The 144,179-nt window shown below is 34.1% G+C and overlaps 2 protein-coding genes and 1 long non-coding RNA gene across 5 annotated transcripts; 2 read left to right on the forward strand and 1 right to left on the reverse strand.

Moving 5' to 3' along the window:
* The first annotated feature begins 7,019 nt into the window (after positions 1-7,019).
* Positions 7,020-38,302, forward strand: LOC143230931 (uncharacterized). The gene is made up of 4 exons (XM_076465258.1): positions 7,020-8,003; positions 18,980-19,068; positions 33,953-34,145; positions 36,969-38,302. The coding sequence occupies exons 1-4, from the start codon at positions 7,223-7,225 to the stop codon at positions 37,250-37,252; spliced, it is 1,347 nt and encodes a 448-aa protein (XP_076321373.1). The 5' UTR covers positions 7,020-7,222; the 3' UTR covers positions 37,253-38,302.
* A 1,933-nt stretch (positions 38,303-40,235) lies between these two features.
* On the forward strand, positions 40,236-54,123 carry LOC143228262 (uncharacterized). The gene is made up of 2 exons (XR_013015293.1): positions 40,236-40,436; positions 53,802-54,123. It is a non-coding gene; the product is annotated as an uncharacterized LOC143228262 (long non-coding RNA).
* Positions 54,124-58,930: 4,807 nt separating this feature from the next.
* Positions 58,931-113,676, reverse strand: LOC143230932 (uncharacterized). Of its 3 annotated transcripts, XR_013016697.1 has the most exons (5): positions 112,262-113,675; positions 66,544-66,635; positions 61,881-62,073; positions 59,437-60,718; positions 58,931-59,403 (listed from the first exon to the last, which is right to left on the reverse strand). XR_013016697.1 is itself a non-coding variant. In XM_076465260.1 (4 exons), the coding sequence occupies exons 1-4, from the start codon at positions 113,085-113,087 to the stop codon at positions 59,047-59,049; spliced, it is 1,164 nt and encodes a 387-aa protein (XP_076321375.1). In that variant the 5' UTR covers positions 113,088-113,676; the 3' UTR covers positions 58,931-59,046. The 3 variants fall into 3 exon arrangements, 2 of the variants coding, with proteins under 2 accessions (XP_076321375.1, XP_076321374.1); XM_076465260.1 differs by lacking the exon at positions 59,437-60,718 and having other exon boundaries at positions 58,931-59,099; positions 112,262-113,676; XM_076465259.1 differs by having other exon boundaries at positions 58,931-60,718.
* Positions 113,677-144,179: the final 30,503 nt, after the last annotated feature.

A 144,179-nucleotide genomic window follows, 5' to 3' on the forward strand; every position in this document is an offset into this window, starting at 1 on the left:
CAAGCCTAAGATCACCTTGCGCAATCCAAGCATCAGCTGGATTGGTGTAAAGCATACCTCCACTGGACTCTGGAGCAGTGAAAACGCGTTCTCTGAAGTGATGAATCACTATCTTGAAGTCTGACGGATGAATCTGGGTTTGGAGGATGCCAGAAGAATGCTACTTGCCTGAATGCATAGTACCAGCTGTAAAGTTGTGTAGAGGAGGAATAATGGTCCGGGGCTGTTTTTCATGGTTTGGGCTAGGCTCTTTAGCTTCAGTGAAAGGAAACCTTCATGCTCAGCATACAATAGCATTCTAGAGTATTGTGTGCTTCCAACTTTGTGGCAACAGTTTGGGAAAGCCTTATTTTGTTTCAGCATGACAATGTCCCTGTGCACAAAGCGAGGTCCATAAAGACATGGTTTGCCGAGGTAGGTGGGGAACTTGACTGGCCTGCACAGAGCCTCACCTCAACCCCATCGAATACCTTTGGGATAAATTGAAACACCGTCTGCGAGCCAGGTTTCCTCGCCCGACATCAGTGCCCGACTTAACTAATGCTCTTGTGGCTGAATTGGAGAGAATCCCCTCAGCCATGTTCCAAAATCTAGTGAAGAGCCTTCTAAAAAGAGTGGAGGCTGTTATAACAGCAAAGGGGGACCAACTCCATATTAATGCACATGGTTTTCGAATGAGATGTTGAACAAGCACATATGGGTGTGATGGTCGGGTGTCCACATACTTTTGGCCATTTAATGTGTATAACATCGTGCATAACTCTCTCTGGTTTAAAAGAAATATAAAATATTTGGCAGATATTCTTTAAATGTCTAATTAATTGGACACTAACTTAGATTTTAAAAAACAGAACATAAATATGTTTTAAAGTTAGATTTTACAATATTCACCTACATATAAGGCAGTTGTTAACGCCATATTTTGTTTCTTAAATACCCTCACCTCCTCACTACAAATGGAAAAAGTTTACATTTTGGCAAGTGTCGTCATCTGGTGAAGATCTGCGATAATAGAATATTATATGAAATTTATTACTTTCTTTGTTCGACAAGGACAAGATTTCAATAAACTGTGATATAAGTTTCATATTGTACCTTTGTTTCAAGTCTATTGTAACTTTTACTGCAAAGTTTCATAGATTAACATACAAAAACTTTACTTTGTGTACAGAAAAAAGAAGTATACACCAATTATTAAGTCAACTTCAGTATTTCATCTTAAGACTGTTTTCAATACCACCTTCTATATTTGTTTGACCCAGCAAGGCTAGGTGGGTTAAGGCGTTCGACTCCCCGTCGCACCAAACATGCTCGCCCTTTCAGCCATGGGACGTTATAATGTGCGGTCAATCCCACTATTCGTTGGTAAAATAGAAGTTTAAGAGTTGGCGGTGGGTGGTGATGGCTAGCTGCCTTTCCTCTAGTCTTACGCTGCTAAATTAGAGACGGCTAGCGAAGATAGCCCTTGTGTAGCTTTGCGCGAAATTCAAAAACAAACAATCAAACTATTTCTGTTTAATTGTACAATTTCAATTTTGAAATCTCGAGACCATGAAATCAAAGGAAAATATCTAATATTTTAGAATAAAATTAAAATGCTTCCTGGATAAAAGGTTATTTTTTACTAAGCTCTTCTAAATTTATATGTTCAATAAGAACAAATGCCAAATTCCCTATCAGTTAAACGATAATTACAGTAAAGCTAAACGCTTCCGTCCCTCACTAGGAGGCTTGAGGGATTATAACGCTAAAATTCAAGGCTTGATTCCTATAGTAGACACAGTACAGTTAGCCTATTATTCAACCTTTTTTTCTCACCAATAAAACAAACAGAGAAACAAAATCAAAATAAATAGTCTAACGAAAGTATTTATTTATGTTGTAAAAATATGAAATTTCGTTACTAGATATTAACATGGTATTCAAATAGTTTAAAAATTATTTATATTGTATTTTCAGTCCAGTTTTCGAACTTTAACGACACGAAATTAACTTCAAATATTACTGACCTCTGCGATTATCTTCAGAATCGTATTTCCAAAACATTACTACAGCAGCGCCCTCTACAGTTGTCTATATGCAACAAGTAAAACAAGATCATTATATTATCTACCATAATTGAATGCAAACACATCACTTTTGTGTTTTGATCGTATAGAAAATTGTTTGCTTTTAAACCTTTTTCTCAAAATTAATCTGATAACACTAAGTTTAAAAGTTCGGTTGGTTCTAAATTAGCATATATAATGAATGTTTTTATTCATTTTCAATATCGGAAGGATTGTACTGTCGCATATCTTGTTTTGAATATTATATTATTTCGAACTTTCAGGATTATTTTATCCTTTCGCTATGTCTACTCTTAAACGTATCTTCATTACTGTGTCATGTAAAAGCTGAACACAGTTAAACTAAATATTTGCGTTTTCGCAAGTCATAAATTTCTGCTGCCATGGCATGGCCTGGTGATTAATGCGTGTTGGAGGCTCGAACTGCATCACCGAATATGCTCGCCCTTTCAGACGTAAGGACGTTATAAAGTTACAGTCGATCCCACTATTCGTTGATAAAAGAATACTCCAGGAGTTGGCGGTTGGTGGTATTGACTAGCTGCATTATCTCTTGCCTATCGCTGCTAAGTTAAGAATTGTTATACCTCGAGTAGCCTTAGGTGAAGTTAAATGAACAAAACAATTTTAATTAAGACAGAGACTGACACTTTGAAAAATTACCGTAAAACCTCAAGTCAATAATCACTTAGAAATTATTTCTAACACACATATAGATACTCATTTAGGTCGGCTGTGGCCTAATTGTTAGCGTTTCTGGCTATAGCTCGAAGGATCCGACGTTCGAGACGTTATGCCTCTGAACGTGTCCTGGTCGCGTTAGTGACAGTAAATGCTGTTATTCAGTTTAAAGGGTTTGGAAAACCTCTTGTGGCTACGGATGCTGTGGAGTGAATTATTTGCCTATGGCAAGAAATTTAAAATTAGTAGCAGCTATAATAAATCCTAGTGGGTGTTTGTTCTAGTTATATACACAACTAATGTTTCTGAAGCTTTCATCATACTTCTGTTTTCTTAGTCGCAAGGAAAGTTGTCGGTAAAAATTCTAATATAATTACATTGTGTTCAATCTATGTGAAAATAAGACATTTTGTTTTCAAGAAAAAACTGTGCTTCAGCTGACTTTAAAACATCGAAAGTAAATTATTTCAAAAAATAAAAGAATTACCAGTAGCACAATGGCATGCCAGTGGACATATACTGCTAGAAACCGGGTTTCGATACTCGTGATGAGCAGAGCACAGATAACCTTTTGTCTAACTTTGTGCTTAATAAAACACAAACAAACAAACGGGAAATAAAAGGTTACAAATTTTTAAAGAGTTAATACAATTTACATTTTAAGCTCATTAAAATATTTCTTCATGATTCTGGACAGTAAGAAAAAGTGTTACTGAAGAAAAATAAAGTGATTCAGAGTAATGTTATGGTGCTGATTTCAAAATATAGTCAAAATGTGTCCACGTAAAAGAGGCCGAGTTAGACGTTTTCTGTTGCCTCTCACTCACACAGTTGGTCACTTCGCCTCGCTCCCTGGATAGTAAAAACCAAGCCGAATCTTCTTCCACTCATCCTGTGCATGATATAATCAGATTCTGCAAAAGTCGTATTTTTCAGAATATTTTAAAGTCAAGTTCTGTAAACATAAATTATTTTGTATTTCTATAAAATAATTTGAAATGCTAGTTGCCTCCAGTTCAAGTAAAGCCTGATAGTACAAAACTCATGCAAATATTTTCTGTTACATTTGTAAAAAATATATTATAGTTTCACAAAGAAAAATCACATCACGCACAGGGTAAAGGTAGCTAGCTACCGCTATTTTGTGTGTAAACTTGGTGACAAAGTAAAAACTGGGCTTCCTACGTGAGTGTTGCACAGCTTGCACGTCTGGCTTGGCACAGTTAATGAATAACAAAAAAGAGCAAGTATGCTACTTGCAGTTCCCATAATATGGCGTAAGCCTAAATATAATCTAATTGACTGTTGTTTTTGCATAACTATTGTTTTTGGATATTCAAACCAAAACTAAACAATACGTCAAATATCCAGGTATTGCTTCTGCAATGGAACAAGTACCTCATGGAAATGGTCCTTGAATGCCACATCCACCAGCAGATTGAGAAACAGACGAGCTACCCTGCAAAGAAGACAATGAATCATCTTTATGTTTTAGTTTCCAATTTTGCACAAAGCTACACAGGGGCTATCTGCGCTAGCTATCCCTAATTTAGCAGTGTAAGACCAGAGGGAGGGCAGCTAGTTATCACTACCCACTGCCAAATCTTGGGCTACTTTTTAAAAATGAATAGTGGGATTGACCGTAACATTATAACGTCCTATGGCTGAAAGGAAGTATATTTGGTATGACGGGTATTTGAACCCTCGACCCACAGATTACGAGTCGAGCTCTCTAACCACCTGGCCATGCCAGGTCCTATCTGTGTTCTGCCAACTACGGGTATCGAAACCCGGTTTCTAGCGTTGAAGTCCGCAGACGACTCATCTTTACCTTCTTCATCTAGTAATTCTATTCTTGCGACACCTTAACATAAATTACCCCATTTTATCACAGAAGAAGAGCTAAATGGACTGTCACTGTCAAAGCAGCATGGAGAACTTCTTGGTTCTCATTTACAACATTGGAATTTATTAGCTTTAGAAACAAGAGTTTCTGTTTACCAATGTCTCCATCAAAGTCTTGCAACTCATTATAGCATATAAGATACTTCGTGTTTTTGTACAAATGTTAATGCACTAATGGAAGAATTGGGTACTGAACATCATCCTCATGAACTTATTGATGCATCTAAAATTAGTCTTCAAAGCTGTTTCTAATTTCTAATTCGTCGAGTCTGCTGTAATGTTTGTCTAAGAATATATATAAGTTATTATAATTGTTTCATTGTTGCTCAACATATTATATATATATAAAAATAAAGAGAACTACAACAGTAGCAGAGAACAAAATTTAGTTGTTGTGCAGTGTAATATATCTTCTGGTTTTGGTTTCTCATGGCCAGGTGGTTAAAGTGCTCGACTCGCAATCTGAGAGTCTCGGGTTCGAATTTCCGTCAAATCAAACATGATCGTTCTTTTAGCCGTAAGGGCGTTATAATGTAAGGATCAGTCCCACTATTCCTTGGTAAAAGAGTAGCTCAAGAGTTTGCGGTAGGTAGTGATGACTAGCTGTCTTCCCTCTAGTCTTGTATTAATACACTGCTAACTTAGAGACGACTAACACAGATAGCCCTCGTGTATTTCTGGACGAAATTTAGAAACAAACTTCTGGTTTTAGGAGTTTTAACCAGTAACTAACTGGCTGATCGTGAATTACAAAGAATATGGAACAGTTTGGCAATGTGCCAATATTAGTTCTTCTTTCACTATAATAAGAAATGTTTCATAAATTTCGCACAAAGTTGTACATTATCTACTCAAAACCATTTTAATTTCTAACTACTAGAATACAAGTAACAAGGAAATCAACTTGTCAAAAGCGTCCACCACCAGCTCTTTCAATACCCTTATTTGGTCGAAGAATAGGTTTTTGACAGTTACTCTTGTTGCGCTTTCTTACAGATATGAATCATGAATGGTACTCTAAACCACTAGAACAAGTACGGTCCCTCCATAGTTTGAAACAATATAGTTTTAAGTATATTACCTAGTTTCATTTCGAGAACGTTGTTGTATTATACTTCGCTCTTTAAAATTAGAAAGCGTTTTCCGTACTAGACTACGTTCTGTTTAATGACATCCTTGCTAAGCTTAATTAACAGAACAACGTGAACAGTTAAAATTAATGTATAATTTGCAACTCAGTTCTATTTCTTACATCTTTCAGTAATTCTGAGCTCAAAGCTTAAAGGCATTACTTAGTATAAGTGTCCCAGTAGCTCAGCGATAAGTCTGATGTGTGCGTAACATTTATAACTGGGTTTCAACAGCCGTGGTAAGCACAACACAGATAGCGTACAGTTTTGTGTCTTTTCACTTAACAACAAACACAACGCTTGTTTCAAGTCCTCGTATCACAATTTTCGGTCTGTTCTGTAGTTAATGACAGGTGTAGTTCTTTACACAAGTTACCGTGTTTCTCCGAAAATAAGACAGGGCTTATATTAATTTTCACTCCAAAATATGACACTAGGGCTTATTTTCGGGGGATGTCTTATTTTGATATATTAAAAAAATGAAGTTACAAAGTAAAACTATTAAACTAACCATTTAAAATAAACTATTATTAAACTATTAAACTAACTGATTAATACTTAAACAAACTAATTAACTAACTATTAAACTAATTAATAAATTATTATTTTTTATTTCTTTCCTCTTCCTGCCACTCTTAACTAGGGCTTATTTTAAGGGTAGGGCTTATATTTAAACTATCCCCAAAAATCACACTAGGTCTTATTTTATGGGTAGGTCTTATTATCGGAGAAACACGATAGTATTAACTAAGTTCAACAATATGCAATACCTTGTTTAAGACGTTAGGATAAGAACCCGTTCACTTATTCTACAATTTAAACTTATTTGATTAATTTAAAACTAATTTTATCCGTTACTTTCACAATTCTGCAAGGTTCAGCTACAAAGCGAGATGTTTTTAAAACGCTACGTTACTCGTGCTTAATTAAAGTCTTATAACTAGTTATCTGTAGTTTGTAATCGACATCATTGTGAATGTTTTCTTTTATTTTTAGAAATAATTCTAATTAGCTAAGCAAGTAAAAGCTCACTGAATTATGTTAATCACATAAAATGTTCCAAATATTTACGATGTTATTACATTATTCTTTCGATTTCACTGTCAGTTTACTTAAATACCACCAGAGGGAATCGTCCGTTAGTCCTAAAAAATATTTGGCAACTAAAAAGTTGGCAAGATCTCTACATGTAGTTTGTTAGATCGACATTTTTTAAAGCAGGACTTGTGTCACGTGGTGGGCAGTCGGCCAATTATAGTTTTAGAAGACAGATATCCTGGTGACTCTTACCTCTCAAGCTTATAAGCAGAAGATCTAACAGAGAAACACATTACTTACGTGAAGGCTGAAGGAAGGTAAAGCGTAATTATTTAGCTGTGTGAATTTTTAAGAAGAAAGACAAGGAAGTTATTGTGCCTGGATCAAAGAGAAGAAACCATGGCAACAGGTGGAAACGAATCTGGTCCTACACTTTATGCTTCCTTCCCAAAAAGTGCCCCTGACCTTTTGCGTATGACACAAATGGAAGGGATGTGCCGAAATGGTCGCACCGGTTCGTTATGCTTAGGTCCAGGAATCACACTTACCGTGGAGGACTCGGAAGAAGATTCTGAGAACGATGCTGGATCCCAACCGTGTAGCCCTAATCTCGACTTGGAGCGGCGACAACCAAGCAGTTCTATAGGTAGATCCCAATCTATGCGAACTGTCCGTCGACCACAGCCTTATGATCCCACTGACCCCGGTAGTCGCTTTAGGCAGAGAATTTCGAGCATCCCGACAGAAAAAGCTGTTGCACCACAAAGTTCATCTGTCGCCCGAACGTCCTCAAACTATTCCCTACCTCTTCCAGGAGAGGAAGTACATTACCAACGTCTTCGAAATTTCTCCGTAACTGATAAGGGAGTCATAAATAGAGGTGACTCTTTCAGATCGAAATCTCGCAGCGCTTTAAACATTGCTTCTAATAAACGCAACTCAGAGAAAGTGGCAAAACCAGATGAGGAAACGACAAGGAACTCCAGCCAGATTTTTGTAACATCAACTTTGACCATTACCCCTGGCCCAGCATGTGATAGAAAAATTGTGCCACCTGTGATTGTGACGGAGACGATGAAACACAGGGTCCTAATAATAGGAAGTCCAGACGTTGGAAAATCATGCCTCACAACACAGTTTACTACGTCTGAATACATCAATGCTTACGATACGTCTCTGGGTGAGTTACTAAATAACTAATAAATAAAGATTACGTTGCATCAATGGGTATGTAACAGCGCATGAAAATATGTTATGTTAATATAACTGCTTCTTCTTAAAAGACGACGCCCCCTTCCGCTACAATAAAATTAACTGGATATTCTTATTTTTAGTACTTAGCCGAACTCCTCCAGTTACATCTAACCCAGGAGGACTTCGAATAAGTTATTCGTATATAAGACGACTGTCAATATAAGTGTTCCCGTTTTTTGCCATCCAAAAAGATTATACTTTCTTCTTACGTTCTTTTTCCTCTGGTTTATATATATATACCCAGTCATGTGAAAAAATTAGGACACCCTATGAAATCCTGTGTATTTGTGTAACATTTTTGGATATATAGATATTTAATCTCAATTTCAACAATACTGAGAGATTATAGAAATATAACTAAACAATTAAAACTGAAGAAAGACTTTTCAAGATCTTCTGTAAATGTAATTCTACAAAAATGTATATTATAACTGAGGAAAAAGTTAGGACACCCTACCCCCTAATAGCTAGTGTTACCCCATTTGGCTGAAATAACTGCAGTGAGACGTTTTTGTAGCCATCTACCAGTCTCTGACATCGGTCTGAAGAAAGTTTGCCCACCCCTCAATGCAGAATTCTGTCAGCTGTGAGATGTTTGAGGGGTTTCTTGCATGTACAGCCCGTTTCAAGTCACCCCACAGCATCTCAATGAGATTAAGATCTGGGCTTTGACTCGGCCATTCCAGGACTCTCCATTTCTTAGTTTTCAGCTAGTACTTGGTGGATTTACTGCTATGTTTTAGGTCATTGTCGTGTTACATGGCCCAGTTCCGCTTTAGCTTTAATTTTCTTACAGATGGTCTAACATGATTCTCAAGCACCCTCTGATACACAGTAAAATTCATGGTGGATTCTATGATTGTAAGCTGTCCAGGTCCTGCTGCAGTAAAGCAGCCCCAAACCATGACACTTTCACCTCCATGCTTCATAGTTGGTATGAGGTTCTTTTCCTGGAATGCTGTATTTGGTTTACGCCAAACATGTCCTCTGTTTTGGTGTCCAAATAATTCAATTTTGGACTCATCTGTACAAAGAACATTATTCCAGAAGTCCTGGTCTTTGTCTACATTCTCTCTGGCAAACTTCAGTCTAACCTTGATGTTTCTCTTAGAAAGCAAAGGTTTCCTCCTTGCACACCTCCCATGCAAGTTAAACTTGTGCAGTCTCTTTCTGATTGTAGAGGCATGCACTTTCACATCAACAGTAGCCAGAGCCTGCTGTAGGTCCCGTCATGACATGTTAGAGTGTTTGGAGACCTCTTTTAGCATCTTGCGGTCTGCTCTCCGGGTGAACTTGCTTGTACGACCAGACCTGGGCATGTTGGCAGTTGTTTTGAAAGCCCTCCACTTGTTGACTATTTTCCGGACAGTGGAATGGCTGACTTTAAAATCTTTTGGGATCTTTTTAAATCTCTTACCAGACTCATAAGCTGCTACAATTTTCTTTCTGAAGGCCTCAAACAGCTCTTTTGCTCTTACCATGGTGCTCACTCTCACTTCAACAGTCAGGAGCACACAAAACTAAATGTCTGAGGTTTAAATAGAGCAAGCCTCATTCAAAATGCTGAGTAACGATCTTCTAATCATGTGCACACTTGTATGTGATACACCTGTATGTGAGTTGAGCCAATTTAAGTGGGAATAAATGTGGGGGTGTTCTAACTTTTCCTCAGTTAGAATATGCATTTTTGTAGAATTACATTTACAGAAGATCTTGAAAAGTCTTTTCTTCAGTTTTAATTGTTTAGTTATATTCCTATAATCTCTCAGTATTGTTAAAATTGAGATTAAATATCTATATATCCAAAAATGTTACAAAAATACACAGGCTTTTATAGGGTGTCCTAACTTTTACACATGACTGTATATACATATACATCTGCACTTACGTTCTTTGAATATTGCTTTACATATTTTTACAAGCATATCTACTCTTACGTTTGTAGAGTATGTCTTTGCTACTTTTTCATAGATTAAGAAACAACGGTGAAACAGATTCAATACTTGCCAGATAAGCTCTAGTCCCATGATGGCCTAAGATACACAGTTGAGCTTTAACCTCATGATAATCTACCACTTTTATTAAATTCCTATTGCATTATTCAAACAACTTTTCCATGAGGAAGGAGGAAAGTGTGAAGTATTTCTCGAATCTTAATCAAGTAATTTCCGTGTATAATCAAAGGAAACCAGAAGTTTCCTTTATTCTTCACACACAGAGAAGTGTTCTTTATTTTGTATTTGTATTAGTGTGTTTTTATTGGAAGACATGGCTTAAAAGAAGTTGTGTTCATAGTCATTATACTTTTACTGTTTGATCGTCTTTATTACAGTTTTTTTCACAGCAAAAATAATACACTTAAAAATTTAGATTAGTTGTTTTTCCCCCGCCAGGAGGATATTCTTTCAGGATATTTTTTAAAAAGTTAATAACAGCCCCATACTTTTTGCCTCTCAGTTATACAACGGTATACCTACGGACTTATACCTCTAGAAAGCGAGTTTTGATACCCATGGTGAGCAGACCACAGATAGCCCTTTATGGAGCTTTGTGCTTAATAGCAAACAAAAAACAATATTTTTAGAGTTTATGAACTTCGTTTGTTACTGTTACTCAGTTTAGCACGGTACATCTGTCTTGTAGCCTGCCTTGGTATTATGATGTCAATTTGAAGCTCACTACACAGAGTTTGAGCCTCACAGAAAATGTTGTTAAATTCATTCACAGTATTATTTCTGAGTGAACGGATTAAATCTTCCACTATTTCTGTGTGATACATCGCAGCATCTAAATCAATGTTCTGTTGCTGCAGTAAGTTGCACAGAGGAAACTAAAGGAAAACAATTTAGCAATGGTAAGTAGAGTGATGATGAATTCTGGCTGTGTTATAGAACACAACAATTGTTTGGCCTGCGTGGCAGAATCTCTGCCTTACCAACCTGATATGGTCTCAAGGGCATCTGCAACAACATGGATTAATCCTAGAAAGACAATGACTGAGTCATGCCTCTCAACCCACCGGGTGGGACAGAGACCTTTCAAACGTTTTTTTTTTCGATTCAGGTGCTTTATTCTCCACCGAAAAAGCCAAAACGTGTTTTCGTTTGGGTGTATTGAGAAAGGTTTCAATGTTATAAATTACTCCCATGCAATTTGCACAGAAACGTCTTTACACGCATCAGAAATTGCCAAGTTTAGGGAACGAGCACTGCAGTGTACATACGGTGCAAGTGGGAATTTATCAGTTATGTGTCTCTGGACACCATTGAATTTTCCACTCATAGAGGTAGCACTGTCGTACCCTTGTCCTCGTAGGTAAGCCATGTCAATACCATATTTTGTCAGATTGGTTGTGATAACATCAGTTAAGTTTCTGCCTGTCACATCATAAACAGGTATAATTTTCAAAAAATATTCTCTCATTGCAACAGAGTTGTCATTGGCATGCAAATATCTAACACAGCGAAAACTGTTCAATGCCTGAAATATCTGTTGTTTCATCAGCTAATATTGAGAAACACTTTGCAGCATTAACCCGTTTGACCAAAGCATCAAGAACATGAGTATTACAGGCATTGATGATTTCATTTTGAATTTGAGGACTCAGATACGTAGCATTTCTCTTTGTACTCTTAAGGCTTGCTGAAAGCTTGACATCACCCTTCGCCCTGTAGCGCAAAATTGCCCGAAAATTCCCATCATTATTGATTGGTTTCTCATCAGTTTCACAACAAACATTGGACTAGAATCATATTTTTCCCTCAAAGCTAAATCCTGTCTCCCACACAGCAATGCAGTATCAATAATAGACATTAAATATTGTCGGTTCTGTTAAATTTATTGCTTATAAGTTGCATCAAGCTGCAAGTGCACAGATTAACTTGTGTTTATGACCTGTAGAAAATTGTTAGCTTTTTCTTTGCTGTCTTGGTGGTACTGTTTCAATTCATGTGCCTTAAAGTCTTCAACAGCCTTCTTCCAGTTTATGTATGGAAATTTCACTAGTTGTCCTAATTTCTGGCTTCCAACACCAGCACCATCAGGAGCAAAAAACACAGTAGTACTTGCAGAAGGCACTTTTGCATGTTGACTGTAGAGTTGCCATCTCCACTGTGAAAGCCACCAACGATGCTAAAAACGCAGCTTTCTTGGACCACACTGGGGGAAAACATAATCACTCCCTGGCTTCCAGGCATTCTCAAGGAGGCATTTTTTTATTTCAGCGTTTATCTAAAAGAGACAGAAAGACATAGTTCTAATTGAGTTATTTTTTCACATAGGGAAGTTTGTTATGAGAGTACAATAACCTCGAAGAGAAAGGCTTAGAGCTGTACTTCACAGTGCAGGCCTAACATCCTGTGGCTGTAGGCCTACAATCACTAGCAGCAATGAATATTCAATCTAAAACTCATCAAAGTGTTTGCATGATTTTTAATACAAAATTAATATAATGAGGAGTCAACTTACCTGTTTACCAATGCTGATATCATCAGAAATGTAATTTCAAATGTCCCAGACTGGACCTGAGGTGGTAGTGGCAGCACTGGTAGAAGGTCACGGTGATGACTCTGACAATTCAGTTGATAATTCTGATTCAACCTGATTGGCTGCAGCAGATTGATCAGGTTGAGCCTCATGAATGGGTTTAAAGAACCCATGCAGTGCCTTTTGCTTTTTCAGGCTTGACATAGTGAATGATTGTTTATCGCAACTTCTGTTTGTTAACGTCACATTCTTTTTGTCAACGTCACATTCACAGTACCATGGTGCTGCCAGCCTGCCACGGTGCCACCCACTGTTTATTTGTGAAGTTAATTCTTGAAATCCAGGGAATCTGAACATACACTGTCCATGGTATTTGAATACAGATTATAGACAATATACATATATTTTGCACTATCCTGAGTTTTATATGTTGATGGCAGGACTGTAGGCTTACTTTGCTGGGCCTGATAACTTTAAGTTATATATTATATATTTCGGCCTTTATATTTGTTTATGATTTAAAAAATAAGACAAAAAACTCAGTGTGCCATTCTGAAATTTGCCAAAAAGGTGGTCTCAGAATGCATAATTCAGGCTTTTCTTTTATGTTTTTATTAAAACATTTCCCCTGGGGCATTTCCCCTACATCCCCTAGCATGGCTTCGCGCCTGCGGCGCTTGCATCAAGCACTCAAACTAACCCCCCATGGTCATTTCTGGCTACGCCCCTGCAACTACATATACATATATAATTTGTAAGTTCATGATTTCTACAACAATTTTACAAGCAGCCATGTTCCTTGTTCCCTCATGCACAAGATGGAAATACGTTGATGGCCAACATCAATAAAACTACTTCTCTAAACAGTTTAACTCCATCCATCCACTGCAATATAAACTTCACAACTGAAAATAAAAAAACAACTAACAAAACAATAATAACATCTTAAATTTCAACATCACACGACAATAAATTAAACATAAAAACACATACGAATAACATATGAAATGGAACAAACACTGATCAACAATGAGTACACGACACGAATCAAAATATAGGTATATTGAATGGCTTTCACTGATCTACATGCATATATTGGTAAAACCAGCAGAAACATAAACACAAGATTTAAGGAGTATTTAGAAAGACTATCATACATGAATAAGCATACACAGAAAAAGTAAGTCATAAGTTACAAAAACATAAATATATTGAGTAAAGAACAAGACTTACACAAAAGGAAAACTAAGGAAGCATTAACAACACGAATTCGTAAACCCAACATAAGTTTTCACTTTTATTGAACAGCCTCTGTCGCAAAACATCCGGTTTTCTTACAATCTAAAATCGTTCGTAGAAATGTCTTATTTCTGAATTTAAAGATATTTCAAAACTATTTTTTACTTATTTTTCTGAATATTTGTAGTTCATCATGTCTTTAATTGTCAAAGTATTGACCCGATTCGATTGCGTCCGGAATAAAGCAGTATTACACGTGAATAAACACATATTTTGTTACTTAAGTTAACAACGAAGTTTTTCTTGTACTAGTATTACACACTTTGCTAATGATCAACGAAATCTCCTTATGAACTTTTGCAATTTGCGTACATCCCAGACCCGTCAAAACATCCTGTTTCTTAAATACATATACTTAAATGTGAATTTATATTCAGTTCTGTGCCATCTTTCTTCCTGTTTCTTAGGTTCTGAAGAACCAGAAGCATATTTTCAAATTTATTATTTTAAAGTACGATCCTTTGAAAATAGTTTTTTTCTTTTATTCAATATCGCAATTACTTTATAATTTCAGAGTTCTCAATTTTGTAATTTAAGACCTACTTTATGATCTTGTTGTTTCCAAAATTCATCACCTCCTACATTGTAAATAATCAGTATCCTAGTTCTAGAACTATTAATATGGTTTATACATTTTTTTAATATCAATCAGTTATTAAATTCATTTAAAATGCCTGAATTTTTCTGGTGGAAACAAAGTGTTAGATTTGAAACATATTACGTCTGTTACTGATAGCCATAAAATCATAGATATTTCATGAACGTTCGTTAAAAATACAATAAAAAGGTTGCACTTTGATTAAAAGAAAGGGTTGAATATGTTGAGGACAAAAAGAGTTCATCGTTTACTATGATGGGGAGAGGTCGCAGTTTACTGTCTTACAAAAACATAAAACGTTTTGATGATGTAATTATAGAATATCACATAGTTTTAAAAAAATTGGCTTTTTTCCTATTTGTCAGCGATTGCATTTGGAGTTATATATATGCCACGTTAGTCGTTTATTCACCTCAGCTGGTAATACGTTTAAAAGAGCTTGCCAATCAGAGAACATGCAGCACTGAATACGTCAGTTGGCAATGGTCATACCTTGCAACATGACGTTACGTATGCGTGCAATTTAATTGTTTCTTTCAGTGATGAAATATTTAACTGCCTTTCCTTTTATCAAGTGGCCTGATCAGTGCCTTACATATAGCTGACATGTGTGTTAATATCCAACCAAGAAATCAGTAAAAAATAGTGTATCCAAAAATAGTTTGTTGAAATATTTTAACCGTATGTGTGTTCGTTGACAGCTTGTTGGGCGGTCAGCTGTCACACATAGTTTTGGCATAGAAGTAAAATGGAATAAAATCGTGTCTTTTTTATCATTTGACCTGGTGCAGTGTATCTAAACTCAGTTATTTAAAAGAATCGATTTGGTTAAGCCCTGAAATGTTTGTTGTATTCATGACATTAGAAAAATCTCAGGTGCAAAAGAAATCTGGTTGTTTTGGAATTTCGCGCAAAGTTACACGTGAGCTATCTGCTCTCGCCATGCCTAATTTAGCAGTGTAAGACTAGAGGGAAGGCAACTAGTCATCACCACCCACCACCAACTCTGAGAGCACATTTCTAACCAGCGAATAATGGGATTGACCATCACATTATAGCGCCCACACGGGTGAGAGAGCAAGAATGTTTGGTGCGACGGGGATTCGACCCCGCGACCTTCACATTATTGCACACCCTAACCCACTTGGCCATGCGGGACCGTTCAAGAAATCTTGCTAGAGATGAATAAAAACCATATAACCCGAGAGTTTTTTTTTTTTTCATGGATCTACCTTTCTTTCTCGGGGTCAAATTGGGAATCATGCTTATTATGTTTTACATTGATATTTATCTCTTATGAACTAAAAACAGGATATTAATTTTAAGGTAAGCGTTCGTTTCAATTGTCGTGTTTCGCAGACGTTGCATGAGTAAGAACGCTTGAAGAAATTATAAATAATCTAAGCGAATATTTGGCTTAGTAATGAATGTATATATCTAACTTTATTCATGGTTTTAATTTCAGTTCAGATCAAATTTACCTTAATTTTCTTATAATTTTAATCATACAATATTAATAACAAGTAAAACATATCAAATCGATTTTTATTATTCAGTGATTTTAAACATGTTGTTAGATACTGATAAATCGTTAATCGTTGAGTAGTGGAACTTTAAACAAAGAGAGAAATTTTGCCAATGAGTAAAAAAACTCAATAAATGTACAAGAAAATATTAATTACGTAAATCAAACTTTGACTGATGTTTTAAATATTCTTACGTATTTATTTATTACTTTCTGAAATGTTTTCCCCTCCTACTTTTTTGACTGCCTAGTTTGTTTTCGTACCAAATACACGCGCACTCTCTCCTTATGCGCCGTGCTGTTTTCACTGACCTCATAACAACTATTCCAGTATCTAAAACGAGGCAGGTGACGCTTCACTTTATTTTAAGAACTTGAGCAACTTACCCACTGGGTTGGTTACTCATTATTCAGATCGAACGAGAACAAGCAAAAATGTACAAGTGGAGCATGATAGAATCATCTAACAAGTTATACTTTCATGATGTAGAATTTCATTAATGTTAAAACGGGTGATGTTTATAATTATTTGCAACATATACAACTGAATTAAAATGTAAGATATTATATCTAAGGATCAGTGCCAACAAGGAACAAACTTTAGAATTATCTAGATATACTGTTACAGTTGTAAAATGTTTCAAATAAATATTAATAAAGAAAAACGATTCTGGATTATGTACATGTAAGTATTATGATTCTGGATTATGTACATGTAAGTATTATGATTCTGGATTATGTACATGTAAGTATTATTGAAATAAAGCGCAAGATGTTAAATGATTAACCACACATGTTTCTCGTCTCCTTTACCTCATTTTTAGCCGCGGCATAGTGGCTCATAAAATGGCGCCGATTTTGGTTTTTTGCAAGTACAAAATTTAGCTTATATCCCCATCTCTTGACCGATTTTAGAACAAATTATAGCCACAGTTATTGAGGATTTTCTCTTGTTTATTTCACGTTTAGAATATTTCATATTTTGCACCATTCTGTAAATATTTTGTTTTACTAAATAGGGTAGGTTTTTTAGTTATTTTTCTTGTTAGGGCTATACTTCAGCAAAATTAAAACAGTAACTTTTATATCTCGAAAAAGATATTTAAAAAATTCGTACTTCTTTATATTTGAAATTGAAAAGAAAATCTACTTCCGCACTGTAAACCCTACACCTTTTTAGCAGGTCTTTTATTATATATGGCCCGTTATGACCAGATGGTAAGTGCGCTCGACTTGCAATTCGCGGGTTCGAATTCCCATCGTATCAAACATGCTCGCCCTCTCAGCCGTGAGAGCGTTATAATGTAACGGTCAATCCCACTATTCGTTGGTAAAAGAGTAGCCCAGAAGTTGGCGGTAGGTGCTGATGACTAGCTGCCTTCCTTCTAGTTTTACACTGTTAAATTAAGGACGGCTAGAGTAGATAGCCCTCGTGTAATTTTGCGCAAAATTCATAAAACAAACTTATTATATAAAATTAAAATCACAGGCAATCTACGTAGCTGCTCAAATCAGAATTTGTATTTATAACCACATCTTTTCAAATGGTTATAGTACCATACTACCAAATTATTTAACACCACAGTACGTTGTTTGTAAGATAAACTGTGTACTATGGTATTAAATAATCTGGTAAAACTAAACAATGATTATAAATCACTAACGTGTTCAGAGTTTTACTTGAAGTACAGCTAAAGAGGTAACCTTCATGTAAAGGTTTTAAAGTCATGAAAGTTTATAAGCCAAAAGTTCACATGAAGGCCAAGTTTTTTTTAACCCTTCCTACTTCGATTTGTTCAGTTTAGGAACAAGTTCATATAAAGGTCAGGTTTGTGGCATCTGTGTTAATGTTTGTTCAGTTTAGAAATAACTTCATATGAAGGTCAGGTTTGTTGCATCCGTGTTAAATTTTATTCAGTTTAGAAACAAGTTTAGGTGAAGGTCAGGTTAGTGGCATCTTTCCTCGATTTATTCAGCTTAAAAAAACAGAAATTCGTGAAAAACGGTAAAGCCCCTACGGACAAACGTTTTTCCAATATTACCTTCCATGAAAATGAAAAGAAATTTGTAGCATATATATATGTGTGTAAGAAAACAATCACGTTGTTGTTCATTCTCAAAACTGTCTGTCTGCTCCATCCCATACAAGCATTTTTAGAGATTTGATGTCGTTACTGGCAGCTAAAATATTAAAGAAAATTTCTGTAATTTTGGTTTTATAATACATAGTTTAACAAAAAACAACAAAATAAAACCAAAAAGAACAAAACATATTTGATTGCTTGTTTGGCAGTTATGAGAAAAAAATAATGTGTTTTAAAGCAACTAGCCCAACATGGCTTTACTATGTTACAAATAAACAAACAAATAGTTTTTTATTAATATTAAAGAGATATTGTTTTGTAGCTAAGCGTAAAGATACGCGAAGGGCCATCTGCCTTCTGTCCTCCACTGGTATCGAAACCCGGTTTCTAGCAGTATAAGTCTGCAGACATACCACTGGGGAGCAAATATTAGAGAGAGTAATTATAATTAGAGTTGTTTGTTTGTTTTGGAATTTCGCACAAAGTTACTCGATGGCTATCTGTGCTAGCCGTCCCTAATTTAGCAGTGTAAGACTAGAGGGAAGGCAGCTAGTCATCATCACCCACCGCCAACTCTTGGGCTACTCTTTTACCAACGAATAGCGGGATTGGCCGTCACATTATACACCCCCACGGCTGAGAGGGGAGCATATTTAGCGCGACGCGGGCATGAACCCGCGAATTACGAGTCGCACGCCTTACGCGCTTGGCCATGCCAGGACTACTATAATTAGAGAGAGTAATTGTACATTTCAAGGAATCAAATAGAGTACAAAATAGTGTATGTTGATTAGATTAAATGTTGTTCAGATACACTTATCTCATCATAAAATAAAAATTGTTAAAAGAAAAACATTAAATTTTATATAATTTGATGAAATTTAACTCATATTCGATTCTTTTTATTATAGCGGAAGACAACGAAAAATCAGTAACAATCGTATTAAATGAGCAAGAGGCAGAACTGGTGTTTATTGAACATTCATTCATTGAAAACACGGTAAGTTAACACTTATATGATAAACACAAGTCTAACATGTCGGAATTCTAATAGTAAGTGTTGATGCAATTGTCCAAGATCCTTAGAAAACCTAATATATTTAGAATAGCCCATAGTATTAAATTTGTACATTCATCTCAGTTCTAGTCGTTATAGGCAAAATACGGTGACTGGCTTGCTAAAACTCTTATCAAAACACTACTTTAGATCAATGTAATTGACGGATTTTTCGAATTTGAAATGAGCATTTTGTCACAGGTAGTAGATACATGATATATTAAACAGTGGAATTCTGAGTTTTAAGGTTAAAGTTAATAGTAGGTTTTACAAAAGTGAAGTTGAATTTCGAAAACTTTTTACGCTGTCTTAATATTTAGCCTAAAGCTTAATATTGAGCAAAAATTATAATGAAAACCCAATATTCATTCATACGAAACTAGTTGTTTTAATATCTTTTGTGTATAGATTTAACTTATGTTTTGAACGAATGTTTTAAAATAAAAGTAGATGGTCAATGTAAATTAGCCATTTGACAGTTCGAACAAGTGCTTCATCGACTTGGTAGACATCTTAATTTTTGGTTGTGTATGACATAACCAAACTTAAATTTATTTTGGGTATAAACTGATTTGTTATTGTACAGGTAGGCTATACGATGGATCGAATAAAGCTGGATCTGATCGTGTAATATTTAGAACTTTTTAACTGTTAATATAAATACGGTCATACTTTTGATGTTCACGTGACAAATCCCTGTGATATGTGCTGTTTTGAAACGAAGCACCTTCAAATATATCAAGCTACTTAATTATTATCAAATCAAAGTTTAATATAATTGATAAGTACATTATGAGTTGAAAACAATTATGAGTTTATAAATGCATAGGTGTAGTAGGCAAAATAAAAGGAAAGCAAGGTTTATTTGACCGAGTGAAGTGAGGGAACGTGTGCAATAGGCGCACCCATTAAAGCCAGGGTCCAAGGCTCGCCTTAAGGCCCTGGAAGCTCTTTGGATTTTAATTACATTTCATGCATTTTCTTGTTTTCCCCGAAAACAGCTTTCCTAGTTCGGATGCATTTTTACTGGAATAGGTTGAAAAGAGGGGGATTTGGCTCCCCGCTTCCTTCGCCACTAAAAAATTTAATTTCTTAACAGGCAAGTCTTGTAGTTAATGCGTACTTGTACTTTTTATTTTATATCGTCAGAGTTACCTGGCGTCGTCAGTACATCGATATTTGTCCCACATGTTAAATATATGGCCCAGTTTGTGTTAAAAGGCTATGCTTAGGCTCTCTTAGCGGTATTTTAAAACCATACTAGCACTTTGGTGTTTATTGAATAATAATAAATATCCCAAAACTGGACATTTGACCTCTTGTTTTGGAGGGGGGAGGGATCGCTTTTCCATCCACCATACATACTACAAGGACCTGTCAATGTTGTAACGTCACCCTACCAACTTTTACACGTGCCTCTTTTAAGAGTATCATTCAAGTTTGACACATGTTCAACAGATTTCTTCTTTAGTTGTGAACTAAAATGTGAACTTTCAATGATGAAGAGAAGAACTATGTTTTCTTAATTTTTCTACGTTTCGCCTCGTAATGTATTACGTATGTAAACAGTTATCGAGATAATTTGTTATTTATTGATATGCTATGACGTGACGTTACTTGTTTGTTTGTTTTGGAATTTCGCACAAAGCTACTCGAGAACTATCTGTGCTAGCCGTCCCTAATTTAGCAGTGTAAGACTAGAGGGAAGGCAGCAAGTCATTACCACCCACCGCCAACTCTTGGGCTACTCTTTTACCAACGAATAGTGGGATTGACCGTCAAATTATACGCCCCCACGGCTGGGAGGGCGAGCATGTTTAGCGCGACGCGGGCGCGAACCCGCGACCCTCGGATTACGAGTCGCACGCCTTACGCGCTTGGCCATGCCAGGCCGGACGTGACGTTACATCATAGGTTAAAGGTTAGCACATTTTATCTGTTAAGTGTTATTGAAGACAACTATGAATAGATTTTATTAAGAATGCGTCATCTGTTGATATGTCTTGATTTTATTACTTAACTAAAATGGCAGTTTTCAATATTCCATGGTATATATCTTGTCAGAATTGGCTCAACAGTTCTTAACATACCTCAAAGTGATCACACAAAGTATTGTTTTTACCGCCTGTTATTCCATTTTCAGAGTAATTCGCTCACTGTTGCACATCCTCAACGACACTGATGAAATACGTGAGGAAAAGTTTTTTATTTTGAATTTCGCGCAAAGCTACACGAGAGCTATCTGCGCTAGCCGTCCCTAATTTAGTAATGTGTAACAGATTTACTGTTGTACATTTATTTTTGTGCCTATGCTTCTTTCTGCATAGTTTTCTTTTTGCTTGTGATGTATATTCATGGTTATGTATTGCGCAGGTCTCGCCTGTTCTTGAAATTCGTAGAACGTTCTTGAAAGTGAAAATCAACAATATTTGTTTACAAAAACGCGCTAGAATATCGAAGCGTCGAGAAAATCGCGTGATACCAATAAAAGGTAGTTAGCCGAGTAACGGAGGAAAATATTGGACAGCTACAGGCAATGCGCTATAGGCTTAGGAAGCTATAATTGTGAATCTATTTATCGGAAAACTACAGAATTTCACCAGGAACGTTATAAATCTCGAACATTAAAAAACTGTCCAATTTCAGTAATTTATTTCGGACGTAACTGTTTCTACAAGGACATTAAATATCTTCTTCGATAAGACGTGAACTTTTAATTGGTGTGAGGCTAGCCAAGAAAGACGTCGTTAGTTTAAGCGGGATGCTCGTTCTGGATCTGTATCTTCGATAAAGTATTCAGTTCTAACCCGTATAAAAGCCTCAGATAGTTTGTAAGTTTGTAAAACAGTTGTAAATAGCGTAAATAGGTCATTGTTTAGTTTTATGGTTCATGGCAATCAGACATTTTGTTATAATATATGTGGAAAAAAATTATTTGGTTGTATTAAAGTAAAGCCACATTGAGCTATCCACTGTGTCCTCCTGGAGGAGTCAAACCCTAGATTTGTGTATTGTAACTTCGTAAACTTACCGTTGTTCTTTATTATGGGACATTTTTTTTTCTTTAAAGATTATGGATGTACTCTTACTACGGACTTACCTATATAAGCAGCATGAATAGGTAATATATCACACTTATTTTATATGAACTCGAACTCTATGGGTCGTCTTGAATTTTTAATTTAATAATGACAAACTTAAGGAATTAAAAAGAAAAACGTCTTTTGATGTTTAATAATAATACTAACATGTGAAACCACTTGGATCATTTAACTTTTAAAGGTAAGAATTATATTTACATTTCACTTCTAACTACACCAATAATACGTTACACCATACCGCTGTTACTTGTGGCAATACTAATATCAATGCCTTAAGATTAGGGTTACCAATTCCTATTTCTCAATTATCAGTACATTAACCATAGATTTAAATAAAGTTTACTTAGAAACTAACTCGTTTGACAAATATTTATTCTTATCTAAATAAGTATAATAAAGTACTTAAATATATTTTTGTTACAATAACCAACGTAACATCTTCAGACAATAAATAAAAAGACCGTAACTGCTTCTTGCTTATCTCTGATGTGCATGTACGAAGATGATGTCACGTTTGATATTGTTTGTAATTATAAGGGCCTGAAAGGTTTTATTCATCTGAAAACACAAACTGTCACAATGCACTATCTGTGGTCTTTCCACTTACTGTTCAGCCACCGGAAGGAAGGGGTTGAATTACGAATTGATAATTTTGTAAAATGTTACATTTTGCATATTTAAAGACGTAAGTGTTTCCTTGTAATATATAGCAACTGATTAGGCCCGGCATGGCTAGGTGGGTAAGGCGTGCGACTCGTAATCTGAGGGTTGCGGGTTCGCATCCTCGTCGCACCAAGCATGCTCGCCCTTTCAGCCGTGGGGGCGTTATAATTTACGGCCAATCCCACTATTCGTTGGTAAAAGAGTAGCCCAAGAGTTGGCGGTGGGTGGTGATGACTAGCTGCTTTCCCTCTAGTCTTACACTGCTAAATTAGGGACGGCTAGCGAATATAGCCCTCGTGTAGTTTTGCACGAAATTAAAAAACAAACAAACAAACAGAAATTGATTTTCGATATCCGCGGTGGGCCAATGTTGTAGCTATGTGCCTCACAACAAACTAATCTACAATATAAATCTCAATTACATGTCAAAAGTTTAGGCAGTAAAGCCATTGTGTTTTCACTGATAATAATATGACCATAGATTATTAAGTCAGAATACTTGGACGTGATGATGATCTAATCGAAAGTATTCTTGTAACGTATATTTGCTTCAGATGGGCTATTTTGACTCATTTAGTCAAAATAATGCAAATTCTGTTGAGTTGACTATAACAAATTGATTTATTTTTTCAGTCGCATCCTATAAATGCCTGCAAGTGAACTTAAATTTTGGCACATATCGAATGCGACTCACGTCTCTTCCTCGTAATTATTTCTTAAATTCTCCTCTTTTTCTTCTTGGTCTTCTTTTAATTTTGTATCTTTCTATTCTTGATCTGTTTTATGCTAATTTTTTTTTTTTTTCTGTTTGCTTTTCCTTCCACCCATTCATCAACTATGGCAAATTTTCGATCTCACTTCGTGTTCACGTTGCCATCTTGAAATTTAGTCAAAGTTCAGTATCATTTCCATAAAACTATCTCACTTTTAACACAAGTGTTGTAACTTTTCCATTGTTGAGTATCCTTTTTTTTATTGTTTCGTTACACTAATGCAAAGTCCAGATAGCTCAATGACAACGAACTAATTTATTTCTTAAATAACGTTTTACACAAGCTACGTTCATGGGTTGGCCTAATTTCACAAAGAACGTTTCAACAGAAAATTTAAAATTAAGGTACATGTGACTTACAATTAAAGCTCGAACCATCTGTCTAGAAAACTAAGTCACTAATCGATTGATAATAAACACGTTCACTGATTAACTGTGTGATAATTTAATAACTATCTCTATAACTGAATCACTCAGTAATAAAATAACGAATCACATAAATTCACATTGCCTGACAGCTATTCTCTAATTGATTCTTAACCGTTTAATTAATTATTAACTAAGACAGTTTGGTGTTGCTCTGGCTCAGTGGTAAGTCTATAGGCTTATATATCTAACAACAGGGTGCCTATACATCTGGTAAGAAACGTAGAGGTATCTCAGGGATAACTCTGTCTGACGTACTTTCATTAGCTCAATGGTAAATCTGTAGGCTTATAACTCTTAATTAACAACCTGATGCATATATTCCTGGTAGGCAAAGCAGAGATATTCCATTTGTAGTTTGGGGGTTAACAACAAATAAATAATCTGGCGTTTTTCTAGTTGCACTCTATTTTGCAAACATCCGAGATTTTATATGGGACTACAATTTTATGAATATTATGCACTTCCGATAATTATTATATCTTGTAGAAAACTCCCTCTAGTGACACATTAAAAAGATAGCATACAGCCGCATGATATAATTTTTAGAAAGGAAACTCACACCGACAAGTTTTATAAATGTACGTTTTAGAAAGTTAGTTTGGGAATGATTGTTACATTTGTTGAGGGTCATTACTTGTGTACAAAACTAACAATTATTTAACTTTTTTGCAAGCTTTTCGTTACTCTATCGTTAGGCCTTTGTTGATTACAGCACAGTAATTAAACGTTTCCAAATTATTAATGAAAAATAGGGATTTTACCCATGTCTTTTACTGTATATTTATTAAGTTAGCCAGTGAGTTATTATTTTAGCAATCAGATACTGTTTAAACTTCAATAGTTTAGGTAACTGTTTTAACGAAAGTTCATTTGAAATTGTATAAACGATTAGTATTATTACTACCAATAAAATAAGCTTAACGTAGGGAATGAAATAATCCAGACTTAGTTGGATTTGTGGTTACTTCGAAATAAATGAATATATTTAATGTTTAATGCAGACAAGAATCAAAATTTCACAATTTTCTGATTTATTATTACATTAATAAGTTATGAATTAGTGCATTAAGTAAAAAGTAATCAAACTCCGAAAGTATTTACTGAAATTGTTTTAGTCCTCTACACTGTTTTGTAAATTTTAAAACCTGAGTTATAAATCGGTAAAACAGTCTAGTTACAGTTTGAAACATAATACTATTAAACTTATCAAATGATTTATAATTAAACTTTTAAAGAACAACTCTACTTGTTCAAAAACTCAATGTTTCGTCAGAAGATTTTGTCAAGTTCCAACCAGACATGAATTTTATCACAATTTAAATGTGTTTAATATTAACAATAAACTATTTATCATAAATAATAATTGTGTAACACGTTTTCCATCGCTGGGCGGGTTCTTTTATATTGTTTATTAAAAATAATATCATGTCCAGTCTGCATAACAATAACAACTTACTGCAGTTTATTTCGTCTTTAACGTTTGATACACGTTATTTTTATTTGCAAGTCTAACTTGACAAACAATATATAAGCACATGTTCTGAGACTAATGGTATGCACAAATAACTTGCTAGCAAATTATCTAGATAATATAAATTGCTTTTTGCTAATTTCTTGATAACAAACCAGCTAAATAGCTCACTATTTATCTTACTAAACGAATCATACAACTGAATAACTCACTAATGGGAACTGGACTGATTCACTCATTGATCAGTGGTTGTATAATTTTAGAACAAAGCTACATTGGGCTATTTACTGTGTCTATTTAGGGGAATCGACTCCCGGATATTAACGTAGTAAGTCGGTAAACTTATCACTGTACCACTGTAAACTTGGGATAATTCAACGATTGACTAACTCATCCATTAATTCTTGTATTATCTTGTACCATTTTTTCTATATACTATAGGAAATTTCTATATTTCAAGGAGGTCTTAACATTCACAAACTTACTATCTATTGCATCATGCACCCTCTGTCAAACAGAAATAAAATTAAAATATTCAAAATATAGCTAATAACTATGCTTATTTCAGGGATTGTGAAATTCCTTGAACACTTTTAATACATAAATAAAGCAGTACATGTAATTGTACATTCATCAAATATTTTTGGAGATTTTTTCCTCCAAGAGTTATGTTTTGTAGATAGGATGATCTCTTGCTCTTTGACGTCACATGCAGTTCTGTTACTGTAGAGTTTCAGGCGATCCCCTTGAAATGATTTTGACAGAAGCCCTGAGCTCGCCATCAGGTAGACTTTTTGCTGGAAAATTCTTCTTTGAAATTACACAACTTGTCATTTCCCACAGATAGTCTTTCAAAGATAATCACAATGGGTGACCTTCTGGATTCTGTAAATAAACTGTTAATTAATTTCAACACAATATATGGTCCATTTCAACACAATATATGGTCCTTCCCAATACACGCTTAACTTTGGAGTTTACTCTTTCTTGTGGCAGTGATTTTATGATGCCACACTACGTCACCTCGAGGGAATCAAGTTTTATGAACGTTAATATCATTACGACTTTTCATTTTATCATTAGATGATTTAAGCATTTCCTGGTAAGGACATGTTTAAAACCCCAAGTGTCTCTGAATATTCTACGTAAGACTCTTCGGGTAATTATCTTGCAGACATGTGTAAAAAAGGTCCATCTGCACATTATGTTGTCTCCCAAATATGAGTGATGATGGTAAGTAAATTGGATGTAGTTTCATATACTGCGGTTTAGTAGATCATAAGTAGCAGTGGAAGATCTTGACCACAATTTTTTATGTTTATCAGCTTAAGTAGCTATTTGATTTTAAAGTGTACAATTGTACATCCTTGTCATTAGGCTGTATGGAACGACTTTTGTTATGGGGAATTTTCTCAACTGTTCTTGATTCTCATTAAAACCTCAAGGTTCTTTTTATTCAACTAACCTATAACCTTCCTTAATCCCTCAAAAGCATTATCAAAGATCTTCCTATGTGCGATTACTATCATCGTAACAGATAAATATTACGTTCCTTAGTAGTTGAAATGTAGCAGATTCGTTATATGGGTTAAATGGCACATAACAAACTGCCGTTATTCATTTTCTGCAGTATAGTTTGTATTCTATTTACTTGCTTTATCGACTTGCACTTGTCAACATTTGCTCTTAAGATATGTTGAAAGCTATTTCGAGCAAGTTAGAGCATCCTTTTTAGCAATGAGAAGGTATATTTTTAAAAAAAAAATTAAACACATCTGATAGTCCACAGTGATTGTTATTGACTCATCCTTTTTCTCAAGTACAATAGATGAACTAGTACTTGGTTCCATTATACTTTGTGGCTTCTATCTCTATCAGCCTGTTTTGCAAGTAAGAGTTGCTAGTTAACTGATGTATTGGGTTTGCATATCCAGGATCAATTTTAAGAGAATTTTTATTTGTTTGGCCTAACTCATGAGGTCCACGAGAAAGGATATCTTGATATTATATGAGCAGGACATATATTATATGGCATAAATCAACTGTAAGACCTCTCCAGATCTATTCAAACAGCTCTTATAAGTGAGGTGGTAAGTCATCCTCATGTGAGGATTTAACATCAGCTTTCTTATTTCTTTAACTGTGAGTCAATTTATCCATAATGGACGATTTATAAGTTAAGAGTTTCGCAGTTTGTATTATAATAACAGAGATAAAGAATAAGAATTTGTATTGTTAATTAAAGAGTGTTTGAAAGTAACTGAACCTGCCTGTGTGGACTTTAACGAAAAGGACAGAATTACTTAAAGCTTTGGATATGATTGTGGCAACCAACTATAGGGGTGATTTTAATGAATTTCGCAAATTGTGTTGTAATATAGAAGAAATAATTCGTCTCGTCAATTGCATTAAAAATAACTGATCTAGTCTTTAGGACCTTTGACAAAAAGTGAATTATTTAAAACTCTAAATTCAGCTGTGATAACATATAGTGTAAATAATTTTTGTGTATACTATACATTTGAATGCTTTTGGATATATTATTTTAAAAGATGAACTGGTGCTGTTTGTTTACTGTCGGAATTTATCGTCAACAAGTCACAGACACCTACTGTAAAGAATCGCGACCCTATAAAAACTTGATATACCATGGCCCAGTCATTAGATGCAAATTTATTCTTAACAGGTTATGGTATGAATATTTAAATTATTGGTAGTACTACGACTGAATTCCTTGTTCTTCCTGGAAGCTCAAATTGTGGTGTAGTAATTTTCATGTAGTGCACAGGGGTTTCCTGATCAGAGACTGTGAAGGTATGTACGACCAGTCTAACTTTGCATCTAAAATTCCATATGTAGTCAATTCTGAAAATGTACTCTTCCTTGATGTCAATTACCCATAAATTATGAGAAGCCTTTTTCACTAATGGTAAATTTTAGCTTTCTTCTTGCTGGAACTTTATGTAAACTTGCTGTTTGCAGTAATCAGTCTTTTTTCATCTTTGTTGGAAATAATTCTCAGATATTTTTACAAAATTGGGTCGAACTACTGCAGAAGTAGAGCCAGCGTTTTTTAGTACACTGTGAGGCTTCCCATCAATAAGCCCCTGGACTGGTTTCTTTATAGAGTGAATTTATCTCATTTGCAGTAGATGAATTATTTTCAGCTAAGTTTGAACTTCTTATTTCACTTGGGACATATGAATTATTTTTATCTAAACTTTACCCCATACGTCCAGCCCTAACACCTAGTTTCAGATATCTGGTTGGTTCTTTGTTGTTCCCTTGTTCTGGTTGGACTCTAAAAACTCATCCTTACGACGTTGTCTCCTTGGTGTATTAATAGATGTTGCTCGCTGACAGTCTTGGTTGTAATGACCATATCTCCCATATTTTATAACAGTTTCATTTTTTGACACTGTTTTGGAAAAAGATTTATTCCATTTTGTCTGTATTTTCAAACAATACATCCTTTTAAGTTACAACTGAACCACTTATTGTCTTCTGGTTTATATCCTCCATTGTGCGTGTCGAGTTTAAAACAGTGATTCGCAACTACTGGTCCATATACTAGTATTGGTCCATATGGAAATTTCCCAGAGTCCACAAAGATGGTTGACAAAATGTGTTTTAAGATATAGTTACTGAACTATGTTGTTTTACAAAGTTACATAAAGTACTCGAAAACATTAATACTGTTTAAAACAGTCTGTCAAAAAGTTGGGACTAAATTTCACTAATCCTATGATAGATAAAAGTTGGGAACTACTGTTATAGATTATTTTTACAAGAAAGGAAAGTTGATATTTAAATACTACTTAACCTGTAGCTTCAAGATAATGTCTTTAATTATTTATATATGATTTTAGTGGATTCAAGTTCCACCGACGACTTGAGAGCTTTCCTTAAAAATATCTTCCTAATTTGCTTCATTCTAGTTCTCTTATGTTCATTTGTTATGGCAGCAATAAATTGTTTATGTGCCAAAATATTCAATATTTCACGTGGAGTATCTAGGTAAGAAAACTGGCTGTATAATATTTTCAAGTTACGTGGAACTTCGTCTAAAGTCTCTTCTTTCTTCTATATCCTGCTCTGGAACTTTGCTTTGGATTCTTACTTGTGGCGTGCCACTTCGATAAGGCAGTTACCAATGCTCGATATTGTTACAACTGTCAGCTGTAACAATATAATAATGGTACTGTACTGTCTAATTAATTAACTCAATAAATATTTCACTGATTGACTAAAAATTTCACTGATAATGGTGTTTTTATTTTAACATTGTGTCTGCAAGTTACACGAAGTTGTTAGGTTTTACAAAGGCCTTAATTCTGATGAATTTATTAGATATTTTATCGTGTCCTATCATTAAAGATATTTTTTTTTAAAATAGGAAGTCAGATTCGTTGTTCACTATTCCACTCATTGATCCAGAAAATTATTTCGACCTGAGCTTAATACGCCTCCCATTTCTATCATAGTTTGTTGGTTTCACAATTGGGAAATGTTCATCAATGAACCAACTAAATATGGAATAGGTGAACCTATTTAGTCAACATCTGTTGTTACTACTGCTATACCATCTGTGATTGCAGGGCATTCCTATTACATATTTAGTAGTAAATGATGTTTTTGATTGGAATTCTTGGATGGATTCAGGAAGTTGTTGAGCTAGCTTGATCTTTACATTAACAAATTATTTTTTCCAAATGTTTCATTCTGTCGTTGATTTCTTTCTGTACTTCTTCAACTTTGTTGTTGTAATACTTCTCTACATCTCACCAATCTTTCTTTAAATAAGATTTGTTTTTAGTCTTCATTTGTCTTTGATATTTCAAGTTTCTTGTGACATTTCTCTTAAATATCTGTCTCTTATCTTTTAATATTCTTTTAATATTTTTATATTTTTCTGGACTCCCTTCTTTTAGTTTTCTATCTCTTTTTATTATTAGTATTGAATTTTGCTATCTATTTCATTGGTCTTTTTTTTTTTTCAATTTCATATCCCACTTTTCTTGTTATTTCGTTTTCTGTTTCTTTCTCTCTCACTTTATATAGTTATGCTTTTGTCCTTGAGAAAATCTCGGTCTTATTCAGTACTTTTGTAGGGATCTTGAAGTTGAAGTATAGTCAAAGTTCTATTTCACCAAATTAATCTCTCTTCTGTTATCAATGTGACGACGTGTCCTGTTACTTGGTTAGTTACTTTAGTCTGTTTGATAAAAATAATGTAAAGTCCGCGTAACGATAACGAGTTATTTTATCACTTTTATAATATTTGCTACAGGCTACTCTTAATTGTAGGCTTAATTATACAGAGTTTTAACAGATATTTACAGACTAACTTACAAAACCTACTTGCTGTTGTTAAATTCCCTCATGCTATCAGTTGTTTACAAACGTGCTAACTCATTGTCCGGCTTCTAACTGGCTTGTAGAGTTAAATAACTCACTATCTGGCATGTACTGTTTCATTAATTGACCCATTAAATATTTCACTGACTGTCTGAAAATTTCACCAATTCTGGGATTTCTATTTCAGCATTATTTCTCCAAGTTACACGAAATTGCTAGGTTTTACGTAGGCTTATCACAGAATGTCTAGATGTTGAATCATTGACGCGCTAGCAAACAAGCATCTAAATTAAAGTATGAAAAACATAGCTTTGAAGGATAATAATACAAGTTTTAAAACTAAGTAGGAATTTATATTTTTGTTCAAATTATGACATAATACATTCTTTATCTTGTGTTCACCGCAAGTATCAAAATGTAATTTTTAACATAATAAGACCTAAACTTTACAGCTGAGCTACCTGGAGGCACAAATCATTGCAGTAATTAGAACATGCTAAAATTTGGTGTAGGCTTTAAAAATTGTTAGTAATTACAAAATGCACAAAAGTGTGTTGTGACCAGAGCAGGCATGAAAGCATGAAAGTAACCGTTATAAGCCCTCAAACTTGCCATTGAGCCACAATGAGAGTTTTTGGGTTTTTTCGCGCAAAGCTATTTGAGGACTATCTGCGCTACCATGAGAGTTTGAATATGACCATGTGGTTAGGGGCTTGACACGTGATCTGTGGTCTCCAATCTCCGTCGCACCAAACACTCGCCCTTGCAGCTGTGGAGGCGTTATAATGTGACGGTCAATCTTGCTATTCGTTAGTAAAAGGTGGTAGGAGGTGATGACTACCTGCCTTTCCTCTAGTCTTATAGTGTTAAATTAGGGACGGATAGCGCACATAGCCTCGTGTAGTTTTGCGCGAAATTCCTGAGAAACAAAAACAAATAAGCCACCATGAAGCCTTGAAAAAAGTGTTTGTGAACGAATTCGTTTAATGGCCCGACATGGCCAGGTGAGTTAAGGCGGTCGACTCGTAATCTGAGGGTCGCAGGTTCGAATCCCCGTCGCACCAAACATTCTCGCTCTTTCAACCGTGGGAGCGTTATAATGTGACGGTCAATCCCACCCTTCGTTGGTAAAAGAGCAGCCCAGAGTTGGCGGTGGGTGGTGATGACTAGCTTCCTTCCCTCTAGTCTTACACTGCTAAATTAGGAACCGCTGGCGAAGATAGCCCTCGAGTAGCTTTGCGCGAAATTCGAAAAACAAACAAACAAACAGAAATCGTTTAACCTTCCATTATGATATGTTTTCTGTTTTGTTAAATAACCAGCCTTACCTGAAAACTAACGTTTTTTATTCGTTTAAATCTATTTATAACACATAATTTTCACCACAAAAATCATACAAGGCAGAAAATGGTAACTTGTGAAAAATGTTAAGTTTTAGGTCATAGAATGTAGTGACGTACGTTAATCTTTCAACTCCACGAGATTTAGGAGACCCATTTAGCGATTCGACTTAGAAATGCTTACAAATAACATTTAGAAAAAAAAAAAACAAGGTCTGTTGCACTCAGTAGTGAAACTTATCAGAGCAACAACACAACAACAACAAAAAACTCGAGCTACGTTTGTAATTCTTCTTAAGATTAAAATCTGTTGTATAAATACAAACAGTTTACCTCTGTTTCTGTATAAATCCATATTGTCTCAGAGGAAAGGGCACTATTGTTATTTAATTTTTCGGGCTGTATTGTTATTCAACAGTTTTAAGGTCAACCGATTTTCAGTATTACGTTTACAAACAACATATAAACATCTGATGCTGTTCCTGGCGAAACCATATTTATAAAATAAATATTTGTGAAGCGTACAATTGTTTTTGTTTTCATCAGTTCTATAATAAAAGCATATATTTCAAACACATGAAATATTATAACTAGATGAATGTAAATGGAACGTAATAGGTTTTATCTAAATAACTGTTTAGCCTAAAGATCATTAGTCATCTGTATTTCTATGTTTCTGCGAAATCTTTATTGCAGTCATATTATGCCACATGTAAATTTACCGAAGTATGTAAAAATGTCTTAGTATATAGAGATTAATAAATGACAAATTTGATCCGAATACCATAAAATCGTATAACATTAGATATATAAGAAGGCTGGGTAAAAACCTACTTTTAATTAAATGTTTTTCTATTAATTTTTAAGTACTTAAACTGAAAGATTTGCTAAGAATAACAAACCTAACAGTGGACTCTTCATTAGAAGTGAATACATATGTACAGTGTGTTCTAACTGAAACGTTAATACGTAACCACCGTGTGTTCTAACTTGAAGGTTAGCTACCCTGTATGTGTGTATGTGTTTTTCTTATAGCAAAACCACATCGGGCTATCTGTTGAGCCCACCGAGGGGAATCGAACTCCTGATATTAGCGTTGTAAATTCGTAGACATACCTCTGTACTAACTGGGGGGTCCCTGTATCTCAGCACTAAATCTGAAGGCTTATAGTAATAAAAATTGGGTTTCAACACACGCTGTGATAGCCTCTTGCGTTTACGTTTAATAACAAACAAAATGTAAGGGTTAATACATACTGAAAGTGTGTTTGATTTTGTTTTATCTTTGAGTTATTATATACATATAGGGTGTTCTAACTTAAGCACTAATACGTACTTTTTGTGATTTCTACCCTGACTGATGATAACTAAAAATATTTTCTTAGTAACTTAAAACTAGTCGAGAGTGTGGATTTTGATTCTCTGAGCGTAATTGCATAAGTTCTAATACTGAAATAAACTGATTCGTGGGTTGGAATCCATTCGATTTCCAATTTTCTCTTTTTTTCAGAAAAAAAATGCAACTTCACTACTCTATGTATCATTTTTAAAGTTAATATATAATGATAAACAACTACTCACTAGAAAAAAAAGTTTTTCATTTTCGATTTTTCTAAAACACGTAGGTTTTGACGTTTATTATAAGTTAAAATATTATTAGTTGGTGAATTATTATTCATTCTGTTCTTCTCAGCCTATAGGTCAGCTATTTACCCCTGATGTGGACGCATGCATTGTGGTGTATTCTGTAACCAATAAGGCGAGTTTCCAGTGTGCAAAAACGTTTCTCGAACAGCTTCGTATGACTGAAAACACTGACAGAAAAGCAATAATAATCGTAGGCAACAAGACGGACTTAGCACGTTTGAGGACTGTGACACCAGAAGGTAGGTTAAGGTGATAAACTATTTTAATAGAAGACTGTTGTAGTAAAACCAAAAGGTGTTTTACACAGAAACATGATATGTTGAATGCAGCCAAAACAGATCCACCCACCACCTCAAATGATCTTCCAAACTGATGATGTCCATAAGATTTATTTAAATGTGATCCCATAATATGTCCGTTGCCCTTCCGTTAAATTTAGAAAACACTGAAACCGGAATTGTGAAGTAGACTGCCCAACAGATATATAACACAAAAATAATTTTACGTATATGGAACAAAATTAGCATTTTTCATCATTTGACTCTCGACCACAATTATACATTACGTAGACATTACGAGAAATTATCATACGAAACTCGTATTGAACATACATTGACTACAAACTGAAACATTAAACTTGCTTCTCTGCACAGAAACCTCACTGTTCAACATTCAAAGAAGTTGTCGTAACGTGAATTAATTAACATTATTTTAACTCTTACCAGCAGCATGTTAATACCTTTCACACTGTTAAAGTACACTACGTGGAGTTATGATAAGGCTTTCGATCTGTGCTTTTTACGATATTTCAATGTCCAACAAGAAAATTGCATATCGGTGTGGGATAACAAAGCACACAATACAAAATGGTTTTACTTGGAACAACATGCGTACATAATGACCGCAGTAAACATCAATATTACCAATAAAATATGAGAGAAACAAGTGCAGAGACTGAGTTATAGTTCTTGTTTTAGTTATTAGGTGTATTTTAAAATATGATTTCCGACCTCCAACTATTTATAAAATCAGCTGTATAACTAAATGTATCATTCCAGCAATATCAGTTGTGAAGCATATTTTATGTCATGATTGCAAAGACATATATGATATATAAAACTAATTGTAAAGACCTATATGATATGTAAAACTAATTGCAAAGATCTGTATGATATATAAAACTAATTGTAAAGACATATATGATATATAAAACTAATTGCAAAGGTCTGTATGATATATAAAACTAATTGCAAAGACCTATATGATATATAAAACTAATTGTACAGACCTATATGATATATAAAACTACTTGTAAATACCTATATGATCTATAAAACTGACTGTAAAGATTTATATGATATATAAAATTAATTGTCAAGATCTATATGATATATAAAACTGATTGTAAAGACCTATATGATTTATAAAACTAATTGTAAAGATCTATACGATATATAAAACTAATTGTATACGTATATCAATGGTCATGTTTTACATTGTCAAGTAAATAATTCATTAGTACAGTGTAGTAAATGTACCACTAATTTGACTTTGTATCATCAAATCTGCAATTTCCTGTGTGCAGAAGTGATTCTCGAACATGACTGAAAAGCAGTAATAATTGTGTTATTATGAATAGTGTAACTGGTACGTACATAAACCATAAAGTACTATTTTCTTATTAAACGCTCAATACATAGCATAATTTCTATTGGGACAACAACATAATTTTCATAACAGATATTACATATTCCGTTGTTTTAATATAATTAACCCAAAGGGCGTAGTTATTGTATTTTAGGTATCTCTATATATATATATGTGTGTGTGTGTATGTGCAAATAAACTATTGTTTTTAATAGAACATATGGTAAAAGCTAAAACACATAGAACACAGTGCAGCTGTTAAATCAGTTATTTGAAATATCTGGTACCGAATGTCCTTCCATTACAGATGTCCATGTATTAACATTCTGCTGTTACCATCATATCTTCTTAACATACTGAACATGTTTAATTAAGGTATAGATTACAATCTTTACCTACAACCCGTTTTTCTTGATAATAAACTCCTGAACAATATTTTTTGTTGTATAAACACAGATTCTAAGCTTAACGACCAGCACATTGCGTTAAGTTATTTTATGCATGTTAAGAAATTAATGTTTCTAGATACATCATCACACACGTGTTTCTATCTGGCAGCATCAATAAAGGTAAAATAATTCCAATGGTGCGTTAACTGTTAACCGTCTCTGAACTTGACAGTTAAGTTGAACTAAACATTAATTGTTTAAAGAAATAAACTAAACTTTCGATTTTTAACTAAATATTCCAATTTCCATGAAATATATACAATATTTCTTATTATTTGAATCTATACAAACTCTAGGGTGTCTTGCTTTTATTATATTTAAAATATTGAACCTCAAGTAATTATTAATAAATACTAGGTAGTTAAAATACAAAAAAATCATAATTTTCCTTTACGAGGAATGATTTTAGCAAAACCTGTTTTTTTGTTTAAAACTTGAGAAATTAAATTTTATTTGGCAAACTTTCACACATTTATAACGTTTAGTTTCCCAGATTCTACACTTAAGTAATATATTTCACAGAGTTTCACACATTAATAACGTTTAATTTCACTGTGTTTCGCAATTCCAAAACTTGTATGTTTCTATTTTTACTTTGCAACTAACGGTTTTAACATCCCGAAATAGAATTCCACGCTGCAGAGGAAAACACATAGTTAACGTAGCAGAAATTCAACCACTAAATGTAGTCTTTTCACATATGTAACAATAAGCTCTATTCGCTATACCGAGAAACAGGGATTCGTAAATACATGTATGAATTACAAAACAGTAAAAACACTAGTTGGCCTGTGAGGAGTGTATTTGACTGATTTGTTTCTTAGTGTTGTACTAAAGCAAGCTTGTATTTTAAGTGCATTATGAAAACTCTTTTATTTTTATTGAAATTATTTTGCACGTTCTTTCCTGCTTAATTACACGTACCGATGATTTATACCTTTTCCCTGTGTTTGATGGTTATTTCAGCCGGCCGAACGTTAGCCAAAACTTTGGATTGCAAATTCATTGAAACATCAGCAGGAATCAACCATCACGTTGACGAATTATTGGTTGGGATCCTTAGCCAGATTAGGCTTAAAAAGCACCAAGAAGAAAGTCTGCAGAAAAAGCGTGAGTCAGTGACACTAGGAAAACTCCGAAATCTGCCGTCAGATGGAACAGGAGGAAGTCGAGCAAAAGATTTTCTAAAACGTATTTTCAAGAAAAACACTTCGAAATCAAAATCGTGTCATAATCTGAATGTTCTCTGAAGTACATATTTTTTTTCTTTTATTTCGTGAAGTCTCTGAATATCGTAAGAGCCTGAAAAAGTTAATACTCGCATTGAATAATTTAAAACAGACTTTTGAAGAACATATGGAAATATTTTATTATAAGAATCCTTTTTTATAAAGGACATTAAAATACAAGGGTGTTAGAAAGGAAAATTTTGCGACGTTTTATTGCACAATATTCATTAAAATTACCATCGTTTGGAATTTACCAGTTTTGTACGGAAAATTACGTTTGTATCAATAAATGTAACCAATGGTTAGTCAGCAGTCTCTATTTACAGATAATAAAGAAATGGAAAGGCTTCTATATGGATTGGCTACAAACATGGCTTCTCGTAATAGTTTGTGGCTCATCTGTACAGAAGTACTACTTGTGCAGTTTGGAAATAGTTGTATTTAATTGCTGTTGTCTTTTTCTGTACATATCCAAATGATTCTTTATTTGCTTTTGTTAATATGATTAGTAATAAAATAACATATGTGTTATCTGTTTAAACTTTGGAACTTACAAAACGAATTATATCTCTGGATCTCTTTCTTGAATTCATCTCAACTAACAAGAAACTAGAAATATAAGTTGTGGATAATGTGGACTTGATCAAAAGCTTTGTTTAAAACCGTCAATGACGTAATAATAAAAGAGTTAAGTATTTATGTAAGATATTAGGATAACTTGTAACAAAAGTTTTTTTTCAAAGGTTTCACCTCAGTTCAAGGTTGAGTTCATTTTTAGGATTGCATTTCAGTTTTACTGTAAGAACTGGTTTTCACGATAAAAATTTTTGCTTATATTACCGTTTATTTGATGCATTTAATTTTTTTTTCTGAAAACTATATTTTTTGAGTAATTAGCTGAGTTAGAGTTTAGAAGGTTCCTACTAGTGAAAAGCTGTAATGGATGTATCTGTGTTCAAGAGTGTTTTGCAAAGGATTTGATATCGTAAATAATAATATAATAACGTTTTTATTAAAACACAGCTTTCTTACTGTACATCATTCAAGAAATAAAATCGTTCACTATAAAAACCAAGTTTCAATTTTTTACTCAAATTTACAAATATATCTGTAGAAATGTAAAACAATATTTTATTCCACGTCCCGAAAGAAACAATTCTGTGGGTGTGTTAATAGGTTAGAGGACAAACTTCACTATTCAGTCAGAAAGGAGTAGTCCAAAATGTGGCGGTGAGTGCTTTACTTCAATGCTTCTCAACTTTTGTTTTTATTCAGGCACATTCCGCATTTTCTTATCTAGATGATAATAATGGGATCAATATCCTATATATTATAGGTGATAATAATGGGATCAATATCCTATATATTATAGGTGATAATAATGGGATCAATATCCTATACATTATAGGTGATAATAATGGGATCAATATCCTATACATTATAGGTGATAATAATGGGATCAATATCCTATACATTATAGGTGATAATAATGGGATCAATATCCTATACATTATAGATGATAATAATGGGATCAATATCCTATACATTATAGATGATAATAATGGGATAAATATCCTATACATTTTAGGTGATAATAATGGGATCAATATCCTTTACATTATAGATGATAATAATGGGATCAATATCGTACACATTATAGATGATAATAATGGGATCAATATCCTATACATTATAGATGATAATAATGGGATAAATATCCTATACATTTTAGGTGATAATAATGGGATCAATATCCTTTACATTATAGATGATAATAATGGGATCAATATCCTATACATTATAGGTGATAATAATGGGATCAATATCCTATACATTATAGGTGATAATAATGGGATCAATATCCTATACATTATAGGTGATAATAATGGGATCAATATCCTATACATTATAGGTGATAATAATGGGATCAATATCCTATACATTATATCGCTGCTTCCTTTTCCTAATTATGCAACCTTTCCATGAACCACTTCAAGAAAACCCTCTGGCCATTAGCGGTCCATGAACCACATACTACGAACAACTGCTATAATCTATCACTTTGAAATTAGCAACAAACACATCTGCAGACTATGTTTTCATGCTCCTTTGTTCTTTTCACGCAGTGATCATGATTTTTTTAATTTTTAATTTTGATCATGGATCTGATTTGAATATTAATAAAATTTCTGATGAGAAATTCCTTTTAATAAAATTTGAAAAGCTTGTCTTTCGCATAATTTTATTTATATTTTTGGCACATCTTTTTCTATGAACTGGCACACTAAAATATTGTACGAAAGTTAACTGAAAGTACTTTTAGTTTTTTATGTATTTGGGATATGTATTTCGTATGTGATATAGAAAGACAAGACTAGCTAGACATATTCAAAAACTGATTCATAATAACAAGGTGAAACGTACGATAAAAATATATTCCATTCACATCTACTTTAAACAACTGTATTTCCGTCTAGTGAAAGAACTATACAGGCATACAAATGTATTTATTAAGAATTTAACTTTTTGCACCTGTTCGCCAATATTTTATGTTTCTATGTCAATTTACTGTAAAATGATATTTTTCATTGTTTCTTGGGTTTTAAAACTTAGGAAATTGACAATTGAAGGTAGAATTTCTTCTGCATGATTCCTACTTCACGAAATAAAGCCAATAATATTTACTCATGCAAAGTTTGATAATTAAGACTTAATGCTTTCACTATAAAAGTCATCTGCTAGTAAAGACCCTAAACTATTTAATGGAGACTGTAATACGATTAGTAAAGACCCTAAACTATCTAATGGAGACTGTAATACGATTTGTTTTGTAAAAGAAACTTTTGCATTAGTTGCAGGCTGTTTCCAACTAACTTTAGTTCCCTTCAAGAATGATTCATTTGGATCTGAATACGCTCATAATGATAAGAAAACGTTTTCTATTTGCTATTCAGTTCATATAATATATATATCCTCGGCTTTTTTACAGATCCAGTCGACCCGATTAGAGATGTAGCAATTAAAACATAATGGGGTAGGTGATGTGCAGGTCCTAGTGATTCTGTTTTCAACACAAACAAGCGGTCGGACATATTATCTCAGTTATTGGTCGAATCAGTAGTGCCCTACTTTCTTCTGGAGTGAGTAAAAGGAACCGACAAAGCGAAGCACTATTTAAGAATATGCAGTAATGCTAACATTCAAGGTAATTAAGGTCAGTCAAAGTTTTCTTAAATTAGAAGCGGTGTAAAAACTAAGAGAAAAGAGAAACAAGAAACTAATGCAATGAGTGAAAAACAAATTACAGTAGATCTTTGAGAGTCGTTATCTCTTAAATTGGCCATTTGTCATAGATTAATCAGGTGAATAACATAGCTAAGTTAATCTATTGCTCTTACTTATGGTGATTAAAACGCATTGGTTCATCAATTTGGTATCATTTATGTTAGCGATATTTTAGGCTGAAATAAGTATTTATGCATGGATGTATCTAATAGGACAGTAAATCATATTCTAAGACTAAAATAACAAAAAAGGTAAGTTTAACTATCTTATACAACAGAAAATTGTGCTTGAGAGAAATTCGAAATTGAAACGTTAAAAAAAACAAATTCCCATTCGTCTACAAAATTGCATCGTGAGTCACGTGCACTGTGGTAATTCGAGAGCCACCCTACTTCTTTCATTAAAAGTTCAAATAAGAATCCAGAAAAGGATCTTAATTCTAAAAGATCAAAAGTCAGGTAAGAGAATGCAGAGAAATATATAACATAAAACATAAATAATAACATATTTGAATCTCTGAGTATTTGTCTGATAAACCCAAATTATTTTGAAAGACAACTTGAATTTCTTATAAATATTTACTTTTGTCCCTTAAAGCTAACAACTTTGTCTCCTCGTAGTTATTGTAAGAGTGGCTGCCAAGTACCACACTTTGATTAAAATAGTGTAAGAGTTGACAGTAGATGATGTTTATTAATTACCTGTCTTCTAGTCTGTCATTTCTAAATTATGGATGGCTGACATAAAGTCCTCGCGTAGCTTTGTGCAAAATTCAATAATAACAGCAACAGCCTTCCCATAATCTATTTCTCTGTTGTTTTGGTAAATAGCTAAATAAAAGTTTGTGACTCTATCTAGATGCATTTTGTGTTGAGTTGACTATGATTAAGAAGTACGTAGGGATAATTCTGATGCTGATATCATAAATTACTATTTCTGGATGAGAGAGGATGCAAATTAAATTTTTTAAAGTTGTTTCTAAATTAAAATCTAGGATAATTCTAAGAACTCGTCAGTGAACTCAAAAGTTGACCTTTTGTGGTGACAGTTGGGAACATTTAATGATTTTTATGACTTGTAAACATTGGGTTTTATTCAGTTGAGGACATGGAACTCACGAAGAACTTCCATCAGACTTGATCATTTACAAGTAAGCTAACTTTAATAAGAATTAAAATAATTTGCAAGAACCATAAACAGTGATGGAAAGATCCACAACCTTAAGCCCCTCCTCATTATTTATAATATTTCATAACATTAACTAAACTAACAAATACAACACACTAGTCAAGCCTAAAGAGATGCATCGCAAACTAGTCTACTACTAAATAATCACAAGTTGGTGGAGATAAAATACTGGTATGGAACCGAATAAAGAAATTAAGTGTAGTTTGCCAAAAATAAATAGCCTTGGGCCACTGCACAGTCGTTTGTTGTTAAACCCAAAGAAACACAAAAGGCTGTTCACGTTTTGTTCATCTCCGATTATTAAAACTTAATATTTAGTGTCATAAGCATTCAGGCTTACCACAAAGCTACTGTTGTCACGAATTATAATTTATCCGGACGAGTCTCCGATTTATTATGTGACGTAAGTTACGTATTAAGAATTCTAATAACCGAAAATTTTAATTTTTAGTTTAGTAGTTAATTAAATGTTGATGAATATTAAATTTATGATATTTGCCAGCAAGATTGATCCTCCACTCAATTTTATATTTATATATATATATACAAACAGCACTACAATTAATAGTAACGGTTGTTACTAATAGGTATTACAAATGAGAGTTTATATATAAGAATTTCACAAATTTACAAACAATACTGTTTTATACCTGGTCTGGAACTGAATTGTTTATCGATGTTCAAAAAGTGAAAATTAATTCTTTGTTGATAAATCTGTAGACTTCTCTTGATGGTTAACTCGCTTAAAACAACCGTAAGTTTTCACTGACGACGATATCTAATGACTTTGTAGAAATACTAACGCCCGAAATTAATTTACTGAAGTTTATAATGTTCAAATATATAAAATACTCCTGATCAAGTTCTGTAGTTTTCCTATTAATAAGCGATTAATCACAATTATAGCTTCTGAAGCTTATAGTATATTGACTGTATGTAGCTAGCTGACAAACAATATATTCTTTTTGTTGACACATTAGTTTATATAGTTTCAGGAGGGATTTTCGAATGCTCAACAATGTTCGAAAAGACACTAGCGTTTTCGTAACACAATATTGTTTGTTCTTACTCACAAGAGTCTTTTACATATTAAAAAAACAAGTAGCACTTGCACAATACACGTCGAACAATGTACACCACATGCATCAAACTGAAACACCAGACATTAAAATAAACGTATAACGCTAAATCCGTTACACTGCAGATGAGAAAGGGTAAGTTTAAAAGTTGAAATTAAGACACTTCTTACGATCAAGTAAACCATTCTATGTGATTTAACTAGCTACAAAATAAATCTCTTAAAAAAACAAAGATGCATTTAAACCTCTGAAACTTAAACCTTTTTAATCCTAATATTCGAGATTATTTTAACTGTACTGACTCAAGAGTAACGTACAATATAGCATGTTCGACTGCAAGTAGAGGGTTCGTGGATCGCGTCCCGTAGCTGCAAAATCACGATCCAAATTTTGGTTTGTTTGGACTGCTATAAGAGTTAGAGTCAAAGTTCACAATTTGGTTAGGTAGTAACAGTCCAATAGTTGGAGGTAAGTGTTGTTAACTAGCTACTATACCTTCTAGTCTACCAGTTCAAAATTGGAAAAAATTAACACGCAGCTTGACAAGAAAATTTTATATATTCTTTCTTCTATATAAAAATACAGTTCTATACTGCTTATATTTATACCAGAAACTTTGAGAAATTGTCATTTTTGTTGTTAGAATGGGCCGCTCCTTATTCCGTATAAAACCAACAGAATGTAACTTTTATTATTATCTACGAAGTAAAATGGTGTAACATATCTATATAACTGTTTGTTTGGCTTTCATTTTTACATTTTCATTTATTTTTATGACACGTCACCACAGATGTGAGTAGTGGTACGACAGGTGATTTGTTTAAGGCCTATTTATTCAGTTCACGGCGAACTTCTGTTGATACCGTTAATGGATATTTTAACCGAAGAAACAGAGAGCATGTGGAGGATTGATCTCACCTTTCTTCGCCAAAGCCTTTTACGAGGAAACTGTTGTGTTGAGCAGAGCGTGATAGATTATGAGTAGGAGAGAGTTAAGGGTTAATTGATTCCGGTTGTAATTATTTACATGGTGGTCGTGATGGGAAGGTCTGACTTTATAAGCTGCGGTGCTGTTTTTCTAGGTGTGATTATTTTCTTAGGTAGAGTTGGTCATCTTCTGTTTTCGTGGTACTTGGTGATATTTGCTCTCAGGGCTGTACATAATAGTACCTTTTGTAGACGATATCCATAGAAACATAGAAAATCGTTCCTATAACTGTGATTAATCCAACGTAGTCTTTCGTATCGCAAAGAATTCCCGTTTTTACTTGTAGCTTGTTGTCATTACTAATTGTGAATAACGTGTTGTGTCTTCCATTAAGAGGCGGTAGTCATGTTATCTTGTCAATAAACTTTGAACATTTTACTTCAGTTCGTTTTGTAAAAAAATGTTGTAATTAATAGTCTAGCTTGTTATTGGTTTTATAGGTCCTAATGACAACTAAGTACATTATTTGGATATTTTAAATCAGAAATGAATATGAGATATACGTAAGGTGTCTTCTCATTTATTCATAAGAGTTTGAGTACATGTATGAAATCATGACCTAATTTCCGTGTATCAAACTATTTAATGACCACTCTTTCGCGAAGAACCATGACTGTCTTTTCTGAACAATGAAAAAGAACTGGTTAATGTATTTAAAAAAATAACAGAAGAAACAACTATACAAGTGAAAAAGGTAAAGAGGAAAAAAATCTTTATTATAACATGTATTGTTAACCTCAGAACTATGTATTTTCGTTTAACAAGAAGGAAGTTTGATGGTAACGTATTGGGCGTGGCTTCAGTATCTGGAATTATCCACAAAGTTTAAGAAACAATTTGAGCCATTTAGAACTAGAGGTAGACTAGAGTTAAGCACTGAATTGGTAGAGTGAATTATTGAAATAGCAAGCTTGATACTCAGTTACTTCAGTGATGTGAATATTGCGTGTGTTTGGACAGAGGCATTAAGATATAAATAGTTTTCCGACCACTGCTGTCTTTGTTGCGTAGCAACCAGCCTGAGTATTGAGTAACGCGCGTCGTCTGTAGTAAATATTATTCAAAACTGTCGTAAGATAAAGCAGAAACCATTTACCGTAGGTTTGTTATTAAGTAACAAGTCGCACAAAGGGCCCTTTGAGCCCTACACAGGTATTGAAATCCGGTTTCTAGCAGTATAAGTCTGCAGATTGTGCCAATTGGGGTGATACAGGTTTGAAATACGTTTGCTCTATTCAGCTTGCTATTAACACTAAAACAAGTGTGGGAGCTATGTACTGGTTAGGTTTAGTCTTTTGTACAAAACTGGCTGTATAGTAGGTTAATAATAAATAAATAGTTTAATAAATAATAAGCGTGCGACTCGTAATTCGAGGGTCGCGGGTTCGCGACCGCATCGCGCCAAACATGCTCGCCCTTTCAGCCGTGGGGGCGTTATAATGTGACGGTCAATCCCACTATTCGTTGGTAAAAGAGTAGCTCAAGAGTTGGCGGTGGGTGGTGATGACTAGCTGCCTTCTCTCTAGTCTTACACTACTAAATTAGGGACGGCTCGGTGCAGCGGGCTAACAACCTGCTCACTTAAAATACCTGTTGAAGAATCCGCAAGCGATTGCGGCCCTATGTTCCTTGATGGAATCTAATGGTGAATGAATGAATGAATTAATAAATAATAATAAATTTCAATATTTCCCCATATCCTTTCTCCTTAATTCCTTAGACGAGGTTTAAGCGTCCAAAAACACAATACAAGAAATCTTTGTATATGTGTGTGTATTTGCAATTAATTACATATAGAGTTAATTCTTATTAAGAATTTTACTTCAAAAATAAAAATAAGTCCTTCGTCCTGTTTTTCTCAACGAGCACAATTACAATACATATAGTGGTTTTTGCTGCATTCACAAACTACACTTTTAGGTGACAAAATCTATTAAAATCAGATATAAACTAAAACTGAGTTTAATTATTAAACATGTCAGATCTAATTACACTATGTAACACAAATTTTGTTCCTTGATACTATGTGCTATTTTTTAATTGCTTATGTTCTAAAAGCACATAAAATGATCATTATTTCCTTCAAGCTTTGCTTTTGTGACATGGATAATGAAATTTAGAAATTAACCTATTTTCTATGTAAAAACGGGCAAATTTGCACATTTTCATTTATATAAGGTCTGAATAAATCAATATATGAATCAAGATTTACATGTATTTATACTAAAGTTATACAGAAATGAACGAAAATGTTTAGAAGTGAGTAGTTTTCGAGATTTGCGACTGTAATGTAAATCGCTTTCACGTATCAGCCCCAAATATAGTCTCTAATCATATTTTCGTTATACGCTCTTTGGAAGCGGCGCTAAATGTCCAGTATATCTTGGTGGAAGTGCTCGCCTTGCTCCTCTGAGTATGCTTCAATGTTTTCCTTGAATTTATCAAGATGAGAGTCAAGGATATGGACTTTCACGGACATCTTGCAGTCCATTTTGCCGTAGTTATTTACCAGATCCTCAACCAGTTCCACATAATTTTTTGATCTTGTGATTGTTCAAGAAGCCCTGAATCACTGCGACAAAGCTGCCTCAAGCTTTTTTCCTTCCTACTTAGCTTCTTGAGGAATTCTGTACACTCCAGGATCTTCTTTATTTGTGGTCCAACGAAGACAACAGCTTTGACCTTTGTCTCAGACAGCTAAGAGAAGAAGTCTCGAAGGTACTTAAAGGCTGCAGACTCCTTATTAAGAGCAGTGACAAATTGTTTCATAAGACCCAATTTTATGTGCAATGGTGGGAACAACACCTTCTAGAGATCCAATAATAGCTTGCACTTGACATTGTGCCTCCCAACAGAAAACTCAGTCTGTTGTGGCCAGTGCTTCCTGTTGTAATGCACTGCAGTGTCCCTGCTGTCCCAAAGTGAAAGATAACAGGGAAACTTGATAAAGCCTTGTTGAAGATCCATCAGGAATGACACCATTTTGAAGTATCAAATAACCTCCCAGCTATGCTCATCATACTTCAAGGCTTTTAGTAAGGTCTTGACGCTGTTGTATTCTTCTTTGAGGTGCACCAAATGAGCCAGAAGAAGAGACGGATACTTATTCCCGTTATGGAGCAGCACAGCTTTGAGGTTTCTGGATGAGCTATCAACCAAGAGGCGCCAGACCGGATACATTGCGGTAGAAGCGGAGCCAATCTTGACGAGTGAAGAAACTTGAAAAATGTCGGTGACGCTTCCTCTGATTTGCGACTTGCACACTTTCATCTAACAAATCCCACTCTTTTAGCCTAGATGTCAAAAGCTCGGCATCCGACTTTGTTAGACCAAGATCTCTGAAATGTTCTGGAAAATGGGTAAATTTGAAAATGTCATTACCCAGGTCACAAAAGCAAAGTTTGAAGAGAAAGATAGGTCTTTTCCATTTACTTTAGGCATAAGCAATTTGGAAATAAAATTTTCTGCCCAGGAACAAGAAAAAGTAAATATTTTGTTACATAATGTTATTAAAATTAAAGTTACATAAGATTTTTAAAATATATTATCATATATATATTTCGCATTTCGTCACATAGATAATACTGTAAGCTTTTTAGCCAGAAATATATATATATATATAAATATGTATATTTATTTAAATATAGGGATACTTATGGATGTTTCCAAAAATATATTAGGGTAAAATGAGAGCGAATGTTTAGTTTTCCATGTTGACTGACACTAATATAATAACGATAGAAGTATTTTGCAATAAAATGTTTCGTAATAATAAACAATATTATTAAAATATATTAGTACATTAATATCATAAGTCCACTTTACCTGATACGACCAGATTAGCTACCATCTGGTTTGTTAATTTTTTTTTTGAAATTTTGTTATGGTGGGGAAAACGTCACTGTTACTAAAATTAGTTCCTGTTAAATCTATAACTGTTATTTATACCAAGTTAAAGTCGACATCGTCATTTTGACATTTCAAGATGACTAGAAAAAATAGTGTTTTAATTTTAGGTTTACTAGTGATACCAATAGTGGAATAATTTAGGAAAGACTGTTCATTATCCTTTACAATTCTATAGATGTAAGAGTTTGCGATTACTTTTATTCCCTCACTGATAAGGGAATAAAGTTACCATAATATTTTAGTACTATAATATTTAAGAACAGTCGGCATAAAAGGTTACAGATTAAAATAGCTTAAGTTGCTTCACCGTCTCATTCCGTTAGAGTTTACAGCAGCAACTTTATATGATAAATCATATACAGGAAATCTGTTTGTGGCAAACTTACTAAGGATATCTCTCACCATTTCCACTTTTGGACTATTGACCACAAGGAAAACTAGCATGCTTAGGATTCACTATCAGTTTTATACCATAACTACGTAATGGGCGAAAATGTTTTATGGTAGTGTACAGCTCGCTAACTCTTAAGTTTTATGACAAGGTCAACGTGCATCATGCGTCTAAAATGAAAAAAGAAAAGAAATAACTATAAAAGGTATCTTATATGACTGAAAACACACACACACATACAGCTTTTCAGTATAATAATATAGTCTGCGTGAACGATATTAGTAACACTTAGATTAGAACAATAAAACTATCACAATAACAGTTTAAACTTCAAATATCAGTGACAAGTGTATACTGCATTAAATAACTTAACGAAAAGGCTTATCAGAAACTGTTAATCAAAGCAAAGCACATTCATAGACGAGCACTAGAAAACTAACCCAGTAATGAAGATAGGTGAATTAATATACTGTCTTTATTTGTAATAATTAGAATTATGGACAACTAACGGGAGGGAGATAAAATAGGCACATGTCATTCCACTTTGGGGTTTCTGTTTTGGCAAGAAAACTTCTCACCTTACTCTTCTCATATATTTTTTTCCTCATTCATGTCCCATACTTTTAAACAAATATAGGCCTTCATTATTATAGTACCTCGATTTGTCACTTGGGTACTCTCAGCTTTGACGACATTTTCGGCCTTAATTCAAATAATATCTCATGAGATTCAGCCATATTAGGAGATTAAGATTGCTCCTAATTTCATATTTTGAGCTAACAATGCAAAATAATTCTTAAAATAACATATATAAAGGATTAAAAGAAATAAAGTAATTGTATCTAAAAAGTTTGTTTGTTTTTGAATTTCGCACAAAGCTACTCGAGGGCTATCTGTGATAGCCGTCCCTAATTTAGCAGTGTAAGACTAGAGGGAAGGCAGCTAGTCATCACCACCCAGCGCCAACTTTTGGGCTACTCTTTTACCAACGAATAGTGGGATTGACCGTCACATTATAACGCCCCCACGGCTGAAAGGGCGAGCATGTTTGGCGCGACCGGGATGCGAACCCGCGACCCTCAGATGTCGCACGCCTTAACACGCTTGGCCATGCCGGGCCGTATCTAAAAAGGAAAAAAAAATGTTCTGTACATATTTAATAGTTTAATTAGTTCCATGAAGAATGTAACTGAATGTAGTGGCGTGGTATGAAAGTATACCATACACTTTCTTTCAAAATTTTCGTTTATATTCAGCATGCATGTTTCATATAGATAGTCAATAAAGGGAGTTATTAAATTCCTTTTGCTTTCGTTACTCACAGAAGTAGATAATTCATTTGGAGTATCACATTCATTGTTTTCATGGGAAAGGAAAGACTGTTACAGTATAGAGTACACTGTGTAGAAAATTACAGCAATCTTTTTAGTGGCAATTCAGTTGATGCTCCAGAGACATCAGATCCTTTGTTGTATAACGAGAATATTTCAGTAACGTGAGTGGCAACTGTGTCCTGAGAAGAATGATATTCTTATGATTTTTATATAATAGTATGCTTTCTTAGTCTATAAAAATATGATTACTACAAAGAAAAATTCACTTGAAGAAAAAACTACTTTTGCCCTTAAACTCTCTGATTGCTGTTTGTAAACACTGGAAACATAGTTTCACTGCAGAATACACTATGTTCAGTTTTTATTTGTCGTGCATTCATTCGAAATTTAGAGAATTCCTATTTTATTGCGTAAAATATTTTCCGGCAAACCTCCAGTTAATCTGCAGCTCCTATCCAATTACTGGTAGGTTAATCTGTGAGCCTAAGAAAACATCATTAGTTCAGCAGCTGCTTTAAGAATACATTCAAATATAACAGAAAGTTCGCTGCATTTTATACCTATACCAAGTAATTACTCTCTCTCAAGCTCCAATATAACTTACTAAGCTATTCATATAGTTTTTAGTACTTTTATAAGATCAGTAAAGCAGATTAGTAATTAAATCTTTATAACTACATACTGCATGAAAACCTCTTTCATTCTTACAGCCCTTTCTCTGATATAACTTTTTTAAGTCAATGATTAGCATTAATTCTCTTCCTCTTATAAAACGTCACCTGATCGGAAGTTTTATTTTGTGGAATTATTCTTTCTATTTATTTGTTTTAATTAATTCAGTGTATGATAATTTACTGACTAGTATTTTCAAGTAACATTACCTTTAAATTTTACTAACTTTTTTCAATACCTTTGGAATCAGTCATAATGCTTGTAATTTTAAACTAAATTTTTATGAATTTTATAACATTTTTCGCTTTGAACTGTACTCCAGCTTTATATATTTCAAATCTGTATTAAAATTTTAAGGACATTTTAGAGAAAAGAATGTGAAAGAACCACGAGATTTTTGTTTTAGAAATATATATATATAGAGCAATCATGAGCTATACGTGATAAGACACTTATATATAAAATATGTACATAATGTATCCTTCAAAGAGCAAATCGGCTACACAGTACATCAGTACTAAACATTTTGTTGAAAATATATAACCATAAGAGTTATTATAATTCAGATAAAATGAGTTCTCATAAACTGCAAGCAATTCAAATATTAGATATACCTAGAAGAATTTAGAATGTTCGTACTTCTTTCTTTTCTTAAAAGCCAAAACACAAAATTAGAAGCATGACCTTGTAGATTCCATCTTTGAACCAGAAAAGACTTACTTGTTAGTTTCAGTATAAACTAATAATTAAGTTTTTAATAAATGTTTGCGATATCATTGTTGACTTCGGTAGAAAATTCTGAAACGAAACAGTATACCTTAGTTCGACATACAAATGATATAAATGCTACATTATTTAGAATTACTGCAACCGCGTATTATACCTACCTGGATTAAAATTGCAGAAGTTAAAACTTAATATAGTAAAAAATAATGTTCGCTCATTTAATGAAAATAATAAACAAACTAAATATTCCAAAAATTGTGTAATTTTGAAGTATACGTTCAAGGGAGGTCCAGTTCAATCTACCCTTTGATCAACGTATTACACTAATTTCGGAAATTCCACTACTCATCAGGTTTGAGATATGGAATATTGGTCACGTTTCAAAAATCAAAATGACAATCATCAGGTGAAAAATATGAAGCAGTGGTAACGTTAAACAGTACAAAATAACAACCGTCAGGGCAGAGATATGAAGGATTCGTTCCCATAAACTAACTCAAAATAAGAACCGTCAGATGAGGGATATGAAAGACTAGTCACTTTGAAACAATTTAAAGTAAGAACCACGAGATGGAAAATATAGAATATCGTACCGTCAAAAGGAAACAAAGTAACAACCATCAGTGAGATATTTGAAAAACTGGTCATATTAAAATAATTACAAATAACAAACATCAGATGAGAAATATCGAATATTGGTCACGTTAAAACAATTCAAAATAACAACAATCAGGTGAGAGATATGAAACATTGTTCATGTTAAAACAATTCAAAATAACAACCATCAAGTGAGAAACATGAAACATTGTTCACATGGAAACAATTCAAAATAACAACCATGAGGCGAAAAATATGAAACATTGATCTCTTTAAAAGAAATCAAAGTAACAACTGTCAAATGAGAGATATGGGCCATCGCCCACATTAAAATAATTCAAAATAGCAACCATCAGGTTGAGTGATATGGAAGATTGGATTGGTTAAAACAACTGAAAATAATAACTATAGTGTGGTTGCGCAATTCTAAAACATAAATGTGGTTATTTATATTAAACTTGTTTATGTGTTATCTCAATAATAAACAAGCTCATTTGAAATTTATTTTATTGTTTATGTGGTTAACCTTTATTTTGCGGAATGTTGTAGCTAGAAGTTTCGTGTTAACACAAGTGATATAAACGTATTTTAGAATAAGAGAAGCGTAAAAGAGAAACTGTTGTCCCACAGCTTCATAACGTTCTTACACTTGCTCAAGACCACAGTTTCGAAAGTTTGTGCCTACAGTGCCATCTCGTTAATCAATAGTCAAATGAAATTCATATATATGTGACAATTCGATAGTTTTCCGAAACTACAACCTTTTGGAAAATTAAAGCTAATTTATAATATTCATGGGGGAAAACACGCACAATATGTCATGGTTACCTGAGTTTTGGTAGCTTTGCACGAAATTCAAAAACAAACAAGCCTCAGTTTTGTTTTCACTGTAGGCATTTAGTGAGATGCCAAAACTGAAAAATCGCATAAAAAGTGTGCATTTCCGAAGAAAAATGTCAAAATGTAGCAAAAAATGTATCATAATATAAAAGTTTAAAATTTGTCTATTTTCTTATAGCAAATCTACGTTGAGTTATCTGCTGTGTTTATTGAGCGGAACCGAACCCTTGACTTCAGCATCGTAAAGTCAATGACTGACCGCTGTTCCAATAAGGTACAAATATTTAAAGAAATACAACACCAAACATCACAAATATAATGCTGTTCAGTTGTTTGTGTTGCTGTTGTTGTGTATTTTACAAATAACAAATGTTTGTTATTATCGGTTGGATTGGGGATGACGAACAAATATTGTTTTGTTTTACCTTGCAATTGATTATTAAAAACGAAAACTTCTAAATTAGTTTAATTATTATTTTGCTCACCAGATGACAGCATTAGACATCTTAACAAGAAAAATCATCACAGAACGTGTCAATATTGAAAAAGAGATAATGTTTATTATCGTTTCTTGTTTGTAAACCAAAGTTTGTGTAGTGAAATCGAAAATGTAAACAATGAACTACTTCACGAACTTCTTAAGGGAGTTTATTTGTTTTTAAATTTCGCGCAAAGCTACACGAGAGCTATCTGCGCTAGCCATCTGTAATTTAGCAGTGTAAGATTAGAGGTAAGGCAGCTAGTCATCACCGTCTACTGCCAACGCTGAGGCTACTCTTTTTACCAACGAATAGTGGGATTGACCGTCACATTATAACGCCCCCACGGCTGAAAGAGCGAGCATGTTTGGTGCGAGGGGGATTCGAATCCGCGACCCTCAGATTACGACTCGAACGCCTTATTAACCCACCTGGCCCTGTCGGGCCCTTCTCTAAGTTCTGATTAATGTTTTCCTACTGTTACATAAATTAGTTCCTAGTTAATATTGAAGTGCAAAGGATCCTCAGTGTAAGATATTCCAAGAGAGAAATAGAAAAATGTCAAGAACACTTTATCAAGATTTACAGAGTTGTTCTTAAAATACCAGAAATAAATTGAAGAATATACAATTTAACATGTTAGGTGTGGGTAGGCAGGTTAATGTGGTTTTTGGTATGTTTAACTTCAAACTGTCAAATGGCTTTGTTTTTTTTATTATTTTTTTTAGCCATGGAGCCTTAGTCCATTGATGCAATAATAAAATAAAAGCACGTGTGTTAAACTGAGAGTGAGCATAAAATTGTAGTTAAAGTTAAACACTACTTGTCATGTATTACCTTTAGAGTTCTGTTTAAACTCACGTTCTTGTACTTAAGGCCTTATTTACAGTCCAGCAAATTGGTGCTTCACCGAAACTCGAACGTGAAAGCATCGATTTCCAGTATTTTATGTTTATCGTGACAGAGATGACTTTTTATGTGATAACAAAGATATCTTCATAAATAAACTTATTTGTGTTCAGACTGTTTTTGCCAACCATGCTGAAACTTTATTTTTATTAATAATATATTAACTCTTACAGGTGTGCAATTTGGCTTCGGTATGAACGCCTCTTCTGAGATGACAAAGCGTAATTAACTATAATTATGCTTCGCAAGCTTAGAAGAAGCATCCACACCATAACAACTGTTGTTGCAAGAAATGGCTTAGAATGATAGTGTTTCGACCACAACTAAGTTTGTTGTATCCTGGCCGGCCTAGTGGACTGTGTATAAAACGAAAGACGTCGTTGATGGAAATAGATATGATGGTCATAATGTGTTTGAAATACATTCATCTTTTTTCCTGAAAAACCCTAAATGGCTGATTATAGAAATAAATGTTAAGAAATTTAATAATCCTGATATTAGTGTCTTATGACAAGTACAGTTAAACAAGTAACACTTAATTGTAGATATCAGGTAAGTTATATCATAGATGGCCCAATGTAAATAGATTAAACTACAATAAATAATACTTCCATATTCGTTACTTGAAAATCGAATTGTAAAATGTATTTATTATTTTTAATTGGAAAATATTTATTTACAGGGGATTAATTAATGTAGAATTTTGTATATCGTTGATTGTATTGTTTGTAATTAAGCATACAGTTACACAATGAGATATCAGTGCTCTACCTACCACGTGTATCGAAACCTGGATGCTAGCGTGTCACCGGAGGCAGTTTTATGTGGGAGAATTCCATTAACATCACCAAGCTTGCATGTACAAAATGTGGAATGTTCATACTTTGTATTCTGACTCTACGTGAGTGTTCGATGGTGTGAACTGAAGAATGAATGAAGAAAAAGAGAGATTTGCAATAAAATAAGCACAAAAATCACTTTATTTTATATATCGGAAGAAGACACAAAATGGGAAAATACATCATGATATTTTAAGTTATTTAATATAACATTAAACTTCTCTTTATCCTTGTAAGTAATATCAATAACAAGTAAAAATAATGAAATTCGCAAACACTGAGAGGAAAGGAGTGCATTCATCGACAACAATGACAGTTACGGCGAACTTGTCAAGCGAAGTGTGTTTCTTAGAAAAAAATTCGTTTTTTAATGTAAACCAAACACAATAATTCTTAATCGAGTTTTCTTATAGCATTTAATTTTAAAGCAACAATGCGAAAAACAGTAACAACTACAGCTACGTTTTCTTTGGATGTTTATCAGCTGCGCACGTTTTAATTACATATAAATACAGGATGCATTCCGTAATAGGTATGATGTTACGTTATAGTAGGAGTAATAACATATGTTATCACATGACTCTTTACCGGCCTTTACAGGTTTCTGTTGAGCGTCATTCTTTGCGAGGACTTCCGCTCGAAACATTAGCTCATCAAGACAATATATTATAAAATATAAATCACTTCATTCTGTTCTTGCTGGAAACCCTTATAAGGACAGTAAATAATAATAAAATAACAGCTATCATTAATATTTTTACGATCTAATATTACAGTTGCTATGTAATAATCATACTACACCAACTCTTATGTTATATATATCATCTTAACGAGAGATATTTTTCCAGGCCTTTTTTACATGTAGTAACATTTTAATAATTCACCTTTAAGTTTTTGTTGTTTTGTTTTCTAATTAAGCTCCTACATTCAAAAAAGCAGTAATGGAATCTCACTATAGAAACCTTATCATTGTAAAGATATGAACCAGTTAGTCCAATAGAAACCTTATCATTATATTGATATGAACCAGTTAGTCCAATAGAAACCTTATCATTATATTGATATGAACCAGTTAGTCCAATAGAAATCTTATCATTATAAAGATATGAACCAGTTAGTCCAATAGAAACCTTATCATTGTAAAGATATGAACCAGTTAGTCCAATAGAAACCTTATCATTGTAAAGATATGAACCAGTTAGTCCAATAGAAACCTTATCATTGTAAAGATATGAACCAGTTAGTCCAAATTTCACATATAAACGTAACTCCTCATTTTTTATAGAAATATTTTATAAAATAGAACATTGGTAATAATATCATCGAAATAACATATCAGTTCTTAGAATGTAATGTCTAATAATGTCATAGTTATGTCATAATAATGCCAAAGATATAGGCTAATTAAACCATGGACATAACCTAGTATTTCTAAGAGTATAGTCTAATAATATCATAGATATAACATAATAATACTACAGTTATGATAAAACAATACCAAAGATATAGCCTAATTGTACCATGGATATAATATAATAATGCAATGAGTATAATTTAATAACACCTAGAATATATTCTCATAGTTCCAGGGATATAACTTAATAATACCACAGAACACCTAAATAATACCATAGATACAACCTAATAATGCCATGGTTATAGCTCAATAATACCACGAATATAAACTAATATTGGTGAAATCGGTAGGACTAATTTGGCCCCTGTCACGATCACTCATGTCAGTAGAATATAAAAAAAGTGAAAGGCTATTTTTAAAATTTTCCTTTATTACGGTCATTGACCACTGATAAAAATATAGATAGATGCTTTTATCGAATCTATGCCAGAGATATGAGAAAGGTATTTGGAAAAATATAGTACAAAATTGTTTTAATTTTCTCATTTTTACGTCAAGTACAAGACTACTCCTATAATTTTATCACAATAATATAGTAAAATATTAGGAGATTTGAAGCTACAAAATGGCGATCTTTATATATTAACATGATATTAGATATTATACGCGAATACAGCATCAATGGAATACTAAACTGATTTCAAAAAAAACTATGGTGAATAAACTATGAAAAACATGTGATAAACTAGAACCATATTTTTGTTTCAACCCAAAGAGACTTCTTAAAATATTCTATTTGTTATAGCAAAGATAAACATAAATACTAGTATTTATAAACTGATTAGATAGCGATAAAAAATCCATTTCAAAATCTCTAAAAGGTGTTAGGCACAAAGAAGCAATAACAGTATAATGTGCGTGTCTATACAGTCGTGTTGGTGAAATAAGGACGAATCAATAAAGATGTACATTATATCACGACTAGTAACAATATAACATACATGTCTGTATAGTCATGCTGGTGAAATAAAGACGACACAATAAAGATGTACATTATATCACGACTAGTAACAATATAACATACATGTCTGTGTAGTCATGCTGGTGAAATGAAGACGACACAATAAAGATGTACATTATATCACGACTAGTAACAATATAACATACATGTCTGTATAGTCATGCTGGTGAAATAAAGACGACACAATAAAGATGTACATTATATCACGACTAGTAACAATATAACATACATGTCTGTATAGTCATGCTGGTGAAATAAAGACGACACAATAAAGATGTACATTATATCACGACTAGTAACAATATAACATACATGCCTGTGTAGTCATGCTGGTGAAATGAAGACGACACAATAAAGATGTACATTATATCACGACTAGTAACAATATAACATACATGTCTGTATAGTCATGCTGGTGAAATAAAGACGACACAATAAAGATGTACATTATATCACGACTATTAACAATATAACATACATGCCTGTGTAGTCATGCTGGTGAAATGAAGACGACACAATAAAGATGTACATTATATCACGACTAGTAACAATATAACATACATGTCTGTGTAGTCATGCTGGTGAAATAAAGATGACACAATAAAGATGTACATTATATCACGACTAGTAACAATATAACATACATGCCTGTGTAGTCATGCTGGTGAAATAAAGATGACACAATAGAGATGTACATTATATCACGACTAGTAACAATATAACATACATGTCTGTATAGTCATGTGGTGAAATAAAGACGACACAATAAAGATGTATATTATATCACAACTAGTAACAATATAACATACATGTCTGTATAGTCATGCTGGTGAAATAAAGACGACACAATAAAGATGTACATTATATCACGACTAGTAACAATATAACATACATGTCTGTATAGTCATGCTGGTGAAATAAAGACGACACAATAGAGATTACATTATATCACGACTAGTAACAATATAGCATACATGTCTGTATAGTCATGCTGGTAAAATGAAGACGACACAATAGAGATGTACATTATATTACGACTAGTAACAATATAACATACATGTCTGTGTAATCGTGCTCGTGAAATAATATCTTGCATTGTGCGCAAGTCGCAAATATATTTGTTTTTTTCTCATTTGTGTCCATAATAAGACATGTCTGAAAGTGAAATAAAACACGTTGCTGTTATAACAAAGTTGAAAATAAATTACACAAAAAATTACCGAATTTCCGGCCAACGTTCGTTTATCAAGATTATTTCAACACAGAGCAAGTTCTAGTTTCTAGCATGTTGTTAGTATTCAAATGGAAATACGCTTTTGGTGGCAGAATTAGTTTACAATTTCAGCAAGTCGGTGTCAGATAAATAAGGAACATAAAGTTTAAATTTACAATATACACTTGAATTGTTGTTTGTTTTGAATTTCGCGCAAAGCTACACCAGGGCTATCTGCCAAGCCGTCCCTAATTTAGAAGTGTAAGACCAGAGAGATAGCAGCTATTCATTACCACTCACCGCCAAGTCTTGGGCTACTCTATTACCAGAGAATACTGGGATTGATCGTAACATTATAACGCCCTCACGACTGAAAGGGCGAACATGTTTGGTGTGACGGAGATTCGAGTCGAGCTTCCTAACCATTTGACCAGATGTAAGTGTTAAAGAAGGAAATGTTAAACATTACACGCCTAATGAAGCACAATTGGTTAAAAGTTTTCTCCATTATATCTCGTTCATTAATCTGTATATGAACTATTCAATGATTCTAAACATATTATATTGGTGTAGTTATTAAAAAATGCCGTCTTTAATAATTATCTAAAGCTGAGATCATTTTAATATTATTTAATTATCCTTCGCTTGTATAATTATGTAAGGAAAAGCACACAAAATTATGTAACACAAATTCTGAATAATCAAATAATTCATTTCCTTCATGCATTTTTGATAAACGATGGGACATTAATAATTCTTTGTTTTAGGTTTTTGTCTTAATTTTTCTCAGATTTAGATGTTTTTAATACTGTATTGAATTCTTAGATTTTTTTATGTAAACAATTTAATATGTGAATAGAACAAGTCTCCCATAAACAACAGCAATTTTAATAACAACAGTCTCGTGTTTACGAGGCACATACAATAATTATTAGTAAGTCGCCCCCCGCTAGTACAGCGGTATGTCTCCGGATTTACAACGCTAAAATCAGGCGTTCGATTCCCCTCGGTGGGCTGAGCAGATAACTCGATGTGGCTTTGCTATAAGAAAAACACAAACACACATTAATAAGTTTGTAAATAATCTTGTTCACAGCAGCTTGGAAGTAGATAACAATTGTCCTTTCAATCAGTGTAAAATTTTTTCTGTAAATCTCATTACAAAGTTTCATTTCAACCCTTAACATACCGTATTATGCTAAATTATGTAGCAAAAACAGTTCACCACGAAAATTTAATTATTAGCAATTTCACCAGATATTTTCACCAATTTTACTAAGTATTTTTATTAACTTTTACCAGGTAATTTTATTACTTTTTACCAGGTAGTTTTATCAATGTTTACCTGGTATCTTTATCACTCTTTACCAGGCTTTACCATTTATATTTTATAAACTTTAACTGGGTATTTTTATCAATGCTTACCAGGTATTTTTTCACTCACAAAACACTATTACGATACAACTGAAATTTCTTTCTTTGTTATACATAAATCAACCGTATATAATCTCACTGCAAAATGTCTTAATCAGGACTCACCGCTCTGTAATTCGACGATTTGAAACAATTCGCAGTGTATTAATTAAGATTTAATATACTAACTCTGCATACACCACAATAGTTACTATCATCCGTAATATTCGCTGTTCGATATGAAAGATTTCACAGAAGAGATAGCATTACGGATTCTATTCTTGTATTAACTAACTTCCTTATATAGGGTCTCGAGACACGAGGAGAATTAGCTCTATAAAAACGTATATATTAACTCATCATTAGCCATAATCTATCTTGTGATAAATGAGTGGTAATAAAGAATGTGACGCATCTCCTGTCAAGTAATATTGGGTAAGACCACAAGACGCCCAGTTGTATACACAATTTGTTCTTCTTGTTTCGAATATATGTTTTACTTATACAGATAAATTTTATGAACAGGAAAGTTATATTGAGAAAGTTTTTTCTATCAAATGTAAATATTATACCTCTATTTCAGAAGCTGTAATTTAACTCGATATTAGTAAATAAAATATTAAAATTGTTTTTCTTTTTCATTATTATTTAGTATGCGTAAATGTAAATATAAGCAAAACATTTATGTTCATATAAATGCTTACAACAGATCAAACACCAAAAAGGCATTTTACATCAACCTTGAAGAACTTAGTCATTTTTCTTAAGTAAGCACATCTATGACTTTGTGACATGTGTGTGTTTAGTAAACAGGAACTCTTAATGAAAGATTAAGTTATTTTTCAAGATACTTTTTTAAACATCAGATAATATTCACGTATGTTATTGTCTAAATGTTAGTCTCGAGAGTTTTAGTTTGTTTTTTTGCTATCAAATCCAACTTTCTGTGTGGAACTTGTTTTATAACACCTGCAAATTATCACAAGATTTTGACTTATAATTTCCTTTTCCAAAAAGTTTATTAAACAAGCCTCTAGCTCGATGTCCACTCGGACAATGTAAATAACCTCTAATTTTATGTTTTCTTGCTCTTGTGGTGGGTGACAAGTGACCCATGTCCGATAACTGCCGAGCTTTCAGTCGAATCTGGCTTACAATTCCCACGAGTAGATCATCGACCTTGTGGTTTATGAGGGCTGATGTTTCACTGTATTTACATTCATACGATATGGCCACAGTTTTACCCTCTGGAAAATCAAACAAAACACGGTTAAAGCAAATATAAGCGTTTCAAATGCAGGTTAGAAAATGGATGATGAACTCTTTCTTATGGATTATGATACATTTTAACTCCTATTCCAAAAGTCCAACGATTCTTTTAAACCAGTCAGTCTTTGTTTTTGGTTGAACTGCACGAATAACTATGTGTGAACTTGCATTAAGACAAAGACAAATACCAAGGTCAGAATCCAAAATAAATTAGAAAGCGATGTTTTTGTTATAGTGGGGCCTTTTGTGTCTCTGTTACTGAAATACATGTGTGTATCCCTGCTCAAATCAAATAGGGAAAGCTTGTACCTTTTAAGACGAGTGAAGAAAGGCACATTTTATTGAGTTCTGAATGAATATGTTTTAACTGCATTTACAACAAGCAGTTCTACTTCGTCTGATCCATTCATTATCTCCATGACAGAAAATGACTGTTACCACCTACTTCCCCTCAAAGCGTCATTTCCACGATAATTCTTAAAAAAAATGTGTAAAAATAAATAAAAATAAAATTCCCAAAGTTTTACAGGTAGTTTGAGCTTAAACTAAAAAAAAATATGGTTATTGAATTATAAATACGAATATGTCAGAACACAGGAAAATATGAAACTAACAAATAAACATTTTAATAATCCTGTGCAAGAGAGTTTAATTATTCAGAATACTTGAATTAGGTTTGTTTCACCGGTTTCAGGCAGAGGTTTTTATTTAGTAATAATATAAACTTTTCTGGAAATATTAACATCAAACAGTTGTTTTGTACAGGGGCGAACAGCCATCAAATAATCAGTTATCCTAAAACAGTGATAAACAAAAATTAACTTATTATAAATATTACAGTAAGTTCAAATAAATCATTAAACAGCTCCATCATTTACTGGTTTAATATTTAGACTTTTATATGTTAATATTTAAACGACTTGTTTTTCAGAATTTCAAGATGAAGAAAGGTTTGAAAGTACCGGAGGATATTTAACATTTACATTTTAGTGTTTTCTAAAAGTTAAGATAATCCTTTACTTATGAATATATTTATAAAATGTGATATGTGTGCTTCTGAAGAAATGAAGTAAAAGTTGTTTAATAATATTATATTTTTGTTGTTGTTTAAACCAATATGGAAGAGGAATTATACCATACCTTCTCTCGTGACATCTCTCGATCTAACCATGTCTGTTTTGTTGCCTACCAGAATTACAGCTTGTGTTGCTGTATAGCCTCGTTCTCGGAGGCAGAAAAGGATGTCAATAGCCTTTTCAAAAGTACTCCTATCGGCTACAGAGTAAACTACTACGTAAGCATCAGCAGAAGAGGCAATTTCATCGTCGGAATCCTATTCGTCAAAATAGACAAAAACTTGATTCAAGATCAGAAAACGTTAATATTTAAATCGATTTACTCTACAATAAAAACTATCAATATACTTATTTAAGTATTAAAAAACAAATGTTAGAAAAATACTTCACAAACTAAAAACAACTATTCGTTGGGAAAAGAGTAGCCCAAGAGTTGGCGGTGGTTGGTGATGACTAGCTGCCTTCCCTCTAGATTTACACTGCAACACTAGGGAAGGCTAGAGCAGATATCCCTCGTGTAGCTTTGCGCGAAATTCAAAAATAAAAAAACAACATTTTTAAGTAGAGTATAACACAAGCGTATCTAATAATACAAGCTCTTAACTTGTGCACCAAGAATACGTATTCCAACAAGTTTCTTATCACATCCATGAGGAGGTAGGAAAAGAATACATAATTACTTCTGACCATTCCAAACCCAAAACTTGAATAACTACCAAGAAACTGACCTTCTTACACCATCTCTTTCCTTAATTTAAAACTGGTGTTTTTTGTTGTTTGTCACTCATAGTTTTAAATCGTATATTTACCAATAATAAAAACTGTTATTTGTCAGTTAAAACAAACAAAATTAATTTTATGCAGAAATATTTTAAACTCGGCTTGTTATGCCATAAAGATTAAAACAACTTAAAGTTTAGAAATTTTTCACACGGTTGTAAGGTTTGCTGTAAAAAGACATTGCAATAAAAGAAACTTCTGTTTTTGCAGTGTGAGTATATATCGTGAAGTTTGCCTCTATTAAATAATTTTACTTAGGAAACAGTACCCCATAATTTATCGACTTTATTTAGGATTGAGAAAAACATTGCTGTATTTTAAATATATTCCAATTTAACTAGGAAAATAGAAATAATTACTTAGTATATTACGTAGCACCATGAATTACTGATTTATAGGACGATATACATTGAACAATCTACTCCATATAATGAAGTTTTTAATTTCATCGAGTGATGAAACACGTACCTGTCGTCAGATGAAGAATAATGAAGTGAATTTTTGTTTGATTTTTGAATTTCGCACAAAGCTACTCGAGGGCTATCTGTGCCAGCCGTCCCTAATTTAGCAGTGTAAGACTAGAGGGAAGGCAGCTAGTCATCAACACCCACCGCCGACTCTTGGGCTACTCTTTTACCAACGAATAGTGGGATTGACCATAACATTATAACGCCCCCTCGGCTAAAAGGGCAAACATGTTTGGCGCGACAGGGATGCGAACCCGCGACCCTCAGATTACGAGTCGCACGCCTTAACCACCTGGCTATGCCTGGCCTGGCGGAAGAGAAAGATAAAAACTGAATAAAAAAAACAAACAAAGTAAATTCACAAGTTTTCTTCAGATGCACGTTTTCAATCAGTTGATGGGTTATTATGTGTTTGTTAAAATATTACGTGGCTTAAGCTTTGTAAGCAAGAGTTATGATCCTGAACGACATTCGTTCTGTCGGGATCTTGTAATCAGTTGCAGTCTGCAAACAAAAAAAAGATTAACTGATCAGCAGTTTCATTTCAAACATGGAACATTTATTGTTGAAGGAAGTTTCGCGCAAAACCCATAAAAGTCAGTGGTCACTTTTAAGTCATCATGTGTTTGATTTTTTTTGTCTTACTTTTTGTGCTCTTGATTGCTCAAAAGTTTCTTATAGATACACCAATGAATAGTTCTAAAGGTCACACAGATAGTACAGGAAATTGTGTGATTTACCAAAATCGCAGATTACAAGCATATTTTTGCATAGGATTAACATTTTAGAGAAAATTATTAAACTGACGCAACACTCATTTGTCTATAATTAATGAGGATTATAAAATAGTATCGTGTGATAGTATCGATACTACGTGTGACATTTCCAGTATCTGATATGTTTCTCACATTATTATTTATAAAATAATTGTTACACACCTAAAACTGATGAGTTTGATGACTGAAATTTAACTGTTACAGTATTACAGCGTGATTTCGTATTTCCATTTCGATCTGTTGTCCTTGACATGTACTCTGTTAAGTGTCAACTAACTTATTCATTACACAATTTAAGTACTAAAAATAATAATTGGGTATCTGCTACACACTCGCTTTTGTGATAGGTTTAACAATAAAAAATAACAATGAAGCAATCACATCCTGTTATGTCAAACAATGATGTCAGACAAATCACTAACAATACATTCACGTGTAACAATCGAACATAAACAACAATCATACTTTCATGTTATACAGTGATACTTTCTCGAACAATAATATCACATGAAAACTATATTATTATATTCACAGATTATAAACTGTGTTACCTAACTCACAAACAATAATATTAAGTTTTGCTATACGACTTTAATTAGGTAGCATGCAGAAATAGTATTTAGCTTAATGTATTTTTAAAACTAAATAATAGGTTGAACAGTCGTCAAGTTTTTAATATTTTAATTTAAAAAAGGATGACGTTCCGAGGTAGAGCCCATCGTCAGACTGTACTGTCTACAGTCCACGTAAGTACTGTAAAAAGAGTTATTCTAACAAATGGCGTATATAGAGGGCGATCCGAGCGTTTCTGTGTTTCTTTTACCCCACACAGTATTATGCGAAATACATGTTCAACTGACAAGGTAGTTAAAGTGTGGTAGACATATTATCAAGTACTCATATTTTCATTTTTAAAAAATCCTACAGACCGAACAAAGAACACTATTTTTAAAATACGAGTCTAATAACTATTACTGTATGAGAGATGTAATCAATGATATGAACATTCTCCAGATTTATCGTACGTTATATGAAATGATAATGTAAAAACGTACACTTACATCTTCCAGTGTACAAAATATTATACTAAGCAAAAGTATTACGTAAACAACAACATTACTTTTAAATACTCCAAGCGTAATGTATGCGTAATGTATTTATGCCAAGGAATAATACAGTTTAAACAGCTACAATACATTCATGCTATCCAGACGCATCACATGCTACTTCAAACATTACTGTTATGTAAACATTAATAATGGTGTACTGTTTGTTAAATAATGACAAACAGTAACACCTTGTTAATAACAACATGTTGACACTCTTTAGGTGTTCTACTTGTAGTATCATGAAAAACAACAAAAATACTTTTGCATTCTGTAAGTGTACTACATGTTATGTCGAACAGTGATTCCAGACGAATATGTTCACAGTCACTAGGTGTACTATATGTTACGTCCAACAATATGTAACACTATAATTTCACATTCACCAGATGTATTATATATGTCATCTAAAGAAGAACAACGAATTCTTTGAGTATATTATAGATATATTTTTGAACCAATGTTGGATGCCTGAATATCAGTGCACTCGAACGAGCATTCCCAGGGCCATAAAGTATTGATTCAACAAGTAGCTATACTTTACACTACACGTCGAATCAATGCGTTACGACCTTGTAGGTGGAGTCGTAACGTACAAACTCAACGCGTTGACGAATTATCCAATCACACTTCTCTTTACACAGTGCATTTGATGATGTAAGAGAAACGTCGCATCCACCATATTTTGTCACAAGTATGAATGTCAGGATAGTACGTTATTTACAAGAGAAACTACACGATACACTCAGGATATCGTTTGTCATCCCTACCCTTGACAGTATTCTCATAATATATTTAGGTAGTAGAATCCCAGCCTGCTCACATTTACACCTATATAATAAAGAATATGTTTACGAGTCCTAGCAAGAACTGAGACAACGTTATTGAGTGTTTCAATAACGTATTGATTCAAGACGTGATGACCTACTTGGCTAACTATCTAAAGTACATAATTTGTTGATCCACGCATTTACAGTGCTGTAACACGTTGATCCGGTGCGTACAGACATCACTTAAAACTATGTTATCATTGGTTCGTTAGGCAACGCCTTGAACAAATATATTATGGTCCCGCTTGGCTTGCACACGTTTGTGTTTGTCGATATTAGTGTCAAGCCATGTTTCTGAAACTCAAATTCGAATTCAAAGAGACTTCAGTATATGACCAAACATATATATTACGTGAATGTATAATATATTATTACTATTACAGGAATAACAATACATTTATTTTGTCTTATTGTACTATATGTTACGTGAAAATATATATATATATCATGTAAGCAACCATATAAAATTCAGTTTCCATTGACGCCTCCTATTGTCTTGTTAAGCGGTATTATTCAAGCAATAACGATAAACTCACCTTTTCTTCTTCGATTACATGTTAGATCAAACAATTATATCAACTAAGGAAACGAACAGAACTAGGACTAAATCACAAGCTTACTTGATTTAAGGTATAATTAACGGTTTTGATTCTAACACTAAAATTATATAAAAACAACAACTACAGAATATGAAGTTCCTACATGTTAACATTGGGAAAGGTAACGTCATAAAAGCTGATAATACGAATATAAGCTGAAAATGGTTACCATTATGTCAGCCTTAATGGGATGATCGATAAATATCAACTCATATTCCTCACTGTCTAACAGTACCGACACGGGTTTCTCCAAGACTTCATCTGTTGGGGAAAAACAATACAAATGTGGAAGTTTTATAAGAAATTGCGTTAGTTTCAGTTTTATTACTTATATAAAAATAAAATACAAAGGTTGGAATATATTTCAAGTTCCAACAGAGATGGTAATCATCAGGAGATATGCTGATGTAGTATCGCTTTTTATGCTTGTTAGAAATTGTTTGTTTGTTTTTAATTTTGCGCAAAGCTACACCAGGGCTATCTGCGCTAGCCGTCCCTAACTTAGCATTGTAAGACTAGAGGGAAGGCGGCTAGTCATCACCACCCACCGCCAACTCTTGGGCTACTCTTTTACCAAAGAATAGTGGGATTAATCGTAATATTATAACGCCCACCACGGCTGAAAGAGTGAGTATGTTTAGTGTGACGAGGATTCGAACCCATGGCCCTCAGATTACGGGTCGAATACCTTAACCACCTGGCCATGCCGGGCCTGGAAGAAATTATTCAACTTAAAAAAAAATTGTGCCTAAAACGTTACAGTGTTAGGCACATTGTTCACAATATTTTTTTAACTTCATATTATTTTATAGTTTTTCTTTTCGTCACATATGCACGAGAGTTTTTTTTAGTTTTTTTATCTCACGATCTATTGATATTGTGTAGTTTATAAAGCATACACATGTTATATGAACAGACAGATAAGTAGATAGACTGATGGTTAAATGGATAAATAAGTACATATATATATGGCTGTAATAAAACATAGACTATCATTACACAGTGCAGTACACACCAGGATATCTTTTATTCTATATAGTTCAGAAAAGACTACACGCAAACTTCCCATCAGCTCCTATCTGATCCGAAGAACTACTTATAAATTGTTATACCCTCTTTACAGTGGTTTGGTTTGAATCACCTAGTGAACAAAGTTTATATAAAAAAATGAAAGATTGATGTGTGTGTGTTTTCTTATAGCAAAACCACATTGGGCTATCTGCTGAGCCCACCGAGAGGAATCGAACCCCTGATTTTAGCGTTGCAAATCCGTAGACTTACCGCTGTACTAGCGGGGGGCAAAAGATTGATACTACATATATTATTCTGATCTAGAAGTTAGCACACAGAATCACATCAACAAACTATAATAGTTTTAAAGCGGTGCCCAAAATTGAAGCGCTTTTCGAATAGTTCACTATTCTTCTTCGTTTCTCCTGAATGAGAACTGTTCAAAAAGCATTAATATTGTGAGAGAAACTGAAGTGAATAGTTAATTCAAACTAAAGTAGTACCAGCTTTTACCAACTTACTTTTATATGTTTATTTCTGTATAGTTTTCTCCGATATTTCAAGAACCTCTTACTTAAATAAGGTTCTTTTTTTTTTACAAGCAACTCCTTTAAAGTAAGGAATCTTGAATTTAGCTTCCGTATAATTATCGTGGACAATATGGTGTTAATCCTTGGCGTGTGTTTAGACCATTATTCAAATAATAGATATTAAACTATAAAAGAATTGTTTTTCGTATTTAAGCGAGACCTTTGATATGGCTCGACATGTTCAGGTGGTTAGAGGACTCAACTCGCAATCTGACTATTGCAGATTCGAATCCCTGTCCTACCAAAGATATTCGCTCTTTCAGCCGTAGGGGTGTTATAATGTAACGGTCAATCCCACTATTCGTTGGTACAAGAGTATCCCAGAAGTAGGCAGTGAGTGGTGATGGCGAGCTTCCTTTCCCCTAGTCTTTCACTGCAAAATTAGATACTGCTAGCGCAAGTGCCCTCTCGTAGCTTTGTGCGAAATTCCATGCCAGGCTTAAAAACGTATGAAACCACAGTACTAAGATGACCATATTCCATTCTTCAGTCAATATTACCTTAGCTTACAAGAGGTAACTAACATCAAGGTAAACGTCAAGAGAACTGAAACAGTATAGGACTGACTTCAAGTCCCCCGCTAGTATAGCGGTAAGTCTATGGATTTAGAACGCTAAAATGAGGGATTCGATTCCCCTCGGTGAACTCAGCAAAGAGCCAATTTGGCTTTGCTATAAGAGAAAAAAAACCACTGAAGAACGCGGTAAATAATATGGCACACGTTTAACGACAATTATAAATAATAAGGTACTCAAGTATTTGGATTATTTAGAATTTCGCACAAAGCTACACGAGTGCTATCTACGCTAGCCGTTCCTAATGTTTTTACAGTGATAGACTAGAGGGAAGGCAGCTAGTCATCACCACCAACTCTTGGGCTAATCTTTTACCAACGAATGAATTGTGGTACTGAAGTAAAGAAAGCTGTAAATAATACAGTACTCAATCAAGTAAAGAAAGCTGTAAATAATACGGTACTCACGTAAAGAAAGCTGTAAATAATACCGTACTCAAGTAAAGAACGCTGTAAATAATACGGTGCTCACGTAAAGAAAGCTGTAAAAATATGGCATTTATTTAAAACAAACTGTAAATAACACGGTACTTACACAAATAAAACTGTAAACAATACAACATTTATTTAAAGTAAACTGTAAGTAACACGGTACTTGCACAAAGAAAACTGTAAACAATACAACATTTATTAAGCATTCTTGATGTAGCTTTAAATTTAACTTTCGTTCCGAGATTCACTACACTTACTGTATTTGATATTATAACTAAAGTTCGACAAACGAAAGTATTCAAGAAAGAATGACGTAAACCAATGATGTCAGGACACTTTCATAGTATTCTCTTTTAAATACGTTTTCTTGCGCCCATCCAGCCACGTATAATATATTTCTGTATATATTGTGTATGTTATTTTCCTGTTTTAATTGTTATTACTATATTACTTAGTAGTAGTAATGTGTATACAATAAAATTTGGAAATTCTTTGTTTTTTTAAATTGGTACTTTCAGAAATAATTTATATACATACTCCTACAGTCATAATTGTGCGCCCTCTACCGATTCTTCACGTCCCTCTTGGGAAAGCATCCCACATTTTGCGCACCGTAGTCTTAAACAACAAAATAATTCGTTTGCATATATATCTTGTTTGTAAACTGGTAGTCTTTCAAAAGGAGAGTTTTTGCGAAAACAGAAATTGTCAGGTTCTTATCGAATTAATATGTAACAACAAAAATGTTGGTAAAATTATACTATTCATACTTTACAATTCTTTTATGTGTGTGTGTGTGTTTCGTATAGCAAAGCCACAAAGGGCTATCTGCTCAGCCCACCAAGGGGAATCAAACCCCTGACAATTCTTTTATTCAAACAAATAAAGGGAAACACTATAATAATCGATTTTCTTCCTCTTGTCAAGTGTTTTCAATAAGCTGTACCTTTCTTGTGTTTAAATCCATTTCTATCTATATTTAGGTTCTAGCTGCAGCTAGAAACCGTCGCTACACCCCTGGGGCTTGAAAAAATATAGTCTTGCTGCGTTGTTTAGATGCCTGGCAGTATTGTCTATGTCAAAACCAACGAGATTCTTTTCAAAACATTATTCTCTTGGAACCTAATCAAACAGAATACAACTTTCTAGAAACATCTTAGGCATGAACTAGACTTTCGGAAAGATTCTATTACCCAGAAGTTTTCACAGAAACTTGTGAATTACTTTTTGTTTAGTTTTCTTTCCGGTATCAGACTGTATTTCTTGGAGCTTAATTTTGATAATATTATAGATAAAAATACTGAAATCGATTTAATTTGGCTTTATGTTTTAAAATCACTACTCTATCCAATCAGCGCAAATTAAAAAATAATAGAAATAATGAATACAGTGTAGGTGTTTTAAAAACGTACAAATAACAACAATAATGTGTTTAAAAGTGTTCTAAGGTTGTACCAGCTGAGTATAAAGAAATTTTCACGCATTAGCGAATCATATTTCATAAGCAGTATGGCATAGGTAGGTGGAATTGCACAGGAGACTTAAATAAATAGTGCGATCAAAATACCTCTTTGTGTAACTTTGTGTACCGCCAGAGGCGCTACATTCTTTTCTTTCCAGTATTTTTCATGAATGTAAATGGGCCTGTAGATTGCAAGTGCAGCTATTTTAATTAACCAACATGAATGCACAGAAATATGAACTAGTGAACTGTTGTTACTACAAAAGTTGCATGTCAAGGCAGCTCACAGGGAATACTATGGACTGCATAACATCCATAGAAAGCTTTATTCCACTGTTGCTGTGAGCAAGTTTATAAAAAGAAATTTATGAAACATTTTGCCCTCATAAAAACAATCAGACCACCGAAACCTACCAAAACTATCGATGCCATCGATCAGCCATGCTAAAGCAGAACGAGTCAATACAAGTGAACATTGCAGAAGTGCACACTATGTTGCGCAGTGTCTGCATTTGCCGATTTAAATTATTCGTAAGAATGCTAAGTCAACTTTGAGAATGTTTCTTTACATAAAACACTGAACGAGATATATTTAACAAAACTTACTAATTTTGTGTTGCTGTTCTTGGCGATACTGCAACGTGATGATTCATGGCTTACCAATACGAAATGCACTGACAAAGCATACTCCACCATATCTAGAAGCAGCAACACGTACATTGTTAAGTAACTGCATTATCTTGTTGAGAATTATTCCACGAGCAACATTTCCTACACACCTCCATGGTACTAATCAGCATGTACCTTTTCTTGCACACCTCCATGATACTAATCAGCATGTACCTTTTCTTGCACACCTCCATGATACTAATCAACATGTGACATTTCCTGCACACCTCCCTGATACTAATCAACATGTAACATTTCCTACACATCTCCATGATACTAATCAACATGTAACATTTCCTACACACCTCCATGATACTAATCAACATGTAACATTTCCTACACACCTCCATGATAGTAATCAACATGTAACATTTCCTACACACCTCCATGATACTAATCCTTATGTAACATTTCTTGCACACCTCCATGATACTAATCGTTATGTAACATTTCTTGCACACCTCCATAATACTAATCAACATGTAACATTTCTTGCACACTACATGATACTAATCATTATGTAACATTTGCTGCGGTGACATACGTTCGTTATTTTACAACCTTAAAATAGCTTTGCTCACATAATATTCTATGTTATCAGACCGTGAGTTTTGAAGAACCACCACCACGTTACCATGCAGTGCACACAACCAACGTGATTTCCATGCTGCAGCAGTGACATATGATAATCTGCATGGTTTTCATGCACCTGTGCATATTAATATCCAGATGCAATCGTCTTGCTTAAGCACTTTTAGGACAGAATTATTTCACATCACCCTATTCAACGGCCACTTTCTTCACTGAACCTAACACAGGTGATTTCTGGTTGGGAAGGGATATGAAGTAACTGATGTACTGTGCGAAGCCGAACATTTATTGAAGAAATGGTCAATATATCAGATGATGTGCATGCTGTTACTGTAGTGTCCTTTGTCTCACAGATGCACTGCTTTCTGAACATCGAGAAGCCCATTTTGAACAGTTGTTGTAATTGATGACAGATCACGTCATGGTGGCGTTCCTGGTGACAATACACGGCACCTGTGACATTTGTATCCTCGTAACACACTAACGCTCCAGTGATACACCTTCCTTTACTTTATTGTAGCATACAATGCACTGCACTGCGTAATGCTCTTTCTAATCACCACGTGACATTTAGTGTAAAAAACTGTTCTAATATCGCACAAAAACCGAATGTAATGTGACTAAAGTTGTTTTAAGGTGTTGCAAACAAGGAATATAATGTAAGTGAAGTCGTCCGAGAGAAGGAGTGAAATAGTCTGTGCACTCGGTCTTTTTCTTGTAATAATGTGTTTTTGGTAGTATTTTGACATTGAAACTAATTTAATAAAGACAATAGTTAAGACCACTTCGACTGCAAAATACTAATTTTCTAAAAATGTTTCATTTGAAAAACTAAAATTCAGTTTAAATTCTGTGAGAACTTTTAACTATGTCTCAGGAACCTACTAATTCTGAAAACCTATTTCAGATAAAAAGATAAATTGTGGTGTTTTATGTACAGGTACTATGTACATAATTTACATTTTGCTTTCACGTGGTGGTGAAGGAGGATATCGCATCGTGTCTCATGCCCTTTATTTTGTTTTGATGTCAGAGGTGATGGAGGATATCACATCGTGTCTCAAGTCCGCTGTTTATTTTCTGTTTTCAATTTTGATTTCACAGAAGTTGATGTAGGGTGTCACATCGAATTGCAAGCCTTTTATCCTGTTATTGATTTCAAGAGATATTACAAAAGATATCTTGGAATTACAGTAAAATATATCTCTTTATTCTAGATGACTACAATTATACCAGAGACATATGTAGAATCATACGTTTATCCTGGAATGTCTAAGGGTATGATACAAGTTGTCTGCAAGCAAACCGTGTCATACTGTATACCGGAATTGCTTTTCTCGCATATTGATAACTTTCTCTTTCATCATTGCGAGGTGAATATTTGAATAAACGCCACGTCATGTGTAATATATTGTAAGGACAAATTACCGTGTCTACAACAGACGGGATTTGCAATAACTTCACTTATGGATAAATTTGATATACTAACTGAAAATGATGAAAAACAATTTAATTTTATAATTTTAAAACATCCTATACCACTTAAGCGTATTCCCTTATAAAGCTTATAAATCTCAAAGTGCATCCTGTAAAATGTTCTTCTCCCAGGAGAAGAAAAGGTTTTAAAGGTAATCGTTTTAAAAACAGGATTTCGTTACAACCAAGCTGTGTCGAACTGGCTTTATTAGATACAAATTGTTATTTTACTTCTTATGCAGAATACCTAAGGAAATGGAAAAGTTACTCTTGTCTGTGGTATCATTCCATTTACAATATTAAACAGCAAGACGATAAAATAAACTTATTGCAAATTCCCCCTGCAATCAAAATACTTATCTGAAGAGTGGGAAGAGAACTAACTAATGGGTGCGTATTTCATAAGTCAGTGATAACTTATTGTTTTCATCAGTTAAATAAACTCCAACAACTGAATATCTATGTCCAAATATCTTGGTTAATTTTGAATTATATGAAGTTTAACATTTGCTTCCATTCATATTTCGTGTTCGTTTGTTTTGAAAATTAGCAGAAAACTACACGGCCCGGCATGGCCAAGCGTGTTATGGCGTGCGACTAGTAATCTGAGGGTCGCGGGTTCGCATCCCTGTCGCGCTAAACATGCTCGCTCTTTCAGCCGTGGGGGCGTTACAATGTTACGGTCAATCCCATTATTCGTTGGTAAAGGAGTAGCCAAAGAGTTGGCGGTGGGTGGTGATGACTAGCTGCCTTCTCTCTAGTCTTACACTGCTAAATTAGGGACAGCTAGCGCAGATAGCTCTCGAGTAGCTTTGTGCGAAGTTCAAAAACAAACAAGAAAACTACACGATGGGCTATATATGCTCTGACCACCACGGTGTGCGATTGGGAGAGATACATCTTTCACGTATGAACAGCTTTACATAATTTGAAAAAAACCACAACATTATAATAGAAGTTTTAGTCTGAATAACATTTTTTTTGGAACATATCCATTAAACCACTGTGTATTAAAACCTGACCCCCAGTAGCACAGCAGTATATCTGCGGACATACAACTCATAGAGGGCATAGCACAGATAGTCCATTGAGTAGCTTTGTGCTTAAGCAAACAAACTATTAGAACCTATGACCTCCTGAATATTCATCATTTTATTTTAAAAAAACTGGGCAAGTTGTAATCACATCTGATTTTTTTACAGGTAAAAGTTAATTTGTTTGCAGAGAAAGTGTGTATTGCCTTCAAGTTACAAAACGTAATTAAATATTTCAGACGTTTCACAATAATTAACATTCTTCAAATTATGTTTTGAGAGCCTACCACTTGTAAAACATTTACTCAGTTGTAATGTTTGTCATACATTACGCTGCCATATGAGATGCTTTTGTAATTTTTTCAATGTTTGTATAAGCTAAAGCATCTATAATATTGACTTCTTAGTATAAGTAACGTATAGACGCTATAGAAAATCTCTAGCCTTGGGGCATGAGACTGAAAAATTAGATTTTTCTTTGAAATGTTCAAGTTGAAAGCAGCGATAAAACTTTATAACTTGAAATCTTTGAATCTCATTAGAGTGAAAAATCTTATAACTCGTCTTTGGTGTCATATTTGCAGAAGCCATTCCTGTACGACATATTTGTTTAGACAACTAATTTGTTTAATTGCTTACCGAAAGCACAGATGGAATAGATGTATTTTATTAATATTATTATTTTATAATTATAGTCTAATTTTAATTTTTTTTATTTTTCCGTGTTATTCTTAAAATGAACGGTTAAATCCACTTAGAAATTAATACTAACTTCCGATGAGAACAAGCATTAGTCAGAGAAAATAGAATCTCCATTGTTGTAAATATAATTGACCTCAGATTTTTAAAGTCTAAAATCTAAAGAGATGATGATCCAACATAAACCAATGTTGTCCTTTTAATGTGTAAACCGAATAATTTAATTTAAAAACAATTATTTGATTGAGATTGAAGTGCTGGTGTTCAAAGGTTGAGGTGTTATAGTATAGCAGCTGATAACAAAGTTCAAGAGTGCGCGTGTCTTAGACTAATTATCGTGCCGTTCGCAGGGTAGTAGGTTCTCACGTGTAATTGTTAAGTGGTTACATTTTTGCAACAAAGAATAATTTACGAAACGCCAACTGAGATATAAAACTCCGTCCCTTTGGAAAACCGCTTATCTGCTTGACAAAAACGACTTCTAAATTAGCACTTACATAGCCTGAAATATCACTTCAATATGGTGTACGGTTCGTATATAGTCTCATAGTCTCATTTTTATTTTGTTTAGTTTTTCCTATTTCGAAAGTAAACGACCCAGTATATCCAGTGTTACCGGCAATTTTAGGGTCGCGGGTTTGAGTCCACGTCACATCAAACATATTCACCCTTTCAGCAGTGGGGGCGTTATAATGTGACGGTCAGTCCCACTATTCGTTGTAAAAGAGTGGCCCAAGAGTTAGCAGTACGGGTGGTGATGACTATCTGCCTACCCTCTAGTCTTGCACTCCTAAATTAGGGACGAGTAACCCAGATAGCCCTCGTGTAGCTTTGCGCGAAATTCACCAAAGTCGAAAATGAGACAACTTTTTTCATTGCATCTTAACATTCTTCTCACAGGAGGTATTACATCATACATCCGTATTGTTAATATACTACATATAGTGCTATAATGTAGCCATCCTTCTGTTTCATGTACTGTTCTTTTTGTTGCCAAGTTATTTTCTGAGTGTCTTTCGTTTTTGTGATTAAATATACTATTTATATTTCGTGTATCATAAACCGTTCTGTATTATACAAATTTTTTATGTTCACGCAGTTTAGTTTTGTTCATATTTTTCAAGCGTAACAGACTGTATTAAAGGGCGAATTTATGATTTATTTCATATTGTTTTGTGTTACACTAAGTTTATTAAAAGTCGGATATTACTTTATACAAAGTAACTGAAATTGAAAGAAATGAAGTATATAGAAATATACAAGTTGGAAAAAGAGGGAAGTTAGTAATGAAGTTAGTGAGTTTGGCAGGTTGGAATAAAACAAGGGTTCAGTGATGTTTCACTAGTTTCATAATCGGTCACTACCGCATAACTTGAATATATGAAACTTCAAATAATTACTTTTAACCTACCCTTTGAAAACAGGTTTTTCAAGATGTAAAAAATACCGCTGAAATAAAGACGACAGATATGAGCTACGTATTGAAATTATTTTTAGTAGGTCACGTCAGTGACCAAATTGTATTATGTGAAATACAGATTATGTAATTCCTACTTTCACTTGAATTTTTTTTTTTGTAGAATGAGTCATCTCAGAGGAAGAATAAAACGTGTTTATTAACATCCACTTCTAGAAACACTCCTCTACTGAAACGTTCTTACATTTGACTATAAATTACCAAGAACATGATTTGCAATCATGTTAAAAATCAGATGTCACTCTACAATAAGGAAAGAGCATAATTATAGCATTCAACTTTTTTTAAAAAATCGTTTTTTATTAAGGAACGAATGTTCGGCAAAATAAATGATTTCTCATATAAGTTCCTGTAATTCATCAGTCCTAAGTTTGTCTCAGAATAAGCCAGAGCTGAGATTTACCGGCCCGGCATGGTCAGGAGGTTAGGACTCTCGAGTTTTAGCCTGAGAGTCGCGGGTTTGAATCCCCGTCCCACCAAACATACTCGCCCTTTGAGCCGTTGAGGTGTTATAAGATAATGGTCAATTCCACTCTTTGTTGGTAAAAGAATAGCCCAAGTGCTAATGGTGATGACTAGCGGCTGTTCCTCTAGTCTTTCTCTGCTAAACTACAAACAGGTAGTGCAGATAGTCCTCATTTAGCTTTACGCGAAATTCATAAGAGAAACAAAATAGGATTTAACAAATATTTTCTCGTGAAGTTTGTTTGTTTGTTTGTAATAAAGCACAAAGCTACATAATAGGATATCTGTGCTCTGCCAATCACGGGTATCGAGACCCGGTTTTTAGTGGTGTGAGTCCGCAGGCATACCACTTTGACACTGAGGGACTTTTCATAAAGTCTTAAACATTTTAATTTCTAAGTTACGTGATTAGTTAAAATTTGTTTGTTTTTTTGTAGTTAAGTACAAAGCTGTTAAATGGAATACATTCACTACGGGTTTCGAAACTCAATTTTAGTGTTATAAATCTTCAGGTTTACCGATGAGCTACTGGGGGAGATTTAATAAAAGGCATTTTTTGTTTGTTTTGTAATGAAGCACAAAGCTACGTAATGGGCTATCTGGATTCTGCCCACCTTAGTCATCGTAACCTGATTTCTAATGATATAGCTCCGGAAACATATTGAGCATCATTAAAAAGGTCTAGAAATACTTTACTAAGATTTGATTTAAATGTGGGTAAGTAATCTAACTTAAACCGTTTAGCTATGTATTGAAATTGCTAATTCAATCATGATTCTAACAAGTACATTTTATCATTCATGGACGCATCGGTGAACACAAGATATAAAGAAGTAGCATTGGGAATAATTGTCCTTGAAAGACCATAAAGTCAACGTCATGTGTGAACTTTGATATTTTAGTGATTCCTTTTTAAGTTTGAGAATAACTATTGAATTCAATGTAGTGAATTCATAAGCAACATCGACATTCAGTGGAAGGTCTTGGAAAATTCGTAAGGATGTTTTGTTTGTGATCATCTCACCGTTCTCTGTTTATTTGATGTTAAGCACAAAACTGCACAATGAGTTATCTGTGCTATGCTCATATAAAGTATCGTAACATAGTTTTTAGAGATATAAGCCCCCAGACGTACCGTTAAGGGACTATCACCTTTAAAAAATGCAATGTTGAGCAGCAATATATAATTATGACTTTCACACCAATCATGATGAAAGATGTATCAACCAATTATAATGCAGTTGAGTTAATACCCTTGCAAAAAACCAAGCACCCATTCTGTTTAAATGTAAGCTATTCCTAAAAAGGATCCCTTTTCCCATTTAACTAACACCATAAGTTCAACCCTCCAACATTCTCGTCCTTTAAAACAACATAATTACTTGTACATTGGTATCGCTATAATAAAAATACGTTTTTTAGTCTTGCAGTCGCCTTGCTTTTCGAGTAAAAATATTTTCACCATTAGAAATAAAATAGTTCATATTTATTCATTCCTCTTCCGAACAAATTTAGTACTTAGCAAAAGATGTTCAACATTTTTTGTAACCTCTGGCCCGGCATGGCCAAGCGCGTTATTGTTTGTTTGTTTGTTTGTTTTGGAATTTCGCACAAAGCTACTCGAGGGCTATCTGTGCTAGCCGTCCCTAATTTAGCAGTGTAAGACTAGAGGGAAGGCAGCTAGTCATCACCACCCACCGCCAACTCTTGGGCTACTCTTTTACCAACGAATAGTGGGATTCACCGCCAGGCCAGGCATTGCCAGGTGGTTAAGGCGTGCGACTCGTAATCTGAGGGTCGCGGGTTCGCATCCCCGTCGCGCCAAACATGCTTGCCCTTTCAGTCGCGGGTTCGCATCCGCGTCGCGCCAAACATGCTCGCCCTCCCAGCCGTGGGGGCGTTATAATGTGACGGTCAATCCCACTATTCGTTGGTAAAAGAGTAGCCCAAGTGTTGGCGGTGGGTGGTGATGACTAGCTGCCTTCCCTCTAGTCTTACACTGCTAAATTAGGGACGGCTAGCACAGATAGCCCTCGAGTAGCTTTGTGCGAAATTCCAAAAAATAAACAAACAAACTGTAACATCTGGTGTCAATTATTGGAACTAAATAAAATTAATTAATGAATTAAGCTAGATTAAATAATACCCATAGTTTCTTGGCCTCCAATGTCTTGTCTATAGGCATACGACGTTAAAAATCGGGTTTCGATAGCTGTGGTGAACAGAAATCATATAGTCCATTGTGTAGTTTTGCATTCAACAATAACAAAACCAAAACCATAATTTTCTTTATGCACTTTTCTTAAAGTCCAGGAGAAATAAGTAAAAAATTACAATATGTAAATCAATACAAAATACATAACTATTCCTAATTCTTATATTATATCGGTTTGGTATGGCCCTGTGAGATCAAATCTTCGTTTCACCAAATATGCTCGTACTTATGAGCGTTTTAATATGACAATCAATCCTGCTATACGTTGAAACATAGTAGCCTAAGCTAATGATTAGTTGCCTTCTTTATAGTCTATCACTGATAAATAAGAGACGATTAGCGCAGTTAAGTCCCGTTTAGTTTTACGTGAAATTCAAATCAGATCAAACTTTATCTTATTTCCTTTGGAAATGGAAAAGTCGCAAGGATTATGGAAATAATTCATATGATATGACTCTTTACATCTTTAATCCATATTTATTCTTCACTTTATTTAATATTTTTCTTCCTCATCTTATTTTACGAAATGAAGTAAAGAAGTTGTGGTTCTGCAATCTCATTCTAAGAATTTTCAAGTGGAAGTAAAAAAAATATGTTATGCGTAAACGGCACGACATCTGCCATATCTACTGCTGACTGAGCCTTATGCTGGATAGTAAAAATCACCAGGGTGAGAGTGATACGACAGACACAGTAGTGATCTATACGCTATTTATATCAACAGTTCGATGAACAACAACTGTTATGGTGTTAACTGGGTTAAATAAGTGCACAAAGTTCTCATGAATCGTATCTTGTTATCTGTATAAAAAATAGCTTGTAAGCCTGAAAAATATATTGCAAAGAAATTATTAACTATTATTTATCAAACAGTTTTACTGTTCGTTTGGAACTTAGTGTTATCTGTGTATAAAATTCGTCGCAAATTAATTTATTAAAATGATTTAGATAAACAATTCTCAAATGAAAAACAAGAACAAATAACTTGCAGAGTTAGCGGTAGTTTTAGATATTCGATTGATCGTTGAATCTGATATTTCTGTGTATAAAGAGAACATCTGTATTTCAAGTTGATACACCTGAACCATATGTCTCTGTGTGGTTTAGGTAAACCCGACTTCATCTCACTCATTGAAACTAAAATTCTTTTCAGCTGGTGACTTTAAACAACATGTGTTGTCTAGCACCTGTGACCTTTTAGAAGATAACCATATCTGAGCATAGCTTATAACTTGTTTTCGTATAAGTTCAGATTGCTATAAATGTCTTTAGACTTATAACCACCATGAATGTAACACGTTTTTATACAATCAATTCAGTTTTTTGGTTTGTTTTACAGGCTTTCTAGTGTCGTAATTAAAGGCCTGGCATAATGTAATGGTTAAGTCACTCTACTCGCGAGGCGCGGGTTCGAATCTTCATCACCAAAATGCTGGCTCTTTCAGCCTGAGGGCATTATAATATGACGGTCAATCTCACTGCTTGTTGGTAAAAGAGAAGCTCAAGATTTGATGGTGGGTGGTAATGACTAGCTGCCTCTAGTCTTACACTGCTAAATTAGGAACAGCTGGCGTAGATAGCCCATTTTAAACGTAATGCACTTCCCTAAAATATATTTCTTCGCTAAGAATTTAGTGAATGTCCTTTCGATAAAAAGCATCAATGCTTTTTAGGTTTCGTAAAGATTGAAATGGTGTTGTCAACTGTAACAAACATAATAAAACAAACATGAATCTTTTTACGTGTTACCATGGCAGAGAAGTTTATAGAATGAAAACTGAGTATATTTCTCTAAGGATCATATCTAAACGATGAATTCAGTTTTATAATGATCATTACAATGTACCTAGTAAATCAACATTAGTGGACGCCACCTGTGTTCATGCTAATTTCAGACAGATGGCTTCCGTATTAGTTATGTCCATACAATACGAATCCTCTAATCAGCACGAAGTTCAAACGAATGTTAAATGCGAACAAACGAACAAAATTATTTCAACCACATTATCAGCTCAAAAGCTACATACAGAATAAATATAACAACAGATTATCCACAAAAAAGAATACTAAATGTAGAAACAAAGGTCAACATGGTAAAGACAACAAAGCGTTTTGTTGAATCTGACAAGAAATTCTGAAGTCTGTGAAATCTTTTAAGTAACATTTAGCAATTTTAACTCAGATAAAATTTGTTACATCCTAGAAATTTGTAGAGTTTTGTAAGACTATGCTGTTTAATATAACTGCAACACGTCTAAGCATTAAATAAAGTGTGTGTGTGTTTATTTACAAGCTTGTCGAGTTAATGTTTACATCTTTGGGACAAATAATAACTAATCTTCTAATACGAACTCTCACTAATTTGATAAAAAAAAAGGAATTTATACAAGATTTGCTAGAGTTAATTGCCAAAATGAAATAGATTAGCAACGGAAACCTAGAGGGTAAGATTATGTGAAAAGTTTAAACTTTAGAAAACACTGAATGTTCCTGATTTAAGATCAAAGTTTCTATTCAACCTCTTGGAAATAACCTATAGGATAGTCTTTGCTAGTTTGTTTGTTTTGAATTTCGCGCAAAGCTACTCAAGGGCTATCTGCGCTAGCCGTCCCTAATTTAGCAGTGTAAGACTAGAGGAAGGCAGCTAGTCATCACCACCCATTGCCAACTTTTCGGCTATTCTTTTACCAAAGGATGGTGGGATTGACCGTCACAATATCACGCTCCCATGGTTGAAAAGGCAAGCATGTTTGGTGCGACGGGGATTCGAACCCACGACCCTCAGATTACGTGTTGAACGCCTTAACCAACCTGACCATGGCGAGCCTAATAGTCTTTGTAGTTTGCTTTTTTTTTTTTTTTAAACAAACTAATCGTAGAGAATCCAAAACTACACAATGCGCTCTTCTCACCACGGGAATCAAAACCCAATTTTAGCATTGTAAGGTTTTACACTTACTAATAACTCACCGTGAGAAAAGAGAAGATCAAATGTTTGAGACTTGTTATTGGGCAATAAAGATCTAAAGATCTATTAAAATAAACATACACAAACATACACACGTATAAATATACATGTTCTAACAAACCATGAGGAGCGTATATTATAACATGTCATTCACAGAACTGTATTTATAAAACAATAAATAATAATTAACAATATTATTTATTCGGTTATTAATTTTAACTCATTATTTATCTAAATTTAATATTATTTTATTTTTATTAAATTTATTATTATTCAGAAAACAATAATGCAAGTTTTTATTTTTTTACACGAAAGAGGTCTAAAACACTTGATCCACCCAGCCTATCAGTTTTGTCACAGAGTTAGGAGCAGTTAATACCAGCGGTATTAATATCTCAGGTAGGTGAATTCATTTTAATCACAGTTATTAGTACGTCTCTTAAATAACAATTATTTATAATCAGTCATAAAAGGAATGGACTTAAATATTTTGTTTCATAGGCCTACCTACGATTTATTTAATTTTCAACAAGACTGAAAGGAACGGTTGCTTATCAGTAATAAGTATGTAAAATTCCAGATATTAGATTCTAGCTAATATACATGTAATGAGCAGGAAGTTCTGTTACATTCTATTATCTCATAATTCTGTGCACAAGAAGCCTATGTAACTCAACTCTCAACGTTCTACAGTGAAACAGTCTTATTTCACATTGAATTAGGCACAAGGGAATGTTCTATCTTTTATGTTCACTGAAGCATGTGATTTGTCTATACATGCACTTGGAAACATCATTAAAGGAAGTGTGTTATGTGGTCATTCGTGGTAATTCAGTTCTTTCGCCACTATTGTTCAAAAACTATAAAACGTTGCCTCAATAAATAATTAAATCGAACAGGTTGTCTGTAGTAATTGTGGAATTAAAGAACAACAAGTATTTTATTTAAATTAATACTAACAGCCTACAGCGAAGTTTAAAATAATATATCATATGCAATTCATAATAGACTTGACAGCTGTCACGAACAGCTTTGTGATTTTATCTTACCGTTACAAAACATTAATCTTAAATGAGATAAATAGTCAATGTGCTGTTATAATACTCCTTAAACATACCAGCTCGCTTGAGCTTCCATTAGATGAAATTCATGGCTTTAGCATATTCTTGGAAGAAAGAAAAGCCGTATCTAAGCCTACATCTGTGGAGTATTTATATTAATACGAGTACTTTCTGAAAAATAGTTTTATTGATACTCATTCTTTAGGGACAGAATAAGTGCAAACACTGTTATAGTGTGATATATTCATAATTACATATATATAACACTAGAGAAAACAAGTTTAAAAGGAAAAATAATATAATCTGTACAACTCTTGGCTTAGGCGTTCATCGCTTAAATACTCATCACTGAAGTGTATCATAAACCTGCTTTCACAGAAACTCATTCACGTTTTGTAAGTTTTAATCCCTCAGTTTTTAAAGAAAACAGTTAAAACTTTGTTATACAAATATTTTAAAATATCAGAAAATCAAAACCTTTGTAAACAGCAGAAAATTAAATAAACACCTTTTACCATTTCGGTTTTTAAACAGCAAATGAAAAAAAAGGTTTCAAAAATGTAATTAATTGTAGGGATGGTTAATATCAATCCTATATTAACTTCCATTTTGAAAATGTTTCTATCCTTGCTTACTTGTTGTTTTTTAATACAGTGTCTCAACAGATATAGGAAGGTTGTATTTATAACCTTGTTCTAAATATAATGAAGTTCCAAATATATTATTTATGTATTATTTATTATTTATGTATTATTTGATGGTAATTCCTATTTCACCCTGTATTTCAGCATTTGAAATGAGCATCAGTTTTCTGTAATAAAGTTAACATCTAGAGGGTAATTGATAATATTGTTTTACGACAATTGTTTTATTTTATTATTAATATTTATAAAAACGGATACACCGTTTGAAATTGGTTTATACCAATTGTTTTAGTTTTCGAGTTATCATGTAATAAAAATGAAGTTAAAGAAAGAACACGAAACACAAACTTTCTGCTTTGATAGTTAAAGGCGTTTCCAAATTTATGAGTCAGTCATTACATAGATATTGTTATAAAAGGAAACACTGTGTATTATTATAACGTTCCGATGATCTGTCGAGGAAATATTTAAAATACCATTTCAATGAACAATCCGAGCCATTCCTATATAAACAGTGCTACTGATAATCCGCACCAATACTGAAAAACCTAACATCACATTTGTTGTTATGTGTTTCTAAAAAAATTCAATACTTACATCTTATGTAAGCACTAATTCATATATGATTAAGAAGGAAAAGTAACAAAATTATAGACTAGTTCTATCCATATATTTAGTTAAAATATCTTTCATAACTCTAAATAAATCTGAAAAGTCCAGGTCATGAAGTGATAAAAGGAATTATAGCTTACATCACAGTACCATTGAAATATATTCATAAATTATTACAAGACGAACTTTGCAACAGATGCTAAAAATATATAATAATACAAAAATAGTCTAAATCTTATTTATAAAAAATAGTATAATATAGATGTGAAAATAAATAATAATTTTAGTGATTAGATATGTTTCTATAATAAACATACAAGACTAATGATCTAAAATTAATTTGTAAAATTACACTTAGCTATGCTAATGCAGAATAATTAAGATTTCAAAATAAATGATTTTCAAACAGCAGAAAATTGATTTTAAAATAAAGTAACTATTAAAATAAGTGAAAAATACGCGTTTTTTTTGTGTTAAAAAGTAGCATAAATGGAAAAGATTTTAAATTGTGTTCCCATAATATTGAAGGTATAAACAATAATAATTATAAATGTTCGTACATTTATAGAGTAAATGTTATAAAATATTTATAAAGTGGAAGGAACATGATGAAGATTTGAAAAAAAAGCATGAAAATATATGTTCATTGAAATTTAGTTACTAAAGCAATTGCTAGGTCTCTAAATATTAAGAATTGTTTACTTTTCATTGATATAGCCAGTAATTCTGAATGAAAACTTCACGAAGAGATGGAGGGAGGGGTGCTTATTGTAGAATAATATTATAAAAACAATGCCACATACTTATAAAAACGAAACAATTTATAAAAGGTATATTTTGAAATACATATTAATATTTACAATATAATTTGGTTGTTTCTTTACAATCAATAACAAAGTTACAGATTAAGCTATACTTACTGGAGGTATCTAAACTTGGTATTGGCGCGATAAACGTTATTACTTATGCATAAAAAATATGTATGTTCAGAGAAAACACTGAGAAAAAATATAAAATTCTATATTTAAAAATAAATTATGCATAAATATGTTTTGTTATTTTAATGTCAAAAAGTTTAACAGTTTACCTATAATAAATACAGTCATTATGGTAAAAATTTGTGTGAGGCAACAAAATTACCATTTTGGTTAATTTAAATTAAATGTGGTTAAATGAAGTACTGAATAAATAATTTGATTAACCTGGATAAACCAGGAGCTCTTGAGTTAATTATAATTTAATTTACGACCGAAAATATCGTTAACAAAAAGAATAGCTAACTAAAAAAATAACGCATTATAATCTTTATATAAAACAATGTAAGAAACATACATTTAATTTGATTTTTAGTTTCTCTTTAAATAGACAGCTGTCCTGTTCGAAAGTTAGTTGTAACTGTACTATTTTACCTTTTTCATATTCATAACTACCTGAACTACACATCCCCTGGACGGACGTTATGTAAATTTATGATTAATATTTGTTTGTCTATATTTTTAATTTCATGCAAAGTCACATGAGGGATATTTGAGCTAGCCGTCCCTAATGTGGCAGTGTAAGGCTAGAGGGATAGCAGCTAGTCATCACCACCCACCGCCAACTCTTGGGTTACTCTTTTACCAACGAATAGTGGGATTGACCGTAACGGTATAACGCCCCCACGGCTGAAAAGGCAAGCATGTTTGGTGTGACGATGATACGAACCCGCGACCCCCAGATTACGAGTCGAGCGCCCTAACTACCTGGCCATGTTAGACGTTACGATTAATGAAATGTTATTTTAGGACATGAAAAGTTGCTTCTCTTATATGGAATCTTAAAACAAACCAAAATAAAATGTATAAAAACTGAAAAAGACAAAATGAAAACATATAAGTTTGCACGTGTCTCCACAGGGATCCAATAAAACTTCACGCCAAATTTGGTGAAGGTTTATAAAGAGGGATGAAGTAGTAACATAAAACACAAAAACGCTAGTAAACTCGAAAATTGCAAAACTGAAAATTGGTGTGCATCTTCCTATAGATGAAACAAACTGTTATGACAAATTTGATTAAGATCCATCTAGAGAAGGCAAAGTAATGGTAAGAAATGCAAAAATGCCAATCAAAACCGCAAAACGCGATATGCGAAACAAAAATTGCTGTATAGTTCCACATGGGCCTAACAAACCTCCATATGAATTTTGGTGAAAGTCCATCCATACCCTGCAAAGTAGTTACATGGAAATACAACAGACAATACTATTATATCTAAATAGATTTAATTTGTATTGAATTGTACTTTATTGTGTTTATTATGTTGTGTCTATAGTAACAAACTGTCTAATTTAAAAGAAGAATGGTTTAAAATAATAAAATAACAAATAATAAAATAAAATAAAAATATAATCTAACAATGTTGTTATAACCTAGCATGATCTGGTTTCTATAGCCCTCGACTCGCAAACTGAGAGTAGCGAAATCTAAATCTGTTTCCGAACATGCTCGCCTTTTCAGTTGTGTGGACGTTATAATGTCAAATTTTATCTCAGTAAATGTAGTCCAAAAGTTATCGGTGGATGATGTTGGCTGTCTTCCCTCTAGTCTGTCATCTTAGACTTATTGACGGCTAGCGCAGATAGCTCTCGAGTAGTTTGATGAGATATTCAGTGAACGATACATCAATAATATCGAGATATAAGATCGCCATTGTTTGTAATTATCAAACTGTACGGGTAGGTTATAATTTGAACTGTATAACTAAAATAATTTTACAAAAAAAAACAAAAAAATCAGAGTCTAGGTTATAAGGATACTTCAACTTTAAAGCCAACAAGATTCATTGAGTATGTCGTTAGTTTCAAATGAGTTCACGTACTCGATGTTCGATCAGATATTTTGTTAGAATCACTATATTATTCTGCAATTAACTAAAAGAACACAGTAACCCTAAAGTATAAAATAGCAGTAGTAATACTAATAACTGTCCATTGCCGGGAAGAATTCCGTCTTCGAATGCTATAAACTACAGTCACTAAGCTAAGAAAACTTGTTTTCAACCAGAAGATGAACGCACAACCATTACGGTTTCAATTGTGGAAACGTAAAGAACAGAACAGGACATGAGGTTTAATCGTCGAATGTGAGTAGACTAAAACTTGGCTAGTATGTCAAGTTAAGGCTCGAAAGTCCAAAGTTTGAGCCCGAAATGTGCTTCCAAGCACGCTGCGTACTTTCCGCTGCGCGTGCGTTATAGAAATTAGAATCAATCGTCCTATTTGGTTGAGAATGCTCTTGTAGGTGACGGGTGTTGCTACCTTATTGTCTTTTTTCTAATCAGAAGTTCTAAGTTAAGAACAAAAATGCTAAACCTTAGGGCCTTTGACCTCACCATATTGTCCATATGTCGAATTAATTTCCATTCTAGTTAAAAATATCAAAACGCCATAGAAACCAACTTTGAAAAGAGAGAAGCAGAAAAGATTTATTCCGTGTAGTATTTCTAATGTTTTATAAATTAAAATGTATTATTTTATGCGTCTTGAAAATTTATTCGCACATAATTTTAAAAAAGAAAGAATTGGTTCAAGTAGAAATGATTGAAACAGAATGAGCCAGGCATTGCCAAGCGTGTTAAGGCGTGCGACTCGTAATCTGAGGGTCGCGGATTCGCATCCCCGTCGCACCAAACATGCTCGCCCTTTCAGCCGTGGAGGCATTATAATTTTACGGTCAATCCCACTATTCGTTAGTAAAAGAGTAGCCCAAGAGTTAGCGGTGGGTGGTGATGACGAGCTGCCTTCCCTTTAGTCTTACACTGCTACATTAGGGACGGCTAGCACAGATAGACCTCGAGTAGCTTTGTGCGAAATTAAAATAAAACAAAACAAACAGAATGACAGAGTAATAATTGACATTCAGACATTTCGTATATCCAAATAATGCTTCTTTCATCTTAAAGGTTACTCTTACTTGTCAAAATTTTAAAGATACTTATCAATTTTAATAGCTAACTTAGTAAGACATAAGGGTGTCGTTGGACGCGAAATGTGACAGGCATTTGTAGTGTAGTTTGACGGGTCCAAGTACGCAACGTTTGCCTTTTTGTTTGTTAATCATAAAACTTCCAGAAAGCTAATCACTTCGTAACTGAAACAGAATTTCAGAGAAGCTTTGACTTATTTGTTTTGTTTCAGCGCCAAACACTTTGTCCGACGTGGGAATTGAACATGGAGTTTTAGCTACATCGTAATATTATATTTTATCGTAAAAAACCAGTGTGTTTGCTAGCTATTCGTTCGGGCCGCATCGTCCGCAGGAAAGTTTACTAGTTAACAAAACATGCTTTAAATTAATATATAGTCTTCAATAGAATATCAAGAGAATATAAATCTGTCGTGCAGAGAGTAGGTATCTTAATAATTCATTAAACAGCTGCAAGAAACTTGCTTCATATAAGTTACTTTTATTTTTACTAAAACTGACAGAAATTAATAACTGAACAGCATTTCTGATATATTTCCCCATTTTAAAATTTGCTTTCTATCTATGAGCTTACACTTACAAACTGTATCGAATATAAACCACTAGAACTATGTATATATATATATATATGGTTCTTGAAAGATAATAAATAAATAAATCAGTTAATAAATTAGTCTTAAAAACACGTACAAGTAAATAAATCTGTTTGATGTAATTTATGCTGCTTAGAATTTCGCTTCCTTTAACTTCTGTATGTTCATTGAAGTATTGTATAGGATGCATTACAAATTTCAAAGCTCATATATATGTATGAAGTATTGGATCAATACGATACGCTGTTGCAGTACTCAATTTACACCTTTGGACTAATGGAATGAATGTTTTGTTTTTAATTTATTTTCCTTTAGTGGAATTAATTTTTATAATGTATCTGTTAGATTTTGGTTAAAGCTAATTTTAGAGTTTATTAAACCTAACCCATAACAAAGTTTTTGTTGTTTTTCTAATTTTCCCCATCTATAAATAGTGTTGTACATCAACGTTTATTGATTGTTTGTTTTAGAATTTTCGCGCAAAGTTACACAAAGGGGATATCTGGGCTTAGACTTTTCAAAAGAGTGACTATTCAATGAATCATCAGGCAATGTAGTGCTCAAATAATATGAATAATGCCAAAACGTGAATTTATGTAGGTAATATTCTATTTGAAAGAGACATTCAAATATATATAAAAGGACTGAATAACTTGCACTACTTACGCTCCCAAAAATGTTACAGTGTAATTATTAATTAAAATTCAAAATATATTTTGTTTTATCAGGATAAACTGATTGAAGAAACAAAGAACAATTTTGAACAAACCTCTAATGAACGTTACATCTGTAAACAACAATACCTGAAGCTAATAACTAGTCTTTAACATCTACAAGAATATTTGAATCTAACAACTAATATCTAATATTTACAATACTTGAAACTAACAACTAGTGTCTAACATCCACAATAATATTTGAAACTAACAACCAGTGTCTAACATCTACAACACTATTTGAAACTAACGACTAATCTCTAATATCTACAACAATAACTGAAACTAACGACTAGTCTCTAATATCTACAACAATAACTGAAACAAACGACTTGTGTCTAACATCTACAATAATACTTAAAACTAACAACCAGTGTCTAACATCTACAATAATACTTAAAACTAACAACCAGTGTCTAACATCTACAACATTATTTGAAACTATCAACTAGTGTCTAACATCTACAACACTATTTGAAACTATCAACTAGTGTCTAACATCTACAACAATACGTGAAACTAACAAGTAATGTATAAAATGTAAAACAATACTTAAAACTAACAATTAGTGTCTAAAATTTACAACAATACTTGAAACTAACAACAAATGTCTAGCATCTACAATAATACTTGAAACTAACAACTGTTGTCTATGTGTTCTGTAAGAAAAATAATTGGCTGCGGACTTCTTGTGACAAATAGATTTAATACGTTTGTGAAATGCTGGAAGTGTCAAACAGGGTGTCTTAATTTTTTGGCTACTTCTGTATTAGCCAGAATTTTACTAACTTTAATTATACTATGCAAAGCACATTACCAAAGATATCGAATGGCAGTCAACCATTACCTAGAAAAGAGCTTATCTCACGTACAAATAGGAAAGCATAATTTCAATGGTACTTTAAGTGTAAAATGTAGACAGTTCAATGGCTAGTAATTTATGAAGTGGCAAGATGAATCACGTTTCACCATTAGTATGCATTAACAGCATGGTAACAACACGAAAGAAGAAACTTCTAGTGTTAGGGATTGGGTCTTTTGATGTTTTAGATCGTCGAGCAAATAGTCATGTTCAGTTGTGTTTTTTGGGTTTTTTCACAAGTGTATTTTCACCCTGAGGATAAAAGCAACAATCAAATATCTTAGTAATTTCAGGATGAAGCTGGGAGAACAAAACCTGACTTCAGTCGTCTTTCTTGACCAGCACAATTAACTGATTTCAATACAATGGACTTTCTCTGGAAAGAGCTTTTACGTCATATTCCGCTGCCGATCTCTGGACTTTCTTTGGAAAGAGCTTTTACGTCATATTCCGCTGCCGATCTCTACGAACCAATAATAAACTACACTATTTCTTGTTTTTAATTTTAAAATGACACATAATGGATCTCCACTTAACACTTTATGTCTATTTTATATGATTTTTGATGCAAAGTTAAGTTTAATCTCAAATTGGACATTTTTCTTCAGATATTATATTCTATATGCTAATTTCTAGAATATGTTATATTCAATATAACGCATGCAGTAATAAGATCAAGTGAAACTTATGATTTTCAGTACAACAGAATAAATCTAACATTTTAAATGTTATTTTGCATATAATGTCGAAACTTAGCTCAAAGATACTGGACTCCTGTCCAGCAGGAGCGTCTTTTCAATGTTTCCATTTTAATGATATGTTCAAAGACAGAGTTTATCATCATTGTTAGTCGAATACAACCTCATCCGTCACTTACTAAAAAATAATGATCACGACCACCTCGATCTATAGCAAAAGAAGTTTGAAGAGGCTTACAAGTTGTAGCAAAATTATACAATGTAACACATGATCTACTTTTATCGGTAGTGTTAGATTTCGACTATTTCCAACTTCATCAAACAAACAGAACTGCACAAACTGGTATATGGCAACTAACAACCAGTCCTAAAACTGCCTTTTGCAAGTATAAAGATGAAAGCAAGGCTTAAATGATGTTTATTACGCACACGGTGGACAATGAATGACTGAAATCATGCTATTAAGTTTAATGGGTCGCGTTTCATCACTTTCACAGCAAAATAAAAACGTGGATAAATCTATATTAGGTACCTGAATATACTTGTGCTTTTCCAACAGCTGAAGGTCACTTAATGGGCGATAGTTGTTTTTAAAAGGATATCTAATATGCAAAATGTTTTTAAATGTTTCCAGTTCACATTGTACATTTCCGCCCTGATTGACAAGTATTACTCTAAAATAATAATGTAGCAAGCCATCCTAGGACTGTTTGAAAATAGTTTAACAAGCATCAAGGTAGGGATAGTAAAATCACTGGCTCTCAATCAAATTACATGTTTTTATGAGGAACCTGAACTTTACGTTCGTTGCAATAAACCTCACCCAACGTCGATGAATCAAATTCAAAACATATTGGGCCTGGCACGGCTTAGCGCGTTAAGGCGTGCACTTCGTAATCTGAGGGTCGCGGGTTCGCGGCCGAGTCGTGCCAAAACATGCTCGCCCTCCCAGCCGTGGGGGCGTTATAAAGTTACGGTCAATCCCACTTTTCGTTGGTAAAAGAGTAGCCCAAGAGTTGGCGGTGGGTGGTGATGACTAGCTGCCTTCCCTCTAGTCTTACACTGCTAAATTAGGGACGCCTAGTACAGATAGCCCTCGAGTAGCTTTGTGCGAAATTCCAAAACAAACAAACAAACAAACAAAACTTATTGCCCCCGCTAGTATAGCGGTATGTCTCCGGATTTACAACGCTAAAATCAGGGGTTTGATTCTCCTCGGTGGGCTGAGCAGATAGCCCATTGTGGCTTTGCTATACGAAAAACACACACACTCAAAACTTATTTATCTATAATGGACAACAACTGGACAAAACACTTTCTGACACCTTCTTGGCGTGGATTTTCATAAGATCATTTTAATGTATGATTACAAAATCATAACTGTTTGTTATTAAATAATCACTAATTTCACAATGGACTATCTGTGCTCTGCCAACTGCGGGTATCGAAACCCAGATATTGTGCATTTTAATTCCTCGGGCTTACCGCTGAGCCACCGGGTTGAGGGTTTGTTAGATATACACGACTATTTAAGTTTAATGTGAGTGTTATAATTTAGATAATTTATATAGCGTGAATGTTAAATGTAGTTATTTTTAAAAGTATTAGTTTATCGCAAAGTTGTTTAAGTAACTGTTTACAAGTCATGTTGTGTTGTGTAAGTCAGTAGTTCTGAATTAGTGATTGTCATATTATTGTGTCATATTATTAGGACTTTTTGAGTTTTTGTCGTTATTCTAACTGAATATCATTGTACCATAATATCCAGCAGTATGTGGAGCATTCTAGACCTGTGTCGAGGGATAACTACGAATCGAAAATGCAGTTTCATATAGACAGATCCAGACTTCATGATTGTGAGTTTAGCCATAAAGAGCGTATAGTGATAAATTTTAAAGTGAAATTATCATAGACTGTATTATAGTAACAGAGCGAGAAGAATAATTCCTCTTGTCAAATCGCATTCAAAAGTAATTGAACCAGTCTGTGTATTTAAAACTCTGGACACAACTGTGTTAAGCACCAGTGTTAAGCACAGTTGTATATACATTTGGCTTGTTTTAATATATTGTCGTAAAACAAGTGGACTGTGTAATGTTTGCTTATTATTGAAATTTATCGCCAACAAGTCGCAGGCACCTACTGTAAAGAACCAGGCTCATACATAAAACCTGGCAGCAGCGAGCTATTCATGATATATTGTCGCAAAAGGTGATAGAAGTAAATATAAACAACTTGCAGATAGGCCTATATATACACAGGTATAGTGATGGCTAAAATGGTGTAGAAAATACAACCATACTATATAACCACATCAGCTGACTTTAGTAAGTGGAATAGCCAATTCAAGTTAAAACTAGAAGTGGCTGACCACAAAAAGGATACCACCAAAGGTGACAAAAGGTCAAATGTCAGAAGGGAGAAAAGCTTGTTATAAAATGGAACACATTGGAATTGAATGCAAGTCTGTCACCAACAAGTAAGTGCAGTAATCTCAACTTAAGGCAGCTGGAACTATCTACAGAGATGGAACTGACAAAAAACAAGGGACTGGCTGTCATCATGAATGCTTCTGCTAAAAGAAACATAATGAAAACAATTCGTCAGATCGAAAACAAGAAACAGTGCATGACTGATGGTCAGCTCAAGTTAGCCAACTGGTCAACAGTGCCAATAATGATCAGAGCATGTGACAAACATCATGAGATGCCAATAAACAACGACATGCCAGAAGATGAAGGCTATATTGGGGACAAACAGTGAAAGTTCTACGAAACACTGGGACTACGAGACAGTTGATGGGCAAAGTGGGTGGGTGTGTGTTTTTATAGCAAAGCCACATCAGGCTATCTGCTGTGTCCACCGAGGGGAATTAAACCCTTGATTTTAGCATTGTAAATTCGAATACTTACTACTGTCCCACCAAGGGACGATGGGCAAAGTACAAATTGATGTGCTGATTAATGGGACTGTGAGAAAGTTTTTCATATCAAAAGATAGGTATCTTAAGACATTATTATTTGCTTTATGAAACGTCCCACAAGTAAGTACAGAATTTTAACTTCTGAGCTACTGTACAAAAGAACAGTACGAGGTCTGATACAGATATTGAAAGAACTATAGACAGAAGGAGAAAAGTCGGAAATAAGGAACACATACCAGTACTTGTTAGATCTCAAAAGCAAAAAACCTGTCAATTCATGCGAGAAAGTTTGTGTGCATTTCAGGGCAGTCAGAAGCACTTCTATAGTAAGAAATTCAAGGATCAATGTTTCAAGCTTTGACAAACGTTGTTGGTTTTGCTGCACACAAACAACAACAAAATCATACTGCTACTAAAAGAACATTTTAAAGTACTGAAAGTAGTCATCAGAATGGACATAAAGGTGAAAGTGGAAAGGAAGACCAAGATTTACCAAGCCAATCTGTTGAAGTGGTAATTCGAGTGGGAAGAAGCATTAATGGGTGCATCTATTACTAGAAAGATGGATGTTCAAAATGAGGTTGTCATAGATATTGAACAAGAAAACAGAGAGTTTCTCAGAAAAGGTTAAAACCTACTAAACCTAAGAAATTAAATGTACAAAGACATCAATATCAGTAAAGAAATGACTGACCAGCAGAAGAAAAAAATACAAGATATACTGTTCAAGTATTTAAATGTCTCCACAAAATATACCACCCAAGAGAGATTTTGTGAAACATAAGATCGAGACCAGGGATCTAGATGCCCTATACAAGTAAGTAGTCGGAGTAATGTTAAAAGCTGGAATTATTAAGCATTTCATATCAGCCTATTGTTCACCTGTGGTAATCGTGAAAAACAGTAACGGCTCAAACTGCTTCTGCAAAACGTTTAGAAAACTGACATGTAATGAAGTTCGAATCTGAGCCTATAGACAACTGAGAGGCTATCATAGCGAAAGTAAATGAGACTACGTTCTTTATTAAGATCAACCTCAGTAAAGATTATAGGGAGATCTCAATGAAGACAGAATCTAAACAGAAGACAGCTTCTGTGGTACCAAATGAATACAACCAGATCAACAGGATGTCATTTGGGTTAGATAAACAGCAAACAAAATTGAATCACATGATGAGGGAGATACTACACAAAATCTCCAACATCAATCATTCTATGAATGACATTCTGACCCACGCAGCCAAATGGGAGGACTATATAAAGAAAGTCAGAGAGATATTTAGTTGAGTGACGGGAACAAGTCTGATCTTCAGATCAACTAAAAGCTACATTGGTTATTTTGTGCTGGGCGTTGTTGAAGAAGGTGGGAGGCTGACACATAGCCATAAAAGAGGAGAAGCAAGATACAGCAGCTCTGACAAGCAAGCAGCAAGTCAGATATTTCCGGAAGTTAGTAAAACACTATAAAAAGTTCATACCAAACTATGCTTAGGTCATTATCCCACTGACTCACCTGATCAAGAAAAGCTAAGTCATCAAAATGAAGTGGGAACAACCTCATGAAATGAGATTACAGAAGTTGAAGAACATGTTGAAAAGATCGCCAATACTTAGAATGCTAGATTTCAATAACATTTATCCTTCATATCGATGCATCAGACTCCGGAGCTACTTCTATGGGAATAAGTACATTATCCAGATATATATATTTCTATGGGTGTAAAATCGACAGTGTGAAGACCATAAAGTGGACACTGGACCTCCAGAACTTCTGGTTCTACATTGAGAACATCAAGAGGACTGCAAATGTTAGTGCAGACTCTATGAATATAAATACGTATAGAAAATGTAGATCAGTACATATATGTCTATATATATTTGTATCTTTAACAAAATATGCTCTTAAAGTTCGAAATATATGTATGATTTTTAATTATTACATCTTTTGAATTGTGATTTTTTAGATAAAAATCGGTTTGAAAACAAAATTCGTGTTTTATTTTTGAAATCTGCCAAACAAGCGCAAATGCCATCTTGATGTGCATTAAAATATAAAAAGGTCATTCTGGAATGATTTGGTTTGCATTGATTTGGCATAAAGAAGACATTTGGAACTATTTTCGAGGTTTCTCGTCGTTGGACCAGACGTGTGGCCTCACCTGAGACGATGAAAGCCAACATATAGAAATTAACTTGTAGATGTAAAGCAAAATGATGTAACAATGAAACATACTTCAGATGTTTTAGATCTAATTGCGAATGTGATAATTTAGATTTAGCAACTAAGCTAAACCATTGGTCCAGATCGGATGAGGGTAGAACTTATTCTAAAATATTTCAATCGATATGACATATCAGCTGAATCGGAGATTCGCAAATTCATTACTGAAATGACAGCAAAGCATGAACATAGTAGTATCGTTATCGTCATAAAGGAGGATTGGCATCATAAACAAGAAATCATTCCGTGAAACTAATGGCACAATAAAGCTCAAAGCAGATGATTTCCTCAGAGCGATTCTACAATTTATCATGTCTGCAATGAAGAGCAAACATAAGGATGGTATAATGCTCAGAGTGGTACCATTATAGTGTAATCCATGTTGATTTCATCATGTTATACCTTTTATTAATATATAGTGTGTTTTTCTCATTTTATAATATGTGGCGAGCTTAATTCCTCGAAATATATCAAAATAACCATAAATCATTGATTTCCGGATTAAACCTCTTGAGTGGTTCGTGTGATAAGTGTTAACCTCTAAACACTTTGTAGGCGAAGTAAGTATTTGTACTCTTTACAGAAAACTTCCAATAATTCAATTATATTTCAGTAGAGCTAAATTTTAACTAACTTTACATCATGTGTTACTGGTCTACAATTATTTTTCGCACTGGATCACTTCAAATGATAGGTATAAAGCCAAGAGCCAAACCTGCGGTTTTAGGAGAATACGGTATTCACTAAGTAAAGTTTTTCTTACTTTATAGTGTTATAGTTGTACTGGATTCACCAGTGTACGTTTATTGTAGTATATATGCGTGTTCCATTATAGTTTTCTTTTTTGCCTGTGACGTATAATGTTGGTTGCGAATTGCGCAAGTCCCGCCAGTTCTCGAAATCTGTAGAAGATTCTTGAACGTAAGAATCAACAGTGTATTAGGTTTGTATGCAATACTAGTGATTGACAGTATTGCTGCAAAGCGGACATTGGTGAACGTTCTAAAGTCTCGCATGATTCGTATAAAAAGGAGCTAGCGAGAGACAGAAGAAGATTATTATTGATCAGCTGCAGTTAGTGTCCTGTAGGCCTTGATAGCAATAATTGTGATTAATGCCTATTAATCGAAAAACTACTGTACTGGACCACGAACGTTTATAGATTTTGAACGTTACAAACCATTCAACTTTAGTGAATTACTTCAGAAGTTATTGTTTCTACAAGGACATTAAATATTTCCCTCGGTAAGAAGAGAACTTGTAACAGGTGTGAGGCCAACCAAGCTAGCTACCTTTAACGAGGTGTGACAATATCAACTCTGAATTAATTTGCTCGTCGTGGACTTGAATCTTCGATAAAATATTCAGTCCTGGACCGGATATAAGACTCAGTATTATCTGTAAGATGGTAAAACTCTTGTATATAAGCCATCAACTGTAATAACTATTAATAAAAACCATTATTATAGATTGTATTTTTGTATATTAAATTATATTTGTGTTAAAAAAGAAAATTGTGCCCCTTCACGTTTTAAGGGGCCCGGCATGGCCAGGTGGTTAAGGAACTTGACTCGTAATCTGGGGGTCGCGGGTTCGAATCCCCGTCACACCAAACATGCTTGCCCTTTCAGCCATGGGGAGGTTATAACGTGCGGTCAATCCCACTATTCGTTGATAAAAGAGTAGCCCAAGAGTTGGCGGTGGATGGTGATGACTAGCTGTCTTCCCTCTAGTCTTACACTACTAAATTAGGGACGGCTAGTTCAGATAGCTCCCGTGTAGCTTTGCGCAAAATTCAAAAAAGGCAAAGCCAAAGTCTTATTCGCTGTATTGTAAAACTTTTAACTGGACAAATGTTTTATATTTCGTACTATTTTGCAGTATATGTAATCGAGAAGTTTCATTTAAAAATGAAACATTATCTATACTATCATAGACAAAGAAGCAGCGTAGTTCAGTGGCCCAGCACTTGGAACTAGCAGATGATTGGTCAGGTTCACTTGGAACTAGCAGATGATTGGTCAGGTTCACTTGGAACTAGCAGATGATTGGTTTCAGGAGCAAGGTTAGCTCTCGTCATGCTGTTGAAAAAGCCAATTTACTTCACATCTTTCACTCCACCCAGCTGTATGAGGAGTTACACCTGTTAGCATACAATGGGTTATTATTCTCACGCACACAATCTCTATGTGCCTTCCAAATATACTGCAGGTTTTAATCTTAACTTTAACTTATTAAAGTGTGCTAAAAGTAAAATGCTTATGTTTAGTTTTATTTCACCTTCTGGTATTCAGCAATTTAACTTGCATGTTTATACCGTCGGATTCTGATACTCGCACAGCTTGAAAGTAAATACAAATAAACAAAAACATTTATGTTTCACCAGATTACGTAAAAAAAATGTGTTTTTAATACTTTTTTCAATGGCTGAAAAATAATCAATCAATATTTTAGTTGGTTGTAGTTATATTCATCCTGTTGCATCTACCTTTAAGATTTAATGTTGTGTTTGCTTATTCAGTCTGTACTAATGTGCATGCCGTGTAAACATCACTTTGGATTTCTATTTACTACTCATATAAATGAGCGTCTCCTTCAAGTTTATTGTCGTTTATCTTAAATAGATTCTTATGTTTCTTTATTCCAACCGAGACAATAATATTTAACTCAGGGGCGTAGCCAAGGGAGGCAGGCGGTTGGGGTTTAACCCCCCCCCCATGGACCCAAACTTTTTAGACAAGTTAAGTTGCCACCTGTAAAGTTTCATAAAGATCCGTGATTGAACTAGAGAAATACAATCGAATATCTATGAAAGGCTCAAACGTCTGTTCGTTCTTGCCAGGACATCTATAACACAGTTTGGTTCAACTTTAATATCACGGTGAATGTATAATGCGGCCAGGTCATTTAATCGATCTTTAGTGGTGGTATTTCTCAAATACGTTTTGAGTATTCTGAGAGTTCAAAACGGACGCTCCACTGAGTTCGTTGACAAAGGCAGCGTCACAAATACTTTCAACAGTCTAGAAATGACTGGGAACATTTCTGCATTGCACATTGCATATGCATCTATGACATTTTTTGATCTGTTGTTCGCAAGTGATTTGTACCAAAGTTCACCTACTGCAGCTAGTGAAGTGCTGTCAATGTCAATCTTGTATATATTGACCAACTCTTTAATTTGGTCACATTGTTGTGCTGTAGGTTCTGACCGTTCTGTGGTAGATCCTGATGGTAGTAGACACATGAAGTTCGTAAGGAGAGTTTTGTGACTGGACAGTTTGTTTGTTTTTTAATTTCGCACAAAGCTACTCGAGGGCTATCTGCGCTAGCCGTCCCTAATTTAGCAATGTAAGACTAGAGGAAAGGCAGCTAGTCAGCACCACCCACCGCCAAATCTTGGGCTACTCTTTTACCAACGAATAGTAGGATTGACCGAAACATTATAACGCCCCCACGGCTGAAAGGGCGAGCATGTTTGGCGCGACGGTGATACGAACCAGCGACCTTCAGACTACGAGTCGCACGCCTTAACACGCTAGGCCATGCCGGGCCCGTGACAGGACAGACGGTCACATATTTGTGAAAGAAAGTGATCAACAAATGGTACAAATACAACAGTACTAAAGTACTCCTCAGGGCTAGTGGTTTGTGTGTTAGCACGGTACATCTGTCTTTTAGCCTGCCTTGGCATTATGATGTCAATTTGAAGCTCACTACACAGAGTTTGAGCCTCACAGAAAATGTTGTTAAATTCATTCACAGTATTATTTCTGAGTGAACGGATTAAATCTTCCACTATTTCTGCGTGATGCATCGCAGCATCTAAATCAATGTTCTGTTGCTGCAGTAAGTTGCACAGAGGTAAACTAAAGTAAAACAATTTAGCAATGGTAAGTAGAGTGATGATGAATTCTGGCTGTGTTATAGAACACAACAATTGATTGGCTTGCATGGCAGAATCTCTGTCTTACCAACCTTATATGATCTCAAGGGCATCTGCAACTGCATGGATTAATTTTAGAAAGACAATGACTGAGTCATGCCTCTCAACCCAGTGGATGGGACAGAGACCTTTCAAACGTTTTTTTTTTTTGATTCAGGTGCTTTATTCTCCACCGAAAAAGCCAAAAATGTGCTTTCGTTTGGGTGTATTGAGAAAGTTTTCAATGCTAGAAATTACTCCCATGCAATTTGCACAGAAACGTCTTTACACGCATCAGAAATTGCCAAGTTTAGGGAACGAGCACTGCAGTGTACATAGGGTGCAAGTGTGAATTTATCAGTTATGTGTCTCTGGACACCATTGAATTTCCCACTCATAGAGGTAGCACTGTCGTACCCTTGTCCTCGCAAGTAAGCCATGTCAATACCATATTTTGTCAGATTGGTTATGATAACATCAGCTACGTTTCTGCCTGTCACATCATAAACAGGTATAATTTTCAAAAAATCTTCTCTCATTGCAACAGAGTTGTCATTGGCATGCAAATATCTAACACACAGCGAAAACTGTTCAATGCCTGAAATATCTGTTGTTTCATCAACTAATATTGAGAAACACTTTGCAGCATTAATCCTGTTGACCAAAGCATCAAGAACATGAGTATTACAGGCATTGATGATTTCATTTTGAATTTGAGGACTCAGATACGTAGGATTTCTCTTTGTACTCTTAAAGCTTGCTGAAAGCTTGACATCACCCTTCGCCCTGTAACGCAAAATTGCCCGAAAATTCCCATCATTATTGATGGGCTCCTCATCAGTTTCACAACAAACATTGGACCAGAATCATATTTTCCCCTCAAAGCGAAACCCTGTCTTCCACACAGCAATACAGTATCAATAATAGGCATTAAATATTGCCGGTTCTGTTCAATTTCTTGCTTGTAAGTTGCATCAAGCTGCAAGTACACAGATGAACTTGTGTTTACGACATGTAGAAAATTGTTAGCTTTTTCTTTGCTGATGTGGTAGTACTGTTTCAATTCATGTGCCTTGAAGTATTCAACAGCCTTCTTCCAGTTTGTGTATTGAAATTTTAATAGTTGTCCCAATTTCTGGCTTCCAACACCAGCACCATCAGGAGCAAAAACACAGTAGTACTTGCAGAAGGCACCCTTTGCATGTCGATTGTAGAGTAGCCATCTCCGCTGTGAAAGCCAACGATGTAGAAAACGCAGCTTTCTTGGACCACACTGGGGGAAAACATAATCACTCCCTGGCTTCCAGGCATTCTCAAGGAGGCATTTTTTGGGTTTCAGCGTTTATCTAAAAGAGACAGAAAAACATAGTTCTAATTAAGTTATTTTTCACATAGGGAAGTTTGTTATGAGAGTACAATAACCTCGAAGAGAAAGGCTTAGAGCTGTACTTCACAGAGCAGGCATAACATCCTGTGGCTGTAGGCCTACAATCACTAGCAGCAATGAATATTCAATCTAAAACTCATCAGAGTGTTTGCATGATTTTTAATACAAAATTAATATAATGAGGAGTCAACTTACCTGTTTACTAATGCTGTCATCATCAGAAATGTAATTTCCAATGTCCCAGACTGGACCTGAGGTGGTAGTGGCAGCACTGGTAGAAGGCCACGGTGATGACTCTGACAATTCAGTTGACAATTCTGATTCAACCTGATTGGCTGCAGCAGATTGATCAGGTTCAGCCTCATGAATGGGTTTAAAGAACCCATGCAGTGCCTTTTGCTTTTTCAGGCTTGACATAGTGAATGATTGTTTATCGCAACTTCTGTTTGTTGACGTCACATTCTTTTTGTCAACGTCACATTCACAGTTCCATGGTGCTGCCAGCCTGCCACGGTGCCACCCACTGTTTATTTGTGAAGTTAATTCTTAAAATCCAGGGAATCTGAACATACACTGTCCATGATATTTGAATACAGATTATAGACACTATACATATATTTTGCACTCTCCTGAGTGACTCTATATTTTATATGTTGATGACAGGACTGTAGGCCTACTTTGTTGGGCCTGATAACTTTAAGTTATATATTATATTATTATAGGCCTGTATATTTATTTATGATTTAAAAAAATAAGACAAACACTTCAGTGTTCCATTCTGAAATTTGCCACAAAAAGGTGGTCTCAGAATGCATAATTCAGGCTTTTATTTTATGTTTTTATTTAAAAAATGTTCCGGGGGTCATGCCCTCGGACCCCTCTAGCATGGCTTTGCGCCTGCCGCGCTTGCATCACGCACTCAAACTGACCTCCCCCCAATTGCCATTTCTGGCTTCTCCCCTGATTTAACTGTCCACTCTAGCAGTTACGTGCGTGATATAAAATGTCATTAGTGTTTGTTTGCTGTCAAGCACAAAGCTGCTCGATGGGTTATCTGTCATTTGTTTACTGCAGGGATCGAGCTCCGAGCTTTAACATTTTCAGCTCTCGAGTTTACTGCTAAACCACAAGAGTCTATTTTTAAGTCTGAAAACCTCATATTTTAGTTATTTTAGATTTACAGCTTAATAAAAGATATGCTAACCACATTATCAAATTTGGAATTGAGAATTATTCATTTCTTTGAAGTTCAAATCTTAATTTTAATATTATTTTCACATTTTACGAATTAGTGCGCTATAATAGTGACGTTCATATCACACTATTTGGTTAGAATAGTTCTGAGTTGGTGGTAGGTACTGATGAATGGTGATATTTCCTCTAGGTCATATAAATTAAAGACAGCTAGCCCAAGTAGCGAATATCCAAAACAAACAAATATTCTTCGTGGGTGGAGATCCGAACTTCAATATCACACATCCTTTTAGCAATTACGGATCAGAATTTTAATATAACATATTCTACTTTGTAAATATGTACCTGTATTTTAGTACCATATATAATTTATTACGTTTGGAGTTTAACTTTATTATCATCATATACGCTTCTTAGCGAGTACAGACTTGACGGGTTTCTAGTATTTTCAGAGATGTTCTAGGCCCAATGTTATACGTAGATCCGGCACATAGGCTAGGCAAACAAGCAACTGTCTAGGGCGCCAAGTATTTGATGTTTCAATGTGAGTGGGTGTGCATCATTTACTTCTGCCTAAAGAGCTAGTTAACACATTATCTTACCAGGTACCAATCTAGTTTAGTTGTATATTACTACAATGAGCGTTAAGTTTGGTAATTAATATCACACGTCCTTCAAAATGAGTGCCACAGTGAGAAAACGTATGAAAGTTGTAACCCTTTACCCCTATCAATAAATCCAGAACTAGACCTTAAATGAATTTATCTATTTTCTTCCTGTTATATAAGTCAATTATACTCTTAGCTATCTTAACAATGAATTTCGTAAGACACAAAACACTCTCTGAATCTGGACTCACATTTTCTCATCTCTAGAGAAAATTCATTAAAATATGCAGTTACCTGTATTTAACGAATTTATCATTCCAGGTTGGTTCATTTCCTAGTTAACGTTAATCCGATCCTTTATCTATCAAGGCCACTCTGGCATATTAGGCGTTGCAAGTTCATTCCATGAAATCAACTGTTTTGTTTTTATTTTTGATAACATGATTTGTATTTAAATTAAAAGCGGAGTGAAAAATAATAGCTTTATTTTACACAAAGTGCTTGTGTAAATAAAGATAATTTGTTCGTTTGTCTTTAAACACAAAGCAACAATGGAATGTTTGTGCTGTGACCACTAGATGCATCTAAGCTCGATATTTAATGGTATAAGCCTTCAAACTAGCTGACGAGCCACTGGGTACAATAAGGACAAAATTGTTTCTTTTGAATTTCGCGCAAAGCTACACGAGGCCTATCTGTGCTAGCCGTCCCTAATTTAGCAGTGTAAGACTAGAGGAAAGGCAGCTAGTCATCACCACCCACCGCCAACTCTTGGGCTACTCTTTTACCAACGAATAGTGGTATTGATCGTCACATTATAACGCCCCCACGGCTGAAAGATGAGCATGTTTGGTGTGAAGGAAGGACAAAATATATCAGGTAAATATTTATTAATTTATTTTAAAATTTCGTTTTACAAGTTAATGTTAAGCTAGCTTCTACACTACTTGTGAATGAATACAAATAAAAAAAATCAAGTAGTTTTTTTTTTATTTACATAAGAACACCTTTGCCATGTAATATTGACAAATTGTGGTGTGTGTTGGTATTTTCTCATACCAAAACCACATCGAACTATCTGTTGTGTTTACCGAGGAGAATCAAATGCCTGATTTTAACGTTATAAATATCAAAAGTTACCGCTGTCTGATTAGGATACGATGACAAATTAGATCATGATTTAGTTTAATATATAAAACAATTGGAGTACAATATCCTCGCTCAAGAGTTAATATCAAATTCTGCTAGCTACCTATTATACAATACTGTGGTATATATCTTTTAATTCAGTAAGTATTTATTCAGGTATTGAATGTACGTTTTCAGAAGAACTTTTATAAACCATGTGAAGATGAGCAAAAAGAAAAAAATATGTAAGTTTAATTTATCCATGTGGTTGTGTATTAAGAGATAATTAAAGTCCAAAACAACATATTTTTACAACACATGAGCAGATTTACTATCAGTAACATTAAGCAGGATCGTTATATCACAAAGGCCTTTAGATTACGAAGTTATTTTTAAGATGGTACAAAAATAAATAAAACTCTTTCCTGCGAAGATAAAACAAAACTGTTAGTGGAACTCCATGATGCACAGATGCTTTTACAAAGTATGTTTTGTTTGGCGACACTCATAGAAGCCTTACTTTTAACAGTCTTTTTATTTGTTGTCTCTGCAATGTAATGATCCAATCGCCAGTGAACAGATGTGCGCAAACATTTATTCTCTGCAGGATAAATCTAAGGAAGGCTCATAGGAAATATTTTGGGGTCAGTTCTAGTATTTACAAATAGGGTTTTTAAGTTTCATAACTACAGCTACAGTCATGATATATTTCTTTTACAGCAACAGTGCATTGCAAAAACGACATAAGAATTAAAATAAAACAAGAATAACACAGTTTTAGACACAACATTTATTTTCCAATTTTCTTTCTATTTTTTTGTGCAAGAGTAATGAATTACATATTTAATTCACATTAGTGTTAAATTACATTAATTATTCATTACGCTTAAGGAAAATGATTATGTTATCACTAGTTCAAAGATTTGAAGTAAAACCATGGAGATAATCATTAGAATGGGGTTTACTAAGTAAACGGGAAATCGTGTACATTAGAACAGGTCGTAATTTCCCTTAAATGGGCCTGAGGTCGCCTGGAGAAGTCACCTATTTTAACCACTCGCACCAGATTAAAGTGGTGTCTGCCGGTTGGTCAGAACGCACTGAAATGACGTCACGTAAGGGACGCTTTACATTACAATATGTACTGTTGTGACGTCAGAAAAACGTGTGTTGCCGTGAATCGCAAGAAATATTAGGTTGAGGAATAATTCGTGAGCGTTTTTAAATAATTTCATTCAAGCATTACATGCAAGACTATACAATACTTCAATGCATGAACACATTACACCCAAAACATTTATTATGATACTTTATTTCATGTAATACTTAGGTATATAGTATGCATTGTTTTAAATGAAATTGCAAGAAATTAAATGCGAAAAGCAGATGGTGTCGAAAATGCTCGATTTTGTCCACTTGACATTCCATTTAATGAGCTGAAAATGAAAGCAAAAATTAAAGACATATGAAAATCAAACACACCATCTATTAGAGCAAAAAATTATCTACCAAATGACATGAAATATTTTGCGAAAGCGTTTCATTTATGAATATATTTTTAACTTAAAAAAACGCTCACGAATTATTCCTCAACCCAATATTATGCACTCCGTGGATTAGATACGAAATTCAAAAGCAAGAAATAAGTATTTTTTTATCTTAATTTTGTTTAATCTTGAAACAAAGCACTTTCAGAGACTGTTGGGAAGTACATCAAATATAGTTTAAGTGAAAAACTGCGACGGTATTATAGTTTACACGATGAGCTGTTGAAATATTTTCTATCTTTATGGTATTATCATCCTTTCTCTTTATGTCCATTTTTCCCTTACATTAAGGCTTTTTTTTACAATTTATTTTACTATATTATTTATATCCATTTTATAAGGGAGCGTGTGTTATTCGATTCTAATTAGTTTACCACGCTCGATGTTACTTCACTATTTACCTATTTATTCATGCTATCAAATACTTCAAAACAATATTTTTCAATCATACAGAAAAATATGAGTAGCACTATGAATAGGAATGGAAAATAATCTTCCAAAAGAATAATTAAAGTGCATTACTCCAGGTAAATAACGACTGTACTGTACCTCATCTATTTATTTTATAGCCTGCATAATAAACTGTATATTAAAGAAAAGTTGTACTTTGCGAATGAGACAAACAAACAATATGAATTATAAACAGAATTTGAAGAACTTATTACAAAAACTGGTAGATTTCATTAAAAGATAGTTCCAAAATTTAGCAGAACTGACTTTGATTTACGATCCTTATATTAAATTTAAATTTTGTTTACAATTTTACGCTAAAGAAAAAAAAATTAAATTAGATACAGTACAATAATAATAACTACTACAAATATTGTTAACAACGAAGGTATCCACTGATGAAATAACGTATTTTAATCATTCTAAGAGCTATAATTTTAACATTATCTTTAATTCGCCATGTTCATTAATATTTACATATTTTATTTTTTATGCAATGTAAGTAGACTGCTTTGGTTAGAAGTTAATATCAATTTACAACAGAACTATTTCTTTTGATTTTCGTGCAAAGCTACACGAGGGCTATCTGTGCTAGCCGTCCCTAATTTAGCAGTGTAAGACTAGAGGGAAGGCAGCTAGTCATCACCACCCTTGGGCTACTCTTTTACCAACGAATAGTGGGATTGACCGTCAGATTATAACGCCCCCGCGGCTGAAAGGGCAAGCATGTTTGGTGCGACGATGGAGCTTCGAACCAGCAAATCTCAGATTATGAGTCGACTGCCTTAACCTACCTGGCCATGCTGGGCCTCTTACAGAACGAACTCGAACATGCGTTTAGAATATAAAAACATTACCAAACAAACATTATTCATTAAATTATAATTTTTTTCACAATACTTAAACAGTTGTCTTCTACTTACTTCATCCTTTGTTTTCAAAACTTTTGTTTTTAATCAACAGTTTACTCCTTATTTTCAGAAAGGTTCACTAACAGCGACATCTGACGATATTATTTTTCTTGTAATACTATATTTCACAGTATTCGTCTCTCGAGTAATAAGCATTTATTAAAGCAAAATGTTCTAATGATAAGGTATTACTATTAAGTGTTATTGATATTGTCCATCCTTTTATTTTCAGTTGAAGATACCACAAGTATAGAAAACGTCTCATCAGAAACACCTGCGAAATAACAAATAACAAATAGATCTCCCACCATTTTTTGAGGTACTAGGTCGAGCTAAATCATTTCTGTCTTTCCAGGATCTCGTTAATTTCTAGAATACACCGTAATTCCATGGCATTAGGACTTGCTTTCCAAAATATCCCGTTTTTGTTTTGTTTTGAGATGTTCCCACCAGAGTGTATTTATTACTATTAATAAAGCTCGGTTATATCATTTTTAGTTTCCCAGTAGTGCTGTTTGCGGGCGATTGGAGCTCTACGTTTTATCATTCCACATTTACTGCCAGTGATTAAAAGTGTCTTTTCTATACACTAAATGCTCACTAACTTGAGTAAAAGTCATTACATCAACTGGCTCAAGAAAAAATGCTAAAACTATGAACATGTACTGCTGAAAACACCTTTCAAAGTTTACGAAGGTAGTTGGTATTTTTGTAATAACCCTCCAAAAACGATTAAATATAAGAGTATAAAAATGTTTTCTGTTGTCCTAATTCCATCACCAAAAGTAACAGGCCATTTAAAATATGCTTTATTGTATCTCCAGTTTTTATTATTTGTAAATAAACAGTGTAGACATACATCACTACAATAAACACATTTTTGCTATGTTTTAAGTAAATCTTACCACACTGTAATGTTTCTCTCTCTCTTTTTAAAAGCATATTTTAACAAAGCGCCGTATGTTAAGAACTGTTTTATGTCACCTACATATATTAACTTGTTAAAGCATTTGAAAAAGAACATCGCAGGTGTTTTATTGTATAAAATTTAAGATATATATATATTTTCGAATATTTTTTAATGAATGTAACAAGTCAGATTTAGAATAACAAAGAGTATCATTGTATTACAATGTAAGAGTAAATATCGGTTTAATTCTCAGGGTTACTAGTCTGTTGTATCTAAAACTAAATTAATGTTCAGTTTCTCAACGTCGACTGTATAATGTATCAAATAACAGAAAAGTGAAACTCTTCAACAAAACAACCAAGTTTGTTTTTTTACATTTAAATAAGTAATTGCAAACTCATAGAAATTAGTAAGCAAAATATCTTACTAAAACGTAAACCCTAATAAAAGCGATACTTATTGAGGCGATACTTGCGTTAATAGCATACATTAATGGCATATAAATGAAGTCAAATACAAACATACTGTTCCACACTGTGTATGAACTGATCTTGTAACATGTATATTATTCACTTCAATTATACCGTTAGAACTATTTCCTCAATTTCACTTCCTCGGATGAAAATCTGAAAATACGTGATTAGAAATAAGTGAAAAGTAATCCTGTTTATTTCTGACTACAAGTTAATATAAATTAAACGTCTCTTAATATAAATTGGTAACGAAATTTTCGGCCGTATCCTAATAATAGTATCTTAGGACATTTGACCAGTGTAAGAGAAACGAATTAAATGTAAATATCTGTATACTAAACTAGCAGACTTTAATGAGAAGGTAATGTCTATTTGTTCTCAGTCGCCATATTCTATTCATCACGTGCCTTTTACGTAGACAGTTGCACTGTAACGGCGTTAACAAACGTATTTTATATTCAACACAAACATGTGCAACATTTCCCTTCTGCCTCAAAACAAAACAAAATGTTTCAAGAAAGTAAGGACTTGCAGCTTTACAGCTGTCAATATCTATATGTATGTTAACTTGATGGATGGTGTATCCTTATCAGTGTGTGGGTCAGTTGCCCACCTTACTGAGATATATTTTAGCATTCCCGTATAGCAATTTACAGTCTCTGATATATTTCTGTCCTGCATAACTCCACAATGACACAGTGGCATGTCTGTGGACTTATACTGCTAGAAATCGAGTTTCGATACCCGTGGTTGGCGGAGTACAAATAACCTTTAGTGTAGCTTTGTGCTTAAAAAACAAACAACAACTGTCCTATATAATCCGCGTTTTCCAGTTTAGGCCTTGTTATTATGAGTTACTTCATGAATTACGCTGTTACATGAAGTGTTCCAATTTTTTCAGAATGTGATAATAATTTAGAAAAAAAAATATATCTAAGCGTAGATTAATTTTATCTTACCAACTTGGTTAAATTGTTGTTAACCCATATAATTCAATTAACTTTTGTCGAAAAAAAAAACAACCACACACACATCCAACCCCAAACTTTCTGTGAAGTCTAATAAATCACTCAAAATAACAGGAGAGATAAGAGAATTATCGGTTTGTTTCTCAAACAAAACAATATTTTTTCTTAAAACAGTTTTTTCGTGACATTTATACTTTTATAGCTCGTTACATAATGGGAAGGGTAAAAGATACAATACGTGATTATGGTTATTATATCAACCAAACCGTTATGTTTTTGTTCTTACGTTAAACCAAATAAGTTTCCGTGACTCTTGTTATCATGATTATTTTTATTATCATTATTCACCGAACAATACGCTCATGCACTTTACCCCCTATCAGCAATCGGGATTGAGTTATGGAGAAAAATCCAGGGAATTGTTTCTCTCTCTCCTCGTTATTGGTAGTTCGACAAAACTTGTCACATGGGACATTTGATGATCTTTCTCTAGTCTAAGAAAAAGTACCGAAAACAACATTTTTATGTTTTATCAAAAGCAAGAAAAACGTACACTGGAACATCTGCAGATAGTTACTTAAAGCTTCTGAGTGGGAAAATAAAATTTGAATGAAAACACCTAACATCTAATATAAATCACAGAAAAATAAATATTTACATGTTTTTGTGTTTTAAGTTACTCTTTATCAATGGGAAGAGAAGTAATTATTAAAAAACCAAAATTATTGTAGGTAACAAGTCATCTGTTGATCAGTTGTTGTTATCGTTAAGTAAATTACAAAAAAATAAATATACATAGAAAAAAAAAGCAGGAAACAAAATGAAAAACATTTCACTCTCGGCTCATAATACAAAACTTCGGGGTTTGGTACGTGGATTGTTTGTTTGTTTGTTTAGAATTTCGAGCAATGGTGCACGAAGGCTATTTACGTTAGCCGTCCCTAATTTATGACATAAGACTAGAGGGAAAACAGCTTGTCATCACCACCCACCGCCAGCTCTTGGGCTACTCTTTTTTCAATGAATAGTAGGATTGACCGTCACGTATTATCGTCTCCACGGCTAAAAGGCGAGCATGTTTGGTTCGACGGGGTTTCCGATCTGCAACCCTCAGATTACGAGTTAAGCGCCCTAATCATCTGGCCATGCCAGGCCGATACGTGAAAGTGGCACAGCGCAGATTGTCTTAGGTTCAAGTTTGAGCACAAAACAAACTTTATCTGAAGCGAAATTAGTCAAAATGACTTAGCATGTATTAATTACGTATCTTGATTTAAAGAATCACTATATTTTCTATCAATGAATTGAAACTAGCAGAATGGCAAATACAGAAATCCATTATCAGTTAAATTTGCATTTGTAAAATATTTATTTTGAATTTCGCGCAAAGCTGCTAAAGTGTTATCTGCGCTAGCCGTCCTTAATTTAGCAGTGTAAGACTATAGGGAAGGCAGCTAGTCATCACCACCCACCACCAACTCTTGGGCTACTCTTCTACCAGCGAATAGTGGGATTGACAGTCACAATATAACGCCCCATGGCTGAAAAGGCGAACATGTTTGGTGCGACGGGGATTCGAGCCAGCGACCCTCAGATTACGAATCGAACGTCTTAACCAACCTGGCCATGCCGGGCCATCGTTATAAAATAAGGCCCGGCATGGCCGAGCGCGTAAGGCGTGCGACTCGTAATCCGAGGGTCGCGGGTTCGCGCCCGCGTCGCGCTAAACATGCTCGCCCTCCCAGCCGTGGGGGTGTATAATGTGACGGTCAATCCCACTATTCGTTGGTAAAAGAGTAGCCCAAGAGTTGGCGGTGGGTGGTGATGACTAGCTGCCTTCCCTCTAGTCTTACACTGCTAAATTAGGGACGGCTAGCACAGATAGCCCTCGAGTAGCTTTGTGCGAAATTCCAAAAAGAACAAAAACAACGTTATAAAATAAACCAATATGTTTCTATTAAATGGACACATTTACATTCGTCGCTTAACACCCATTCTAAATTTGCTTCATGAAGTAAAACATCGAATGATAATTTTACACTGGTACTGAGTGGGGACACGTATGTAACACAAAACGATAATTTAGAATAATATTGAGTGGGGGACACGTACGTAACACCGAATGATAACTTACATTAATATTCAGTGGGGTATGTTACACTGAATGGAAACTTTTAATAATATTGAATGGGGACACGTGTGTAACACTGAATAATAACTTACATTAATATTCAGTGGGGACACTTACGTAACACTGAATGAGACTTACGTCAAACACAGAGCAAGGACTCATACTTCACGTCTACGGTTGTTATTTACTCTTTTATATTTGGTGTATCTGGACTTAAAGTTATTTCTAAAATGTTTCTTAAAGCTGGAGACAAATTATGATTTCTGGTCTTCAAAAGAGTGAATTTTTCACACCTACCTTGAGAAGAATTGCTATACTCTGAAGACATGAACTGGGTAACAAGTGTACTTTTCCCAACACCTACGTCACCTAACATTAGTACTTTATACGGAGAAGCCCAACTGCAGGAGCCGGAGGTGCCCGTAGAAGCACACGACGGGCAGTTAAGGCTAGTGGTAGAGGCAACGCTTTGGTTGCTGCGAGATCGGTGTTTCAGTAGGTCTCCATGATTTATCACATTACCCTTTGAAGTAATCGTGAAGTTTCTTAGCCTGTATGTGTCGTCTTCTTGATGATCTATAGGTGAGAAGTTAGGACTAAGACTTCTCTCTCTGGCTCCAGCGACAAATCTTTGTCTCCGACGCTCTCTGAATTGATGCAAACTGTCCGTTGGCATTGTGGCTCCGCGACGGCGAAACCCACCCTCTTCCTCTGTTCTCTTCCTACCGTTGCGTAATACGAGCCGAAAAGAGTAGTCATTCAGAATATTTGAGTCCACTGCTCTTCTTGGTAAGGTTTCAGGTGATGTGGGGAAATCTTCAGGAATATTGTCTTCATGAAAATGAATGTGACAGTCTGTTCTGTAGGAAGCTGTAACATCAGGGTTAGTTAACAATTTCGTGTTATTACTCTTTGCATTGTGATCGGAACCAACATATCGGTGTAAGGAAGACTCGTGACTCCTCGGATGTGTTACCGGAGTATCGGAGGAAAGGGACTTTTCTGGGTCCAGGACTGGAAATAATATTAAAGCTTCCGGAGAACTAGCTGGAATAGAAGCTGAACGTTTCCGTCCAAAAACCTTAGGATCCTTCCTGGCTTGTGAAGTTCCAGGTTTATTCATCACTAATTTTTAGCTGAAATTAGACAAGGAATATCTTAACTTCTTTGGCAAGTCCGTCTACAGCTCTCGGTTACTTATGGGTGTCTGTCCTGAAAAGTTAGCAGTGGTAGAATGGGAAAAATTTCGCTTTCTTGTCGTCCTTCACATCCAACGGCGTATACGTTAACCACTCGAGCTTATTTATTTAAACCTGTCATTAGTTCAAGAGTTGAAGCTTTTAGCAGCGATTTTGCTCATTCATTCAATAAATATTTTAATAGGAAATTCGTGTTAAACTTAGCGTTCACTTCAACAAAGACTTTAAGCGTCTGAAAATTTAATGAAATTGATGGTTAGTTGAAGTTAAATTAGAAATTAATTATTCCGAAAATTAAAAAAATCGGGGGCCTTTTATTTTTAGCTGAAATTCTATAGATGCTTTCAGACCTACAACGCGCAAATAAACAGACTTCCTATCCTGAAAAGCTGCAGTTGGTGTGTGTCACGTTCCTCGTATTCCCGCCAGAAACATACAATGCGCAGTCTCAGATTGTATTCATGGTCGTTGAGTGAAAAACCCTTTCGACGGACAGGTCGACAGTTGTTTGCACGCTAGTAAAATTCATGCAAACATTTCTTTAAAAAAAAATCTAGGTAGTGTTTGATCGTTTTATTTGTTTTTGTCACTTTTAGAACATTAGGCACATTTGTTTCGGTTTTGTTCGTTTACATGTTGTGTAAATCTTTTCTATACCTTGACATTGCTAATAAGCAAATATTAAACCTCAGAGAAACTTTAACTGAGTTCATGATCTGCCACATTAATGATGATAATACAATTTCTGTTTGATTACATTAAATAAGAAATGTTCTACTGTTACGTTAAAACCTAACATTTGGATACGTTATTTGATTGTTCAGATAAGATACCGCTTCTGTCGCTGATAATACCAATACAGATTAAATAACAAATTTACTGTGCGATAAAAACTCAATTTGAAATAACTGGCTTCATCGATTACTTATTGACGTAATTTCATTTCATTTTGGATTTTATAAACACTTTTCTTCGTTCACGTACGTTTGTGGAGTTGAACTTTCCATTTATTGTAATCTGAGTTGTAAAATCGTTGAAATAAGCTACTCTTCGTAAGAGACAATAAGTGGTGTCGGTCATTGTAGAAAGTATAAAGTAATGAAAATATATATATATAATATTTCTCTAAACTCCTGAAGTCGGTACAAAAAATTCAACTTAAATATAGATAGAGATGTTCGTAATGTCAAGATATTTTAATCTTAATTTCCGCATGTTTCGTTTTTTAAAAAGGTTTATAAAGTTTGTTTGTTTTGAATTTCGCGCAAAGCTACACTAGGATTGTCTGCGCTAGCCGTTCCTAATTTTGCAGTGTAAGACTAGAGGGAAGGCAGCTAGTCATCACCACCCACCGCCAACTCTTGGGCTACTTTTTATCAACGAATAGTGGGATTGACTGTCACGATTACAACGCCCCCACGGATGAAAGGGCGAGCATGTTTGTTGTAACGGGTATTCGAACCCACGACCCTCAGATTACGAATCGAGTGTCTTAACCACCTGGCCATGCTGGGCATTATAAAGTTGGATATATCGTTCGAAGCCAGAGATTATTTTATTTCTCAAAATATATTTGCCATAGATCTAATTCCATTCCTTAGGTACTTACGCTAGACTGTAAAGTTGAACTTTTTTACTATGTTACGTAATCCATGTTTAATATACAAAATAGAATGCAATAAATACTATTTACCGTATATTAGTTTTAAAGGTTTAGATCGTTTTTATTGCACTATTTTTATATACAGAAAGGCCTAGCGCATGTCGTCATTAGGCCTACTATATGTTTGTAAACTGTCTTTCAGGCTAACAGGTAAGTGGCTCATGTCTAATAGTATAGTAATGCTACACAAGGGCTATCTGCACTGGCCATCCCTATTTTAGTAATGTAAGACTCGGGGAAAGGCAACTTGTCATCACTACCAACCGCCAACTTTTGGGCTACTCTTTTAGCAATGAACAGTGGGTATATCGTCACATTACACCCCCCTTCCCCACCGTTGAGAGGGTAAGCATGTTTGGTAGGACGAGGATTCGAATCCGTGACCCCTATATTGCAAGTCGAGTGTCTTAACCACCTGAACATGCTGTAAAAGGTGTATTATGTAATTCTATATCAAACAGTGTTAATACGGTTACACTTCAAATAGAGTAAATAGCGTCCCGTGTGATCATACTAAAGTGAACGCCGTACATGTAATAATAGTAACTACATAGTGCGATGTGCATGCTGTGATACAGCAACAAAACAGAATGAACTGTGTGTGAGTAGATTGTTGGTAGGCTTAGCTATATTTTAGTGATGCATATAGGATTACTTCATAGGTGTTACACAATTATATATACTCAAATAGAAAACTATTTATTGTTTAGTTATGATTTCAAGTCTTAACAGCTTTACAGTCGCTTTCGATGAACAACTGCATAGGTAGCAGGTGTGTCGTGTCGTTAAGGCATTTTGCAATATCTGCACGGGATCTCTGGGGAATTGTTGTTTTTTTTTAACGTCAAGGGGTGATTTGTTGCAGAAAACTAAATACAAATGTTCCCACTACAGGTATATATATATATATAAAAAATTATCGTGTTTTTAACACCAATCTTTTACAAATCACAAATTCAATTTCGGCATCCCTTACTCATCGGTTTCACTTTCATTTGCACTGTCTGTATCTTGACTTATTACAAGATTAATGTGTTTGTGCCCTTCCCTAATCTGGCATGTAAAATTTCCTCCGTTTTGGTTTATAACCGTTTAATCGTCATAGTGTCTCTTAGATACTATCTTCAGACGACGAAAACAGCTAAATGAATGTTTTGTTAAGCAACACGTGGAAAAGTTTAAACAAAGCACGTGGGTTTCGTCAAGAGCTTTACGCGCTCAAAGTTTATTGTTTTTTTTTTATAAATAACACTTACTATAAAGAAACATTATTATTGTCATTCATTTCACCTGAGCTTTATAATGATCCTGTAATGATATGTCTCGACATTAACTTTATAAACAAGTTTAAGTTACTGCAGTGTGAAATAAGCCAGTTTATACCAGACCAGTCAGTGTATATTTTTACGTTCTAGGCTTAGCATCAACAACTTGATCACATTACGTTGCCCGTGTATCCAATCAGAAATATGAAACAAAAAATATTAACAAGTTTGGGCCTCTCTCACATAGTTACAATACAGTTTGGTAAAAAATATATCAATAAATTATTACACTAACGTCAATATTATTTCTGATACATTTAAGCAAGTAGCATTTTCTGTATAGCTTTATTAGCGTTGTATATATATATATAATACTCTTGGGTACAAAGGAGATTCAGAAATGAAAATAATTCACTGCTTAATGAAATCTTAATTTCATTGGTCTATTTAAATACGTGACAACAAGTACATTAGATATATGTAATATATTCTTTATTTCGTATATAATACATAGCAAAATGCATTAACATTATTCTTTCTCTACGTTAAAAACCTTTGGAGCGAGCCTAGTTTATGTTAATTTCAAACTAATTTTATGGAAGGCAAGATCTAAACATCTTATTTCTAAATATTATTGACGTTGAAGTCTATTTCTACGTGGACTTCATATAAGCTTTGTTTGTTTGTACTCAAACACAAAGCTACACAAGAGGCTATCTATGCTCTGCCCACCACGGGTATCGAAACCCAGTTTCTAAAGTTGTAAGTCCGCACACATACCGCAGAACCACTGGGGAACACGTATCGGTACACCTATAGCTATTCAGTTGTTTGTTTATGATCCACAGATGATATTTAAAGAGAAATCGTCCACAAAACGTCATAAAAAGTAAGTCATAAACGTTTCTCCCACAAAGAAGTACACTACCACAAACATATCTGTTTGATGTGTCTTCTTAAGAAGGATTCCAGACGAACATAGTTCCATCTGTCTAAAGAAATAGGAGCTTAACATTTGTTCTTATGTGATTTATATCTTTCTATCACACGTGTTTTGCTCCCCGCTAGTACAGCGGTAAGTCGACGGACTTACAACGCTAAAATCAGGGGTTCGATTTCCTTCGGTGAGCTCACCAGATAGCCCGACGTGGCTTTGCTATAAGAAAAACACACACTTAGGTGGCCCGGCATGGCCAGGTGGGTTAAAACGTGTGACTCGTAATCTGAGGGTCGCGGGTTCCCATCCCCATCGCACCAAACATGCTCGCCCTTTCAGCTGTGGGGGCGTTATAAAGTGACGGTCAATCCCACTATTCGTTGGTAAAAGAGTAGCCCAAAAGTTGGCGGTGGGTGGTGATGACTAGCTGCCTTCCCTCTAGTCTTACACTGCTAAATTAGGAACGGCTAGCGCAGACAGCCCTCGAGTAGCTTTGCGCGAAATTCAAAAAACAAACAAACAAACACGTGTTTTATTATTATAAACCTATCACGCTTAGTGAGAATACATAAAAGTACTTCTTTCATTAAAGACGGACAAGTCTATTTATGACGACAATTTAAAAGAAAGCCAGAGAGAAAAACATAGTTTACAACAGTAAAGATAATTCTTTAGCATACGTAATGCTTGTAGACAAAACTAGTTTACTCAAAGATCTCAAGATTTTCCTTTGAAAATTAATCCAACTTATTTACATATCTACTGGTGCCCCAAATCTTCTTCTTCAAGGATAATGTTTCATGGTAAATAATCAGGTCATCCCATAAGTAAAGTCCGAAAATTTAATGCAGAAAGCCCGTAATCATTTCTATCTTTGTAGAAGGCTTTAATGACTAAAATATGTAGTAGGACGCGTTTCAAATATCCAGACAAATAAAAGAAACTAACCCAAATCGACTATTTCAGATCATTAATCAAATAAACCCTTATAAAAAGGGATATGTCTGAGGAGCACATGAGGCATGTAATGCTTTACGAGTTTAAGATAGGCAACAGTGCATCAGAAACTACGCGAAACATTCAAGATGTTTATGGTACGGAGTCTCTCAATGAAAGAAAGTGCCGAAAGTGGTTTCGGAAGTTCCGATCAGGTGATGGGCCACGTTCAGGTCATTCTGGTGAGTTTAATGATGACTTGCTTCTGGATGCACTTGGTGAAGATTGTGCTGTAATGATTAAAGAACTAGTACAGAAGCTTAATTCAACCCATTCAATAGTTCACCCTCATCTGCAACACCTTGTTAAGGTGTCAAAATTTGGAAAATGAGTCCCCTATGATTTGACAGAAGCCAACCTTAGAGCAAGAGTAGACATCTGCATTTCTCTGCACTCTCGTGAACGTAACTCACCTTTTTCGGACAGGTTAGTGACTGGAGATGAAAAATGGATATATTATAAAAATGTTAAGCGCCGCAGACAATGGCTCAGTGCAGATGAACTGGTTAAAGCATAGTCCAAAATGGACCTCTACCCCAGGAAAGTCTTGTTAAGCGTTTGGTGGGATATTGTTGGTGTGATCCACTTTGAGTTGCTGCCGCTCAATGTAACGATTACATTAGACTTCTATTGTCAACAGTTAGAGCGCTTGAATGTTGCACTGAGGGAAAAGAGGCCTGGTTTGATCAGTTGTAAAGGTGTTGTGTTACACCAGGATAATGCACGGCCCCATACAGCAAGGATCACATCTGCAAAGATTGAAGAGCTTGACTGGAAAAAAACTTCCATATCATCCTTATTCTCCAGACCTTGCCCCATATGATTATAATCTATTCCAAAGTTTGCAGAACTATATTGATGGAAAAGAGCTTGGAACACACGATGTCAAAACTACCCTCTTTACATTCTTTTCCTCCAAACCCCAAGTATTTCATAAAAGTGGCATTCAGAAGCAGAAAGTTACTAATAATAATGGAACATACATTATTCATTAAATAACGTTAAAAGCGTTTGAAATCCTTTCTTTTTTCTGAACTTAAAATCGGACATTACTTAATGGATGACCTGATAGCTTTTGAACAGAGTCGTTATCAAGAACTCAATGTGAAATTTTATTATAGCCTTACAACATTTGATAAATTTTGTATTTTGATTGTACATTTGTGAGAAAAACAAACCACAGTTAGAAGCAGCTCGAGAAGTTAAGATCCAGTCCACAAGACATACGCAGACAAATATAAAAAAATTTGCAATGACCTAGTGATCAGTGCGTTTGACTCGCAATCTGAGGGTCGCAGATTCGAATCTCTGTCCTACCAAACATGTCCGCCCATTCATCCGTAAGGGCATTATGATGTTACAATAAATTCCATTATTGAGGAGTTGGTGGTGGATTGTGTTTACTACCACCTTCCCTCCTGTCTATAACTGCTAAATTGTGGACGGCTCATGCAGATAAACCTAATGAGGCTTTGGGCGAAATTTGAGCTCCAGATATATGTGTATATATATATATTAAATTTTGTTGTTATGCTACGACCCATGAAAGCTTACAGACTTGTCAGCAAAGCAGAGAGCTCGCATAAAAACTTTATATGATGCTGGTCAGACTCTGACAAACTGCTGCAGACTTAACAAGCCCCTAAAGTCAAGTGCACCCTACATCGTGAGACCGAGACATGTAGATTTGAAAATATGAAAGTAAGAAGCAGAACACCTGAACTCATTTATACTGATGCTAAGTATCTTAGTTATCGCAGCTTTTGGGACAGAAGGAAGACTACCACTAATCTCAAGCATGAAATAAACAACCATGTACCAAATGATAGAAAAGTGTCCAGATCTACAGTATCAAGAAGACTCAATGAGAATCGAATATTTGGTCATGTAGCAGTTAAAGTAATATTCTTTGATTTCCAAGTATTATCAAGAGAATGAAATTTGCTAAAATGTAGAGAAACTGGACTGTTTATGATTGGAAAAGGGTGTTGTGGACAGATAAGTCCAAGTTTGAATTTTTTTTTTTTTCAAAACGTAGATTCTGCGTTCGGGGTATAAAAGGTGAAAGATACTAATCTCAATGCATCGCATCTACCACTAAGCAGGGGGGGGGAGACAGTGTGATGGTTTGGGAGTGTTTTTCTGCTGAGACGACAGCAGATATTTGCAAAATAGATGAAATAAGGGACCAGCACAATTACCATAAAATACTGATCCGCCATTATATACTCAGTGGTTCATATATTATTGGTAAATAATTCTCCTAACAAGAAGATAATGACGCCAAGCCATGTATAAATTACTTAGATATGAAAGAAGCAGCTGGAATTATTCAAATGGTGCATGGCTTCTATAGAGACCCGATCTCAACCCAATTAAACAGATCTAAACTTTGATAGATCTAAAGCTTGAGAAATTTCACGTTACTTACACAAATAAAACAATTATAGTAGTGTATTAGAGATATTTGAAGTAAAATCCCAAAGTATACTTTCATTAAGTGTATTGCAACAATGCCTGAAAGAATGTCTGCAGTTATTAACATAAAAGGAGAACACGCAAAATATTAACTGTCTTTTTACCTCATGCACTTCCACAGTTATATCAAGATGACATTCTCTTACAGATAGCAAAATCAGCAAAATTCTTAGAGATTACATTTAGTCCAAAACTGAAAGTGGAAACCAAACATTCATATCATAAAGCACCCTAGTAGCTCAGTGGTATGTCTGCGGGCTTACACACTAAAAACCGGGTTTCGATTGCCCTTGGTGGGCAGAACACAGATAACCCATTGTGTAGCTTTGTGCTTAATTCAAAACAAACAAACAATCATATCATAAAAACCAGAACTTGGAGAAGGACAAAAAGCGACTTACCCGAGCAGTCTCACTGGCAACACCCAAGAAGCTTCACCAGAAGACATATTGAAAATTTATAGAACTTACATAAGGCCAGTCGTAGAATATGCCTGTATAACAAAGATCAATGTATTAAAAACACAAACAAGAAAAACTATAGCAAATACAAACTATATTTTAAGGAAATCGTATATAGTCACACGATAATGAAAGTCGGCATTTCTACCCAACTATTCAGACATGTCAACTCTATCAGACAGAGTACTGGATAACTCGCTTCAATATTATAAAAAAAATATTAATAAAAATCAATTGATGAGTAAAATAGACAGTTACATAATACCTGATGAATCAAGCCCTAAGTACCCCTTGTCTCTAAGCATCACAAATAAGAAACTTACAGGAGAAGCTACGAACAGAGACAAAATTGAACATACTGCGATTAATGCAACAACAAGGGTTATTACGTGAGATTCAATAACAGCACAAATAAAGTAACAATTTCTGAGAGGGAAAAAAGATAAACGCTGAATCTGACTCTCGCTGGTCCAAAACCTGGATCGAATCCCACTGGAAAAGAAGAACAGATGAATATAATTTTAACACATTTTATAATATGCTTGTTACAGAGTTACACCCTTTCTATTCATAGAATACAAAATTTACTTAGTTAGATAAACATTCGTAGTGAGTGTTCTTGAAACCGGTTAATAAATATAAAGGAACATTTAAAAAAAAACCAGCTGTTCTAGTTTAGACTAGTTTTCCCGTGTACACTTGCACAACACGGTCTGTGTTTAAGAGATTAAACAAGCCTGTGTAATCACACTGGTAGCCAACACCTTTATGTCCTTTCAGACAGAAGCAGACGATCTAACTCCCACGGGGGAAAGAAGGAGGAGCTTCCTCCAGGCGTTGCCTGAGCATCTGCATAAAAACGTTTAGATAAAATATATTATATTATATTCCAACACCATGCTAATACTACTCTATTCCTATCTAACATTCTCTATGTGTGCTTTCAACAATACGTTCGTTCAAGTGTGAAGCACCAAAAATGTAATTTGTGTGAACCATTTCATTTGAAAGGGGAATTAGGTAATTCAAATGTGACAAGAAAAATAACTAACGTATAATGTAGTTTATGAGCTTTAATAACATTAAATATGTGTTTTTTAATCTATGTTATTGTATTTTTATTTTGTAATTGTTAAAAACCACCAGTTCAAAAGGTGGTTTAGAGGGACAACCTATTTATACGAAGATAAAAAAATACAGAAGTAATAGTTCTCGAATCAGCTTTACCCAATATTTTTATGAACAAACGAAATATATAATTCTACAGTTTTACACAAACCATCAAACATAAACAAAGGTTGGAAAGGTTAGAGGGATAAACATGCAATTCTATATAAGTTGATTTAGTGATAAATGAAAATTTTCATCAGATAGGGTTACTGTATACCCTTGTCTAACGTGATTAAGTTAATGATATAACACTATCTACAAAATCCCAAACGATAATCCGGGGGTTGCGGGTTTGAATCCCCGTCCTACCAAATATCTTCGCCCTTTCAGCCGTGGGGGCGTTATAACGTTACAGTCAATCCCACTATTAGTTGGTAAAAGGGTAGCCCAAGAGTTGTCGGTGGATGGTAATGACTAGCTGCCTTCCCTCTAGTCTTACACTGCTAAATTAGGGATGGCTAGCGCAGATCGCCATCGTGTAGCTTTGTGCAAAATTCAAAACAAATCAAGCCTGTATATCCTTTATGTGTGAAAATGTGTAAAGAGTTTGAATACTAAATATGAAAAATCTAGGTTCCAGGCTTGAGAATTCAACTAAAGAACTGCAAGTAGAAGTGCTGAAATGGTTTTTCTTTCAGTTTTAGTTACAGCTTACTAGGTCTAACTAGTATCGTATTATAACATGAGATGGACATAATTTAAACCTTACAAGTTTCATTCTGATTGATATGTTAATTCTTAAGTGATTGTCTTACACTGCTTGCATGCGAAGTAGCTTTCCACTGATTTACTAAGATGCCAGTTCTTCTTCGTTTACATTGAGAACAAATTACATACAAAACAACGTCCTGAGAGGTGCCTCTATGAGTAATGACGCTTGTGCACTCACTCATCCAGGAATCGCAAATGACCGGCAACAACATGAAAAGAACAGGGAAACCGAGACCTAAACACTGATCTTCTAAACAATCCGTGTAAAACTGGCTCCACCAGTCTGACAGTATGAAATGTTACTGTGATCTTAAGGGAATAGAGGGAAGTAAACACTGCTGTGAGGAGCTTCCTGAATTAATTGTCACCATACTCTTTCAAGAGACTAAATTCGCAGGCCGTGGGGAATTCACTCTCATTAGCTTTAACTTCATAAGACATGGGCTGAGATGGTCATTACATTTCGACAAGATAGCAATATCTGCTGTAAACATTAGGACAGCTCTCAGTGGAACATTTCAAATTACCCATACACATCTTAATCACCTATAATAGTGTGCTAAAGTGTTAAGACAAAGTCAAAAATTGTATTTTAGGCTACTTTCAAAGAACAACAGAAGGTGAATCATAGATGAAGCATCAAAATGTTATTAATCTTCATATTTAGTACAACAGAAACTCAGTGGAAGTACTCGAGTTCAGCAAGTAGTTAATATTTTGTGTGTCCTCCTTTTCTTTTAATAACTGCAGGCAATCTTTCAGGCATTGCTATAACATACTTAATCAAAGTTTCCTTTGGGATTTTCCTCTAAATGTCTCCAATACACTCCCTTAAAGTTTCTTTGAAAGTAACTTTGTTTTGTCAAATTATTGGTTTATCAAATTCCAGATCTCATTTAATTGAGTTGGTATTGAAGCTCTTTGGGGGCCATTGCATCATTTGAACGACTCTAGCAGCTTCTTTCTTAGTTAAATAATTTCTACACAGGTTGAATGAGTGTTTATGGTCAATATCTTATTGTTAGTAAATTTTTTTACCAACAATACATAAAGCACTAAGCATACCATGATGGATCAGTTTCTAATGGCACTTGTGCTGGCCCATTATTCCATCTATTTTGCAAATATCCATTATCACCTCAGCATAGAAACATCCCCAAATCATCACACTGCCTCCCCCCACGCTTAGTGGTAGATGCTATACACTGAGGTAAATATCCTTTGCCTTTTTCTCCACCGAATCTGAAACCTACGCTTTGAAACAAATATTTCAGACTTGGATTCATTTGTTATTAACACCCTTTTTCAAACATCAGCAGTTCAGTTTCTGTACTTTTTAGTAAATTTCAATCTCTTGGCAACATTAGGATATCGAAGTAAAGGTGTTTTAACTGCTACACGACCAAATATTCTATTTTCGTTGAGTCTTTTTGATACTGTAGATCTGGACATTTTTCTGTCATTTGAAACGTGGTGGTTTATCTCATCCTTGAGATCAGTTTCAGCCTTCCTTCTGCCTAAACGAGGATACTTAACATCAGTATCGTTGAGTTTAGGTGTTCTGTCTCTTTCTTTCTTATTTTCAAATTTATTCGTTTTGGTCTCAAGATCTAAGATGTACTTGACAGTGTTTAAGTCTTCAGCAATTTGTTGAAGAGTACAAAAGGCACCATATTAAGTTTTATGCGAACTCTCTGCTCTACTGATAATTCTCTACGCTTTTTATTCTTGGCATGATAAGTACACTTAATACATAGTGGTAAACTCTTTTTCCAGTGCTATTCTTCTAGTATGTACAAGTTGTTAGCTCCTTGCTAGATTCTTTCTATATAGTTAAGACCTTTTTCTTCTAGTATGTACAAGTTGTTAGCTCCTTGCTAGATTCTTTCTATATAGTTAAGACCTTTTTCTTCTAGTATGTACAAGTTGTTAGCTCCTTGCTAGATTCTTTCTATATAGTTAAGACCTTTTTCTTCTAGTATGTACAAGTTGTTAGCTCCTTGCTAGATTCTTTCTATATAGTTAAGACCTTTTTCTTCTAGTATGTACAAGTTGTTAGCTCCTTGCTAGATTCTTTTTATATAGTTAAGACCTTTTTCTTCTAGTATGTACAAGTTGCCAGCTCCTTGCTAGATTCTTTCTATATAGTTAAGACCTTTTTCTTCTAGTATGTACAAGTTGTTAGCTCCTTGCTAGATTCTTTCTATATAGTTAAGACCTTTTTCTTCTAGTATGTACAAGTTGTTAGCTTCTTGCTAGATTCTTTCTATATAGTTAAGACCTTTTTCTTCTAGTATGTACAAGTTGTTAGCTCCTTGCTAGATTCTTTCTATATAGTTAAGACCTTTTTCTTCTAGTATGTACAAGTTGTTAGCTCCTTGCTAGATTCTTTCTATATAGTTAAGACCTTTTTCTTCTAGTATGTACAAGTTGTTAGCTCCTTGCTAGATTCTTTCTATATAGTTAAGACCTTTTTCTTCTAGTATGTACAAGTTGCTAGCTCCTTGCTAGATTCTTTCTATATAGTTATGACCTTTTTCTTCTAGTATGTACAAGTTGCCAGCTCCTTGCTAGATTCTTTCTATATAGTTAAGACCTTTTTCTTCTAGTATGTACAAGTTGTTAGCTCCTTGCTAGATTCTTTTTATATAGTTAAGACCTTTTTCTTCTAGTATGTACAAGTTGTTAGCTCCTTGCTAGATTCTTTCTATATAGTTAAGACCTTTTTCTTCTAGTATGTACAAGTTGTTAGCTCCTTGCTAGATTCTTTCTATATAGTTAAGACCTTTTTCTTCTAGTATGTACAAGTTGTTAGCTCCTTGCTAGATTCTTTCTATATAGTTAAGACCTTTTTCTTCTAGTATGTACAAGTTGCCAGCTCCTTGCTAGATTCTTTCTATATAGTTAAGACCTTTTTCTTCTAGTATGTACAAGTTGTTAGCTCCTTGCTAGATTCTTTTTATATAGTTAAGACCTTTTTCTTCTAGTATGTACAAGTTGTTAGCTCCTTGCTAGATTCTTTCTATATAGTTAAGACCTTTTTCTTCTAGTATGTACAAGTTGTTAGCTCCTTGCTAGATTCTTTCTATATAGTTAAGACCTTTTCTTCTAGTATGTACAAGTTGTTAGCTCCTTGCTAGATTCTTTCTATATAGTTAAGACCTTTTTCTTCTAGTATGTACAAGTTGTTAGTTCCTTGCTAGATTCTTTCTATATAGTTAAGACCTTTTTCTTCTAGTATGTACAAGTTGCTAGCTCCTTGCTAGATTCTTTCTATATAGTTAAGACCTTTTTCTTCTAGTATGTACAAGTTGCTAGCTCCTTGCTAGATTCTTTCTATATAGTTATGACCTTTTTCTTCTAGTATGTACAAGTTGCCAGCTCCTTGCTAGATTCTTTCTATATAGTTAAGACCTTTTTCTTCTAGTATGTACAAGTTGTTAGCTCCTTGCTAGATTCTTTCTATATAGTTAAGACCTTTTTCTTCTAGTATGTACAAGTTGCCAGCTCCTTGCTAGATTCTTTCTATATAGTTAAGACCTTTTCTTCTAGTATGTACAAGTTGTTAGCTCCTTGCTAGATTCTTTTTATATAGTTAAGACCTTTTTCTTCTAGTATGTACAAGTTGTTAGCTCCTTGCTAGATTCTTTCTATATAGTTAAGACCTTTTTCTTCTAGTATGTACAAGTTGTTAGCTCCTTGCTAGATTCTTTCTATATAGTTAAGACCTTTTTCTTCTAGTATGTACAAGTTGTTAGCTCCTTGCTAGATTCTTTCTATATAGTTAAGACCTTTTTCTTCTAGTATGTACAAGTTGTTAGCTCCTTGCTAGATTCTTTCTATATAGTTAAGACCTTTTTTCTTCTAGTATGTACAAGTTGCCAGCTCCTTGCTAGATTCTTTCTATATAGTTAAGACCTTTTTCTTCTAGTATGTACAAGTTGTTAGCTCCTTGCTAGATTCTTTTTATATAGTTAAGACCTTTTTTCTTCTAGTATGTACAAGTTGTTAGCTCCTTGCTAGATTCTTTCTATATAGTTAAGACCTTTTCTTCTAGTATGTACAAGTTGCTAGCTCCTTGCTAGATTCTTTCTATATAGTTATGACCTTTTTCTTCTAGTATGTACAAGTTGCCAGCTCCTTGCTAGATTCTTTCTATATAGTTAAGACCTTTTTCTTCTAGTATGTACAAGTTGTTAGCTCCTTGCTAGATTCTTTTATATAGTTAAGACCTTTTCTTCTAGTATGTACAAGTTGTTAGCTCCTTGCTAGATTCTTTCTATATAGTTAAGACCTTTTCTTCTAGTATGTACAAGTTGTTAGCTCCTTGCTAGATTCTTTCTATATAGTTAAGACCTTTTTTCTTCTAGTATGTACAAGTTGTTAGCTCCTTGCTAGATTCTTTCTATATAGTTAAGACCTTTTTCTTCTAGTATGTACAAGTTGTTAGCTCCTTGCTAGATTCTTTCTATATAGTTAAGACCTTTTTCTTCTAGTATGTACAAGTTGTTAGCTCCTTGCTAGATTCTTTCTATATAGTTAAGACCTTTTTCTTCTAGTATGTACAAGTTGCCAGCTCCTTGCTAGATTCTTTCTATATAGTTAAGACCTTTTTCTTCTAGTATGTACAAGTTGTTAGCTCCTTGCTAGATTCTTTTTATATAGTTAAGACCTTTTCTTCTAGTATGTACAAGTTGTTAGCTCCTTGCTAGATTCTTTCTATATAGTTAAGACCTTTTTCTTCTAGTATGTACAAGTTGTTAGCTCCTTGCTAGATTCTTTCTATATAGTTAAGACCTTTTCTTCTAGTATGTACAAGTTGTTAGCTCCTTGCTAGATTCTTTCTATATAGTTAAGACCTTTTTCTTCTAGTATGTACAAGTTGTTAGCTCCTTGCTAGATTCTTTCTATATAGTTAAGACCTTTTTCTTCTAGTATGTACAAGTTGTTAGCTCCTTGCTAGATTCTTTCTATATAGTTAAGATTTTTTTCTTCTAGTATGTACAAGTTGCTAGCTCCTTGCTAGATTCTTTCTATATAGTTAAGACCTTTTTCTTCTAGTATGTACAAGTTGTTAGCTCCTTGCTAGATTCTTTCTATATAGTTAAGACCTTTTTCTTCTAGTATGTACAAGTTGCTAGCTCCTTGCTAGATTCTTTCTATATAGTTAAGACCTTTTTCTTCTAGTATGTACAAGTTGCTAGCTCCTTGCTAGATTCTTTCTATATAGTTAAGACCTTTTTCTTCTAGTATGTACAAGTTGCTAGCTCCTTGCTAGATTCTTTCTATATAGTTAAGACCTTCATGTGGTACCATGACAATTACTTCAGACCCTAAATTTGTTCAGTATGTTCGTTCAAGGAAAACCCTAATGACATGCTCTTATTACAAGTATATGGGAATTCTAAAGAATGATAAATATTCTCACTCTGGTTTATTCAGTTGTCGACAAGAATCAGTGAAGGATTACCATAGTGTTGAATTTTACATTATGTAAGGCGTGTAAAAATTACCCCCATAAGATAAAAAGAATGACAAAATATCGTATTGTTTTGACATTTTTCAACAGTGTTGTGTTCCTACACTAAAAGTAACACAATTGATCATGCTGAAAGTTGTAGGTGCCCGTCTGACTGTTCTGAGAACATTCATATGTATCTAGTAACAGTAGACTTCAGTCTACACGACATACCTGAGTAGAATGGCAAATGTTTGCATTCTGCTTTCCACAGTATAACTACTAACCTTTTACTGCTACACTCAAGTGTACCAACAGGAGTCACTAAATACCAAGGTAACAGAGATCCTTGTACAGACCTTACTTTTCTAAACCTACTTGAATGTTATCGTTTCCTGACATAGTGAACATAATGTCAACAGTGATAACCTCATGTGTGAAGTGCACTTGAAGACTGAAAGGCTTAGTGATAAAACAAATAAGAAACCTAGCAAGAATAATAAGCTTTCTAGCAGTGCTCTTACCTTCTATCATACAAGTAGGACTCCAATATAAGTAGGACTCCAATATAAGTAGGACTCCAATATAAGTAGGACTCCAATACAAGTAGGACTCCATCAGGAAAAAATAAAACTACAGTTTCAGAAGAAGATAAAATCACATACTGGTAAAGTATTGATACTGAGTAAGCTTGGAACTAATGTAATCAAGCTCAAGTTGACATCATGCAGACAAGAGTGTTCAGAATAAAGACTGTGTACTCTACAGACAACCAACGAGCTTCTAAGACACGATATATGAAATGGAATAAAAGTGCGCAGCGATACCATTCATCCAGCTATTTTATTCTGGTGCTTTTTCAAGGGATCCAAAACATTGCAGTGTTAGTCATTTATGTTGATGAAAGTATCACATGCACTCCACGTATGGCCATATTGTCATATAAGAGGGGCTCTTGCTACGGCAGTTTCTATCCTAGTTAGAACAATCCACAGACATGGAAGCAATCCTTAGCATTGATGAGGCACATAAAGTAAAAAAAATACATTTAAAATTGCATCTCTAGGTCCATATTGTATAAGTATCTATATCTTTAAGAGGATCGTAAAAGTCAACCTGTTGAAGCTAGTGTATAGCATTAGTTACCCTGGGTAACAGATATTATAAATTAACTATCAATTGACGCCTTTGTCAAATACTTATTGAAACTCAAGAAGAATTACTCTTGTCTTAAAGACTATTAAACATCGTAACAGAACATACCATTGACAAAATCGAAGAAGAGATAATAACTAAAAGACTTGCTTATCAGATTGAACCACCATTACTTCATCGTTATGTTGTTACTTCAATGTATGAGCAACCTGAGACCAGCATTGTTGTATTTGTTGTTGATACTTTGAAAGACATTGAAGCTGATCACAACACTTTTTTGTAGCCTTAAACCTAGATATACTAATATGAGATATCCATACTTGCTGACAAAGTATTCAGTTAGTCGTCCGTGTAACTGTGTAAGGTGAATTGTAGCTGGGAGAGCATTTCAGCTTCTTAAAAGCAACATAAGGCTGGAACTGGAAGCCAAAAAGTAAATTCTCCTTTTTATTGCCGAATGTAACGATCAACAAGAAGACAATACCACCAGCATAAACTTTACAACTGACTCATAGGAACTACTTTATAGAATTTGGAGTAGTTGATTCCTAGGTGGATCACAGAAAGCAAAGTAAATATGTATTAAAACAATCACCTGAATTATGTGTCAGGCCATATAGTAGTAAACTATATTAAAGATAACCCTTTATTCTCTTGAAGAAGAATAGTGATGTATTCTAATGCGTTAGAACTTTGGGTCTCTTTTAAAACGATTGCAACTTTTATATATAATCCTCTGTGATTACATTTTAACCAGGTGAATATAATGAAATATATATATATGTGTGGGGGGGGCGCCTGATTGATAATTTTAAGCCTTTTAGTCGTGAAAAGACGAAAAGATATGAGTCAGTGGAGGCACATTCATATTTCAAAGATTTTATAGATAAAATGATGCCACCAAAAACTAATAAATTTTAGGAAGGTTATGTGACAAACCTTTCAGGGCCAAAAATATTGCTACACTGAAATTATAAAAGCGTTTTCAGATTAGGGATTTGAAATTTTGCAAGATGGAATTACCCATTGTACTTAATGCCGTTGTCAAACAAAGGAATATGGATCAACTCAGGACACCAGTACCATTCAGAAAAAAGACTTACAACACGTCATACCACATCATGGTAAGCAAGAAGTAGCATTTTGTAACAGATGATAATCCATGAAAACAGGTAACAGTATGTACCATAATCAAGAATGAGCTCTGTCTAGACGAGTGTCATAAGTCATACTTATACAAGTTATTTCAATGAAATATTTATTTAATCAATGCATACATCAAGTAAATAGAGAATGTAATGGTATAGGTATGAATACATGCTAGTCAAGTCATCATATGGATTTCTTTGCATACTGAATATTAACATGATGAACTGGGTGCTCGAAAATTCTTATCCTCATACAAGTTGTAAGTGTAATCTGTTATCAATATTACATGCTTAAAATTGGTACTAATAAAGACCTGAGGTATCCTCGACCATTCCATTAATAAAGTTATTTTCTGAGCACCTTTAATGTTTGGAGTCACTTGATAGGATATGGCATGTCTTCGTATAACATCCCATACTTGCTACTTGCTCGGTGAGAATGAAGTCCAGTGGACATGAATCTCGCTTTAATTGGCTGAAAGAAGGCCAGCAATATCTTGGTGTCCTAAGCAAAACTCAAGTGTGCACACTTACTCACTTGAGTCCCCAAACATTTGACTAAATATCGACCCATATTTCCTATCTATAACATTGAATTTGTCTCCAATAAATGTGTTGACCAGTCTAACAAGAGGGTTATTATTAATCGTTATATTGAAGTCGGTTTAACTAACATATTGTATGAAAAATACGACCGACCTCTATTATGTGTGGCATTAATTGTACTATGCTGGAACACCCACCATTGCATTTTCCTTCTCGCACTTGTATGAAAATTGGAAAAATTTGATCCAAAGTTCCTTTCAAATAATTATAAACTGCAGAATAAAGATATGGTTGTGAAAAATATATAACTTTGCTATGAGCGTAATGCATCTGACTGAGTGTTTAGCGTACGTGTCGATCTTCTAATGTTATTTCTTACCAACTTCACTCTGACATGACACCCAGTTGTGGCTAACATCTAGTTCAATCTTACAGACTGTACCCTACAATTGTAGCTGGCTAGAATCAACAGATAGTGATAGTATGCCTGCATCGTAGGCAATGTTTTCTTTTTCCAGATGTCTAACTAAACGTACCATTTTTCTCAGGACAATTTGAAAGACTTGGAGATATTTGAAACAACTTGCCAAGATGGGTTGGCTTCTATTTTTCAGACGACTTCCCACATAAGCAAACATACAGTTGTCTTCCAAGATGTACATCCATGGTTTGTGAACAGCTTGAAGTGTTTTTAACTTCATGATTCGTATTAAAGTGACTAATGAGTAAGAATGAAATATGAAGTTATCATATCTAGTACAGTGTGAATTAACAACCAAATGTATCAAATCACTGACTACCCTATGCATGAGTTTCATAACAGTGGCTTGAGGAAGATTTTAGAGTGTATTTGATAATAATGACTTTTCTTCTCTTTCGTAGCTATAATATTCAAAATTCTGAGTTATCTTTAATTGTTTAGAGTGATATATTACTGGTTAGTTCGGCCATATTTAAACATTAATAAATACTAAGATTTGCTTTTGCAAGTCAAGCAACCTGGTCGGTTGAAAACACAAGCTGCTATGGTTGCATCACATAAGTAACATAACGTTTCGAAACAACTTTGGACCTATTGGCTTATCTCAGCTGTTTCATCTTCTCAACTCAACTCAAACTATAAATAAATACGTCATAAAGTCAGTTCATATAATTCATATACTTATCAAGCGTTCTCTTAAACTTATTTACATTTACTGCTTTTACAACATCTGAAAGCAACCCATTCCAAAGGCCAACCACCCTGTTAGAAACATAAAACTGTCTTGACTGAAGATAACTCCTACCCTGAAGAAATTTATATTTGTGTCCCTGTGATGCACCAACACCATCAATTTCTTTTACAATCTTAAGCACCTCAATCTGATCCTCCTTAACATTTATTTTTCAAGAAAAAACAATTTGAGAGATTTCAGCTTGCGATCGTATGAAAACCCCTTTCATTCCAGGCGCCATTTCTGAACACAATACTTTATGCAGCTATTCAGTGATCTAGACAATGAAATTGCAATTTTTAGATACAACTTAAAATCCTTTTTTGCCCTACCACCAACAACAGCACAGTGCTTGAATGACTTTAGAGACTTATTGGTTATTACACCAAGATCCTTTTCATTCATAACACTGTTAAGATTATTCCCATCCAAATTATACTTATAATTCAAATTATGATAACTCACAAGTTATCTTGCGTTTATTACAATTAAAACCCATCTGCCATTTATTTGCCTAACTCAATAAATGAGCTAAATACTTTTGTAAATCAACAGCATTTTCTTCACAGCCAGCAACACCCAAGACCACAATATCATCTACAAATTTAAGTAACTTATTAACTATTCCTTCATCTATGTCACCGATGTACATCAAAGAGAACAAAAGTCTCGAGAAACAGCTCTGAGCTACTGTCTACTTTAAAAAAAACATCTTTGCGTTTATTCCTTTTTTTTTACAACGTCTTGAAGTGTTTATGAAAATAAATCTTAAATCCACTTACTTCCAGAAACTTTTGTTTACTTTTAGCAACTATGGCTTTTCTTTGGGCAAAAATTGTTTAGTTATAACACATAAATTTCATGTCACAGGGAATCTAAAGACTAAAGTTTTGTCTTTAAACCACTGTAGTAGTTGGTGATGTTTCTTTTACTGTGATCAGTTTAACTTTCTCGAAATATTTAGTTCGAGAATCTAACGATCTTCAACATTACAGCGTTTTACATATTGGGTCTGTAATGAATCATTACTCAAGCAGGGAAACTTATGAAACTACATTAAATAAACTTTAATATTACTCATGTGAAAGTGAAGTAACCTTTTATGTTTTGGTTTTTTTTTACTAGTGGAAGCCTTTAATCCTACAAAGAGATTTGGTACATTTGATCGTAATACTTTGTTGATTGGCATTCTCTTTTCGATCAACTTGTTAGAATTAAGTCAAAACTTTCGCCAAATTCTATATTAGCAGAGACATTTAATTCACTTAAACAGCTACTGGCAACTAATGCTCTGAGCTGTCTAAAATACCGTAAGTTAGAATGAAACATATGATCTTGTACTACTCATGGCTGTCGCTGTCAAGAAGTTATATTAGAGTAGCTTTGATAACTATTTTCTGAAGAAAATCAGATTATCACTTTTCTGAGGAGGAGGAGTTACACAAAGTCGACACACGGTAGAAGCTCATTGGTTCTTGAGGTAGTCAGAATTAGACCAGTTCAACATTTAATAACAATTAACTGTACGTATATATATATATAATCACTTATCTTTAATCCTCCTAGGAAAGTTTCCTATTTCAGATGTAACTTTTCAAATACTAACCAAAAAGGTAAGATTGGTAAACCCATTAAACACAGAAAAGCATTATCTTTGATTCATGTTTTCTTATGAGATTCACGTGAGTTCCTGTTTTTTCCATTTTAATCTATTGAAGTTGTACGTGCAATAGGAAACAAAAAGTCTTAAGAAATTGGTTTTTCCTTCGAGCAACCAACCAACGAGAAAATTAGATTTGCCGTTCTATTTAAGATCAAAAGACGAAGAAATATAAGGTAAAGTTGTTGATTAAAGAGATTCAATGATCGTATAGAGCTCGAAAAAAATCATGAAAATTATTTTTGAGGGTAGTTTCAATACAAGTTAAGTTGTAAAATAGATTTCAAAACAGTCACTAACATATTCACTGTTTAAAGAAAGAAAGCAAGTAGGATTTTCAACCTGGCAGGCACCTTATGGACTATAGGACTCAATCCTTAATTTCTAACTATTGGCCAGAACGAAGGCAGCCAGTCAGCATTACCGGCTGTCGCAATTGCTTTGTTTTTGTTGTTGTTGTTTGTTTATAACTAAACACAAAGCTACACAGTGGACTATCTGTGCTTTACTACCATAGGTATCGAAACCCGGATTCTAGCGTTGTAAATCTGCAAGCATACCTTTTTGCCACTGGGAGTGGCTAATGGCTTTGTCTACCTCATTTAATCAAATAAATTGGCTGCGACCTTTTATATAGTTGAAACAGTTTAAAGTAAATTTATCGTTTGAACTGTATTATGGCCAAGCGTGTTAAGGCGTGCGACTCGTAATCTGAGGGTCGCGGGTTCGCATTCCCGTCCCGCCAAACATGCTCGCTCTTTCAGCCGAGGGGCGTTATAATGTGACGGTCAATTCCACTATTCGTTGGTAAAAGAGTAGCCCAAGAGTTGGCGGTAGGTGGTGATGACTAGCTGCCTTCCCTCTAGTCTTACACTGCTAAATTAGGGACGGCTAGCACAGATAGCCCTCGAGTAGCTTTGTGCGAAATTCAAAACACACACACACACATTGAACTGTATTAGATATCTAAGGTTAAGTTCTTTTTAACTGTAAGAGATATGGAGACTTTGAACATCTGAACAAGGAGCTGAAAAAATTCTAGAAAAGTAATGCTATCTTTTAGTAAAACATACAACACAAAGTTCCTTCACACAATGTATGTTTCAAAGCAAAAATTCCTAGAATTTTCAGTTGAGTTACTTCAGCTACAGAATTGTTAGAAGTTTTTCTCAATACTTATAGTTATTTTCACTCTGAAGAAGACTTTTTCATCCAAAAGAACACTTGTCAAATGTTATAATAGAATTTGTTCAACGACGAAAACAAATTATGTTTTCTTTCTTTCTCATTGGAGAAACTAATCAAAAAGCTGTGTTCAAATATGATATTCTTTTTGTATTTAGATGAAATATGGTCAGCTGTTATAGACTTCTGTAACTTCTGGTAAATCGGCTTTATTTATTATTAAGGATATTTACCTAACTTCTAACTGTTACAGGTCTATCAGAAGAATGCGTTTTCTGGTTTTAATGCTTGGAATATACTATTCGTTTAAACACCGCTTGGATAAATGCAAATTAATTTGTTATATTAATGGTAGTCAATCCAAGAAACTATTAAAACTAATATAAAAACAGATATATACTTTTCATGAGATACTTGATGATAGATGGGTTACTGTTAACACAGTATAGATATAACAGTTAATGAACGGATCATGAGATACTTGATGATAGATGGGCTACTGTCAACACAGTATAGATCTAACAGTTAATGAACGGATCATGAGATACTTAATGATAGATGGGTTACTGTCAACACAGTATAGATCTAACAGTTAATGAACGGATCATGAGATACGTGATGATAGATGGGCTACTGTCAACGCAGTATAGATCTAACAGTTAATGAACGGATCATGAGATACTTGATGATAGATGGGTTACTGTCAATACAGTATAGATCTAACAGTTAATGAACGGATCATGAGATACTTGATGATAGATGGGTTACTGTCAATACAGTATAGATCTAACAGTTAATGAACGGATCATGAGATACTTGATGATAGATGGGTTACTGTCAACACAGTATAGATCTAACAGTTAATGAACGGATCATGAGATACGTGATGATAGATGGGTTACTGTATAGATCTAACAGTTAATGAACGGATCATGAGATACGTGATGATAGATGGGTTACTGTATAGATCTAACAGTTAATGAACAGAAGTATTTTTCTCGTTTGATTCCGATTTAAGTCTGTTGATCATTAGATTTTTTTGTCACCGTTTTGTCTTTGTGGGGATTTTAAAAGAAATGTGTGGGTGGGAATATTATTAAAAACAAATGTGTTTTTTTTTACACATAAAGAATTTAACTTATTTACATGAAAGTCAAGTGATTATTTAAAAATTTAGAAAATAATGGACCATTTGGACCACCATCTCTTCCCTCCAGGCTATCTCTCTGGCTTTCTGCGCATGACATCTCTTCGAGTATAAAAATCGAAAACCTATTTTCAAACCTTCCAATATAGGAAATTGACAGAAATGTTCTAATCGCTTTATAGATATACTTGATACACCACTAGGTGGTTCTCTGTTTGTATAGAAATACATACATATTTAAGAACCACATCATTTTCAAGCATCAAAAAGTGCGCTGGATGAATGCAACCAAACTAAAGATTAAAGACGGTAATGTTTAAAATGTAATGAGTCTGCTACTAATGTTAAAAATATCACTCCAATGATAATGTATTTTGTGGTAAGTTACGGGCTTAAAAATCTGCTTAGTATTAATTAGTAACAAATTAATATCATCCTGCTTTGAAAAATAGTAAACTGGTTATTGTTAATGCTCTCTACTAATTTAAGTCATTACAAATTGATAGAAACGTTTCAAAAAAGAAATAAAAATATATTTGCTTCGACGTCACAGTTCATTGTAACTTTTAGAACTTGAGTTGTGTGAGATAACACTCTAGCGTCGAAAGTAAACAAACATGATTCATAAACAACACCGGGAGACATGTTGTTAAGTGATACTCAACACAGAGGCTTGTTGTTATAAGCATGGTACAAGGTGGTATAATAGGATAACGTCAGGGTTGCGTTGCTATGATTGCGATGTTATGTGAAATCAGATGGGGCGTTACTAACATTTCTTGTTCATATTTTAGTTTTTGCTTTTATAATTAATTGCTTGTTTGTTTGTTTCGAATTTCCCGCAAAGCCATACAAGGGCTATCTTCGCTAGTCGTTCCTAATTTAAGGGTGCAAGACGAGAGGGAAGATAGCTAGTAATTGATACCCTCAGCCAATAATTGGGCTGTTCTTTTAACAAAGAATAGTTTGATTGATAGTTACATTATAATGCCCTCACTGCTGAAATGGCGAGCATGTTTTGGCATGACAGGGATTCGAACCCGAGATCCCTCACATTATAAGTCGAGCACTTTAACCACCTGGTCGTTCCGGGCCTTATCATGAGAACTGTAGTTCAAGATGAATTTATCAGAGTAATGCTCATATATCCTGTTATTGAAGATACGAAGAACACAAAATAATCTACAAAATAACTGTGAGAAGATTAAAACTGTTCTTGAGAAAATATTTCTTTTTAGTGTTTTTTACGATAAAATACAAGAAAGTATACTATATATTTTACAATTAGATAAGTAAACCTTGTATTAAAAAATCCTTTTGTACATCTTAGGCCGTACGCGGGCGTGTTTTCTTATTGCAAAGCCACATTGAACTATCTGCTGAATCTACGGAGGTAACTCGAATATCTGATTTTAGGGTTGTAAATCCGAAGACATACCGCTGTACCAGCGGGCTACTCTAGGACGTGAGCCATGAATGTAAAGAATAATGATACACACAATTAAATATACCTTTATGAAATTCTCAGTATTCGGTGGTACATTAGGAAATCCTTCTAGAAAATACTACCCGAGATGTATGACAGAATTCGACAAGGTAGTATGTAATTATAGATGTAGTTTTAAAAGAGAACAGTTGTGTGGGTATTATTTTTTGCTTCTAAGTTACTACTTTCTGTTTTCAGTCAAGAACTCACGTATTTGTCGTTTAAATAGAAATCACCAAGATCTACAAAAAAGTCTAAAATGTAATGGCTTAGACACGTGAAGAAATAACATTATTGTAGATTGTCATATAATTTAAGCTGCGTTCATCAAACCTTTCCGAGGGGTAAGTTTCTTCTGACATTTTTAGAGTATGATATGTTACATATTATAATTTATTTCGGACGAGAGTCCGATTTATTATTTTACGTAGTTACTGGTTAAGATTTTGGATAAACATAAATTTGAAATTGAATTTAGAAATTAATTAATTGTTATTATATATCAAATTTGTGATATTTACCAACAAGATTGATACACACAATTTTCTTTTTTGATGCAAATGTATTTTAATATAAAAGAATATATAATCCATAATAACGGTTGTTGTTAATAGTTATTACAAATGATGGTTTTATATAGTAGAGTTTTGTAAACTTACAGACAATACTGAATCTTATATCTAGTCTAGAACTCAATATTTTATCGACGATAAAGGTACACAATGAGAAAATTCATTCTAAGTTGATAATGTCACACCTTGCTTAAGCTGGCTAGCTTGGATGGCCTTACGCCATAGTAGAAATACTAACTCTCGAATTCACTAAAGTTGAACAGTTTGTAATGTTCGAAATCTATAAACATTCGTGGTCAGATTCTGTAGTTTTCCTATTAATAAGCGTTAATCATAATTATAACTTCCGAAGTTTATAGCACACTGACTGTAGCTGACCAACAATATTCTATTACTCTCTCTCGGTTAGCTGCTTTTATACGAATCACGACAGATTCTAGAACATTCAACAATTTTCCAACACGCTATCGTTTTCGTAAAATAAATATCGTAGATTCTTGCTCTGAAGAATCTTCTACAAATTTATAGAACAAGCAGACCTTGCACAAAACACATCCAAAAATATATATGACCCACGCATCAACCCGAAACAAAAGTAGGTTTTAAAATAAACGTACAGCGGTAAATCTGTTACAGTTAACATTTGATATTTAGAAATAAAACAGACTGAAATGTATATGTGAATTATACTTATCTTGATTGCCAAGATTAAATTATCTTTAGTACGAGTCTAGTTTTTGTTCATATGCTTACAAGTCCCTGTCTCGTTATATAAACAGTATGGAAATCTCTAACTCTTGAATGCCTCTCTCTTCATGACCACATTTCCAGTCGTAAGCCTCGGTATAAACAGGTCATGGTTGTTCACTTCCGCCATTGGAGTGCTTTCTCGTACAACTAACTTGGTTGATTACAGAATCATCGAATAGTTTTGTGACGAGAGTTAACTGGCAATCACACCTTTTTTACTTAAGAAAAACATCATACTCTAGTTGATGGGATTATTCTACTTTGCGTGGTGACAAAATGTTTACAGAATTCGTAAGTTAATGCGAGAGTGCTGCTGTCATGAAAATAGAACTGTACAGAATATTCGTGTCGTTTATGTGAATAATTCTTCTCTCCCATAGAGCAGTCGACAGTTTGTTTATTGTTTGTTTACCATTCAATTAAACTTTGCTAAAATTGTCTCTAAAGATGTCATGAAATGATAAGACCTCGTTAAAGCTCCCGTTACAAAGAATGTGTCTACTGAATACATCCGTAACAACATCATTTCGTGCAGACAGTCTCTCCATAAATCGAACTAAAGCTGAAATTACTTCTTGGAGATGGAATTGACAACCTCATAGTTGAAAAGAAAAAAATAAATTATTTCTGATATAATAAAAAAATAACAAAATACATCTATTACGGGCATCAAAAAATATTTACTAATAAAAATACAGATAATTCTGCACTGAAAAAAATGTCTGTCGCTTGTAACCAGTGTAGTTGGGTTTAATAATTCTAAAACTTACACTAAAGTGACGTTTCTTCTGGTTATTTTCCCTTAAAAAGGCATCGACATAGAGTCAGCTTAAACTGAAATTCCAAAAAAACATTTTCCATAGTATTTTCACAAAGTGTGTAAAAGAAAGTTAAAGCTTGTTATCTTTGTAGATATAATATTTTTATATTTTTAAAAAAACAGAAACACAAAAGTTACCCGTAGTCGATTTTCATAAAAAATTGTTCATTTATGAAGCAAAGCTTTAGAGGTATAAATATTACACATGCACACACATACACGAAATTGGTAATAGCAGACGCATACTCTGATAACCGGTTGATATCATCATTAGTAAAGGTACAAAACTGATGGCTCTCTCAGTCGTGGGGGCGTTATAATGTTACGGTCAGTCGCACTATTCGTTGGTAAAAGAGTAACCCAAGAGTTGGCGGTGGGTGGTAATAACTAGCTGCCTTCCCTCTAGTCTTACACTGTAAAATTAGGGACGGCTAGCGCAGATAGCCCTCGTGTAGCTTTGCACGAAATTCAAAAACAAGCAAACAAACAAAACTGGTGATAGAATGCTTTGTAATAAGTAAGATAATTTGAACAATATATTCGATCAGCTTTGTTCATTACAGGATACATTTCCAGTTTCAATCCATGTAGGTAATTTCCTTTGGTCAAAAGTTAATATTAGTTCATAATCATTCGTAAAAGTTTGTAATTCTGAAAGCATTCGCATTGTTATGAAGTTTAAGTACTGGATAACAATATAATTACGTGAAATAGCCTACGCTTGATGACAACTGTTGACTTTCAACGAAACCAAGTATTGAAATATTAAAAACAACTTCTGTCTCGTTCCTTCTGCTTTGATTATAAATTCTCAGTACAAAATAATCTTTAACTTATGTTGAAACATTTCTTGTGGGTTTAAAATTATAAAAACAGCAACAGGACAGCGGCCAAGCAGTAACCCTTAAATGTATCAGAAAGTCAGAAATGAAAAACAAAATGTACCTGACTTCGTTGGGTTGTTTTTTTTATCCTTTCCCACTTTGAAAGTTAGATACACACACAAAGACCAATACGCTTTTTCAGCACATTTTGAGCCACTATGACCACTATTGATAAAAATCGGTCTATAAATAATTATTTAAATTTATTTTTGTCATACTTTAACTCAAAATATTTCTCATTTGGGGTAGAGGGCTAAGTTCACCCTTACGACAAAAAACTGAGGACGTTCCTATAAAAGCATATTTCAAATTTTCATTGTAGTTGGAAGACGCATCTCGCTGATACAGCGGTAAATCTACAAGTTTACAACACTATAAGCAGCAGTTCGATTCATCGCGGTAAATTCAGCAGATAACTCGATATGAATTTTCAATACGAAAAACACACACTTGTAAAGATCTTCCAGTGAAAATTACTTTTATCAAAGATTACGGTCTTCTTTACACGATTGTTTTTGTCCGTGAAAAACAATTATTTTCTGGTAATTAATTTTTTTATACATAAAACTAGGAGTCGTGGATGTATTCGTGTAGTTTTGTTTTAAAATCTGTTTAATGTATGGACCACTTATTATGCATGTTGATGCTGCCTCAGACAAAAAAAAAATGTATGTTCATACAACAAAGTCTAATTATTGTCGCCGCGGTTTCAAGCTCATTTGGTTGCGTTGAAACATCATGAAGATACCAATAATAAAACCTAACATAACTAAGAACAAGGTAAACAGACCATGAGACAAGAGTCGAAAGAATATTGATAGTTGTCACGGAAACATTGAAGTGTTACGAAGCAACGTTGAATACTAGAAGGACTGGTAGAACAGAAACCACAAATTCGTTGTTATTTTGAAGTAACGGCCTACGTTACTTTAGACTTGTGCAGATTGCACGACTACTCAGATGTAGAGATCTTTGAGTGTTTGTAGTATATTAGATGGAATATCGCGTGGCTTCATGTGCCAATTACATTGTCAATTACCCTTCGTAAGAACATCGAACCTAAGATCACTGGGAACTTCATCTCCTGTATGGTTGATCTTATAAGTGTTCTTGTGTGTGACGTTACTTTAATCACCCTTGGAATACCGAGACCCAATTTTGGGGCGAAAAAATACAATTCAATCTGACAAAACTGTGAATAAAATGAATGACTGTAGAAAAGGAACTTGGCATACTGATAGAAAAGTCAGTCAAACTATCGTATAAATACTAAAAATAGTGAAAAATACACATATACATATTGATTACATGTAAAGAAAAAGTCAACTCTTTCTTTAATAAATCACCAATTAAATCTCACTCGATATATCGTGTATACTTATCATTTCTGTGTATTAATATCTCTCACTTCTGTGTATTAATATCTCTCACTTCTGTCTACTAATATCTCTCACTTCTGTGTATTAATATCTCTAACTTCTGTGTACTAATATCTCTCACTTCTGTGTATTAATATCTCTCACTTCTGTGTATTAATATCTCTCACTTCTGTATACTAATATCACCTCACTTCTGTGTATTAATATCTCTCACTTCTGTGTATTAATATCTCTCACTTCTGTGTACCAATCCCTGAAGATAATGAGAAGGGACACGAGAGTGTAAAATCTGTAAAAGAGGCTATAGTTAATACAGTTTTATTTCTGAATGTGATGATTAGATAACATGATCAGTGGTGGAGGTCGATCATTTACAACAGTTCAAGAAGGGATTCGATTACTTCCTCAAAAACATGGGAATATTTAAGTTTTAATAATCTTTTTGTTTGAGACAGTCTTGAAGGACCAAATGGTCCATCATTTTTTGTATTCATATTATAAAAATAATATGTATTATAATTTATTTGTTAACAAGGAAATAATCCTCCCAGTCCCACATATAGTGAACTGAAAATCGATAATGCTAAAGTACGATTGTTTATTAACTATAAATACATCCTACCCTCAACACATCGCCTTGTCTGGTACGTAACATAAATCACGATGGTAGGAACTCGTGTATAACTAAGAGATGCAATCTCAAGATTAGTTTGATGTAAAGATGAAGCTGATGGATCGAAATAACTGTGAAACTAGAGTGTGTGAGTAATAACATTTAACCCATTCAGCCATTAACAAGCCATGTCCACGAACAAATCACACGATTAAGAAATCAAACACATTCTTCACGTTTAATCCATAATGCAGTCTATCCACGAAACAAATAGTTCAAACTTGAGTCCAATAATGTTATATTGAACAAGTTAAACATTCTATCAATTGGTAACCAAAGCACGACAGTTAATTACTGCTAGAAAAATATTTTTAAAAGCGGTGTATTAGACAGTATTTATATAATGTTTAATAAAGTTACTGTACTCATATTTAAGATTGTTTTTGTTTAAATGTTTCATAAAATAGATAACTGAGAATATTAGAGGTTTGTTTGATAACATGGACAGTTAGTGTATGTTAGGTATACACGGCTGTATCAATTTAAGTTTAATTCGAATGTCATAATTTAGAAGGTTTATATAGCGTATGTGTTAAATTTAGTTGTTTTTAAAAGCGATATATTATCGCAAGGTTCCTTACGAAGCTGTTTATGAATCATATGCTGTATAGTTCAGTAGCTGTGAATTGATGATTGTTATATTATTGCGTCATGTTACTATGACCTTCTGAGTTTTTATCATTGCGTCAATTAAGTGTGTAAAAAAATCTAATAATGTGTGGAACATTCCAGACCTCTGTCGGGGTATAAATACGCCTCGACAGTTTAGTTGATTAAATAGATCTAGACTGCGTTATTGTGAATTTAACCATAAAGAGCGTATATTGGGAATTATTAAAGTGTAATTATCATAGATTGTTTTGTAATAACAGGGTGAAGAAGAAATAATTCATCTTGTCAGATTTTGCTCTAAAGTAATGAAACCAGTTTATCTTGACTTTGATGAGAAAGAAACAATTGTTCAAAGCTCTTGGATACAACTATGGTAACAAACAGTTATAGTGGCGATTTTAAAATAAAATTACATATACTATATTGCAACAACAGAGCTGGAAGAATAATTGTGTTCTAAAGTAACTGAACAAGCTTGACAGCATAAATGTAAATAAAATTCTTACAATATTTTTGTTTTAACTCTTAATGCAGAACTTATAATAGGATATTGAATCATATTTAGTCTTGTTAGATCTGAATATTTTTATCCATGTGAGACTGACATGTCCGATATTTGATTTCATGTAGGTTTTATAATAGAAAT

This window comes from Tachypleus tridentatus, chromosome 10, assembly GCF_004210375.1.
Source record: "Tachypleus tridentatus isolate NWPU-2018 chromosome 10, ASM421037v1, whole genome shotgun sequence".
Classification (NCBI taxonomy): domain Eukaryota; kingdom Metazoa; phylum Arthropoda; class Merostomata; order Xiphosura; family Limulidae; genus Tachypleus; species Tachypleus tridentatus.

Excerpts from the sequence above, each read along its gene's own strand:
- LOC143230932 (XM_076465259.1), bottom strand. The coding sequence starts at position 113,087 with ATGAATAAACCTGGAACTTCACAAGCCAGGAAGGATCCTAAGGTTTTT. Across the intron at positions 62,074-66,543 it reads CCATTAAGGCTGACATAATG|GATTCCGACGATGAAATTGC; the intron begins GTAACCATTTTC and ends TTTGACGAATAG. Across the intron at positions 60,719-61,880 it reads GAGAGATGTCACGAGAGAAG|AGGGTAAAACTGTGGCCATA; the intron begins GTATGGTATAAT and ends TTGATTTTCCAG.
- LOC143230931 (XM_076465258.1), top strand. The coding sequence starts at position 7,223 with ATGGCAACAGGTGGAAACGAATCTGGTCCTACACTTTATGCTTCCTTC. Across the intron at positions 8,004-18,979 it reads TGCTTACGATACGTCTCTGG|CGGAAGACAACGAAAAATCA; the intron begins GTGAGTTACTAA and ends TTTTTATTATAG. Across the intron at positions 19,069-33,952 it reads ATTCATTCATTGAAAACACG|CCTATAGGTCAGCTATTTAC; the intron begins GTAAGTTAACAC and ends TGTTCTTCTCAG.